Below are 144,179 nucleotides of genomic sequence, written 5' to 3'. Positions count from 1 at the left end.
CCTGTGTTTTAAAAGAAAAGTGTCTTAGGCTAACTATTAGCATGGCCACTGATAATGAGCTGACTGGTATCAGGTGACCACAGCCTCTTTGAACGACCGTCTGATTGCTGGGTGGGAGGAGTCAGTCTAGTTTAAAAGTGCTACACCTGGCGTGCTTTATCGATTGATTGTGTAGGCGGAGCTCTGAGCCCCTGTTGAACAAGTATTTCTTAGCATAGTCAGTCTAAAGCGGCAGCTGTAAGCGGCACGAAGCCTCGGGGCATGAAGACTCCCGCACAAGACTCAGGGTACAAAGACAAGGGAGTCTTTCTGCGGGAGTCCTTCGAGGGTAGGCCAGAAAATAGGGCTTTGTGTTAGTTCTCCTTTTACTAACTACCTACTCTTCTACCGATGTGTCTTTTCCCCATCCCCGTTGTAACATCAGCCCGTAGAAGCCGTCGATATGGCAGCTTCAGATGTAGTAACCCTTGTAATTTTTCCTACCCAAAGCGCACAAATAGTCCTTACACTATTACTGCAGGACTCTGGAACTGTCAGTCAGCTGTTAAGAAAACTGAGACCATCTCAGCTCATGCTCTATCTCAATCCCTCCACTTTCTAGCTCTCACAGAGACCTGGATCATACCGGAGAATACTGCTACCCCAGCCGCACTCCCTGTGGCTTACTCTTTCTCTCAAACCCCCAGAGCCTCTGGGCGTGGGGGTGGCACTGGTCTCCTCATTTCACCAAAATGGACCTACACGGTTACTTCTCTCTCTCATCTCTCTATATCCTCTTTTGAGTCCCATGCAGTTGCTGTTTCCCTACCTGTCAAGCTCAACATTGTGGTGATCTACCGCCCGCCTGGTCCGCTTGGTAACTTCCTTGATGAGATGGATACCCTCCTCTCCGTCTTTCCTGAGGATGGCACTCCACTCATTCTTCTGGGTGACTTCAACATCCAGGCGGTAAGCCTGCAATCCTCCCTCTTCCTTAACTTCTTCTCATCCTTCGATCTCTCCCTCTCTCTATCTCCACCCACTCATAAGGCTGGCCTTATTAGTGGCCTGCAGGAAGGCCTGCTGCACTTCCAACCTCACTGTCACTCCTCTCCCTGTATCTGATCATCACTTTATAACCTTCTCCATTCCCATCTCCCTCCCCAACCCCCTCCAAGCTCCCACTCATACTATCACCACCCGACGCAACCTAAAAACTCTCTCACCGACAGCCCTCTCCTCGGCTGTCCTGTCCCTGCTCCCTTCAGCTGAGCAGTTCTCTCTCCTATCCACTCAGGAGGCTTCCACTACTTTTTTATCTCTCTCTGCCCTCTCACCTCGAAACCTCCTCGATCCTCTCCCCCTGCTCCTTGGTTGTCTGAATCTCTTCGAACTCATCGAACAGAGTTTCGGGCAGCTGAGAGGAAATGGAGAAAAACACAGAACCCCAGGGATCTCTCTGCTTACCACCTTATCCACTCTAACTTTACATCTGCTGTCTCAACAGCAAAAACCTCCTTCTTCATTTCTGAAATTCAGTCCTCTGCCTCCAACCCCAGCAAACTATTTTCCACCTTCTCCTCTCTCCTCAACCCTCCCTCACCTCCCCCACCATCCTCCCTCTCTGCTGATGATTTTGTAACCTTCTTTGCTAAGAAGGTAGATGACATCAGCTCTTCCTTCCCCCCTCCAGTCAATAGCTGCAATATTCCCAACTCCAACTCTCTGACCCCTGCTACAGGGCTTACCTCCTTCGCTCCCCTCTCCCCCGAAGAGGTCCTTAAACTTGTCAGGTCTAACCGTGCCACCTCCTGCCCCCTTGATCCTATCCCTTCATCTCTTCTCCAATCCATCTCCATGGATATATCTCCCTTCCATCAACTCCTCTCTATCCTCTGGTCTTGTGCCAGCTCCTCTAAAGACTGCCAGAGTCAAGCCACTCCTTAAGAAACCCTCCCTTGACCCTACTGCCATCCAGAACTACCGCCCTGTCTCTCTTCTCTCATTAATTTCCAAAACCCTTGAACGGGCTGCTTCCAAACAACTTTCTCTCTATCTCTCCCAGAATGACCTACTGGATCCTCTAATCCGGCTTCAAGACTTCTCACTCTACTGAAACAGCCCTCCTTTCAGTCACTGAGGCCCTATACACTGCTAAGGCCTCATCCCTCTCCTCTGTCCTTGTCCTCCTTGACTTGTCTGCAGCTTTTGATACAGTAAATCACCAGATTCTTCTCTCTACTCTCTCTGATCTAGGCATCTCAGGATCTGCACTCTCCTGGTTTGCCTCCTATCTCTCTAACCGCTCATACGAGGTTCTATGGCGAGGATCCCTATCCAGATCCTGTACTCTTAGCACAGCTGTGCCACAGGGCTCAGTCCTAGGCCCCTTGCTATTCCTTCTCTATATCAGATCTCTTGGCCATGTGATCTCATCGTATGGCTTCTCTTATCACTGCTATGCTGACGACACTCAGCTCTACCTCTCTTTCCCCCCCTCAGACACCCACATCGAGGCACGTATCGCTGCATGCCTCAAAGACATTAGTGCTTGGATGTCTGCCCACCATCTCAAGCTGAATCTTGGTAAGAACGAGCTACTCTTCCTCCCCGGGAAAGACTGTCCCCTCACCGACCTCTCCATTGACAACACTACTGTGTTTCCCTCTCAAACAGCTAAGAACCTTGGAGTGATCCTTGACAATCAGCTGTCCAACTCAGCCTACATCGCAGCAACTGCCCGCTCCTGTAGGTTCTCCCTGTACAACATCCGCAAAATCCGTCCGTTTCTCACAAGGGAAGTGACACAACTCCTGGTCCAGGCACTTGTTATCTCTCGCCTGGACTACTGCAATGTTCTTCTGGCTGGGCTACCGGCTTGCCATCCGTCCGCTTCAGCTCATCCAGAACGCTGCAGCCCGTCTGGTATTCAACCAACCCAAATTCTCTCATGTCACTCCCCTCTTCCGGGACCTTCACTGGCTTCCCATCTCGGCACGCATTAAATTCAAAACACTGGTTCTGGCCTACAGGGCAGTACACCAGACAGCCCCTCTGTACTTACAATCTATGGTCAGGCTCCAAAGCTCTCACCGTTCCCTCCGCTCTTCCACCAGCGCAGGATGCCTCGCCCCCCCCCCCCCTCCGCTACGGGGGCTCAAAAGTCGCTCATCCCGTTCCCGACTCTTCTTGTCCCTGGCACCTCAATGGTGGAACGAGCTTCCACCTTGGGTCACGACGGCCGAATCACTGCCGATCTTTCGGCAAAGACTAAAGACTCACCTTTTCAGGCTCCATCTGGGCCCTTCTTGAACTAACTTCTTTCTAAAAAAAAAAAAAAAAAAAACGAAAATCTAAACTAACCTAAACTAAACTTGTACCACTATTCCTTCCAGAAGTTGTAGTTGTCATAGACTGTGTTGCATAGTTGATTGCTCTATTGCTGACAAAAATGTGTTATTGTAAGTCGCTTTGGATAAAAGCGTCTGCCAAATGACGTAATGTAATGTAATGTAATGAGTGAGCAGGTGTTGAGCAAAGCCAGTTTCAGGTGACTGTGCTTTGTGATTGGTTGTGAGGACTGGGGGAGGGGAATGAGGTTGAGTAGATTCACGGATGATTTGTTGTGATGATCTAAAGAGGCAAAGGGAGCTCACCTGTCTGCAAACAGAATATTTTGAGTACAGCAACTTGGCCTGGCTCTCACAATTTTAAGGAGAAAAGGAAAGCAGCGAACTGCATGAGAAACCATACATGTGCTCCAAGCCTGACTGGAGATCGGTAAACTAGCACAATACTTGAGAGCTGTACACAGTAAAAAAAAAAAACGTTCACACACAGAAATAAACTCTGACAATAAACAATAGCATTAGTGACTTGTACAACAAAGTTTGTGCCTCTGCCTTGTGCACCCCCTCCCCCCGCCCCATATTTAATTTTTAGTTTTTCAGAACAGTGCATAGACAAGACAAACGAACATGCTCAGACACCGGAGAAAAAAAGCATACATATATATTTAATTTAATTGATTGGATTTATAGGGCCTTTCTAGACACTCAAAGCGCTTCACTTATCAGGGGAGGGAGGGATGGGGGAGGGAACTGAACTCATCCACCACCGATGTGTAGCAACCACCTGGGTGATGCACGGCAGCCAGTTTGCACCAGAACGCTCACCACACATCAGTTAGAGTTGAGGACTGAATGTGACAATTAAGTAACGAGGGATGATTAGGTGGCCATGATTGAAGGAAGGCCTGTTTGGGAATTTAGCCAGGGGCACCGGGGTTACACCCCTACTCTTGTGAAGAGTGCCGATGGGATCTTTATTGACCACAGAGAGTCAGGACCTCCTCATCTGAAGGACATGCTCACTCACAGGACAGAGTCCCTGTCTCTGCCCTAGGACATTGTGGAGATTATTCATCAGATCAAATTATTCATCAGACTATTCGGACCAGAGGGGAAGAGCACCTCCTACTGGTCCTCCAACACCACCACCCACCCTAACCCTAGCAAGCTTGAGGGAGGGGGGACCGAAGCCGGTGGACAGGGAGGAATTGATTATGTTAGTGATGAGTGGGGAGAGTGAGGGGAGGCAGGCCTTGACAAGGGAGGAGGGGATGGGGTCGAGGGCGCAGGTTGTGGGTTTCATGCTGGTGACTGTAGAGGATAGGTCAGATTCAGTGATGGGGTTGAAAGATGAGAATGAGTGCTTTGGAGGGGGAGGGTTGTTGAGTTGGAGTTCGGGGGGGGGGGGGGGGTGTATGACGGTGAGGCAGCCAACTGGTTATGGATTGTGTAGATTTTTGTCTTGAAAAATTATAGAAAGGAGTTGCATGTAGTGGTGGTGAAGGATATGCAGGTGGTGTCCATGGGCTTGAGCAGTTTGTTGATGGTGGAGAAGAGCATTTTGGGGTTACTAGAGCCAGTTTGAATAATGTAGTAGTGGGAAGATCGTGCATTGTTGAGTGCTTCTTTGTATTGTTGTTGGTGGAGTGAGTGAACAGTGAGTCAGTTTTTTTAGATAGACATTCCAGTTTACGGCCCTTGGCTTTGAGTTGACGGAGTTGGTCGGTGTACCAGGGGGCAGGTGACAGGAGGAGAGTGTGTCGTTGTAGATGTTGACCAGCTGGGGGAGGCGTTCGGGGTGAGGATGGTGTTGGAGATGGTGTTAGTTAGGGTGGAGGAGAGAGAGGAATGGTTGATGGATTTGAGGTTTCAGAAGGTTATGGTGCGTTGCTGTTTGACGAAGGGAGGGGGGATTTTGATGTCCAGGGTGATAGCCAGGTGGTCAGAGATGGTGAGGTCAGTGGTGGAAAGGTTGCTGATGGAGATGCCGGAGATGCAGACCAGGTCGAGGGTGTGTCCTTTGTTATGGGTGGGGAGGTCAATGTGTTGGGTGATGTAGAAATAGTGTAATATGTCCAGGAGTTCTGTGGTGTTTTTGCAGTTTGTGCAGTCGACATGGATGGTGATATGGCACAGAGCTGGGTTAGGAATTCTGGGAGGTCTCCGAAAAAATTCTGGGATTGACTTGGCGGGGGGGTGGTAGATGACAGCAGTTACCAGGGGTTTGGGACCAGGTAGTTTGAAGGTGAGGTGTTCAAATCAGGGGGGGTGGGGATGGATAGTGCAGTTGTATTTATTGTCTGGCAATGAAGTGTAGCTATTCCGCCTCCATGGCCATCCTGGCGAGGTTTGTCCATGTAACTGTATCCAGAGGGTGTGGTTTGATTGAGAGAGAAGTTATCCAGAAGGTTATGCAGAAGGACTTGAAATTATCTAATCTTATAACTCTGGGGGAATTCAGGTCAATTTTAAGAGACAGAGAAATTAGTTATCTTGCCTCTTGTGATTGCCCTGCGGTGTAACCTCACTATTGTTTCCTGAGTGACTGACTGTATTTTATCTGTTTATTTTGTGTTTGTGTGTATTGATGTAACTGTCTTTATGCTGCCGTTTTGGCCAGGTCGCTCTTGGAAAAGAGGTTTTAATCTCAATGAGTTTTTACCTGGTTAAATAAAGGATATTGATTGATTGATTGATTGATTGATTGATTGATTGATCGATTGATCGATCCAGTGGTTGTTGCCATGTTTCTGTTAGGCAGAGAAAGTCCAGTTTTTGTCAGTGATGAATTCATTGAGGATGGGGCCCTTGGTGTAGAGAGATGTGGTAGTTGTGTGTGGGTGGGCTGGTTTGCTTTGGTCAGTGGATGTAGGGAGGCGGGAGGGACGTGCTGTTTGTTGTGTGGTGATGTAATCGGGTTGCGACGGTGCGCTCAGCTGACTAGAGGGATGGGATGGAGTTGGTAGAGTGGACAGGATGGGAGTGAATAAACTTTCTGCGGGAGGCTCGGTGGATGTAACGGGGTCGACGGAGGAGTCCATGAGTTTTAATGGCTGAGATGCAGAGAGGAGTGGAGACGTTGTTGAGTCTCAGAAGTTGTGCGGTATTTTAGCGTCATGACTGCGGAGAAGTAGCATGAAGCCTGGAGTTAATTAGTCACAGACGTGTTGACCAGAGGTGGATGAGTGACAGACACGGTATGATGGTCCACAGAATGGCAGATGATCGGAGGTGAGTGGAGTTTTGCTGGATGTAACGTTGAACAGTAACAGAACAGATGTGTTTCATGTTTTAGAATGGCTTTTTATTGTATTTTTCCCCGCAATCAAAACACACAAATAAACTTTATTTCAAACTATTCAACTAAGCAACAAAAATGCATGTTCAGTCAGGCAGATTGTGCCCAAAGGTGGGCCCATTTGTGACGGGCGGGTGCACCATTTGCCCCCTGTATGCTCCACTACAGGTTACAAGGCATTGCTGCGAGCACCATTTGGGAAATCAGACCACACCTCCATGCTCCTCCCGGCATACAAACAGTTAAACAGTTAAACAGTTAGTAGACGGACAAGCCCGTCTTTTATTGTCACACGAACACACCAACACATGCATGCGGCCACAACACACTCATGCTGACGGTGGCCGGTGAAATTTGTCCTCTGCATTTAACCCATGCAGACTTGTCCTTTCCTCCAGGGGGCAGGCCAGGAGCAGTGGTCGCTTTCTCGTACAGCGCCCGGGGACCAACTTCGGGTGTTGTCGTCACTGGTCGGATGACGATCTTCTGCATGTTTTTAGTGGGGGGGTTATGTACGGAGGAACCCCCTGGGGAGCACGGGCAGAACATGCAAACTCCACACAGAAAGGCCCTCAAAGAGACTCAAAGAGCAGCCGACTCGCTTCCGCACCGCCCACCGCTGGGACGACCAATCAGAAGCCACACTCCAGGACTGTTTTGCATATACAGACTGGAATGCAAGGCCATGGGAAATCTCAGTGATTTCGCAGTCACCAGTCACCAGCTACTTAAAGAAATGCACAGAGGACGTAGTCCCCACAAAAACAATAAAAATCATGCCAAATCAAAAGCCCTGGATTAACAGTGAGGTCCTGGCAGCACTCCGCCGTGCACAGACCTCTGCCTTCACCTCTAGATCACCAGAACAATATAAGCAGTCATGCCACGCACTCAGGAAAACAATCAGTCAAGCAAAGAGAGCCTATAGCATGCAGCTAGAGGCCAAACTAGACACAAATAATCCAAGGCACATATGGAGAGGCCTCCACTCAGCCACGGACTTCAAGGGAGAGAAATAACAACCCCAAAACATCTCCCCCTCCCTGCTGGACGAGCTGAATGCGTTCTACGCAAGGTTTGACCCCTCCGCCAAACCCCCCAACATCCGCCACCCCTCCCCCCGTAGTTGAGCGCCCAGTCCGGACAGCATCCCCGGCCGAGTCCGGAAGGCCTGCGCCAAACAACTGGCATTCACGAAACATTCACGCACATCTACAACCAGTCCCTAGCACTTCGAACCGTCCCCACCTGCTTCAAATCGGCCACAATCATTATTTTACCAAAGCAGAAAAACCTAACCAGCCTTAACGACTGGCGACCAATAGCCCTCACCCCCATAGCCAGCAAGTGCCTGGAAAAACTAGTCATATCACGCATCCGCCCCCTGCTCCCCCCCACCCACGACCACCTGCAATTCGCATACCGCGCCCACAGAAGCACAGCAAACGCCATAGCCCTTGTACTACACATGGTAGGGAAAGGACACCTACGTGAGAACGCTGTTTATGGACTACAGCTCAGCATTCAACACCACCTCCATGCTGGTGGAGAAACTCAAAGCACTAGGCCTGAACACAGCTTTATGTGACTGGATATTGGACTTCTTCCCAGACCGACAACAGGTGGTGAAAGTAGACGACCTCACCTCCTCCCCACTCCATCTGTATAGGAGCGCCGCAGGCCTTTGTCTCCAGCCCCTACTGGTATGACCTGCGTGGCAACCCAAACCTAAAACACCATCGTGAAGTTTGCGGATGACACAGCAGTGGTGGGGCTGATCTCCAACGGCGACGAGACAGCCTACAGGAAAGAGGTGGCTGTCCTGGAACAATGGTGCCAGGACAACCATCTCTCCCTGAACGTGGCCAAGACCAAGGAGGTTATGATAGACTACAGGAGCCTGGTCACCATCTACGGCACAGAGGTAGAGAGAGTGGACAGCTTGTACCAATAAGAGACATAACAAGTATGACTGATGATGACATGTTGATGATGATGATGACGACAGTAACGATATGTAACGGAACACAACACAGCTCAAGAATTTCACATGCACGTGTGTGTACATGGAGTGACAATGTTGTATATTGAACTCTCGTGGGACTTGGTTACACAGTCCCCTGATGTGACGGGCCAGCAATTGTGTGTGTGTGTGTGTGTGTGTGTGTGTGTGTGTGTGTGTGTGTGTGTGTGTGATGGGCAACTCAGGCTGCTCGAGCAATTGTGGGTCGCCCTATTATAGTAGTAAGATATATTGGGCAGCATTTGAATATTGGGGAGGATATGTGTCTCCCACAATATTATGATTACTGCCTTGATGTGTGTTGAGGCATGTTGATGATAATATGATACGATAATGCACACGTGTGTGTGTTTTAGGTTCGGCTCTAAGGAGGACTACATGTTGTTTATGAATGACTTCCTGGAGCGTGAGTGGAGCAGCATGCAGCGCTTCCTGCAGGAGATCTCTCACCCCGACGGGCTGAACCACACGGCCGGCTTCGACGGATACATTGACCTGGGCCGAGAGCTCTCTACCCTGCACACACTCCTCACACAGCTGGAACAGGTACACACACGCACACATCGAGCTGGGCAGAGAGCTCTCTACCCTGCACACACTGCTCACACATGTAGTAATATGCAGTCATTATGGAATTATGAATTATACAGAGGTGGAAATTATGAATTATGATAATGCATCTATCATTAGAATAATGGTTTTCCTTCAGAAAACACTGTTTTTTTCTTTTTTTTTCTTTTTTATTAAACCTTTATTTACCCAGGCGAGCAAGTAAGAACAAATTATTATATACAAAAGCAGCCTGACTTTGAGGGGTGCCACTTGCTTTTAGAAAAAGCAAGAAACCTTTCTCTGTATAATTATTTTATCCATATAGGCTATCATAAACAGCTCAGGGAAAAATGGATCCTTTTACCTATTTCAGTGTCAATAAACATTCACCATGATATGGAAAAAAACTCAAGATACTTCTTTCATATGAAAATATATTTATTAAACAGTAAGCATAGTAAATTCAGACACTATCATGAGCATAAGGTTCAACTTCATAGACAGAGAAGAGAAAAACAGCAGTATAACAACTTACAAAAGGCGTCGACTCTCCTAAAGTAATTAAACTGTAACAAATTTGCTTGTAGGCTAATTGTGAGAGGTGTTGTTTTTGAATCAACTGGATGTCTGCATTCTTTGATAACTAAAGGAACATAGAAAGACAACTTTGTAAGTAAGTAAGTGAAGTTTATTTATATAGCACTTTTCACAGACCAGAATCACAAATTGCTTCACAAGATCAAAAGTTATAAACGGGTACAATAATTAAATATTAACACAGTTGAACAAGACACAAATAAAATACAATGATACACAGGAGGTTAAACAAAAGCCAGACTTAACAGGTGGGTCTTTAGCTGCTTTTTAAAAATGTCAATACTGTAGATGCAGCAGATCGTATGATCAGGGGAAGGGCATTCCATAACTTGGAAGCTACAGATTGAAAAGCTCTGTCACCTTTGGTTTTAAGCCTAGAGCGGGGAACGGCTTAAGCCAATGGCTTAACCAGAATGGACAATTCTGACATAGGCAATTGAAATAGGCTAGAATTAAAATCTCACACATCCCTACCCTATTAAAGAAATGAATATTTTGAAATGTGTATGTTATAGCCTATATGAACGAAACATCTAATTACAGTAAGCACACGCTTTGGGACATGATGGGGATATTCACTGCAGCCCTTTGGTGTGTTTCAAATGGAACACATGATTCCATCAGCATCAATTTTCATTACGAATCTTCCCCCCCCTCTCTCTCTGTCCCCCTCTCTCTTTTCTCTCTCTCTCTCTGTCTCCCCCTCTCTCTCTGTCTCCCCCCCCTCTCTCTCTCTCTGTCTCCCCCCCTCTCTCTCTGTGTCTCCCCCTCTCTCTTTTCTCTCTGCCCCCCCCCTCTCTCTCTCTGTCTCCCCCTCTCTCTTTTCTCTCTCTCTCTCTCTCTGTCTCCCTCTCTCTCTTTTCTCTCTCTCTCTCACTCTGTCACTCTGCTTGCACTGAGCAGGAATTAAGCTGCTGCCTGTCACAGATGTGATGGCGGTGATGCTGTGGCTTTTAAGGGGAGTGATCACACACTATACTGTTTTTGGCATAAACACGAGGTTTGCGCAGAGATGACGTGAAGGGCAGCGGGCCGACACGCCCACAATTAGGGCTTTGCGCTATTCAAAGCGGGCGCTAATACAAAATGACCTATACCGAAGATAGGGCCCTTAATGTGTTGATCGAAGCTCATAGCTTGATAAAAAACAACACCAAGGTTCCTCAGGTTCAACCGCACGGTGGAGGAGAGAGACCCCATACACTGAGTAACCTTGGGGACAATACTATCAGGGGCAATAATAAGGACCTCAGTCTTGTTGGGGTTCAGCTGGAGAAAATTACTGGCCATCCAGTCGTTAATAGCAGACAGACAGTTATGCAAGACAGAGAGGTTATCAGTTTTATCCGGCTTGAAAGATATGTGCCACTGAACATCGGCGGCATAGCAGTGATAGGAGATACCTTTGAATTGCTTAATAATCAACCCTAGGGGGAGCATATACTGTAAACCCAGAATAAAATAGGGCCCAAAACGGAACCCTGAGGCACCCCGCAGGACAAAACAGCAGAAGCGGACATAAATGGCCCAACGGACACAGAAAAAGCCACACCTCCTATTGCAAGATAGGAGGTGAACCAATCCAAGGCCCTCCCGGAGACACCCACTGCTGAAGCCTATCGATTAGAATGCAGTGATCCACACTAAGGTCCAGCAGCACCAAGACAGAGCATTCACCTCTATCAGAGCATATCATAATATCATTAGACACTCTGAGAAGAGCAGTTTCAGTAGAATGCCCTGACAAAAACCAGACTGGAATGCATCATGAATGTTGTGTTCGTTTAGAACAGCCATGAGCTGTTTAGCAACAACTTTTTCTAACATTTTAGAAATAAAAGGTAACTTAGAAATAGGCCTATAGTTTTTGGGCAGGGATGCATCAAGGCTCATTTTCTTTAGAAGAGGCTGAACAACAGCATGTTTAAAATAAGAAGAGACGCAACCAGAATGGAGGGACGTATTAATAATTGAAACCAGGCAAGGACCGGTAGACCTGAGTGTATTTTTTAACAGAGTCGTAGGTAAGACGTCTAAGGGGCTAGAAGAGGGTTTCATAGTGGCCACCAGCTCAGTGAGGTTTTGAAAGGAAATGGGGGAGAAACAGTTCAGAATTGATGGCCGGGGTGGACAAACAGGAAGGTGCGTGGAAGAGGGGATAATGCTAGCCCTGTACCTTTTCCACAAAGAAGGAGAGAACATCGTTACAGTCCTTATTTGAGAAAACAGGTACATCCGGGGGTGCCGGGGAGACGATGTTATTTATTTATGTGTCAAATAGGACTTTAGGATTTTAATAAGGTTTGCAAAGCCCTCGCCTCAGTTATAATCAGAATCAGAATCAGATATCATTTATTCACCATTATGTTCGTAACGGAACTTGTTTTGGCATTAAAGTGCATGAATCTTTTTTCACATAAGAGGGACAAGTGCAAAACAAGACAAATACAGTGGAACAACAGGACAAAGAAAGTGCAATATCTGGTGATGGGCAGTGCAAGCTTGGATTAGAGATCAGGCCCGAGGCAGCTCCCCTTGGGGGGGGGGGGTACCTGACTGATTTACGAGACGTGCTGCTGAGGGGAAAAAGCTGAGTCTGTGGCGGTTTTTCAGAGTCACTGGCAGGCGTAGCCGCCTACCGTGGGGAAGCATGGTGAAGAGGTCGTGACCCGGGTGGGATGGGTCGGCCATCCCACCCGTAGGGACTCGAGAGAGGGGAGGGGGCAGCCGATCACCTTCTCCGCTGATCGTATCACCCGCTGCAGCTTGGTCTTGTCCTTGACCGTAGCCGCAGGGAACCAGGTGATGATAGAGAAGGTGAGGATGGACTCAATGATGGAGGTGTAAAACTGAGTCAACATAGTCCTCGGCAGCCAGAACTTCTTTAGCTGCCGCAGGAAGAACATCCTCTTCCGGGCCTTCTTCATGAGAGCGTCGATGTTCGTCGATGTCCTGCCGGCTGGCCTGTGTACTGACTTGACGAGAGTTGGTGACACTGACCCAAATGAGGAAATTAGATCCCTGTAAAGACTACTGGAAATAGCCCGGGGGAGATTAGCAGTCTGATGTTTCTTTAGGGATGAAATAATGATGATATGGGTAGAACACGGGAATAAAACTGTCTCTTTACATGGAGGAACAGCACGCTGCCATGTGGCCCCGACGGAGCTCCATTCTAGGACTGGCTTGGACACTATTTAGATCACAACAACGCCTAGGACACTCAAAAACGCTGCGGAGAACATTGGGTGAGTCGTCAGATAATAATTAATGTTAGGAGAGGGCTCCAGGTTAAAAAAAAAACGAAATTCTCCTTTATATTCTCCGATATTATTTCACCAGAGCCGAAGGCAGCAACACAAAAGACTGATGGAAATAACAGAAGAGAGGCTAAGCCCCACTAAACTGGTATCCAGCATTGACAGTAGATACAGTAAACACGATTCTGCCTGACCAATCAGTCGTCTGCAGTGTTTTCACGTCACCGTATGGTACCGGGTCCACAGCGCTGGAACCTCAACAGAGCAGGCACCAAAAGCAGCACGACTCAACCCCGACTCAACCCGGGCTGTCCACGTTTTTGATCGGTGGAATGAGACAAAAAAGCGAGACGAGCTGTGCGGGGCCGTGTTGATACCAGCGGTGGAAATGGGCCATTAACTCATTCACTGCCAATATCTGACTGGCATTTTTGGCACAGGCCAAGTATTTCCATAATGTTTGGTCATCTTTCAAGACCCACAGTAAATTCTGTACTAGGACTACAGTGATGTCCAATACCTCGAAATGAAGATCTAAGTCTCTACTTTCACCCCCAAAAAGAAAGTTAGCTTTTAGCATGTTCTGTACTCTACTTATAACCCTTTTTATACACCCCATGTTCATCAAAAAAGCCTGTCTGGGAAGAGAAAAGGGAGAAAAAAGCATTTTTGTAAAAGGGCACAATCTCAGGCATAACTCACTCTCAATTCTTTTATTTTGAACTGTATTGACATCAGACATGTAAATATTATTCGTTAGGACACAAATGACAAAAAAAAATATATATATATATATATATATATATACACACATGAAGTGCTTTTTTTTTTACATTCAACAATACAGTTTACTCGGTGTGAGTGTGCAGACAGACAGACAGACAGACAGACAGACAGACACACCGACAGACAGACAGACAGACAGACAGACAGACACACACACACACACACACACACACACACACACACACACACACACACACACACACACACACACACACACACACACACGATCCCCCTTTTAGATTTCTAACCCAACATAGGATAAGCAATAACCACGCCCTGTGGCGCTGGGATTGGCCAGGAGCAACACTGGAGGGCACGCAGCCCAGCGATTTCATAACTGAAGAGCTCTTGAGAAGGACAGCGGGCTGCTGTGAGTGCCTTCTGCCCGCTGCTGCCTAGCTGTTCCTGTGTTTATTTTTGATTTGTTCTGGTACACCCGTCTCCCTATCAACTCTGCTATTTGATCGTTCCCGTTTTCCCCTCGGCTATTCAACACGTCCTCACCGCCCTCGCAAACTGATCGATCATTTCCTCATTCCTCCGATGATCAAACACATCTCTTGATTACTTTCTCCCGTTTTCTCCTGGCTGGCACAGAGGAAGGCGACTCCAGCTCGTGCCGAGGGCGTTTCAATTGCGTTTCTCCTGTCTGCACAAGGAAGCGTTACCCGTTCTCTGCTTTTCCTCTTGCTAGATTTCAAAACAACAGCTGCGGTATGTGTTTGATCGCGTGCTGTCGGCTACCCTTTGAAGGCAGGGACCTGTGTCTGTGTGACAGGCTGGGCAAGTGTTTGCTGCAGGCGCTGCACCAATAAAAACAAAAACACGTCAAACACGTCCTTGGCGGGGAAGGCCATTGCTGATAACACGTCAAAGACGTCATTGGCGGTGAATGAGTTAAGTTACTTACTTACTACGTAGTTGTGCTAGAACTAGCAGGAGGGCGCGTCACTACTTTCTATTGCATGCACAGAGAAGAGAAGGGTATCTATCTTCTCATCTTACTATCGGGAATATGGCAAATAGACGAATGTCCCAAAATGTTGGCGTGTTCCTTTAAGTGCCAATTTTATTACATTTTCAGGAAATGATGACATTATTGGGTGCTACACTCCTCACACTATTAGATAGTCTGTAAACTCGTCCCAGTATAACTGCTTGTCTGTATGTCTGTCTGTCTGCTTGTCTGTGTGTCTACCTGTCTGTAGTCCTGTCTGTCTAATCTAGGTCCTCTGCCTCGTATCCTGAGGGAAGTCTCTGCGGCGCTGGCTAACCCAGGAGGCGTGGCTAATCTGGGGGGCATGGCTAATCCAGGAGGTGTGGCTAACCCAGGAGGTGTGGCTAATCCAGGAGGCATGGCTAATCCAGGAGGCATGGCCATTTCCTCTCCAGAGCCTCAGCGGGTGGTGTCTCCACCCCCTCAGTCCCCCCCCCTCTCTCCTCCGCTGGCAGCCTGCGCTCTCTCTATGGGCCTACAAGGCAGCGTGGGATTGGACAGCGGGTTAGCACCATGCTACTTCCTGTTAGCGTTAAGATCTAGTCGACCAATCAGGAGTCATGGTTGAGTTAGGAAAGAGAATAGTGTAGTGAAAGAAAACATCCAAACATCAGGAGGAACCTGAGAAATGCAAAAACAAACAGTTCAAAATACAATGCTTCAGCATGCGCTGGGACGCGTCAACAGTGATGTTAACTGGGGTCGTAAGGTGTTTCGGGTCTGTTCCAACATCATACACCCTCGCCCAGTAATCCCAGCCGAGGCCGATTAAGACCCCGACCCGCGTCCCAGAAGCAGCCGCTCACGGATCAGCCTTCCTACTCTGTCTGCAGCGTTGCCCGCGGAAGGGTTGATCATGCCCAATCCGCTGCAATAGAGCTAGTGCTACACCGCAGCATTGAAAGACCCTTCGGTGCATACAGAGACAGGGACTCTGTCCTGTGAGTGAGCACCGTCCTTCGGATGAGATGTTAAACCGAGGTCCTGATGTGGTCATTAAAGATCCCATCGGCACTCTTCACAAAGTAGGGGTGTAACCCCGGTGCCCTGAGGGGTGTAACCCCGGGGCCCTGGCTAAATTCCCACACAGGCCTTCCTTCAATCATGGCCACCTAATCATCCCTCATTACTTAATTGGCACATTCAGTCCTCAACTCTCCACCATGAGAGCTGATGTGTGCTGAGCGTTCTGGCGCAAACTGGCTGCTGTGCATCACCCAGGTGGGTGCTGCACATCGGTGGTGGATGAGTTGAGTTCCCTCCCCTCCCTCCCTTGATATGTGAAGCGCTTTGAGTATAAATCCAATCAATTATTATTATTATTATTATTATTATTATTATTATTATTATTATTATTATTATTATTAAAATAGGAACATTTTGGACCAACGTTGCTATTTTACAATTTCGGCTCCGTTATTGTAAAATGGTAACGTACATTCATACAGGGGTGGGCGTGGTTTCCGGAGATTTTAGGGTTAGGGTCTGGGGAGAGGTAGGTTTAGCGTCTGTCTAGGGAGAGGTTAGGTTTCGGGGTAGGGTCTGGGAGAGGTTAGAAAACCTAAAATCTCCTCCACCCCTTTATAAACGTGGGGCGGGCTGTTTTTGCCAGTATCGACAACAAATAGGCCATATTGCATTCATAATGACTTGTTGAAACCTGCAGAAACCTTGAAGTGTGTGTGTGTGTGTGTGTGTGTGTGTGTGTGTGTGTGTGTGTGTGTGTAGTTTGGTAGATTTTACCAGGCTTCCCTCTCCAACTCCAGAGAACAAAGACTTGTTCTTTGTCACTAAAGGATCAAGTCTGCAGCCTGCCACAGGTGACTTTTGATGCCTGACCCTAAGCTGCATGGACCCATTACAACACATGACCCATGTCCCACCGCATGGTACCAGCTCAACCCATGTATCATATATACATACCTCATACATACATACATACATACCTCCGTCGAGTTCCCCAGCGAGCTGAGGCGACCAAAGGTGACGTGAAAACACTGCAGACTGCTGATTGGTCGGAGAGAATTGTCATCATCACGTGACACGGGACATCCTGCACAAACTGCCATATTTAAATAGCGAAGCTACTGTAGCGGCCACAGTTTCTTCCACTGACGCCTGACTTTTTTTTCCTACCCCAATAGTTTTTTTTAAGGAACAGGCCATTTTGGGAGATTGGCCTATTTGCCATCTTCCCAATTCTCTTCTCTCTGCATGCAGTAGAAAGTAGCGACATGCCCCTCCTGCTAGTTAAGTCACCAAATACACATTCCAACTGCATCAAAACACTCTTATGTACTTACAGTATGTACATTTATGACATCACTGATGATGTCACAGTGGGATTTATGACATCACTGATTATGTCAGTGGGATTTATGACATCACAGTGGGACAGAGAAACAGAAGGTCAGAGCCCTAGCTCCCATTTATATACTGATGATGATGATGATGATGATTTAATGGCAACCCGCAAAACCACATGCCTTCTGTATTAGATTGGAATGTACATGTGCTGGTGTAGGTGGGAATAGTTGACCGCTTAAGGGCCTCAAATAGTTCTTGACAGGGAATGCAGTTTAGTTGTCATTTATTAGTTGTCATTTATTTTTCTCCATTCAACTCATGGTTTTCTGCAGTATAATCAACGAGACAAATACACAAATCAATATTCAATCCAATAAATCAAGTTATCCATAAATGAGGCAAACATGTAATCAACCATATCTTTACAAACATAACTAAACATAACATATTATCACAAACGACTCTGTCAAAAACGCATGAGGAAGGCAGAAATGGAGACATCTGTGTAGCAGGTCTGTTTGCTCTGAACTGGAGTGAGAGGCTTTCACCTAAATGCACCTGGAGTCACTCACTCCAATCACTGGCAATCAGGGGTTAGGCAACAGGTATATTCTAAGCCCTCTAGAGGGGTTAGGCAACAGGTATATTCTAAGCCCTCTAGGGGCATTGTTGTCAGCAGCACATAGGGAATTCACAACACCTTCCATATTCTCCAATGTTGCTGATAACCATTGAGGGGGTCCTATCTGCAGTGGAAAACCAAGTGGTGCTACTAAAAGAGAGTCGAGTTGATTTGAGCCGGTACCATGTGGTGGGGAAGTGCCATAAGCTGTGGGTACACATTACATCACATGACCCTAATGGCTGGGACACACCAGAAGCATCACCGAAGCAGCGCGTCACGGAAGTGTCGATTAGGAGCCTGGCCATTCACACCAGAAGCGCTCTGTTTTGCTCCGCGCCTCACTGTTTTGCTCCGCTGGTGTGATCGGTCTCTCCTGTTAACAAGGACGCCAAAATTAAACTGCGTCCGCGAGGTGTTGCTTCAGCACTGCTTCAGCGTCGGATACGCTTCTGGTGTGTTTGGGGTGTAAGCTGTACGTAAACATGTTTTTATTGCTTGTGTTTGTGATTGTTTTTATTGCTTGTGTTTGTGATTGTTTTTATTGCTTGTGTTTGTGATTGTTTTTATTGCTTGTGTGGACCCCAGTAAGACTAGCAACCACTTTGTGGAAGCTAATGGGGATCCGAATAAAGAAAGAATTACATCACATGACCCTAAGCTGTACGTAAACATGACATCACATGGCCCTAATAGTAGAGCGGATTAGCTCCCAAAAATAAGCAATAAGGAATTGTGCACTTTTTGAGAAAAACGATTTCATTGTTTTTTCGCATCTAGACCGCATAAAACCAGGTCCAGTTCAAAGACCATTACATTACACTTACACATTTCAAATCTGGGCTAGATTACCAAGGGGATCCTAGACTGTCACCAAGAAACACTTTGAGATTTGTGAAAATTTTATCCTATCTGTGAAAATGGAAAAATTGAAGATTTCATTGTTTTTCCCCCATCTAAACCGCATACAACCAGGTCTAGTTCAAAGACCATTACACTTACGCATTTCAAATCTGGCCTAGATTACCAAGGGGACCCTATACTGTCACCAAGAAACACTTTGAGATTTGTGAAACTTTTATCCTATCTGTGAAAATGGAAAAATTGAAGATTGAATTGTTTTTCCCCCATCTAGACCGCATAAAACCAGGTCCAGTTCAAAGACCATTACACTTACACATTTCAAATCTGGGCTAGATTACCAAGGGGACCCTAGACTCTCACCAAGAAACACTTTGAGATTTGTGAAAATTGTATCCTATCTGTGAAAATGGAAAAATGGAAGATTTAATTGTTTTTGCCCCATCTAGACCGCATAAAACCAGGTCTAGTTCAAAGACCATTACAATTATACGTTTCAAATCTGTTCTAGATTACCAAGGGGACCCTACACTCTCACCAAGAAATACTTTCAGATTTGTGAAACTTTTATCATGGTATGAGCACACTTGAACATTAGACTAGGAATGGTGGCCATCTTGGATGTGAGGCCAAATCTGACTTCCCTCCACATATTAAAATAATGTGAGAAATTTCGTGCTTTTTTGAAGAAGTGCACAATTGTTATAAGCACACATTAGATGCGGGAAAATGGCTTAAATCTTAAAATAAATCTTATGGTATTCCCTAACTATGTGTGAAATTTCATGTTTTTCTCAAAAAGTGCACGATTATTGTGCTTATCCGCTCTACTATAAACTGTACGTACACATTACATCACATGACCCTAAGCTGTACATACACTAAAACTGTACACTTACACCCTCTAACTTCCTGGCCTGTGATGTCACTTCCTGCAGGCTTGCACGGTTCTCCGGCCCCAAGCTCCTCCTACTCAGAGACCAATGAGAATGATGTGGCACCTGAACTGACCAATGGCAGCAGGAGGGAGGGGCCAGAGCTGACCAATGAGAGCCGGAGTCTGTCTCTGGTCGACCTGCAGGACTCCTCCCCTAGCGATGGCCTTGACGATGGCCAATGGCAGCGCAGGACCGGACTACTTCCCCTCTCCTTCCAGAACCCCGTCTATCACATGACGACCACCTCGCCACGGCAACCTCCTGATGCCACGCCCTCCGACGGCTCGCAGGGAAACCCCGACGACAGAAACACCATCGCCATGACGACCAAACCTGCTTTCCTTACCCAGATGTCTGTGGCGCTGGGAGGAGAGAGAGAGCGAGGAGAGAGAGAGAGAGACCGCATGTCGGCACTGTCCAGCAGCAGCAGTGGCGAGGAATATTCCAGAAGAGCACTGTCACTAACGGAAACCCAACCAGGTCAAATGACCCCTCCTTGTTATTTTGTTCCTAAGCTGATGATGTCATTCCTTATTCTTGTTCTATTGCATATACAGTAGGCTTATTCACCCTTTAAGAGTGTCTCTATTGGGTCAACCCAATTTTCAAGTCAAAAAGTTGTTCTACCTATATGTAACATTGGTGTTCCATGTCAAACACACATGAGCGCCCGCTGTATAATCGCAAGTCATCATTCGCGCCAAATACCTTACATTGATAAGAACTGAAGGCTAATAGATTGTTCCACTGCAGCATAATGACTGCAGCGCTGTTGTAAAAAAAATCACCCCCAGGTGTTGAAGTAAGCGGTGCAGGTGTTGCAAAAACGTCGACTTGGACTCAAGGATGAACTAATTAGATTTTGGTGGTCAAAGGTCAAGGTCACAGAAAACACTTTTTAAAATACTTACAAATTAGGAGCTTCGTACATTCCCAAATTAAAAATACTAAGGAACAGTCATTGTCTAGTTGTCCAGATTTATGCTATGTCACTAGCGGGGTCTAAGGACAACTCCCTTTCTTGTCTATCCGCATGGGAGAAGGACTGGGAGGACGTATGCCATCTAGCCCAAACCTAAACTATAAACATCAAAGGCAAACTGTTACAGTATAAATGGCTGCTCAGGACTTATATTACGCTGTCAAATTACACAGTTTTAATCCTAGTATTCCTGACAATTGCATTAAGTGTGATGAAGAAAAAGGCACCTTATTTCACTTCGTGTGGGAATGTCCGAAGCTCCAGATATATTGGAAAGAAGTTCTGGAGCAGATTTCCAAAATGATAGAAAGTATTGTTCCAGTTGAAGCTAAACTATGTTTATTACACATATACCCTGAAAACTTGTCAGTAAATGCAAGGAAATGCATCTGTTTGTTACAAGCCAAGTGTGTGATAGCTTTAAAATGGAAAGAGACTCAGAGACCTAAATCTAAACAATGGATTGAGGAGATGTCTAGTAGTCTGGCGCTAGAAAAACTGACATTTATAGCAAGATGTAATACCCCAAAAAATTAAAAAATTTTTTTTTTAATTTTTTCTATGTATAAGTTTTAAAAAAAAAATGGTTTTCAGGGATAGTACCAACTCCAAATGACCTGAAACGCACTCCTAACACATCCCCTGAGGAAGGGTTTAGGCTCAAACCACTTTCTTTTTTCAAATGGCTATATCTCGAGAACGGAATTATCGTTAGAGGTGAGACCCGGTTTAAGCCCGTCACCGAATTAGTATAATAGGACAGTAACATCTTTTTTTTTTTTTTTTTTTTTTACACTTTTAAATAAATTATTTTCAATTGCTCATATCTCGGAAACGTAAGCTACTAGCGACTCGCGCTTGGTCTCGTTAGAACCGGCATGACCAAATTAGGGGGGGGTAGGTCATGTCCGACATTAGTTTATCAAAGATGGCGGCGCTTTTCCATCTGGTTTGCCCCAGACTATAAAAAAACACTTTGTCGACCTTTGTTTCTTTGGTGCCGCGTCTATGTGCCGACAGAACGCAGTGCCGACAGTCCGCAATGCCGATAGCCCACAAGCAGAACCAGCTGAGCGAGGCAGTGTGCAGCGTGTCGGGGGACCGGCTGGAGCTAACCTCTCCCAGCGCCCACGCCTAAACCTAACCTCTCCACCCCCCATGCTTAAACCTAACCTCCCGCAGACCCTAACCCTGAAACCTAACCTCTCCCACCCCCCACGCCTAAACCTAATGTTGGCATTGCGGGCTGTCGGCACTGTGGGTGGTCGGCATAGCGGGTGGACACCGTTTATTTTGCTCATATCTCGGGAACGGAAGCTGCTAGCCACTCGTGCTTGGTCTCGTTGGAACCGGCGTAGCCAAATTAGGGGGGGTAGGTCATGTCCAACATTAGTTTATCAAAGATGGCACCGTTTTTCGCCCCATTAAAAAAAAAAAAGATAAAAAGCCCTTATTTTCGTTTTTCACTTTTTCTTCCTTCCTTCTTTTGGCGATATCTCACGAACGGAAGCTCGTACAGACCTCGCAATGGTCGGAAATGATTCCTCGCCGGATTTTACATATGGGTACGTAGGGTTGGTGTAATTTTGAGTGAAATTTTGCTATATATAGAGATCTATTTAATTATATTTATTTAGTTATTTATGGATTTCACTTGCTGCTTTGCTGTCATTCGAGCCCAAGACACCCTACAGACAGGTCGCAGCTCCACACAGCTCCAGCTCCTCTTTGCTTTTAGTGAGTCACACAGTTATGGACGTCCGTGACTTTGGTTTAGCAAACACCTCCTTGCTGTTGGGTGCGTTCCACACCGCCCAAACACCAGACCAGTTCCGGGATGTCCGTGTTTGTGTACACGCCACAACCACTCAAAGTCCGGAGTAACTGCAGCTCTCCCATGATATTGATGGGTTGGTAATCGAGATCAAGAACATGGTGGCTATTGTGGGGGATGTCCACCATCTGTACCTTCCGGACAGGCCATCGAAGAACACCTGGTCCTCCCCCAGTACTCACGGGGAGTAGCAGACACCTTAACCCATGTATATGGATGGCTACATGCTCTGCTTGATGGGGGGTACCACGTTAACCTGACTATCTTGCCGACAGACAAAAGGAGGCCCTGCCCTGACTTTGCCACAGCTTTTACCGCGAGGAAGATGTCAGCAGTTCCTGGAGAAGGTGGTCCAGATATTCAAAAGGAAGCTCCAGAGCCTGCCTGCCGTCTCTAAACAACGGCCAACGCTGCAAAAGCAATGCCTCAGGGACCTGAGCAGATTACATGTCCTGCAGCAGGACAAGGTGTTTCTGTTCAAACTGCTGCACATGGCGATTGAAGCAGCCAACCCAGGCAAAGACTGGGAGGTGATGCTGATCTTCGCCCAATTTGGCCAGAGATCATTGAAGCCAGTTGATGTGGCACAGCTGGTGGATCTCGACGAGGTCAAATCCATGTCCGTGCTATGCTGCCACCACCATTGCCAGCACTGACCGCAAGCTCCACCTCATGTGGTCGCGGTGTGGAGTTGCGCAGGTGGTGGGTCGCAGCACATATTTCACCTGCCTGTCGCTGCACGAGGCAGCCAATTCATATAAAATCAACGTAAGATGGTATCACCAAAATCTTTGACACACCTCTTAAGTGAGGGAGGGGCTATCGAATGGGCCCATCCGGGGGTCTGGGCAAGCCCTGGAAGTGCTGGAGATGGCCCACAAAGACCACTCCCAATGTTAATTTTAATTATTTTTTTGACACCTTTCATACATTACATAAATGGCCTAAAGGAAAGCAACCTGTAATTTGCATTATGGTATAGGAAGATGACTGTATATAATGTATTGTTTCATGTATGAGTATGTTTTTATTGTATTTCATTACTATGCAAGTAGTCTCAACGCCACACCCATGAGAGTTCTTACGCTGATACACTACGTTACTGCATGCTGCAGAGCTCTCCTGCACTTGCTCTTGGCTCCTATTTGACTTTATTTGTGGTAAGCATTTTGATTCACCTCTTATCATACGAGCGCTTTTTAAATTGACAACTAGCCTACGTTGGACGAATCAATCAATCAATCAATCTCATGCCTTCTGGTTCTGCCCTTCACTAACGGAATTTTGGGCCAAAATATTTGACTGATACTCCAAGGCCTACAAAATAATCCTGCAACCAGAGGCAGAACTTGAGAGAGAGAGAAGTCATCTCTGAACTTCCCTACAGCTGTGCAGCAGTCTCTGACACAGAAGACAACTGTTGCAAAAAAAATATTTTGAAGGAATGGAAGTCCTCCTCTTCACCTTCTTTCCAACTGTGGTTGGTGGACATGACCTCTGTTATACGGATGGAGAGACTTAGGTCGCTTTCACATATAAGCTGGTGGACTGTGCGATTCGGGGGGGTGAAGTTGCAACATTGTTTCATTTTTCATTTGGTCTGGTTCACTTTCACACAGCAATTAGCCAAGCGCACCAAACTTTCTGATCAATGTCATGTGGTCAAAACAGTCACTCGTCTATTGGACAGAATATAGAGGGGAAATCTCTCCTCTTCTGCCTCCTTGCCTCCTGAGGGCTGACTGAACAACACAAGTGAATCTGTGAAACACAACCCATAGAGAAACACCACCTTTATGCGATCTTGTGATTTCTGGTTTTACTTTGGTGTTACTATCAAATAAATATTTACAAGAATGTACCCAATATGAGCAGCAGATGAGGCAGTGAGCTGTTGGGTCCAACATCATTCAGACGAGACGAGCGAGGCAGCGCGGTGCGCACCGACCCGTGTGCGCGCCTCAGTGTTTGTTTTGCTTCCTTCTACCGCCTTCTACTCATGATGCACTGCCTTTCCTATATTTGCTCTTGTGTTTGGTTCGGTTTGCTTTCACACCACAAACGAACCGCGCTAGAATTCACTTGCAAACGAACCGAGACCCACGTTTTCCAGCGGACCAGAGTTCGCTTGTTTGTTCCGCAACAGAGTTCGTTTGCGCTTTCACACCACACCAAACGAAGCGCACTATCCGAGGAAACGAACTCTGGCGCGGCTAAACCGGACCAAACAGCTTATATGTGAAAGCGACCTTAGGTTCCTGAGGACCAATTCACTTAAAAAGTTTTCAACCATTTGGGACCCGTTATAGCCTACCTCGATGAGGTTAGGGGTGACGGATGACTCGCCGAGCTGGTCTCGCATGAAGCCCTTGCCTGGGATCTCAGGCACAATATTTCTCACGAGCACATAAGCAAATTATGCGGCTGATAGTTACGTATAATGTCAAATTGCGATTAGGGATGCACCGATCGATCGGCACGTGGTGATCTGCGCCGGTCACTCTAAATAGCCGATTCTGTGAGCCGATTTTCAAGTGACGTGCGCGCACCCGAAAGCAGCGAGACCGAGACGGATGAGTTGCAGCCAAAACAAAAGCTGCCACTACACACATGCCACAGCATGTCTTCATCGGTGTGGAGCCGCGGAGGGGCAGGGTAGGTTGGAGCCCACTCGCGGCTCACTTCACCTCACCCCTCTTCCCCGACCAGCTGCAGTCCACATCACCGCTGCCTGCTGCTGCTGCTATCTGTCAGTCACGTTGTAACGTGGATACAGGAGAGGACTTTTGTTTCATATTGCGAATAGAACGACGATGAACATAATAATAAAACGCATTGGACCAGTGTGCAAGGTTTTCTGTGCGAGATGATTTTTTTTCGAATGGCAGATTAAAAAAAACGGACTCTGTGTGTAAACTACGATATTCAAACTGAGTCAACTCAAACTCATTTCCTCATCTCTAGGCTACTCAATAACAGCCAAATCCACAACTGTAGAGTGGGCATGGCTTCGAAGGTCTCTGGGCTCCAGACCTAGGCTATAAACTCCTTGTCCATGGATAACATTTTGACGTTTATTTATTTTATTTTTATTAGTTTATTTGGCAGGGACATATACAAAAAAAACATTAAACCCCATAGGGGAAGATATGCTTTGTAACAGATTTAGCCATAGGCTACTCCATCTGGAGCCCCTGTTCTGTTGCACCTTTTTTCTTTTGGAAAAGTAAATGCATGATAGCTGTGGGATATACTGGAATTCATTGTATTTACACAAAAAAGAAAAGCTCTGTCCAGTAACCTGGAATACTTTTATTTTGAGATGATTTGAGTGAGATCGTCCTACCTCATGCAAATGATAAGAAATGTGACATGAATGTTAATTTTCTATTAAAGCAAAGTAAAAAAAAAAAAAAAAAAAAACGTCAAAAAATAACCCGTCAATTATTGTTCTTAGAAAGAAAATCGGAATCGGCAAAAATCGGTATCGGCAAGTCAGACTATTCAAAAATCGGAAATCGGAAATAGGCCAACAAAATCGCAATCGGTGCATCTCTAATTCCGATATATGTACCCTATGTTTTTTGTATTGTTTGTTTGTGTGTGTGTGTGTGTGTGTGTGTGTGTGTGTGTGTGTGTGTGTGTGTGTGTGTGTGTCTGAGCGTGTTTCTTTGTCTTGTTATTGTGGAAAAATCAATCAATCAATCAATCGTTCGCGCTTGTTGCCCGAATGCATTTTGTTCCAGAATCACTTTTGGTAGCCTATGGAGAGCCATTTGCACTTCTTTGTTGCCACTAATGCGCATTACTTGCCCCTTCTATTAGCGCTGTTGCAATTCAAATTAATTATCTGCATCTCCTCGTTTGTGTGCGGTGAAGTGGTAACCTATTCAGCTTGACTCTGCCGTGGACCTGGCAACATAGCTTATCTTATAGATCACACAATATTAGGATAGCCTATTTAACATACTACTAATGATTGCATTTAGGTCACACAAGATTAGGCTCTTTAATATGTTGTTAATTAATTAATTAATTTGGCATATTTCCAACCAGCCACTTTGGCATTTGACGTTTTAATATGCCGGCTCACTGCACGTGATACCGGCCAAAAGCCAGCTAATGGAATCCCTGGTCAGTGCAAGTTATTTGTAAAGAAAAAAGAAAAATTGCCTAAGTAACACAGTCAGGAAATGACAAAATACACTCGGGGGAGGTTGGAGGTTATGTTAACATAACAAATTTTCTTCTCGTCAGGAGGCTCCGCCCCTTCTCGTCAGAACTCGTCAGGTCCTCAGCGTCGGATCGACCAGCCTCCGCCCCCCTCCTCCGCCCCCCCGGGCCCCCCCCCTCGCGGCCGGACACCTCCCAGCATGCTCGGCGGCAGTAGCTCCGCCTACCCTCCTCGTCCCGCCTCTGGCAGCATGATGTCCTCCAGTCCCGATTGGCCGAGCGGCGGCCAATCACGACTCAGACAGACTTCGTCGTCATCTAAAGGAGACAGCCCTGAGAAACAACGACCTGTTACCAAGGTAACAACTGAATCTATTGTAAACAATGACCTGTTACCAAGGTAACCACTGACTCTATTGTAAACAATGACCTGTTTACCAAGGTAACCACTGAATCTTTTACTATAATTGGACAGCTGTCTGTTTGTTTGTCCGGAGTTGCAAGGCCCCGAGTTGCTCCGATCACCTCCAAAATTTACAAAGACACTTTTCAGGGGTCTGGAATGAATCTGGTGCAAAACAACATGGGGGGCACTACAGCGACATTTTACATTTTTAGGCCTTCACATTCCCAGAGCCATTGTGACATCATCAGTTTCCTGAACAGATTGTTCAAATCGATTTGATGAAGTAGCCAGTCTTAAGAATCTCTTTTGGATTAGCAAGATTTTCTGGAGAGAAGAAGGATATGTACTGGTCCAGATAATGTTACAATAATATGATAAATAAGGATATATTAAACTATAATATAGTGTCAGAAGACAGGAATGATTAACCAAGGAAGAATGCCATAAGACTTCATAATTTTATAACATACATAATCAATATGGTTTTTCCAACATGTCCTCCAATTTATACGACCAATAACGTGGTATGACTGCAATATGACCCACGTATCACGTATGCTAGACTAGTGCCCCTCAGTGGCAGAGAAAAAGTATTACGCGACTTCTGCCAAAAAGCAAGTTGAAAAAGTGACTTTTATTCCAAAAAAAACAACTTTCAAGGTTAGGTTTAGGGTTAGGTTTAGGGTCAGGTTAAGGGTTAGGTTTAGGGTGTGGGTTAGGGTTAGGTATTGGGTTCAGGGTAGGGATAGCAATGAATGGATAGTTGAGTGGTTACAGTATGAGAGGCAACTTTCATGCCAGGGGCCGCAAGTTCAAATCCCGCACCAGGTTATAATTTCACCAAACTCTGAGACTGGGCTGTTATTCACACGACCGTTTAACGTTGAAACATGATTTTAGGTCGTATTCAGCTGCTTGTAAAAATGACGTATCCACAGGATACATTTTCATTCATCAACTAATACACCAAGACATTTTTAAGAAGAGACCTGGTTAATTTCAATATTATTAATGAGCAGTTTTGAAGCCTGCTTGGAATAACTTGTTTTTATTTCTAAAAATTATAAAATTTGACTTCTTGGCATTCAAGGAAAGCTTATTCAACTGGAACCAACTTGAGGTTTATGCTAGAATTGCATTGGCATCTCTGATCAGGGAAACAAAGTCTGAATGTCCAGCAACAATGTTGGTATCATCTGCAAATAAGATGGACAGAGCAGATTCGGACTTCAAAGCAAAAACATTTGTAAAAATTTGGAATAAGAGAGGCCCAAGGATTGCTTCCCAGGACGGACCTAGTCGGAGTGATTGATCTCACTGTTCACTTTTTATGCCTCCGCCGGCGATAGCAGGCCGGGGGCATTATGGATCCGGGTTGTCCGTCCGTCCGTACGTACGTATGTACGTACGTATGTCGCGATATTAACGCGATATCTAACGAACGCTTTGACGGAATTTCATCAAATTTGCCTCAAACATCGACTTAGACTCAAGGATGATCTGATTAGATTTTGGTGGTCAAAGGTCAAGGTCACTGTGACCTCTCGAACGCCATTTTCAAGCTTGTTAACGCGATATCTCAGGAATGCCTTGATGGAATTTAATCAAATTTGTCTCAAAGATCGATTTGGACTCAAGGATGAACTGATTAGATTTTGGTGGTCAATGGTCAAAGGTCAAGGTCACTGTGACCTCTCAAACGCCATTTTCCAGCTTGTTAACGCGATATCTCAAGAATGCCTTGGCGGAATTTCATCAAATTTGCCTCAAACATCGACTTGAACTCAAGGATGAACTGATTAGATTTTGGTGGTCAAAGGTCAAAGGCCAAGGTCACTGTGACCTCTCGAACACCATTTTCAAGCTTGTTAGCGCAACATCTCAAGAATGCCTTGACCGAATTTCATCATATTTGCATCAAACATCGCCTTGGACTCGAGCATGAACTGATTAGATTTTGGTGGTCAAAGGCCAAGGTCACTGTGACCTGACGAATGCCATTCCCAAGGTCGTTAAAGCAACATCTCAAGAACGGCTTGATGGACTTTCTGCCAATTTGGCTCAAATGTCGACTTGGGCGCAAGGATGAAAGGATTACATTGGTTATCAAAGGTCAAAGGTCAAGGTCACTGTGACCTCACGAACGCCATTCCCAAGTTCGTTAACGCAATATCTCAAGAAGGGTTTGATATCATTTCTTCTGATTTGGCTCAAACATCGACTTGGACGCAAGGATGAACTGATTCCATTTTGGTTATCAAAGGTCAAAGGTCAAGGTCACTGTGACCTCGAATGCCATTTTCAAGCTTGTTAACGCAATATCTCAGGAATGTCTTGATGGAATTTCTTCAAATGTGCCTCAAACGTCCACTTGGACTCAAAGATGAACTGATTACATTTTGGTGGTCAAAGTTCAAGGTCACTGTGACCTCACACACCCAATTTCCAAGCTCTGTAACGCAACATCACAGGAGCGCCTTGACGTAATTTCTTCCAATTTGCCTCAATGGCGATTTGGACTCAAGAATGAACTAATGGCGGAGGCATAAGTCCGCGTTGTGGTCGTTCTAGTTTTTTTTTAGTTCGCCTTGTGCGGTTATAGGGTCTGCGAGCTCAATTAACGTAGTTTATGCAATACAGACTGTGCTCCGTCCGCACCGCAGTATTACTAGTAACCAACCCATAAAGGCTCTGCATAATCTTAACCACAACCCAAACCTTATTGTTATTAACCCGACTGGGGTCGGTCTGGTGTCCTAAGAGACGGACACGCTACGTCCTATGTTGCGCGAGCAGGAAGCTGCAGTTATGTTACGCACCACAGAGAAGCATGGTGTGTGTATGTCATGCTAGTACACATATTAAAGGTTCCTGTTAGATATACATCATGGTGTGGACATTGAGTCTCTACAATGGCGACGAGGATGCTGTGCAAGTGTTGTGAATGAATCCACACGATCTGGCTCCTCCATCCACACAACAGCTATGCCTGCTAAAACGGGAGGGACCCATTGAAGAACCACCACGCTGCTATCGAGAGCCGCAGGAAACAGTCCGGAAAACATCGATGCTAACACTCCCGGTTCTTCACTGTTTTCGCCTATGGGATTTTTGAATGGGTTTTGGCGCGATGCTTTAAATAAGGTCTGTGGTTAACGCAGGCTTATTCAAACGCGAACCAGTGTTCAGCAGGATAATCTTCACACATGAGGACCACTTTTATGAGTTTTGAAGCTTTTACGTGCCGTTAAAAGGGCGTCTAGCTAGCAAATGGCTAAATGAGACTACACTGTTGAGTCGACGGGGATATTATACGTCAATAACGTCATCACTTCAAAGGACGAACATGGAAATTCTCTTTCCCTCACCTGGTTCAGCCCGGGGTAATCAGTGCACAGCAGCGCACACATGAACAACACTCCAGGTTGAGTGGTGACGTGACGGGGAAGCCTATGCGACACTGTGTGTAGTTCTGGATTAGCTTAGCACGAGCTTTTTACTTCTAGGGCTCGCATTTACGCTTCAAAACTCATGAAAGTGGTCCTCATGTGTGAAGATTATCCCGCTGAACACTGGTTCGCGTTTGATTAAGCTTAAGAGACCTTATTTGAAGCATCGCGCCAAACACCCATTTTTTCAGAAAATCCAAGCAAGATTTGCAGCCTATTGGGAATGGCCAACTACCCGAACTTCTCCTCAATCACCCAGCCACTGCGTGAGCTCACAAAGAAAGATGTAGAATGGTCATGGGAAACGAAACATAAAAATGCTCTAACCGAGATGAAAGACAGACTGGTAAGCAATCAAGTCATGCGCTACTTTCATCCAGAGAGAGAGACCAGTGTCATCGTTGATGCAAGTCCACTCGGTCTTGGTGCTATCCTGGCACAGACAGACAAAGCGAACAATTATGCAACAATTATGCAACAAACAATTATGCAAGCAGAGCTCTCACTCCAGTGGAGCAACGATATTCCCAGACTGAACGAGAAGCACTGGCAATCGTCTGCAAGTTGCGAGCACTTCCATCTCTACCTACTGTATATGGGGCCGAGTTCATCATGGTCACAGACCACAAACCTCTAGAGCTCATTTTCAATAACCCAAAGTCCAGACCTCCCACACAGATAGAAAGATGGGCTCTCAGACTTCAGCCCTACAAGTTTAAAGTGATCCACAAAGCTGGAAAATCGAACCCAGCGCTCTCGCGTGTCTCCAGAGTCTCCACCCGAGAGCGCACGGGATTTCTAGTTACTGTAATAGAGTGCCCGAAGACATGCCTACTTCTGGGTTACGCATACGAACAAAGGGATTTCATCCGCCATTTTATTTTCCATAGACATTTCTAAAATTCTTATATTTAGAATCAGGAGAGACCATAACATTTCAGTTGGATGAAAACATTGATTTTTGTATGTTATTTTCTTTGTTTTGCTCGTGAAATGAGTGAAATGTTATATAGTCTCTCCTGATTCAAAATATAGCTGAATCAATTGGTTTGAGTAAAACTGTATTTTAAAAGCATTTTACGAAATGTCTATGGGAAAATAAATGGTGGATGAAATCTCTTGGTTCATATGCCTAACCCGGAGGTGGGCATGACTCTCTATATAAGTAATTATAAAGGTATCAATGTGTTACCATGGTAACCTGCAGAGACATCATGTCTGCCTTCAGAGAGACATAACACATTACGTCATTGACCCCAGACATTGAAAACAGACCACATTTTCATGTATATTATTGTGGATGGCAGCCAGAGGCAAAATAGCCAGGATGAGCCACAGATGAGTGCACAAAGTGAAGATTTTATTTTCCCATGTCAGGATATACAGGTGAGCTTGTATTTACAAGGCTGCAAATTAATGCTGAACAAACAACGACTCCAATTAAACAATGAATAATGGAAAATAAAAAGAGCTAAGTACGCTACCAATATGGGCTATATCTGCTCAACACATGCCCCAGTAACAGGCCTACAGCCTCAGTGCTCCCACACCTTCTGAGACACCAAAAACTATCAACAGAAAAATATCAACAGTTTGTGTGTGTGTGTGTGTGTGTGTGTGTGTGTGTGTGTGTGTGTGTGTGTGTGTGTGTGTGTGTGTGTGTGTGTGTGTGTGTGTGTGTGTGTGTGTGTGTGTGTGTGTGTGTGTGTGTGCGCGCGCGTGCGTGTGGTGCAGGCTCCCTCTCCCTGTGCATTGGACCGGACAGCAGCCTGGCTGCTCAACATGAACTCTGGCTCCTCCTACTGCGAGCCGGAGGACGATCGCCATGACGATGCGCTGACTGAGAAGGTACTTATTTATTTATTTAATATGTTTGAGATGTGTCTCATAAGCCCATACGGGCTGGGCACCAATTGGTGTGTTCTATGGAAATAAAACAATCAATCAATCAGTCTTAAAGTGGGATATGTCAGGCACTCCCTCATTGCAGGTGGTTTGCTATTCCAATATTTACTTCCCCTGAGTTTAATAAGGCATCTCACAGAGCGATATATATATATATATATATATATAAGTTGATTTAGCATAATAAGCGCCCGGGCTCTTATTGGCAGAATTACGGTATATATATATATATATATATATATATACGTGTACTGTATATATACATTACAATGTACTTTGTGATCTTGAATTTTAGATTTATTTTCAATTCAATAGAAGTGCAATGTAGACAGCAGGTAACAATGTCTACAAAATATATCTTGAACAGAAAATAAATGCACAATTGTAAACAGTGCAGTACACGCTCCAGAACCGATACTTCCCGCGGCGGTGCTGTGGAGCAGTCGAAACCCAAAATGACACAGCGGAAGAAGGCTGTGTCTGAGCTAAAAACTTTGGCACTTCCATGTGAATAATGGCTCGATATTGGAAACTATTGATAACGTGTATATCGCGTGAAGCCATTGGAGCCGACGTAAGTGGTTAGCATCTGAGACTCTGAAGGGAGAATGACTGATCAGTCTCACGTTGAGGCTACGGCAACGCTAGCTGCTCCGGTATGCTTAGCTTTTAGGTGATAGCTCAAACTCGATCTACTTCGGTGATATCTTAATCCGTTTTACACAAGGTGCAAACTTGACTTGTCCATGCCTACATGACTGTCTTTTTTGGGTTAGCGCTAGCGGCGCCCCGTAGAGCCTACATGTCTACTCTATTTGCGTGCCGATCTGCGTGCCGATCTGCGGGCTGATCTGCGAGCCGATCTGGTCATCTGCACAACAATCCAAGGAAGCCTGAGCCTTGCGGTATAGCCAAGGAAATGCAGGAAACGTGACTCCTTCCAGAGCATTTTGCAAACTATTTCCACTTTCCAGCTTTACTTTACTCACCAGTTTGACGTTTTCTGGTCCAAAATAATCCAGGTTGTAAAGTACCTATCCAACACTGCCTTGCATCCAGCGCATCGCGCCTCCTCAGCTGTTGCCAAAGAACTTGCAAAGAACTGAGACTCCAACACACAGCTAATCCGCCATTTTGGACAGACTAGGCGACACTGTCAATGCCTCCGGCTAATGTTTTTCAGGCCAAAATGGCAGCAGCGCTGCTTCCATAATTACGCTAATACCCAGAGTGCCTTGCGCCAAGAAAGACGAGCAGTCGGGAATCTGGGTGGGGGGATGGGGGGTATTACGTTTATTAAGGTGAATGTTTTAGCCTACAATAGCCTACATAATTACATCAATCACCTATACAGACTTTTCAAACAGATTTGATTGCATGATGATGTTTTCTTTGTTGTGTTTGTGAGAGCCAGATTTTCTAGTATTTGTTTTACCCTAAAATAACATTTTACATCAGTAATGGAGCTACAACACTGATCAGATCCAATTGTATATAGGCTATATATAAATCTATGTATATATAGATGATATATTATTATAAGATATCAAATTAGATCATACAATACAATTAAGAGGATAGCCTATATGATATTTAGGTGATTGATTAAAAGACACAAAAACATTCGGCTAAACAGGGGTAAATAGAATAATTTATTTTTGGGGTAAAAAATATCTTAAAATCAAACACGTAGGCTATTTGATTTTAAGGTGTAGCCTACACCAACACACAACATCCTGCAGCGGACGACCTACTTACATTCTGGCTGATTTGACGCGCCCCTGCCTGGGCTCGTGAGCTTCGTGGGGTGCACTCGTGCACGACGAGAGGCACTTTTCTCTCGGTATATTCCGAGCCTGTGGGAATCACTGAATCTCACTGACTCAGGCTAGAAAAGGGGCGGCGACTCACGGAAAATCACGGGTTGGACCGGACCACCGCCAAGATTTATATCGCCAGCCGGAGCAGAGCCGCCGCGTAAAAACCCACCTCACTTGCAGGGTCGCTCTATCGGCTAAACAGCCCGCCTTGGAAACTTTTAGACTGAAGAAAATTGCACTAGTTTGTGGATATTAGTGGAATTTTTGGCCAGTCTAAAAGGGGCTTTAGTGTAGTCTTAAAGCCCAGTTCACACCAATGATTCGCAATGCAACAAAACTTCTAGAACAAAGTTACAGCGGTCTGAACAGACCAGTCTCATCTCGACTCCAGCCATTTCAAAGGTTAGCCTACAAGAGTTGCAGAGCATTGCAAGCAGTTGCAAGTTTCAACTCGTTGCGTTGCAAATCATTGGTGTGAGCTATTATGCCCATCAGTGGCTTAAAGTGTGTGTTAGTGTAGTCTTTAGGCCTGTCTATCAGTCTCTGGCCCTCTCAAACTTGGCGTGATGGCGTTGAACACGTCACAGTACAAGTCCCACGGGTCGCGGTGCTGTGTGAAGCTAACTTCCTGTGTTTGTGTGTCTGTGTATGTGTGTGTAGTACCAGCAGGAGATAGCAGTGTCACAGGATAGGTTGCAGGCCGCAGGGCTGTGTGAAGCTAACTTCCTGTGTGTGTGTGTGTGTGTGTGTGTGTGTGTGTGTGTGTGTGTGTGTGTGTGTGTGTGTGTGTGTGTGTGTGTGTGTGTATGTGTGTAGTATCAGCAGGAGATAGCAGTGTTACAGGACAGGTTGAGGGTGGCGGCGCTCCGGCAGGACGAGTGTGAAACCAGGCTGCTGTTCCAGGACCAGCAGAACCACCGCATGCTGCAGGAGTACCAGGTGGGTTTAACTTGTATTATTATTATTATTATTATTATGTTTTTCCGATTTTCTCCCCATTTTCTCTCCCAATTGTACTTGGCCAATTTTCCCCTCTGCTGCCCTGGTCACTGCTCCACCTCTGCCGACCTGGGGAGAGCCGAGACTAGCACCATGCTTCCTCTGAGACATGCGCAGTAGCCAGCTGCTTCTTTTTCACCTGATAGCGGGAGCACATCACATCATGTGCACATCACAAGACACATGTGCACATCACAAGACAGCTTGTGATGTGCACATGTGCACATCACATGTGCACATCACATGTGATGTAGCACATCACATGTGATGTAGCACATCACATGTGCTACATGTGATCCTCCCATGTAGCACATGGGAGGATCACACTATTCCCGCCAGTTCCAGGTGGGTTTAACTTAACTTAACTTAGCTTAAATTAACTTAAGAATCATCACATGCTGCAGGAGTACCAGATCGGTTTAACTTAACTTAGCTTAAATTACCTTCGCAACCACCACATGCTACAGGAGTACCAGGTGGGTTTAACTTAACCTAACTTTGCTTAACTTAAGAACCAACGTATGCTACAGGAGTACCAGGTGGGGTTAACTTATCTTTACTTACCTTAAATTAATTTAAGAACCAACGTATGCTACAGGAGTACCAGGTGGGGTTAACTTATCTTATCTTAACTTAGCTTAAATTAACTTAAGAACCAACGCATGCTGCAGGAGTACCAGGTGTGTTTAACTTAACTTAACTTTGCTTAACTTAAGAACCAACGTATGCTACAGGAGTACCAGGTGGGGTTAACTTATCTTAACTTAGCTTAAATTAATTTAAGAACCAACGTATGCTACAGGAGTACCAGGTGGGGTTAACTTCTCTTAACTTAGCTTAAATTAACTTAAGAACCAACGCATGCTGCAGGAGTACCAGTGGGGTTTAACTTGAAGGATGGTGTTACGGGTAATTAACCCACTTTGTATCTATACTATAATGCCAGCAGTCTCTGTCTGTCTCTCTGTCCTTGGCGTATCTTGAGAACCGTTGGTCTGATCGACTTCAAACTTGGGGAGTGTGCTAAGGAGGACCTGACGGAGGACGCAGGATTTTCTTCGAACCTCGAAGATCCTGGTCCAGGCACGTGTCATCTCCTGCAGCCTGGACTACTGCAATGTTCTTCTGGCTGGGCTATACCTGCCTCTCCCACCATTCATCATCCAGAACACGGCAGCTCGCCAGGTGTTCAACCAACATACATTCTCTCGCCTTACTCCCTTCTTCCGGTCCCTTCACTGGCTTCCCATCTCAGCATGCATTACATTCAAGACACTGGTACTCACCTACAGGGCAGTACACCAGACTGCCCCCAACGTATCCAATCCATGATCGTGTTCCAAACCTCACCTCGCTCCCTCCGCTCCTCCACCCTTGCAGGTCACCTCGCCCATCCATCGCTACGTGGGCTCAAAAGTCGCACATCCCATTCGTGACTTCTCATTCCTGACACCACAATGGTGCAACGAGCCCCTTCTGTCAAGATGGCCCAATCACTGTCCATCTTCCGGCAGAGACCAAAAACACACCTCTTCAGGCTATACCTAAACCCTTCTTGAACTAACCGCCCTTATACAAAAAAACAAACAAACAATAATAATCAAAAGAAAATCCTTCACTATTAACAAATGCTACTTGTTTCATTTTAAAGGTCTTAGTTGATGAAGACTGTGATGCACAGTTGACTTCAGTATTGTTGACAGAAGTCACATTGGACAAAAGTGTCTGCTAAATGATGTAATATATTTTTTGTGTATTAACATCAACTGTCATCTAATCAATGCTGATACTGTATGCTAATAGATAAAGCAGTGATGATACAGTACATGCTTTGAATTCCTTAGTTTTAGTTATGCAGTGTTCTAGCAGACTGGATGGCATCCAGCAGATGATAGTAACCTCATCCATAAGAGACTTGAGACTTGACTTAGGCTCTAGCTCAAAGACTTGAGACTTGACTTGGACTCTACATAGCTCAAAGACTTGAGACTTGTGGACTTGCAAAAAATTACTTGTGAGCATCTCTGGTGTGTGTGTGTGTGTGTGTGTGTGTGTGTGTGTGTGTGTGTGTGTGTGTGTGTGTGTGTGTGTGTGTGTGTGTGTGTGTGTGTGTGTGTGTGTGTTGCTCTGTCTCAGCAATTATTGGCAGTCTAGCAGTGTGGAGAAGGAGGTGCTATGTGTATCCATAAGTGCTCAGTATTAATTGACCCTGATATATTTGTTTCCCTGCTTATGAAATGTAATTTGTGGAACCAAATAAAGTATTTAAAATGTGTGTGTGTGTGTGTGTGTGTGTGTGTGTGTGTGTGTGTGTGTGTGTGTGTGTGTGTGTGTGTGTGTGTGTGTGTGTGTGTGTGTGTGTGTGTGTGTGTGTGTAGACTCGGCTGGAGGACACAGAGTCTCGACTCAGGAGACTTCAGGATGACAAAGACCTTCAGATGAACAGCATAATCAGCAGGTGTGTGTGTGTGTGTGTGTGTGTGTGTGTGTGTGTGTGTGTGTGTGTGTCTGTGTGTGTTGTGTGTGTCTCTATGTGTGCATTTGTGGTGAGGGGGTATATCTATTTTTCTCCTTTCTCTCTCTTGGTATCGATATTGGTATCGGTAAAACTGATAGATAAAATATCGGTATTCGTGTCGAATCAAAAAATTTGGTCTGTAAAGTTCCCATAATGTGATGATGATGAAGTTTAATGTAATGTCTTTGTTGTCTGGTGACCAGGGGCGGACTGGGACCATAATTCAGGCCGGGCATTAGAGACCATGCAGGCCAGGCCAACACACGCGGACACACATGCCGACGACCAAAGGTCGCCGGTGAAAAATGTGGGCCGTTTAAGATTTAAAGATTTGGTGAATATAATGCTAATGTGATGTTACATGTTATGTTACCTATTTGTTCACTAATAGAATTCAACATTGCCTAGATAACTGCAAGTATAATATGAAAACAAAAACATGCCTCTGTACAAAAGCTTTAACCTGACGCTGCCAGATGGACGGTATAGCTCCACATAGGTTTCACTAAACCAGTCGATCTGGGAATGCACTAACCAGACACGCTGACGGAGGCGGGCACTTTTTCCAAGCTACTTGGCAGGTGATTGGATGACCCATCTGTCTATCACCGCTGGTGGGTGTTAACTTCAACCAATCAGATCGCGGAAGGTGCTTGTGCCTGATCTCCGTGGTATTCATTGATTGAGTCCTCACGGTCGTAAAGTCACCTTCGAAGCATTTAGTTAGATTATAACGTTGTGTGGCTTAGCCTTCCCAAATGTTGAGGGTCGTTTTTTAGAATTGAATACGTAGAATTGGGAACGTTACATTCAATTTCATTCAGACTGCCTGGCACTTCCGCGGCGGCAGCCATGTTGACGAGTGAAAAGAACTACAAAGACCATGTACCCACTACTTGCCCAGACGAGCCTGAGCCCGCCTACGGCTGCCGCTGATTCGTCGGGCCGGCATGGCTCGACCAATCATCTTAACTGCCTGTGCATGACAAGATGGGTACGTCGAGAGAATCTCTTTTGATCTCGCGAGGTTATCCATCTTGCAAGCAAGGTTACAAAAGCTTCACAGCAAACTTAATTTAAGGAAGAGTGCAGTGTCCTGTCTTGGCTTGTCTGAGGTTAAATGCAAATACAAAAAATATAACTGCTTCATCTCCACTTTAAACTGTATTGTGCAGTCCTACTGATAATCCCATAAAGCACATTAATGTGAAAGCAATAAGCATATAGCCTACATGTTTCACTTTATGCTCTTGAATTGTAGCCTACCTGAAGGTTCATGATTCTGATAAGTTCAACACCACCTCCAGCTCTGCAGGAGCACCTGCTGCAGTGCTAGTGCTGCTTCTGCCTCCTTCTCCACTTTTGTGAAGAAAACCCCAAAAGCAATCAAACCCATACTTTCAGTTTAGCCACTACTGTTTACATTTGACCAATGGGATTTTTTTATATAGCCTAATATAACTAAATAAATAAATTTATAAAGACAAATTAGTGTTTTTTTTATTAATTTCATTTCTCTCGAATATTCTAGAGGCAATAGACAATTGTCTACCACTGATATTGTAGTTTAGGCCAAGACACAACATAGGCTCCTTGCTTTCCACCTCTCTGCACTTCTTTTCTTCTCCATTTTGGCACCATTGAACAGCAAGCCCGCCCACCCGCACTGGGGTCTCAGCAGCTTCTGACTGAAAAGTTAACTCATTCCTCCCTGCCTGGCTGCCTGCAGCCTGCCTGCCTGCTATCTGCACAACTAGGAACACTTATACATACTGGCCTGCTGCGTGCAAATGAAACTGGCCGCCTCGGACCCCCGAAAAGATTCTCAAAATACACCTATTTACTGATCCTAAAACGGCTGTATTTTGATGTGGAATGGATAGTTCAAAGTAACATTGTTGAGCTTTCAGGTTGATTTTCTTCATCACCCATGTTGAGGAAGGATCACACTTCAATATCTTTATGTTCTTTTATTTATATTCGTCACAGCATCACCGGGAATACATCAGCAGCTATGGAATGAAATACCCGCGCTTACTCATCTGTCTTCCGTATAACGTAAAGAGGAAGCAGTGCAGACTTTACGACAGTTACACAGGAAGTCACGTCACACATGACGTATAACTTAGAGCTTACAATACAAGCGCATTAACAGACTGGGTATAAAACATAAACAATATTACAGATGAGAACACATAACTCAACAAACATAAAGAAAGGAAGTCGCACACTCAACATCTCCTCTGCTGTGTTTAATGGGTTACACCAACATGTTTTGGCGAAAGTGCCTTCGTCAGGGTGCCTGCCGAGGGAGGAGGAGGTGTGTGTGAGTCAGTGTGGAGGTGTGTGTGAGTCAGTGTGTGCTCCTCGAAATGAAGGCAGCGTCCCAAGCGGGCGGGGTCAGGCGTATGGAAACACACCACCCCTTCGGGAAACGAGGGTGAAAGTCATCCAGCGTCCCCGAAAGTGGAAAGCGTCCTTTCCGTTCCATGACTGACTGATTCTCACTGAAATACTAGTCTGATGAAGGAGTAACGAGGTCAATTAAATTCTGAACATAAATCTTGGAAGGTGCGCAAACCCTCCTCTCCATATATGTCCCCCAGAGTGTGAACCCCTTTCTCTCTCCGGCGGGCGAACAGGATAGATTGGCCGCCAATCAGCAATCTGGCATTATTAAATAATGGATTAAATAATCACGATGCATTTCATCGATCATGTGTCTTGAAACCCGCTCTACTCTGCGTCTGATTGGCCCTGATATTTTACCTTAACCAATCATCACTCTTCATGCCAAAACCCAACCAATCATCACTCCGCTGTTCTGTCGTTTGTGTGATTTCGTGTGTATGAGCGAGAGATGTGGCGGTCAAAATCCTGTCATGGCGGTGTGTCACAAAAGGATCAATGCAGGGGTAACACTGAAAAGTCAACGAGGAAGTTGGAGTGGACATAGACAAACTTACCGGTAACACCAACTTACCACTCAGTACAACTTCCTAGCTGACTCTCTCCCCCCACCCCAAACCTCTCCTTTTTATTGCGGTCCCTCTCTCCCCCCACCCCAAAGTTTCTGATATGTCATCTCGCCGCGCTTTGGGTGTGTGACCCGGTGTGTTGCTGTACAGGTTGATGTCGGTGGAGGAGGAGCTGAAGAAGGACCATTCTGACATGCAGGCTGTGGTGGACTCTAAGCAGAAGATCATAGAAGCACAGGTAGGCTATCTGTCTGTCTCACATGTCACTGACCACATGTCTGTCTGACCACCCGTCTATCTGACTACCTGTCTGTCTGTCTCTCTGTCTGTCTGTCTGTCTGTCTACCTGTCTATCTGATTACCTATCTTACTACCTGTCTGTCTAACCATCTGTCTTGTTGTCTGCCTGTCGGTCCATCTGGCTGTCTGTCTGACCACCTGTCTGTCTGTCTCTCCACCAGGAGAAGAGGATTGCCAGTCTTGATGCGGCTAACAGTCGCCTGATGGCGGCACTGACTCAGCTGAAGGAACGCTACGCTGTGACCTCACAGCGCAATGGCCTGTCACCTAGCAACACCTCTGCCTTGCAGATCACCGAGAACGGAGAGTTCCGCAACTCCGGCAACTGCTGAGCAGCAACCAACGAACTGATTGAAGACCTGACTGAAAGGAGGGGCGTGTCTGCATGAGAAGACCTGATTGGGGTACATGCAGCGGTAGGCGGGCCGGCTGTTACCATGGAGCTGTCAATCACCTCCCCAAACGGTCACCATGGCAACCCAGTAGGATTCTAGAAGGATCTGACCCCACCCCTTTGATACTCTGTTGCTACTAATTATTTTTTCTTTTTTGCATGTTTCCTCTCCAGCGAACCATGACATCACATCCTGTTTCTGCTTGGTACTTCCTGTTAAGAGCTGGAGTCTAGAACCTTCAGAACCTAGACCCTTCAGAACCTTCAACAGACCAGAATGCAGTTTCTACTGTTTCCAACCTGAACTATGGACTATCTCTATCTATGGAACAAACTATATATAGACTATCTCTGTCTATATATGGACTAACTATATATAGACTATTTCTGTCTATATATGGACTAACTATTGTATATGGACTGTCTCTGTCTATATATGGACGGATATATATAAATATATATATATATATATATATATATATATATATATATATATATATATATATATATATATAAATATATATTATATCTGTCTATATTTGTCTATATTTGGAGTAACTAGACTATCTCTATCTATTATGGACTATCTCTGTCTATATATGGACTGTATGGGCTCTGGTCTAACACTGGCTCTACATGGCTCCTGTGACAGCTGGGTTATTTTGGTTAATTTGGTAAAAGAAAAGTTGATGAATCTGATCTGACCACTGGACTTTACTCCCTCAGCCCTCTCCAAACAGACAGACAGACAGACAGACAGACAGACAGACAGACAGACAGACAGACAGACAGAGACACACACACACACACACACACACACACACACACACACACACACACACACACACACACACACACACACACACACACACACACACACACACACACACTCTCTCTCTCTACTGCAGTGGTTGTGACAAGGACCCCAAAACTGACACAAATTAGACCACAGACTCCCACCTGATAAGATTTTTGCTTTTAGCATGTTAGCATTTTATTACAGAAAGTGTATGAAACCCGTGGCTAAAACAGTCAAACCAGTCAGTCAAACATTTTGTTGTCATTGTGTTTATTACAGTGAAAATAAATGATTCCCCTGTTTGCTAGGAATTCCCCTGGAACACCCTCAAGGACCTCTGGGGGGCACCTTGAGAACCAACGTCCTACTGTGTTCTGTGTCAGCTGTACAGTGTGGGGTCACTGCCTGTTTTTCTGTTGTGTCTGTATTTATGCAATGCTTTTCAATATTAGAAATCTCTACTGTTATTCTGCTGTCATTGGGTTACTATTATTTATACACTTCAACATAAAGCTCCAATACAGCACCATGCTATTCAAAGTGTTGCTGGTCAGTGGTGGAAATGGCCATGTTTTACTCTGGGAACCCTACTTGCACAGGATGGGGTCCCTGGACGCGGCGCGGACTGCACAACGCCCCCCCCCCCCCCATTTCTGAATGCTTGACTGTTTTTTACATTTTTTAAATGTCCACTGCTCTGCTCTCCACTGCAAAGCAATACATGTTTTAAGGGGAACCTAAGGAGTAATGCTTTTGCCCCTCTCATTCTCACCGTTCCCTCTCAACGTTTACTATGGGAACTCCATTCCCAGGCGTTCCCCCCATTTCCACCACTGACTATGGTGATGAGTGACGGGCGAAACACCGTGGCAACAACACATTTTATATTCAAAGATTGAAAAATCTCCATACAGAAGAAACCAACAAACAAATACATTATTACATTGTTTTTTATCTTCCGGAAAAATCCTCATTCACAACACTGATTTCTTAGCTAATATGTCACTATATGTAGGAATTGTGAAGCAATTTAATTTACATTAATGTATTTTATTGCCAATGAGTGAACGGGATGTAACCTAACTTAAAAATGAGACCTTTCCTGACTTCCTGCGTTCCTGTGGGTGAATTAATGAATTTATTAAGACAGATGTTAAAAACACACAATGCACAGATAAAACCCAAGCACCAGTTTTAAAATTGTCGAGGAATTACACAATAAAGTCCAGGACTTGTTTCCATTGTGGACCTCGTTTGTAAAAAAAAAAAAAAAAAAAGCAATGGTCGGCAGAGCACTAGACATCCAATACACTGTTGGCTGATGTCTATATGAAGGACTCTCACCTCTTTTCTACAGCGTTCCACCAGTAAACCAGAGAATAAGAAGATCCACAGGTTGCAACACAAGCTAACATTAGCTTAGCAATGGAGTCTGCTAACGTCCGAACGATCCACAACACAGTCCAACAAAAAGTTCACCTACTGTATACAGAAAAATTACACCCAGGTGGTAAAGTACTGCGTGCAGGTTTAGTACACTAGGCTATGTACATAAACTACTACGGGTTCAATAATGCCACTGAGCTTAGCAGGGGCGTTTCTAGGGTGTGGAGAGATTGGGGGCTCAGCCCAGGGAGGGGACGGAGGCCCCCGCCCCGGAATTTGTTGTTTTTTTCAAAACAATTTGCGCAATTTTAGATGAATACTAACCCTAACCCCAGAACTAGATCGGTGGTTCTCAAAGTGAGGTCCAGGGACTACCAGGCGTCCTGAGAGGGCATTATTCAGCATTGGCGTATTTCATTTACAAGAAGTTAACTCAATTAGAGAATGTAGAAGAAGGATTGTATTGATGTAGTTTCACTGTTACATTACAGATCATGGATTTCTAGACAAAATAATATCAAACAATACAATACAACACAAACAATACAAATGTTCTGAGATTTGGGTCCTGAAGACAAATCTCATCAAATGGAGTGTGTGACCCTAATATGGATTTTTATTAGGGGTCCTAAGCCATTTGAACTATGGCAAACTGTTATGTAAATCCAATCATTTTTTATGAATTAATTTATTTGTGACAGTTGTTAAAATACACAATGAACAGATAAAAACCCATACACCAGTAGCCTATTAATATTGTCAAGGAATTAAAACACAATAAAGTCCATGACTTGTTTCCATTGTTTTCCTAGTTTACATATTTTCTTTTTCTTTCTTTTTGCATATTTTACTAATCACTCTAGGTTACTGTATTTTTTTATTGTCCTTGTCCTATATTACTCTACATTTGATTTATTTCACGTTATGCCATGTGCCTAATTTAATCACCACCTTGTCTTTTATAACTTTCATTTATCTCTCTTTTATCATGTATGAATGTTTTGACATACATTTTATGTATTAAATGTGATAGATGCACTATACAAATATGGTATTGTTATGAATTGATTATTGTGCAAAGTGGCACTGAGTAGACTCCCCCCCCCTATAGGATGATGTAGCAATTTATTTATATTTTTAATATTAGTATTATAATATCACGGTGAGTACAGGCTAGCTAGACCAGTGGTTCTAAACTATTGTGTCCACTGGAATTGGTGCGCCTTGTGTGACAAAAACGTTTTGTTGTTGTTAGCTAGCTAGCTGGTCTGCAGAGTCATCTCATCACCAACCTGAGCTTGTCCTGGCTCATCATCTCCTGTGATATCCACAACCTCTTCCTCCCTTAAAGCAGCTACGAGCAACTTTTTCGATTGTTATTAAACAGTATAATTACAATATTGATGCATCACATCTTACCTATAATAGTAGCTGAGACCAAAGCCGTGTGAATCGGAGATTGCTCCCTTAGATGATTATTAAGTCTGTGTCTGTCTAAACTCGCGTCAACAGGGGGCTCTCTCTCTCTCTCTCCTACCGCCGGACCGGATAAACGCGGAAGTGAAACCCAGAAGTGAAACGCAGCTGCCTGCCTACCCCGTTCGCGCTGCCTAGCAACATAGCATAAACAATGTGAACGCCATGCATACTCTCGCGAACATCTCTCGTTATATTCTAACAGGTTTTTTGGAAGTTATTTTGTGGTTATGGCCGAAGTGGCTGCTGCAAACCGTTTCATTTCACTTCCTGATCTTCCCTGGCCACAGAGAGACTAACACTGGCCGATTCACTCGGGGTTCAAACGAGACTACTCTGCGTTGGTCTCGTCTACTATTAGAGGTAAGATGTGATGCATTGATATTAAATTTAGACTGTTTAATAACAATCGAAAAAGTTGCTCGTAGCTGCTTTAAAGGCTGCCGCTGCACCTGTGGTCGGCTGCTCTATTTATATCTATACACTCCTCCTTGGTAGCTACAGATGGCAACAAACGCTAACATGTGCCCTCTGGTGCTGCAGTCTCCCCTCCCCCGCTAACTCACAACATGACATGTCATGTCACATGTCAACAACATGTCAGCTGATGCTGACAGTCTGTCAATCAGCAGCAGCGCACTTCTACATACAAAGAAGGAACTATAAAGAAGGATAAGACATCACCAACAGCATTCACATTTTGCAATAAGGAAGCATTGTTCAATCAAAGCTGAAACACCACACCTGATGGTTTATAGAAGGACTTTCCATGCCAAAACAATGCACTTCAATAGAAATGCCCCCAAAGTCTAGCCCCAATGGGCCAATGCCAAATTCGAATGCTGTGATGAGAGTGATGTCTCCTCCTCCTTTATGTAACTTGCACACAGAGAGGAAGTACCGGTATGTTCAATGCATTTCTGATCACCAAGACCATTCTTATTATTTCTTATGGCTTTAAAGCATGAATGAGAGATGAATAGAGGGGGGCTAGCTCTTCTTATTTTTGTAAAAAAAAAAAAAATCCATATTTGAGATCCGGGGCTTTTCCTAAATGATCCGGGTCTATAGCCCCGAAAGCCTGGGCCTAATGCCGCCAATGGAGCTTACTAGCGTACTAGTGCTCCATTCCATTTGCATTGGGAGCTGGGAATTTCACTGTTCAAAGATCAGGACATCACCTGCCCTCAGATTTTCTCCGCCAAACTCGAGGGAGCCTCACCACCGTTGATCTAAAAAAATCCAAGAGCAGCTCTGCCCTTCAGTTAAAATCATAGTAATTGCTGTTTATTAGGACTTCTGTCTCATTTGTCTCTCAAATCAGTTGTAGCCTACACACAGTAGCCTACTGTCTAACTTCTATGAGTGGACATGTTGCTACAGTGCATGTTTGTATGCGCAAAATACCGCAAAATGTGTTATCAACCGTTAGTGCTAACAATGGCTAACCTGGCTAGAACTAACCCTGGCTGGTTTCCCGACTGTTGAAATGGAACGCTGACAACTCAGGTGTGACGTCACTCAACTGCGATATTCCTAGTTCCCAATGCAAATGGAATGGAGCATAGATCATGCTGATTCCAATGGTGCTGCATGGAAATCCGTTGCTCGGTTGTGGAGATGGATGTGTTTGATTTGATTTGATTTTGATTTGATTTGATCTTTATTTATCTCGAACAGTCAAAGACAAAGAAAACGTAGCAGTTACATTATGATATAGTTCGAGAAGGGGCAGAAAGAAGCCATAGCTTATCTTGTTCAGCCCCCTCTTTACATTATCCAACTTAAAAATATGCACAATCCCAGCAGTTTACAGTACAGATAAAATCAAAGCGTATAAGAAATTCACATGAAAAATTTGCATTGTAAATAAAACAGTAAATGAGATTAAATTTAAGCGAATGAAAGTTCAATTAAAAATTTGTTGCATAGTAACAGATAAAACAAATACAAACACCATTAAATTACAAATTACAAAACACTGTCAATTTCCACATATTTACCAATGAGTGATTTTTTATAGAAGCGTTTGAAATGTTTGATGTTCTTGCACAATTTAATTTCTTCATCCAGGTCATTCCAAAGCGACACCCCCCGAACTGATACACACATTTTTTTTAGACTAGTATGGAAAAAAGGTTGCTTAAAATTATGTTGTCGTCTTAAGTAGTAGTTCCCATCTCTCTCACTAAATAGCCTTTGAATGTGTCCTGGTAACATGTGTTTATTAGCTTTAAAAACAAATTGGGCAGTTTTAAACTTAACTAAATCCATAAATTTCAAAATAAAAGAATGTATGAACAACTTATTGGTATGGTCACGATACCCAGAATGGTTAATTATCCTCACTGCTCTTTTTTGTAAAGTGCAAATCTTATATAAGGTGCTTTTATAGGTATTACCCCATACTTCAACACAATAACACAGGTATGGAAGTGCCCAATACAAAGTGTGCAGTGCCTTCTGATTCAAGAAGTATCTAATTTTGCCCATTATCCCAATACTTCTGGCCACTTTGGTACACAAGTATTTAATGTGAGGTTTCCAGCAGAGTCTGTGGTCAATTAAAACACCCAGGAATTTGATTTCATAAACTCTTTCAATCTCTACCTGGTCGATTTCTACGTGAATATTAGAATTTACATTTCGATTGCCAAATATCATAAATTTGGTTTTACTCAAATTTAAGGATAATTTATTAGAGTCAAACCAACCCTTTAACTTTAGCAATTCAACTTTGACCATATCAATAAGCTGTTGTAAATTCTCCCCTGAACATAAAATATTTGTGTCATCCGCAAAGACAATTAATTTAAAAAAATTGGAAACATTAAAAATGTCATTTATGTAAAGAATAAATAATTTGGGACCCAAAACTGACCCCTGTGGGACCCCGCAGGTAATGTTTAAGTACATTGATTTGTAATTCCCCAGTTGTACGAACTGCTTCCTATTTGTAATGTAGCTTTGCAGCCAATCCAGTGCAACCCCTCGGACACCATACCTCTCCATCTTTCTTAGCAAAATCCTGTGGTCAATTGTATCAAAAGCTTTCTTTAGGTCAATGAAGACTCCCACAGCATATTTCTTCTCATCTATACAACCTGTTAACTGTTCCACTAGCTCCATTAGTGCCATGGAAGTTGAATTAGATGATCTAAAACCATACTGGCTGTCATTCAGTAAGTTGTGTTTGTTTACAAAAGTGTCGAGTCTTTCAACAAATAGCTTTTCAAGAATCTTCGAGAACTGTGATAAAAGGGAAACAGGTCTGTAGTTTGTGAACAGATGTTTGTCCCCAGCTTTATATAGTGGGATAACCTTGGCGAGTTTCATGTTTTCAGGGAATATTCCAGTTGTGAAGGACAGGTTACAAATATGAGTAAGGGGATGAGCAATTTCATGAATTACATTCTTGACCAGCGACATATCTATGTCATTTCCATCTGTAGAAGTTTTGTTTGCACTTTTATTTATAATATCTATAATTTCCCCTTTATCAACAGCTCTCAAATAGATGGTGTGTGAGTTTCTCACCCCACTGTCCTCTGAAGAGTGATTCCCAGCAATTCTGATTTCTTTCGCCAAATTTGGCCCAACATCAACAAAAAAATTGTTAAAACCATCAACCAATTCCTTCACATTAGAGATAACCCTATCCTTGTCTATAACGTGTTCTGGATATGACTGGTTACTTTGTTTATTTCTGATTATCTTATTTAATATGTTCCATATTCCCTTTATATTACTTTTATTTTTATCTAGTAGATTTGTGTAATATTGTTTTTTACAAATCCTCATAATATTCACCAATTTATTTTTAGATTTCTTGTATTTAACTTCTGCTTCTATAGATTTATGCTTTATAAATGTCCTATATAGTGTATTATTTTTTTTACATGCATTTATGAGACCCCTCGTCATCCACGGGTTTTCTGCGTATTTAGTCTTTGGACTATACCGTTTTAGTGGGCAAGTTTTATTATATAAATTCATAAAAGTATCTAAAAATAAGTTGTACGCTTTATCAACCCCTGATTCCTCAAAAACCCTGTTCCAGTTCCAATTTAAAAGCTCAGCTCTAAAAGCAGAAATATTTACTTCAGTTCTACTTCTTTTATATTTGACTTCGTTAGGCTCCCTCTTTTTTTTAACCTTACATTCATAGATTGAGAATACCGGGAGGTGATCGCTAATATCATTAATCAGCAGTCCACTTATATTACAGTCCAAGTTGTTTGTGAATATGTTATCAATCAGGGAGGCACAATGTGTTGTTATCCTAGTTGGTTTAGTAATAGTTGGGAAGAGGCTCATGCTATACATGACTTCAATAAAATCATCAGTTTTTCCATGGTTGTTTGGATTCAGCAAATCAATGTTGAAATCCCCACAAACATAAAACACTTTTTGATTCAAAGAGCTAAACAAATCTTCCATCTTTGTGTTAAATGTTTCAATGCTGGAGCCAGGTTTTCTGTATACACAGCTGACCACAACATTCCTCATCCTTTCCATTTCTATCTCAATAGTTATACATTCCATCAAGTCCTCAATAACCATTGACATGTTACCAATTTCCCTGCATGTGAGGCCTTCCTCTACAAAAAGGGCCACACCACCCCCCAGACTATTTACTCTACTAACACAGTGAAAATCATAACCCTGTAGAACAAAATCAGAACCTTTTTCTGCATTAATCCATGTTTCCGAGACAGCAATGACACTAAAGGGTTTTTTAAACTGGCCCAAGTATTGTTTTATGTGTTCAAAATTTGCATAGAGACTTCTACTATTAAAATGAATAATAGAAATTCCATGCTCCCATTTAATATCCGTATTGAACTGTTGCTCAGTGTAATAGCAGCAGTTATCATTAGCGTTATCCAGAAAGTTATCTGGATCTATGTCATTTTCGTCTTCAATCATAATAATTAAAAAGAGAACAGATGTTAAAATGCATAAAGCAAAACCACTTTGTCCCAGAAAGAAACATGAAAATCATGAGAAACAGTAATTTTCCCTGAGCAGCATTGATGGAAACAGTGATCTTATTAAGCTCTGTCATATTTCTTCAGTTCGTCCATGCTCTTAATGCACAGCCCAGGGGAATTTTCAGGTGCACCATTTGGTTTAATGAAAACTTTGCAATTGCCAACCCAGGTCTTCTGAAGTTTGTTCTGTTTCTTAAGGAGTCTAGCTTCCCTAGCAATTTCTGAATTTCTTTTGGTAAGATGGTCGTTGATGTAGACATCTGTGCCTTTTAGATTTCTTCCCTGTCTCATCAGATTTACTTTATGCTTCCTGTTTGCAAAGCGGATAATTATAGCCGGTACAGCTGACTTATGCCTGTTTTGCCCAACTGGAAGTGGATGGCAGGCTTCCATATGGTCAGTGTCAATGACAATATTATTTCTATGCAGAAATGCCTTTATCTGCTCCTCAGTTGACTTTTCAACTTCAGGGCTGCTCTCTGAACTGGTGCCTTTCACCGCCTGCAGATAGCAGATAGCTCCGTGGTTTAAAACGTGTTAGCGCGTTTAGCAAACTAGCCGGCTAATCTGTGTGTGTATTGATGAGCCGCTTGTTGTGTTGTGTGGTCTCTACTGCAAATGATAAATAAAAGGACTCTGACTCTCTCGCTCTCTCTCTTCTGGAGCCCGGGGAAGGGGCCTAGGCTACATCCTCTCATGGAGGGACACGCGTCACGTGAAGAAGCAGCTGCACTACATAAAAAGAAAAAATACTTATCTATAGTGAAGCCCGTCTGGCCAAATAGTAGCAATGTGACCGACGGCAGAGGAAACTAGAGTCAACATCGTGCTTTCGATTCATGGAGGTAGCTTTGTTTTAGTTTGTAACCTTAGCTTGTTGTGTTAGTCTTTTTACCATGTTGGCTGCCGAAGAGCTGCCCAACACCACTGTGTTGTTACAACAATAAACGGCTTATTGAAGTTTAAGTGACTGACAGATGTATTGTGATATTGTGGTTTTAGTTGGCTAATGTTAGATAATGTTCGCTTGCTTGCTAATGCAGACGAATTGCTATCTAGCTAACACCAGTTTTGGCTGCTGCTGGCTCGCGCTGACGGAGTGCGAGCGCGACTGCCGTTACCTCAACAGCCACCGGTGTCAGTAATGCTTAGGAACGTCAGATTCTTCCATAGAGGGCCTTTAAATTAAAATTATGTTAATTATGCCTAATTAGTCAAATGATTCAAGATTGTGATTCCAGCAGATGATCCAGAGTTAACAGATCGCCTGTTCACCTGCTCAAACAATCACATTTGACTTTTTCCAGACAACTTCTCTTAACCAGATAAACTCCGCTAACCATCTCTGTCAGTTTCTAGGTGTTGTAGTTCAGGGGTTCCCAAACTTTTCCGACCAAGTAGGCTACCACTACGTACCAAACCAAATTTCCCAGGGACCACTTCCACTGTGTATACACGCCCCCCCCCCCCCCCCCCCCCCCATAAAATAAAATTGGCTGATTTAACCATGCAATAGCAGCAGAAAGGCTACATAACAATATAAGGCTACTAGCTGGTTCAAAATCGACACGCACGGACACTCACACACCTGCCAACATTAGGCTGTGAAAAAGAAGACCCCATTGAAAAAGTTTTTTTTCCCTCGCCAAAATCTTTCCTAAATTTGGAGTGTTATTTAGCTACATTCCTGACAAGCTAGCTAGCATGACATGGTTGGTACAAATCGATTCCTTAAGTCTTCTAGTTTCATATGCTACCAGAAACTTCACCCTGGCTTTAAAACTGCACCTGCTGCAGCCTCTGAAAATAAATGTTGAAAATTGCGATGTTTCCCAAATATCGCGATATTTCTGAAAATCGGCCCAATCCGGCAACTGCTCAGGGTTAATGTGCATGTAAAAACTGTTGTCTACAAGAAAAACATGCAATTCTCTGGCAGACCACCAGGTGGAGCCTGGTCCGCGGACCACAGTTTGGGAACCAATGTTGTAGTTTATTGAGGAGTGGGGTTTCTGGGTGATGTTTATAGAGCATTACCGTAAAACCTGATATAAAACACACTTTTAATTAAAAAAAAATCCATCTACTGTAAAAAGTGTCTTATATAGGCTACGAGTGTATAAAATGCAGAGAGGTTGGAAATTTACATGTGTCCTATCAACATACCTCATTATAATCTCTCGAGACAGACTTTCGACTTTCATAGAAAATCTGTCGGCAAGCACCGTGAAAAGCTGTGTAACAGCGCTTGCACGTGACCGGTGTGTAGTCAAATTTCAGCATGTAGCAAGTTGCTACTTGCTACTAGCAACGAGCTAGAGTTGTTATTGTTAACAACGGAGGGATTTGAGAGCGGCACGCAGGCAGCGGAAAGGAAATCCATTAATGGTTGGAGTTGGAGCTAATGGCAGAGCTTGCAGGGAGTGGAAACCCTAACCCTAACTTAGAGGTTAGAGGATTTTTTTTAAACGATGGGTTCCCAGATTGGCGTCATTATGGTTGCGTGGCCACATTTTTGACAGCTGTCAGTCACAGCCTCGGTAGGAGCACTACTACAAAGCTAACTGCTAGCCACCATTAGCGTTATCTCGATTGGCTATGGAGTTACCATTTCTAAATGTCAGAGGTGGCGGAGAACCTGCAGAAGCTTGTGACACCACACAATGTTGACTGTTACCTTACCTTAACTTAAGTGACACCACAGTGTTGACTGTTACCTTACCTTAACTTAAGTGACACACACAGTGTTGACTGTTACTATCAGGACCAGTGAGTGCGGATCCAAACGCAGAAGGCAGACAAAGGTTTAGTCTTTAGTTTGTGACTGTAGGCAGGGCTGGTTGCCACAGGCAGCTTGAAAGTCTCTAACAAAAACCAACGTTTTACTTTAGGAACAGAGAAAGTCTTGGCAACGCCAAGTAGCTGAAAGTCTCCAGGTCAGGAGTCCAACACAAAGAATACTTATTCAGGAACTAATGAAAACAAAGCCCGTTCCTTAAGCCGTGCACTAAAGGCAGTGTACACGGGGTTGTAACAACAGTGTGATCCCGGGCCCTCTGATGTCTGCCTCTTTTTGCAGTCCAGTCCAGCCACACTCGCATCAGTCTCATTACTGTGATTGAGAATGGGGAACAGACTGTGGGGTTGTGTGAGAGAGGCTGGGCACAGAGAACAACAACAGGGACAAAAATAGGACAAAAATCCTAACAAAAATGTGCAAAAACATGACATGAGGGGAAAAAATCATGAGTTACCTTACCTTAACTTATCTGACACCACAGTGTTGCCTGTTACTTAAGTGACACACAGTGTAGGAGCCAAATCCGAAAAGTTACGTTCGAATACATTGTTTCCGCGGGCAACGTTGCAGACAGAGTAGGAGGGCTGATCCGTGAGCGGCTGCTTCTGGGATGCGGTTCGGGGTCTTAATCGGCCTCGGCTGGGTCTACTGGGCGAGGGTGTATGATGTTCGACAGACCCGAAACACCTTACGACCCCAGTTAACTCATTCATGGCCAGTTTAGGACTGCCAATATTTAGCACAGGCCAAAGATTTTCATAATTGTTGGTCATCTTTCAAGACCCACAGTAAATTATCTATTAGCACCAAAGTGATTTGCAATACCTCAAAATGAAGATGTACATCTCTGGGTTCACCAGGGGAAAAAAAGTGAGCTTTTAGCATGTTCTGTACTCTACTTATAGCCATTTATATACACCCTGTTTTCACCAAAAAGGTCTCTCTGAGAAGATAAATTGCAGAAAATGGCATTTTTCTAAATCACACAATCTCAGGCAGAACTCGCTCTCAATTCTTTTATTTTGAACTGTATTGACATCAGACATGTAAATATTATTCGTTATGACACAAATGAAAAAATATATATATATATATATATATATATATATATATATATATATATACATGATGTGCTTTTTTTACATTCAACAATACAGTTTACTCAGTGTGAGTGAGTGTGATCATAGAATAGAATGCAGAGATCAGTGTAGTCTCTCTCTCACACACACACACACACACACACACACACACACTCCTTACCGCGAGATCATCCGGGTCCTGTCGCATTGGAGTCAGTCCAGTCTTCCTCGCCCTCGACAGGAAAGTGGCCGTGCTGCTTCGCTCTGTGTGAAAGCCATTTCTGTGGCGAGGCTGCTGTTCTCCTCCAACTCACACAGTTGTGACTCCGTCTCGTCTCTTTCGGGCTGGGACACAGGAACGGGGTCGAGGGACCAGGATCGATCATGTTGGTCACGGGTTTGACTACAGCGAACGATCGATGTCCGCTGCCCTGCAGCAAGCCGATCAGCTCGTGCAGCGCGCCGAGGGGCGTTTCAATGGCGTTTCTCCTCTCTGCACAACTTCACAAGGAAGCGCGTTTCTCTGTTTTCTGTTTTTCCTCGGCTCATTTCAAAACAACAGCTGCGGTATGTGTTTGATCGCGTGTTGTCGGCTTGTCTTTGTGGCCTGATAACATGTCACAGGCTGGGGAAGTGTTTGAACTACGCGCTGTACTAATAAAAACAAAAACACGTCAAACACGTCTTTGGCGTGGATGGCTATTTCTGATAACACGTCAAAGACGTCTTTGGCGGTGAATGAGTTAACATCACTGATGACGCGTCCCAGCGCATGCTGAAGTATGTATTTTTAACACTTTATATTTGCTGTAATGATGATGACGAAGGATGACGAAAAACAAGTGATGTCACTTGTGCAACTGTGATGTCACTGATGACGAAAATAAGTGATGTCACTTAGGCAACTGTGATGTCACTGATGAGAAAATTGGGAGTTATGACATCACCGGTGAAATCGACAAGGGTTTAAATGTGACCAGGATACTATGTTTAGTAAGTCTTAGTTTCAGACAGCGCACACCATTTAGGAAGCAAACAGTTTTTTGACCGTGTTTCAACCGAAGGAAGCTTTAAGAAGCTAGCTATTGGAGTTAGCTAAGAAGCTGGCTATTGGAGCCAGCTACAGTAAGAACATGTTTCAAACGAAGGAAGTGTAAGAAGCTAGCTATTGGAGTTAGCTAAGAAGCTAGCTATTGGAGCCAGCTAAGAACATACTTCATCGTACTTCAAGTCAGATTAAATAAGAGAGGGGGAGGTGTTGCAGCCATTTTCAAAGATGATTTACATTGTAGGCAGATTTTCTTTTGCCATTTTCCAACCTTTGAATATCTTGCTATGATACCGAAAACATCCAAACGTATTCTAATTATGACTGTTTACAGGCCACCTACATGCTGCAAATTTTGTTGATGATTTTACACAGCTGCTTTCCATTATATGCATAGACTTCGACTACCTGACAGTCAGTGGAGATTTTAATATTCATATTGATAATCCCAATGACAGCATTGCCAGATAATTTCTCAATACTTTGGACAATTTTGGCCTGCCTCAACATGTATCGGGGCCTACTCATTGCAAAGGTCACACATTAGACCTAATCATATCGAAAGGCCTTGATATCTCTAAAGTTTTGGTAACCGACATTGCACTCTCCGATCATTACTGTGTTTTCTTTGAGATGACTGTCACTGTTGAGACCCCTCCTAGGACAGAAACTATATCAAAACGTGTTCTCAATGAGAGCACCAGTTCATCTTTTATCAAAGCTGTTATGACATTGCCAACACCTACTCTATCCCCTGTAAATGATCTCTTAGATAATTTCAACTCAAAAATGACCATTATCATTGATGAAATTGCACCCATTAAAGTAAAATCCATCTCTGGTATGAGAAAGGCACCATGGAGATACGCCAGTTCTGTAAAGATAAAAAAAAAACAGTGTCGCAAAGTGGAACGCAAGTGGAGAAAAACAAAACTTCACGTTCACTATGTTATCTATAAGGACAGACTTCAAGAATACAACCATATTCTGAGAAGTGCCAGACAATCCTTTTTCTCTAACATCATTAGCAATAACATTGTTTTCCACTGTGGACAGGTTGACCAAACCCCCGGTAAAATTAAACACTGATTTCTTATCTATGGATAAATGCAATGAGTTTGCCTCCTCCTTTAGGGACAAAATACAAAATATTAGACAATCAATTAATAGGCCCGCGCTTAACTATAGTCCTCCCCGTGCACTCATGCAACAAAAATGCGGCATACCTGACTCAGTTCAAGGCTATCGATCTCAAAACCCTAAACGAAATTATTCATCTGCTAAAGCCCTCCACATGCGGTGCCATGGCACGAGTCCGATACCTCACGAGTCCGACACCTCACGAGTCCGAAAAAAGAGGCATTATATTCCCCGTTTTTCACTAACCCAAAACCTAACCTCTCCCACCCCCACGCCTAAACCTAACCTCCCCCAGACCCTAACCCAAAACCTAACCTCTCCCACCCCCACGCCTAAACCTAACCTCCCCCAGACCCTAACCCAAATTCGGTCTCGTGAGGTGTCGGACTAGGGGGCAGTCCCCCCACATGCTGCCTTGACACTCTGCCAACCAACTTATTCAAAACTGTTTTTAGCTGTTTAGAAACATCTATTACAAATAGTTAACAGTTCCCTCTCATCAGGCATTTTTCCAACAGCTTTGAAAACTGGAGACATCAAGCCCCTATTAAAAAAGAAAAATCTGGACGCTTCCGTTATTAACAACTACAGACCCATATCAAATATACCCTTCATTGGCAAGATAATTGAAAAGGTCAACAACTCAACCACTATCTAGTATCAAATGATCTATTCGATAAATTCCAATCAGGTTTTCGATCCCACCACAGCACCGAGACGGCCCTTGTTCCAGTTCTAAATGACATTCGTATAAGTACAGACTCAGGTAAATGTTCTGTCCTAGTGCTTCTTGATCTTAGTGCCGCCTTCGACACTGTCAATCATTAAATCTTGCTTGACAGACTGGAAAACTGGGTGGGTTTGTCTGGCACGGTCTTAGACTGGCTTAAGTCCTACCTGCAGGACAGGGACTACTTTGTTTCCATGGGCAACTTTGCATCTGAGCGTTTTAAGATGTCTTGTGGTGTGCCTTGCATATCATAACTATGCTGACGACACAACTTTACATCGCCCTTTCATCAGACAACTATGCCCAAATAGGTGTGTTGTGTCAGTGTATTGCTCAAATAAATGTCTGGATGTGTCAAAACTTCCTCCAGCTAAACCGAGAAAAAACTGAAATCATTGTTTTTGGTCCAAAGAAAGACAGGCAAAAGATTGCTTTGAACTTAAAATCCCTCTCTCTTGAACCAAAAAATCAGATCAAAAACCTCTGGGTTATCATTGACTCAGATCTGAACTTTAGTGCCCACATAAAATCTATAAAAAAATCAGCCTACTATCATCTGAAAAACATATCAAGAATCAGAGGATTCATGTCCAAACATGATATAGAAAAACTAATTCACGCCTTTATGTCCAGCAGGTTAGACTACTGCAATAGTCTTTTTTCAGGCATTTCCAAAAAGGCCCTCAGACAGCTGCAGCTCATTCAAAATGCTGCTGCCAGAGTGCTGACAAAAACAAGGAAAGCTGCATCACCCCAGTTCTTAGGTCCCTTCACTGGCTGCCCGTGTCCCAACCGATCGACTTCAAAATACTGCTACTCGTCTTGTCACTTTACCGGTCTGGGACCTAAATATATCACCGATCTGCTTACCCCCTTGTACACTCCAGACCACTCAGGTCATCAGGGGCTGGCCTACTAATTGTCCCTGCCTAAAAACAAAACATGGTGAAGCTGCTTTCAGGTACTATGCCACTCATGGTTGGAATAAGCTTCCGCAGGATATTAGATCCGCCCAAACTGTGGCCACATTTAAACATAGATTGAAGACTTTCATGTTTACTTCAGCCTTTAACTGAAAATTTTATGAACTAACTTTTAAACAAACTGATTTTCCCAATGCTACTCTGTAACAGCTTTTATTTCTTTCACTTTTTTGTATTATTTGTATTTATTGTCATGTAAAGCACTTTGAATTGCATCCATGTACTGTATGAATTGTGCTATACAAATAAATTTGCCTTGCCTTGCCTTCAATGAAGGAAGCTAACTTTTTTTAGAAGCTAATTGTAGCTATAAGTCACCTGATTACCTACCTGCAACTGCCTGTCCTGGTCCAGTTCCAGTAAATGAAAAGAACAAATAAACGACGTCAACTGTTCCTGGGGCCTGGTCTGAGTCAGTAAATAGCCCTTGGGTGAGCTAACAACCTACGGTTGAAGACGAGTCAAAGGCCTTTGTGCTGAGTGTAAAGAAGCGGCAATTTAAGTTGCTAATTTTATGTTGCTTTCCTTGATGTTATTAATGTATTACATTAACACACTAATGTATATTTACTACATATCTTGTATACTGTACATAACAGATGTATATTTGTTTTATGTTTTATATTTTGTGTAACCTAACAGCTGTATTCTATAGTCTGTATTCTGTACCCTGTTTTTATATTTGCCTTATAACATCTAGGGACAAACATTGCAAACTAGCTTAGGCTATAAATGTCAGGATATATAACAAAGACTGTTTCCTGTGAATGCTCTATGTTTATGTATCTGTCCCTATAGAAATAAACTTTTCATTCGACAACAGCATGAGTGAATACTGGATTCTGATTGGCTAGCAACAGTGGTAAATATGCCAACAACCCACAGTTCGGCTCCAACCACAGTATCACTCCGCTCCCTGATGCTGACTCCGTTCCCTGTGCTGACTCCGCCCACTGTTAGCCTGTCAGTCTGCAAATCTTTAACAAGGAAATGGCCGATCTGTAACAAGGAAATGTCCGATTTCGTAGTAACGTTTGATTTACTGGGTGGATTGAGTTTTGAGCAGTGGTTAGATGAAGATGAAGGTGAAGTGAACAAAGAACGACATGGTGAAATTGGGGAGAGAGAACTGGTTGAGCTTGAGTTGTCACGAGTTCGGACTAGCGGGATGTCGGACTAACGGGAGGTCGGACTAGCGCCCGGACCCCGAACCTGGGACTGTCAAACAAACAAACGCCCTCTGCCGTCACCAGATATCAACACACCACCACCAAAACGGGCTGCTTTAGATAACTGTTTAAATAACTGTACTTTTACAGGCAATGTATCAATAACTGTGAATCCCGTTAAGGAATAGGTTAGTTGTTTTTTGGCTCAAAGGCAACTAAATGTTTAGTGCAATCATTGATCTTGTGTATGGAACTATATTCTGTGGCGGAAGGATAAATGTATTCTGAAACCAGTAATGATTGTAAATAAATGAATTGGATGTTACAATTGTGTATTTTTTATATTATTTGGTAGCTGTTGTAGAAAACAAATTTACCACTCGAGGATCGGGGGTTGTGGGCTGATTTACCACTGGTACAGGGTTTATAGCACTCGGCTTCGCCTCGTGCCACAACCCTGTACCAGTGGTAAATCAGCCGACAACCCCCTCTCCTCTCGTGGTAAATTTGTTACATCAACCATGCCTTACATTACATTAACTTAAGTGACACCACACACACAGTGTTGACTGTGACCTGTGGTAACATGAGGTGAACAGACATTGCTGAGCTGGCTGAAGTTTCTCCTAACATTAATTATCCGCAGATCTCTCTCATCCTCTCTTTCCCTTCACATCTGCAGACAGCAGAGAGACATACAAACTAATAACCCCTGGGGTTTTATTGCTGTCTATTACTACAGCCATGTATGCATGCCGCCATCACTATTTTGTAATCATTTTGATCTTAACACAACACCAACGCTAATAGACAAAGCCAATTCCTCATGTCATTAGCTCTGCTGTAATAGGCTGTCACTAATTTAGCATTAGTTGACATCAAGGAGGGTCTTTTGAGGGTTGACAGCTGCAGAATAACTTGTATAAACCATACAGTCAATGGTATGAATGTGTTTATAAATTAATAGCAATAGGAACACTTTTTTTTGCCAGTGGGAGACTCCCCAAAACAGACAGTCTTATATAGCTGGGGCCAGTTGCACAAAGCACCTTAAGTTAAGATTTTCCTTAGAGTCCGAGTTAAGGTGTCCATAAAATAGAATCGGCTGCACAATCTTGTGCTTACTTTTTCCTTAAATGTTTAACCTTATGGAGAAGACTTAAGGGTGTTTTGTGCAACCAATTTTATTTTATGGACACCTTAACTCGGACTCTAAGGAAAATCTTAACTTAAGGTGCTTTGTGCAACCGGCTCCAGGTTTTAAGGTCATTTCTAGGAGTTTATTGGGCGGTGGTGTAGTTTCTGGGTGTTGTCGTTTATTGGGCGGTGTTGTAGTTTCTGGGTGTTGTAGTTTATTGGGCGGTGTTGTAGTTTCTGGGTGTTGTAGTTTGTTGTAGTATATTGGGCAGAGTAGTTTCTGGGTGTTGTCGTTTATTTGGTGGTGATGGACTGCAGAGTGCTGGTTCTCTTCATGATGTTGGGGACGAACAGTAGTCCTGACGCTCTCTCGATGGTTTCTATTGGAACCAGGAAGCGCTCCAGAGGCGTGTTTTCGTCCACGGGTGCGTTTGGTAGGACGTATGACCTTAGCTCCACCACTCCCCCCGCACGCTCCAGGATCAACACCTGCAGGAGAGAGATATTAGATTAGATCAGATTATCTTCTTTAATGCACAGCCAGGCTCGTGGAATTTGTTTTGTCATACATAAGCCATGGTCCAACATTGAACATCATAAGCGACAGATAAATACAGAAAAACACAATAATAGTACATATTACAGTCATAGCAGCAGCGATATGGGGGATTGTTATAAAGAGTTTTTAAAGGAGAATTTCGTTTTTTTTTTACCTGGAGCCCTCTCCTCACATTAATTATTATCTGACGACTCACCCAGTGTTCTCTGCAGCGTTTTTGTCCATCTTAGGCGTTATTGAGATCAATAGTGTGCAAGCCAGTCCTAGAATGGAGCTCCGTGGGGGCCACGTGGCAGCGTGCTTTTCATCCATGTAAATAGACAGTTTTATTCCCGTTTTTGATCCATATCGTCATAATCTGATCCCTAAAGAACGATCAGACTGCTATTCTCCCCCGGGCTCTTTTCAGCGGTAGTTACAGGCATCCCATTTCCTCCTGTCGGGTCAGTGAGACCAACTCTCGTCAAGTCCCGCAAGACTTTCCTGCCGCTGGCCTGTGGACTAACTTGAATAGTTCAAGAAGGGGCCAGGTCGGAGCCTGAAAAGATGTGTTTTTAGTCTTTGCCGAAAGATCGGCAGTGATTCGGCCGTCCTGACCGAATTCATTCCACCATTGTGGTGCCAGGGACGAGAAGAGTCGTGATCGAGATGAGCAACCTTTGAGCCCGCGTAGCGGAGGAGGGGCGAGGCGACCTGCACTGGTGGAGGAGTGGAGGGAGCGGTGAGAGGTTTGGAACCTGACCATAGATTGTAGGTACAGAGGAGCTGTCTGGTGTACTACCCTGTAGGCCAGTACCAGTGTCTTGAATTTGATGTGTGCCGAGATGGGAAGCTAGTGAAGGTCTCGGAAGAGGGGAGTGTCATGAGATAATTTGGGTTGGTTGAATACCAGACGGGCTGCAGCATTCTGAATGAGCTGAAGCGGTCGGATGTCAGAGGCAGGTAGGCCGGCCAGAAGCATGTTGCAGTAGTCCAGGCGGGAGATGATAAGTGACTGGACCAGGAGTTGCGTCGCTTCCCTCGTGAGAAAGGGACGGATTTTGCGGATGTTGTACAGGGAGAACCTACAGGAGCGTGCTGTCGCAGCAATGTAGGCCGAGCAAGACAGCTGGTTGTCAAGGATCACCCCAAGGTTCTTAGCATCTAGCTGTGAGGCGACAGCGCTACCACTGCGCCACCGTGCCCACAGTATGCAATTGTCTTTGCACTGCACCTTTAAATGCCTCTCTCCTTCAGGTGTTAATAATCCTGGAGCGTGTGGGTGGTGGAGGGGTGGAGCTATGGTCATACGTTTTACCAAACGCACCCCTCTCTCTCTCTGGGCTGTCACTCTCTCAAAAAATAAATAAAATGTAACACTATATTGTTATGATTCACTGGAATTAAAAACATGCCATATGAGTGAATTGTATAAGAGCTTTGGAACTCTCTAGTGGTAACACCCGTATGCGACTGTGAACGTTGCTGCCTGGATACGCTAGCCGGTCGGTGGCTAGGTTAGCTTTCGCTCAAACGAACGGAGTGGACGTTTACAACACTAGAGCCTCGGAAAGAGTGGACTTTTTCCGGCGAGAGTGGCCAAGAACTCTCTGTTATCCAGAGCTTGGACCCTCTACATCCTCCCTGCTTCATCTCGTGCCTGCTAACCTGGTTGGGTCTGTCTGGGCCCGGTTAGCCCGGTGACAGTCTGCCTCCCCTCAGCTAGCTGGATAGCTTGCTAGCTAGCCACCAGCTAGCCGCCCGGTCGGATGGCTCCCCGGGCTCGAGTGAAGCCGGAGATATACACCACCGTCGATGGCAAGGTTATTGTGGAGGATGAACTACTTAATTTCCTTGCTGTTAAAATCAATATGCTAAGTCAGGATGAAATTGTTCTCCTGACTCCTAAAACCTTTGGCTCTGAAGGGATAGAGGCGTCTAAGAAAGTGCTGTTTGAGCTGTGCCCTAACTCTCAGGTACGTTATGTTGCTCATAAATGAGCTCAGAGGGACGCGAACAACATAAAAAGTTGCCTCAAACTATTGAATGAGTTTGGGGAGAAAATACCCAGATTTGTTTCCCACTACTTGGATGATCTGCCTCCGGTAGCTTTTTCTAACATGGATGTCTCGAGCCTACTCGGGAAAATGGAGCAGATGTATTTTATTTATTTATTTATTTAACCTTTATTTATCCAGGGAGGACCATTGAGAGCATGCTCTCTTTTTCAAGGACGCCCTGTTTACAACAAATATCACAAGTTCAACAATACAAATCAGGAATAAGAATAGACTGTGGCATTATAAAATAACACAATCACACTCAAACAGATGAAAACAATACAGACATATAAAATCACAGGTACAGACAGTTAAGAGGGCAATGTAAAACAGGTGCAAGTCCTGTGCGATCCATCCTCAAGTAGCGTTTTGAATGACTCTATAGAGACCAGTTGGTCCAGTTTGAGAGAGTCCTGAAGTTTATTCCATCTATGAGGTGCGTAAAAGATAAAAGCATTTTTACCTGCTTCACTATTCATACGTGGAATAACCAGTCTAATGTGTGTCTGTGAACGAGTCTGATAACTTAAAGTACTAAAATTTAAAAGCGAGGACAGATATAGTGGGAGCTTACCGCACAGGGCCTTATAAATGAACAAAAGACAATGCTGATCTCTACGGAAGGTCAGAGAAGGCCAACCTACTTTTTCATAGAGAGTACAATGATGAGTGAGAAACCCATCACCAGTGATGAATCTCAAAGCACTATGAAATACTGCATCAAGAGGCTTCAGTGTGGAAGGTGAAGCGTGCATGTATAGTACATCACCATAATCAAAGACAGACATTACAAGATATTGCACAATGGTTTTTCTGCTAGATAAAGAGAAACAAGACCTGTTTCTGTAAAGGAAACCAATCTTTCCCCTTAGCTTTTTGGTTAGATGTCCTACATGGATTTGAAATGAGAGCTTAGAATCTAGCCAAATGCCCAAGTATTTATAAGAGTTGACAATTTCAATTTGTTCACCTTTAAGAGTATGAATACCTACATTTGGATCAGACCCAGGTGATCTTGAGAATAACATGCATTTGGTCTTGTCAGAGTTCAGAACCAGCTTGTGACTAATTAGAGCCAACTGAAATGCGTCAAAAGCAGTCTGCAGGCTTGCAGTGGCTGCTGCAAGACTGGCACCAACACTATACAAAATTGTGTCATCAGCATAATAATGGACATCACAATGCTGTGAGGGGAGTACAATATTATTAACATAAAGAGGGAATAATAGAGGGCCCAAAATTGACCCTTGTGGGACACCTTTACCAATAACAAGAGAGCTCGATCTAAAGCCATCGGCAACAACTGCCTGTGTTCTCTCAGAAAGGTAATTAGAGAACCATCTGATAGAAAGATGATCTAGGCCCATAGCTGACAATTTGTCTAACAAAATAACATGGTCCACAGTAGGGATGTAGGTACTACCGGTACTACCCCCGAACCGCGGTACTATTGCTGTAGAACAGGTTCTATACTAAGATTTAAAAAGACCGGTACTTTTCCGACCGCTGCTATGACTGATAATGGTCAATATGAGCCTGTCTCTTTAAGAAATGCGCTGGAGTGAGTGACGTCATATCCACATGTCAAGCGGTGAGGAAAAGAGTTTGAGGAAAAAAAGCAGCTGAGCACTGAGCAGACCCGCGCACATTAAAAGCAAACTAGCAAAGTAGGCTATGGCTAAACACAAAGCCTCTCCCAGCCCAGTTAGTAGCAGCAGCCAGCCGATCTACTATGAATCACCTCATTCAATGGAAAGGAATTGCTTCAAAATGTCCCCATTCGATGGGGTGGAGTAGATCGGGTGCAGCAGCTGTGCCCTTTCACAGTTTACATCTAACGTTATGTAGGCTACTTTCACGCATACTTCAGTCAGGGTTATCGACAGTCCATATTATTGCCTCTGCACGTTTCCCGACGCTACAGTGAGAAAATGCGCTCGTTAACTAACGTTACAGCGGACTCCGCTGTACTAACGTTACAGCGGACTCTGCTGTACTAACGTTTACAGCGGACTCCGCAGTAACGTTAGTTAACGAGCGCTCACTGTAGCGTCGGGAAACGTGCAGAGGCAATAATATGGACTGTCGATAACCCTGACTGAAGTATGCGTGAAAGTAGCCTACATAACGTTAGATGTAAACTGTGAGTAATACTGCCTGAATGCCCCACCCATGACAAGAAGTGCTAAACTGGAAGTTGAGATTACTGAGTATAAACAATTTAGAGACATCAGCCCTGCAGAGGATCCCCTGGCATGGTGGAAGCAACACCAGACAGACCTGCCCATCTTAGCTCAGTTTGCTAGACAATATCTCTGTATTCCAGCATCAAGCTGTGCATCTGAACGTGTTTTCAGTACTTCTGGGAATATCTGCAGTCCAACAAGATCTAGACTGACCGAGGAACATGTTGACACCCTCGTTTTCTTGGCTAGGAACCTGAAGAAGACATTGGGATGGGAGGGACTGAGTGAGTAAACTGAGAGTCAGCCAAACAGTGAGTCTGTCTACCACCCATAGGAGAACTAGGGTTTAGACTGAGTAGGCTGGGGGACAGAATGGGAATATGAAGCCAGTTATGCTGCTTGTTGAAGAAAAAAAGATTTGAGTTTCTGCTGCTATAGTGTTTTATTATATTATTATTTATTTTATTTATTTTATTTATTTTATTTATTTTATTTATTTTACTTATTCCCATTTCCCACTGTTCAAAAGATTTGTGTTATGTTACTGAGTGTGTACTTATTTGACAAGTAAAAGTTAGACAGAATTTAAATGCCACCAATTATTTATTTATTGTTGTTATTGGTGTTTCTCTGAGTTTTTGCTGCTATAGGCTAGTGTTTTATGGTCATTTTATTTTCACTGGCATTACTTTATTTTACTTACCGGTATTCTCACTGCTCAAAAGGTTTGTTTTGTTCAGCATTTAAATGCCACACCAATTTATTGGTGTAATTGTTCCCAAACTCTTAAAATAAAGCCAAATCTTGACATTGGACAGTTTCACTTTTTTTTTACAAAAAGTATCGAAAAGTATCGAAAAGTATCGAAATACAAATTGGTACCGGCACCGAAACAGAAATTTAGTACCGCTACAACCCTAGTCCACAGTATCAAATGCCTTAGAGAGGTCTACAAAAAGAGCTGCACAGTGTTGATGGTCATCCAGACCATTCAATATATTATTAACGACAAGTGTTGTAGCTGTGACAGTACTATGACCTGGTCTGAAACCTGACTGCTGAGGTTGAAGAATGTTGTGTGCCTCCAGGAAAGCACGTAACTGTGTACTGACTAGGCTTTCCAGAATCTTGGCTAAACAGCACAGTTTGGATATTGGTCTATAGTTATTCAGACCACTTGGGTCACCGCCTTTATGTAGGGGAATAACCTGTGCAGCTTTCCACACAGCAGGGATTACACCAGAGGTAAAAGTTAGGTTAAAAATATGAGCAAGTGGAGGAGCAATTATCTCTGCACTAAGACGCAGGTATACTGAGGTGTGAGCTCTGAAACGGGTGGTGCAGCTTCAGGCGGACGTCAGTGAAGAGTTTCCAGCCATCACCTTGGAGATCAATCACCGAGTGGGTGCATTGGAGTGCTCCACTGACCGGCTGGCTGACCCGGGGCGGGATGGAGGTCCAGCTGAGATGGCGGAGCTGGTAGCTGGAGCTAGCGTGAGCCTTGAGGCGGCGGGCTTGAACGGCGTTGCTACGGAGAGGAATGCTGCTACGGCGGGGGGCCCGGGCCTGGATGCAGGTGTAAGAGCTGTGCCTGTCAGTGCTCAGGATCAGTGAGGATCAGAGAAGAATGGTCCTGGTGGGTTGGCGCCACTGCCAGTTTCACCAAAATGGGCTAGTGTTGTGAGGAACGGCCGACGCCAGTTGTACCGTAACATTAAAACTGTTAAAACTAGACTGGTGAGTGTCTTTGCCAGCAGGTGACCTAGACGCAAACGTCCGATCTGCACATCTTAAAGACATACTGGGCCGTGAGGTCACTTGCTCTAAGATCAACACTTTTCACAGTAGATCCAGCTCGTTCAAAGTCTCGGCTGAATGTAATGAGATTGGGGATATGTACAATCCAGAGCTGTGGCCAGATGGGGCGCTGGTGTGTCGCTACTACGAGCCCCGTAAGACCGGAGTCCTAGGATTGGGCACTACACCTGCTGCGGGGGGTTCGGGCGTTCGGGCTACGCCTTGGCAGTGGGGCTGGAGACATAGCAAGACGCTCTGTAGTTGACAACTTGCTACAAGAATGCGACATTTTATGTTTACAGGAAACCTTTTTACCCAGGCAGGACCTGGGTAAACTGAACTGCTTTAATGATAACTTTTACGGGGCTGGGGAATCCACAACTGACCTGTCTATGGGTATTGTAAGGGGCAGAATAGCAGGAGGCGTGGCTATCCTCTGGCATAAGAAGCTGAACTCTGTAATAAATGTGATCAGGCTCGAAACCGATTGGTGTATTGCCATACAGGTTAAGCTTGATGACAGAGAATTTATTATCCTTAATGTATACACACCTTATGAATGTCATCAGAATGAGGATGAATACCTGAATAGACTAGCTTTCGTAAATTATTTTATTTCGGATAGCCTGTCTTCAAGTATATATGTGGTAGGTGATATGAATGAGGATTTATCTGACATAAGTTCTCTGTTCGCTAAACACATGCTTCAGTTCTGTATGGATAAGTGTCTTACTCTGTCCAGCGAGCTGCTTTTGCCAGCGGATAGCTACTACTCATACATAAGTGAAGCATGGCACACCACATCTTGGCTGGACCACTGCATCAGCACCACTGATGCCCATGCCACCTTACAGTCAATGGAGATTCTGTATGAAGCTACTGTGTCTGATCATGTTCCATTTGTTATGTCCTTGGATACAGATAGGCTCCCTAAAATGTCTGAGGAGGCCAATGGTCTCAGTAGTCCCAGAGTAGACTGGGCAAAGATAACAGAGTATGACGCTCTGGCTTTTTATGGGAGAACAAATTATCTTTTGAGTGTTGTCTTCTTGCCCATAGATGCTATTTTGTGTTCTGATGTAAATTGTAATGTTGCCTCTCACTGTAATGACCTATGTAAAATGTATGACTGTATTGTGGGAGCTTCGTGTGAGGCGAGCACTCCACCTCTCACCCACCCTAGTAAGGCATGTAACATCAAGCCAGGGTGGAATAAATATGTAGCTGCTCATCATGCAGAAGCCAAGGAGGCTTACAGGTCCTGGGTTCTAGCCGGTAGGCCTAGACAAGGGGCAGGAGCTGGAGTATAAAAAGCTCACGAATGCCAGGTATAAGTATGGAGTTCGCTATATAGCATGAGCAGGCCATGCTCTATGACTCTATGGCTGAAAAGCTGCTGGGTAACGATGTCACAGGCTTCTGGAAGGAGGTAAAGGCTCTGAACAGGGCCGGGGCATTGTTATCCTGCACCATAGAGGGAGTCTCTGGTGCTGCTAATATAGCTGAACTGTGGAGGCAACATTACTCTGTCCTCTTCAATTGTGTTAAAAGTAGTCCTTATAATGTGGGCACCATTGTGAATGACGATGTAGTGTCAGTTACAGCTAAACAAGTTTACCAGGCGACCTTACAGCTAGCCGATAACAAAGCATGTGGATTAGATCATATTTCTGCTGAACATCTTAAGTTAGCTAGCCCCAAGGCTGCAGCTCTTCTTGCCATGTGTTTTAATAGCTTTATGATCCACGGTTTTCTGCCGGCATCTATGTTGTCAGTCACTCTGGTGCCTGTTATCAAGGATACGACTGGTAAAGTCGAGAGCCTAGATAACTATAGGCCTATCGCCCTAGCCAGTGTGATTTCCAAAGTATTTGAAATGGTTTTATTAGATCGTTTAAATTTGTTTATTTCCAGAACTGATAATCAATTTGGCTTTAAGGCCAAGAATAGCACTGATTTGTGTATCTATGCATTGAAGGAGGTTGTCGAAGCCTATAAAAGGCAGAACTCCTCTGTTTTAGTGGTTTTTTATTATTGATGCATCTAAGGCTTTTGATCGAGTCAATCATCATAAGCTGTTTCTAAAATTGAGTCAAAGAGGTGTGCCTGGCAGCATAATACGCATCCTGGCATACTGGTATGCCAACCAGAGTATGCAGGTAAAATGGGGCAATAGTGTCTCTACCCGTTTTGGTGTTGGCAACGGGGTACGGCAGGGGGGCTACTCTCCCCTGCTCCCTTTAATTTATACATGGATGATTTCTCTGTCCAGCTAAGAGGCTGCAGAACAGGATGTATGATCCGTAACACCTTGATTAACCATCTTATGTATGCGGATCATGCAATCTTCTCCCCCAGCAGCGCTGGGTTTCAACATCTGCTGAATATCTGTTCTGATTACGGGGTTCAATTTGATGTGAAATACAATGCTAAGAAGAGTGTTGTTATGATCTGTAGAACGAAAGAGGACCGGGATCTTGCTTTTCCTGTTTTTCTTTTGTCTGAGCATGCTCTATGTGTCTGTGATAAAACTAAATATCTGGGCCACTTCATCACTGACCATATGGGTGATGATGATGATGATATGTATAGACAGCGACGTGTGTTATACATTCAGGCTAACATGTTGGTCAGGAAATTCCACTCCTGTTCTGATGATGTTAAGATCACACTCTTTAGGGCTTACTGTACCCCTATCTATACTGCCCCCTTGTGGGTAAAGTTTAAGAAGGCGAGCATCCATAAACTTCAGGTTGCCTATAATGACTGCATGCGCATCTTGCTGAAAAGGCCCAGGTGGAGCAGTGCTAGTGACCTGTTCTGTAAGGCGGGGGTGGCCACTTTCCAGGCGCTCCTGAGAAATCTGAGGTACAGGTTCATCTGTCGATTGAACGTGTCTCAGAATGCTTTTAATTATTAAGTTGCTCGCTGATCCTGGGCTAAGCACTGTGAGATACCAGTCACATATGTGGAAATTCTGCTATGATTCTCTTTTATAATGTTTCTTTGTTCTTTTATTGTGCTCTTACGTGTTTTTTGTAATTGTGTATGTGACATCTATGGACCAAGTGTCTGTCAATAAAGGTTTGATTGATTGATTGATTGTATAGAAACAACTCACCAAAATTGACTATTGCACAACTGATTTCACAACCCCCGCCCGCAACCCCGTCCCTTGCCACACATTACCTTGAAGAAGTGTGTCGGCACGGCAACGTGGTTGCGACCCAAAACCTGATAGCGAACATAGAGCTTCCCATCAGCCTCCTGTCTGCAACACACACACACAAAAAGACACACACACACACACACACACACGCACACACACACACACACACACACACACACACACACAGTATTTACTAGGTAATTGGTAACATCAGCTGGCACTTATGGAAAACCAGGCATTAGCACGTTTGTGATTAATAGCCCTAATTTAGCATCATCACCTGTCATGCTCTCAGATATGTCATTTGGCCTGTGAGATTATAATGACTGGAAAACCACTTTTTTCTGAAAAAAAATCAAGGTATAGCATCCCAGCTTTGGTATACATTTTTGGTATATATTATAACAACTTCATTCTTTTATCATATTACAGAGACATCCATGTCAAACAAAAGGAAGAGATCAGCAAGCCCTTTAGGGGGTCAGTTTAAAACAAGAGAAAAAAGTAAAGTAACTAATAATGGCATCCATATTACAATGTTCTAATTCAGTGTTTCCCATTCATTGATACATTTATGGCGCACCGCCACAACGGGATTTTGACCGCTACAACAGATGTTGACGGAGTTTCCCCCCCCTCGCAAAACTCCACATTGGCCCGCTGTCTCTGTGTGTGTGTGTGTGTCTCTCTCTCTCTCTCTCTCAAACACACAGGACAGCGGCGTGATGATTAAGTGAGATCAGGGCCAATCAGAGGCAGAGTAGAACGGGGAAATGTCGTTTTCGAGACACGTGATCGATTAAATGCATCGTGATTCATCGTAGGGTCCGCCTCCTCGGAAAGTCGGCATCCAGGAAAATCACACATCACAGCGAGAAGTGCATCTGCTTCAAAAACACCTCGCCGCGTCGGCAGCGGTCGTCAAACTGACAAAACAGCTTGTCTGTGAAGCACTGGGGAGCAGGGCTGCGTGTGTGGTTAAAGACCGCTAATATCAGCCAAACACCGTTCATGAATGATGAGTCTTGCGTTGAGGCTACAGCAGCCCTTCACCATATATGAAACAACGTTCGGAGTGGAGCCAAAGTTACTCCCTCTTCAGGCATATGCAGCATACGAACCAAGGGATTTCATCTGCCATTCATTTTCCAATCTACTTTTCATAAAATGCTTATAAAAACTGTTTTACTTGGTCAAACCAAGCGATTCAGCTATATTTAGAATGTTAGATTTTGGACTCCTGCAGGCCAGGAGGATGATAGCTCTGTCCTGGAAAAAAATGGAAATACCATCAATACAAGTTTGGAAGAGGGAGATGGCAGCCTGTATGGCGCTAGAACGCCTGACATATCAGTAGAGGAAGGGCAGAAGATTTTGAGAGGGTATGGGACCCTCTGATATCATTTCTAGCTCGTTGATGTGCAGTTTTTTGTTTTTTATTTTTTTGTCTTTGTTTCGTTTTGTGCTATTTATCATTGTTTTGCTTAGTTTAGTTTTGTATTCTTAATATAATTATGTAATATGTGAATTTGATTACTATTGTCTGTATGTATGTGTAATATATGTGGGGAGAAAAATGTGAAACTGAATAAAAATATTGTGGGGGAAAAAAAAATAGGACTAGATGTTACAATCCCTGATGAAATCAGCACAACACTTGAGAGATGTCTTCTTGAGTAGGGTTGGACATGTTCTCTTTGCTGGGGTTGGAACTGGCGATGACTACTAGGAGCCACCAGCACAACACATCGTCAGTTGTGTACCCCAGACTCATTAGGTGTTTCGGCCTTTTATCACAATACACCCTCGTCCGAGGCTGTCCCACCACAGGCTGATCAGGCCTGGGTCTGTGTTGCATGGTTGCTCCATGTGGTCATTTTGCAGCCCATACTGTGTCCTTTCGTTTCAGCCACAGCCAGTGACTGCTCCTTTCGGCAACAGTGGCAAGTTCTTTAATGACCTTCCGTTGGGCCTGCCCTCTGATCCCTACTTCCTTCAGGAGCCTTGTGGTGGAAGTGGCTACAAAGCCTCTGCAGCCCACCTCCACTGGACGCAGCCTCACACTCTAGCCTCGCTCCTCTGTTTCAGCTGCTAAGTTGGTGTTGGAGAAAAATATAAGTTCCATGCCATTTCCTATTCAATAAGCTAATAATTGCATACGCATAATTATGCTACAATAAGTTAACATGACATGACATCTGACACATATAGATTCACCCCAGTGGCATTGAGGACTTCTCTCTTTTGCTGAGACCTTGGGCAGTGCATCGTGTCCAATAACAACTGATAACAGTTTCCCTGTCAGACTTCAAGTGGACGCACACACATTTCCAAAGTTCATCCCCCTCCTCTCTGCTTTTCCTCCTTACAGTATAAAGCGTTAAACTGTGAGTCATCCGCTGAATATTTGGACTCTGTATAACGTATCAGAATGTGTACATTGAGATTCAGCCCTCTGACAATACATATTGACAGAGAATGTATGGTTTTAAATATACTTTCATAAGACATCTTTCGGACTCCTGGCTTCAATTCATTTGGTTTATATAAGCTGTTTGAATCATTATAATGCGGATGAGGAATGGTGAAATTCCATTCTCTAACAATTGGCGACACGGTACAGGATATCTACGACAGAGCGGGTAAGTCTGAATTAATTTCATAATTCGTTACTGAGCTGTCGTCTGATATCTAAAAGAATCTGAAATGTTTGCATATTGTGGGTGTGTCAAAATGACATTGTATATAACTGTAAATATGTATGGTTTATATAATAACCTAAGTTAGTATCTTGTGGGTTTCTTGAGACAAGGGGGGACGCCCCAATGTAAATAATAAAGATGACCTCAGGACCATTAGAAACTCTCTTGACAGGCTGTATTTTGCAGTGGGCAAGAGAGCCTGAGAAGCGTTATCACATATTGCCTCAAAAAGCCAGAAGGCTGCATAATGCAGCGACTAGGATAGTCCAGTTGGGAAACTGTGGCGAGCACGTGAGAGAGCCTAGGCAATATGCTTGATACGGTCTTTAAGAACCACACGACCATACTAATAAAACCAAAAGAAGTTAGTTTTTGAAATTCCCACAACATGTAATAAATAACAAATGTAACAAGCAACAAAATAGAACCTAAGTTAGTTGAGTGGGTTTTCTTGAGACTGAAGGGGGATGCCCTGGGTAATTGGCAAGGCCAACACCATGCAAAAATAATTGTAGAAGGTCAGAAGCCCACACATTATTGGGGAACCAACATCAGGTTGACATGATTGTAGATGGCCAGAAGGCCACACATTATTGGGAAACCAACATCAGGTTGACATAATTGTAGAAGACCAGAAGGACACACATTATTGGGGAACCAACATGAGTTCAAGAATATATAGGAAATAAGTCTGAGAAAAAACCCACAACCATACTGACTAAACCAACGTAAACAGCTATTTCATATTAGACCGTAAAATAAAACAATTTCTTAAGGAGCCAATTTTCAAAGGAAAACAAATTGAACAGGAAATTTGCAAAAAGTATATTTTGGCCATACCCAAAATACAGAATCAATATGTCCCTTGAACAAATTGATCTGTCACCAGTTTGTAAATTCCAGGAATACCCCCAAACACGGACGGAACTGGTCAAGCAGGAGAACAACCGTCCCTTCTTCCCCTTGATACCCCACATCGAGTTGCCAGGTAAGGTGTTGAAAATTACTTTACACACACATGGACACAGATCAAGACGACAAGTAAGTGATAAACAAAACAGTAGCTCTCTCTCTCTCTCTCTCTCTCTCAATACAGGTTTTAATACCCTTGGTGCGTATAGCAAGACTGAAATATTACCTCAGATTGAGCCTGAGATGTGTGTTTACCTCAAGAGTTTTTCCTGAGATGTCAGTTTACCTCAGAGTTTACCTGAGAGGTCAGTTTACCTAATCAGTGCTTTGCCTTTTGCCAAAGGGAGTGATTTACGAGAGAGAGAGAGACACGCAACAGAATTGGCTCTGAAAACAGCGTCTCTATAACCAAAACAAAAAGATAACCCAATTATACTCTCATCTGACTCTGCTCTCTGAGAATGGACACTGAATCTGGGCCTGGCACTTGTAGAAGGCCAGAGTGTCAAGGAGCCAGAGAGACAGCTTGGGAGGATTATCAAACAATATGAGAGAGCTGAGCATTTGGTTGGGCCCCCACAATTAGCCACAGGGCCAAACCCAATTAATAATGCTGTGATTTTCCCCAATGTAAACACCGCAGAAAAAGCACCTCGAAAGCGCACACCTAGCACCGACGTATGCGGTGAGTTAGGACATTGGGCGAACAGGTGTCGTAGCAGACGTAAAAATCGTGGCCTGCCACAAACAATTAAGGATCCCCAAACCTTTGAGCAAACAACAGTTAGCCCGCCACCGCCTTTTCCGTTCGGAGAGAACGGCCCTGTATCACAGGTTTAAAACAATGTCATTCAGACCAAAGTCAACTTGTACCCCACAGTATTATTTCAAAACATTAGCCTAGCGAAAACAATTTGGAATACGATGCCAAGCTAGACTATGGCACCATCTCCAGGCTGATTGTATCAACACACCCTGAGAGAACAAAGTGTATGAATGAAATGTTTTTGTTTGTTATAAATCGATAGAGTGAAGTAAGCTCTGCATTATTTAAAGTGCAGTAAGCAAATTTGAATCAACCAATTATAGTCCAGGCAAAGTAGCGTTTTACGACAAACTAATTGTAAAATAATTTTTTGCAGCTTAGATCATTTCTATCAGGTGTCCAGAACAACATACTAAAAGTCCTAAGAAATCCTAGTTGAGGAAATATGTTTAATTCTCATCAATCCAAGATGTGTGCCAGTAAGGCCAGACAACAATACACCCCAATGGGGCTATTTTTTTCCTTTACTCCTATCAAAATAAAACTTTATACAATGAAAGTATCCATGAAAAGTAACATTTTCTGTATTACAAGTTTCTTTGAAAATGAATTTGAATATGCAAATGAGCTATACACTAATCGAATATAGGCTACCCAAAATATACCCGCATAGGAGTAAAGGAAAAAATGAAGCCTATCACAATCAAACCTCACACAGTGAAAGTATACATGAAAAGGAACTTTTTTGTTTTACAAGTTTCTTGGAAAAATCTATTTTAAATATGCACATGAGCTCAACACTAGGCCTAATTGACTTGTCCAATAAGCCATAAAGTCACAAGTAAAACAGGGGCCAAATAACTAACACATTCATGTCTATTCAGTAAGTTAACCTATGCATAAACAAGATAAATTTGAAGTCACTTGCCACACTTACCTGGGTCACTTGCCACAAAAAGACTTATATTGACCTTAAGAATTGATTGCACAATCTTGCCTCCAGCTGCTTTCTAATTATTTTTATTTTTTTGCGAACAAGCCTAACCTAATGACATGACAGAAAGTCAGAATAGCCATCTTAGTCATTAGTAACGTGGTGAGATTACATTTTGGGTTGGTAGATTTACAAATAATTGGTATTGTTGGTAAGATTACGAGATAACAGGCAGAAGTCATTCTTACCAACTAAACGATTCACTCTCACACAGAAGACAGATGAAAAACCAGATAGACACACTTTCCAGACATTCCAGCTCTTTAAATAATTTTGCCAGACACCAAAACTGCTTCTGTTTTTGTAGTAAGCAAGTATTTCAGACCAGGCGGGCCACACATCAGACTTCCACCGTTTGTAAAGTAGTTTTGCAGTGTTATGAGAAGCTAGCAACAGCAATATCTAGGCTAGAAACCCAATCGGAACATTTTAAGTTACCAACTCCTTTCTTCCCCCCCCCCGATTTTTTTTTATCCCATTTTATCCCCCATTAGTGCTCACTTGATTTCTCAATCCTGGTTGCTACTCCATCCTCTGCCGATCTGGGGAGAGCCGAGACTGGCTCCATGCTTCCTCCGAGACATGGGCAGTCAGCCAACCACTTCTTTTCACCTGACAGAGGAAGCTTCACCGGTAGGACATAGCACGTGGGAGGTTCACGCTATTCCAACCAGTTCCCCTCCCTCTGAACAGGGCACGGTGGCTCAGTGGTAGGGCTGTCGCCTCACAGTCAGAAGGTCCTGAGTTTGATTCTCGCCTGGGACACTGTGGGCGCTGTGGTTGTGTTCCCCCCCATATCTTCAGTGCCTACTGCCCAGGTGGGGTATCTCGTCGTAAGGGCCTTTCTGTCTGTGTGGAGTTTGCATGTTCTCCCCGTGCTCCCCCAGGGGGTTCCTCCGTATATAACCCCCCCCACTAAAAACATGCAGAAGATCAGATCGTCATCGTCATCCGACCAGTGACGACAACATCCGAAGTTGGTCCCCGGGCGCTGTACGAGAAAGCGACCACTGCTCCTGGCCTGCCCCCTGGAGGAAAGGACAAGCCTGGATGGGTCAAATGCCCAGGACATATTTCACTGACCACCATCTGTGTGTAGTGGCCGCATGCATGTGTTGTAGTGTGTTGTGTGACAATAAAGACAGGCTGCCGTCTGAAAATCGTTCATTTAAATCGTTCGTACCCTTAACGACCAGAGGAGGAACCACATTAGCAACCAGGATATTGCATGTTTTTGTGAAGGGGGTTCCAATATGAAGGAAACCCCCAGGAGGCACGGGGAGAACATGCAAACTCCACACAGAAAGGCCCTTTTTGCCGACCCCACCTGGGCGGTGGGCACTCGAGGACATGCAGACGGGCACGCATTCCTTCAGCGTTCACCTCGTCCCAGGTGGGAATCGAACCCAGGACCTTCGAGCTGTGAGGCGATAGTGCTTACCACTGCACCACCGTACCTCCCTACCAACTCGTTTCTAACTAGACATTTCTATCTGGTTAGGCTTGTTCGCAAAAAAAATAAAAAAAAATTAGAAAGCAACTGGAGGCAAGATTGTGCAATCAATTCTTAAGGTCAATATAAGTCTTTTTGTGGCAAGTGACCCAGGTAAGTGTGGCAAGTGACTTCAAATTTATCTTGTTTATGCATAGGTTAACTTACTGAATAGACATGAATGTGTTAGTTATTTGGCCCCTGTTTTACTTGTGACTTTATGGCTTATTGGACAAGACAATTAGGCCTAGTGTTGAGCTCATTTGCATATTTAAAATAGATTTTTCCAAGAAACTTGTAAAACAAAAAAGTTCCTTTTCATGTATACTTTCACTGTGTGAGGTTTGATTGTGATAGGCTTCATTTTTTCCTTTACTCCTATGCGGGTATATTTTGGGTAGCCTATATTCGATTAGTGTATAGCTCATTTGCATATTCAAATTCATTTTCAAAGAAACTTGTAATACAAAAAATGTTACTTTTCATGGATACTTTCATTGTATAAAGTTTTATTTTGATAGGAGTAAAGGAAAAAAATAGCCCCATTGGGGTGTATTGTTGTCTGGCCTTACTGGCACACATCTTGGATTGATGAGAATTAAACATATTTCCTCAACTAGGATTTCTTAGGACTTTTAGTATGTTGTTCTGGACACCTCATAGAAATGATCTAAGCTGCAAAAAATTCTTTTACAATTAGTTTGTTTTTTGGTTCCAAAATGAGTTACTTTGCCTGGACTATTAGTAAAGACAATAAATAGACTGTTGATTATTATTTTGAAAATAAATCATAATAATTTGTGTGTGATGAAGGGTGAAATTTCCTGTGTGAAATAATCAGTTTCTTAAACAGAAACGTGCACATTTATTTGCCACCATTGGGTGGAAGGAATATTATTATTAAGTGTGCATACCAACATTTTTCCTTTTTGGTATGATCTACACATAGCAAAATTTACACTTAGCTACGGTGAGATGTTTCAAGAGTTTATCTAGATAAGACAATAGCCTGAGGACAGACTACACTGGAGTTTGCGTTTGGAGTAGTGAGGTCTCTAGACCATATTTCAAGCAGAAGGCCATTCGTGCATAATCTAATCCGATCACCCCCTGACGTCAGTCAAGTTTTAGTATGACGTGGTCAGTCAAAGTCTTAGTATGACGTCTGTAATGACGTCAGATATGACGTCAGTTAATTCTCATATATATAGCAAGGGTTCTACGTCACCTCTCTCTCTCTGGCCGATCATAGCAGCAGCTAGCTTCACGGCAGTCCATCTCCCCTGAAGCCGTCCTCCGAAGCGTTGTTTTGCGGCTGTTTTGCACCACATCTGCAGACCGAATCAGCACCCCCAAGTCCTCTTTACCCGTGGATAATCCCCGCGGATCTCTCAACGCTCCCCACCCCACTCCTGGCATGTCGGATCCCGAGCCAGAGCAGTCCATGGACAGTGACGACAGCTTAAACAACGATACCCTGTTCCGGATCAGCCACGGAGCGTATTTGCCCTCCGAGACGCCTGACGACACCCGCGAAGCGGCAGTGCCACAGGCCGCCGACGTAGCCACGACGAGAAGGCACGGGGCGCGCCACTGCGACGGGCCGCGCCACAGCTCAGCAGCCGATCCTGTCCCGGGTGTTCAGGCGTCCAGCTGCGTCCGCACCCAGGCTTCTTCTCCAAGCAGGCATCACAGGCCGTTCCATTCCACGTCGCTTGTGGTCAGTTGCACGGCAGGCGCGGATCCCTCTGCTATCACCGGGCAGTTAAGTCTTTACTTTAACCGTAAATAAACGGGAGGTTGCGTGAGTAAAAGATGTCACGTCGCTGCCTGATGACGGTGACGTTATCACTGCACATTGTATATTTCATCCATAATTCTGTCAGCATGTTGTTGAGCTCATAAAAAAAAAAAAAAAAAAAAACTTGGCTCATGGAGCACGTCTGGGCATCAGTTTGAGTGTTAGCTAATCATAACCTTAAGACCGAAGTCAGACGGCCCAGGGGATGTTGACAGATCATCATTTTTCTTAACAGCAAAGCTTGAAACGTTTGCATTGAGGCCGTATCACCACTCTGACAGTAACAGCGTCTTCGTTTACATTCACGCTGGCTGTCTTATTTCACGTTTTTTCGCGTCAAGCTACCCAGTCCTAACTCACCACTTCCTGTTAACGAATTTCAAGGTAAAACGCCTTTGGCGTTCCTGTTGACCATAAATAATACCAAAGCTAAAACAGTTAATACAGTGACATGCTAGTCATGTAACAAGAGGCTGCGAAACCCACCGTTATATAACCATATAACCAACCATAACATATCACTGCGAGTTGCAACTAGCAGTATATGGTGCATTTGCAAGGGGGTGAAACTATTTTATTCGTTTGTTAACCAGTTTCTTTATATCTCATGCATTAAGCATTTCATTTCAGCTCTAGGGTTGCGCCAGAATGAACAGTTTGCCCCATGGATCTCTTGGTCTGCCCAGAGCGTCCGAGATGATATGGCACTCCCGCATCAGTGCTGCAGGCCGGGTCCCGTCAATCACCGTGAATCTGCCCAGACTTCCCCATGGTCTGGCCTCAGCTGCGCCAGCAAGGCTATGAGCAGTCCGTAGCAAACAGGTGTTTGTTGGGGGAAAAGATGGTCGCTATCTGATGACATCATCACCGGCCGTCACCGTATCTTTTTCATGCAAATAGCTACTAATAATGCTTGCATTCCCATGAATTATTGGCATGTAATCTTGAAATAATTTGTCCTTGAAAGGGCTAAAAAGTGTTGAAGCTATTATTATAAGAATTTCGCATCGGGTGAATCATGTCTGCCTCTCCACCTAGCGATCCTGTCCATGTGTCATATTTATTTTCAGCTCATCAATCTCATCATGTGATGACTGCTCCGGATTCGGATTCTGGACTCCTCATCGCACAATTCGGTTCACCAGACAAACCACTAAGTAATCCAAGTCCAGCGCCAAGTCGGGAAGTCACTAAGTCACCGAGGCCAAGCTGGGAACCCCTAAGTCACCAACCCCTAAGTCATCCCCTAAGCCACCAAGTCACCAACCCCTCAGTCATCCCCTAAGCCACTAAGTCACCAACCCCTAAGTCATCCCCTAAGCCACTAAGTCACCAACCCTAAGTCATCCAAGTCCAGCGCCAAGTCGGGAAGTCACTAAGTCACCGAGGCCAAGTTGGGAACCCCTAAGCCACTAAGTCACCAACCCGGATCCGGATTCGGATTCCGGACCCCTCATCGTACAATTCGGTTCACCATACAAACCCCGAAGTCACCCAAGTCCAACGCCAAGTCAAGTCACCCAGGCCAAGCCGGGAACCCCTAAGTCACTAAGTCACCAACCCCTAAGTCAGGGGGAAGATCCGGATCCGGACTCGGATTCCGGACTCCTCGTTGTACATTTGGTTCGCCATACAAACCCCTAAGTCATCCAAGTCCAGCGCCAAGTCAAGTCACTAAGTCACCCAGGCCAAGTCGGGAACCCCTAAGTCACTAAGTCACCAACCCCTAAGGCATCCAAGTCCAGCGCCAAGTTGGGAAGCGCCAGCCGTAAGTCACTAGGTCACCTACCCCCAAGTCACTAAGTCACCAACCCCTAAGTCATCCTAACTTCTGGAAACAATCTACTCCCCATGGCTCGCGACATCAGGCTCAGGCCTCAGACTGGCCCCCGGCTCCCCTGTTCCTCATCGCACCTCGTCACCACATGACAAGATCCTGGTTCATCCTGCACCTCAAGCGGACGCTCCCGCTGGTCTTCATCAGCTCTCCAGCTACACCCGCCCGGAGCAGGCGGCCATACCGTGGCCCAAAGAACCCTCCTCCCTTAATCGGCGAGCATGGCAACGAACAGTGTCCCGGGCTTCCGTGCCAAAATGTCTCGTTGGTGGTGGCTCCCCGAAAAGCACAGCGCCCAGTAAGGCGCAGTAAATCTCCCGGATCATTTTTGGGGGAAGAGAGAGAGAGTCGAGAGAGAGAGTCAGGGTCAGTCAGAAGGCCAAGTCGTGCGGCGCGCAAGGCCCGACCGAGTTGGGAAGCGCCAGCCGCAAGTAGGGGGATCAAGATCGAAGGCCCGACCGAGTTGGGAAGCGCCAGCCGCAAGTAGCTGTAAGTCGTTAAAAAGGTTGAAGGCCAGAAAAGTACAATCGACTACTAATGTACCGAGATCGAAGGCCCGACCGAGTTGGGAGCGCCAGCCGCAAATAGCTGTAAGTCGCTAAAAGGTTGAAGGCCAGAAAAGTACAATCAACTACCGGTGCCCGCAGATCTCAATTAACCTCCGGTAATCAGATCTTCCGTTTGGGGGATCTCCTAGCCTATGCAGATGCCCTCCTCTTGCCTCAAGAGCAGCGCCACTGGCTAATGGAGTCATGCGCCAAAGTATTTTCCATGCATGCTGATTGCTAAATAAAGTTTGTTAAATCCTACCAACTGGCCTCTCATGATTGAAGTGATATTTCAAGCAGAAGGCCATTCGTGCATAATCTAATCCGATCACCCCCTGACGTCAGTCAAGTTCTAGTATGACGTGGTCAGTCAAAGTCTTAGCATGACGTCTGTAATGACGTCAGATATGACGTCAGTTAATTCTCATATATATAGCAAGGGTTCTACGTCACCTCTCTCTCTCTGGCCGATCATAGCAGCAGCTAGCTTCACGGCAGTCCATCTCCCCTGAAGCCGTCCTCCGAAGCGTTGTTTTGCCCCACCCACCTCCCCAGTCCGCCACCAATGAGTCGTGACTCCTGATCCCCCACTGGGGGGGGGGTCTCCTAGCCTATGCAGATGCCCTCCTCTTGCCTCAAGAGCAGCGCCACTGGCTAATGGAGTCATGCGCCAAAGTATTTGCCATGCATGCCGATTGCTAAATAAAGTTTGTTAAATCCTACCAACTGGCCTCTCATGATTGAATTGTAATTTTGCCTCAGTCTGGGGACTGACCAACCCCAAAGCTAGCTCTTAAAGCAGTTTTGTTTGGGAACTCATCCAACCCACTCTCAAGCCAAGTCCACGAATATCTGTAAACTTGGAAGGCAGACTCCAGGAGCCATCTTGTTTATGAGGTTATTGCAACAAATTATAAAGTAAACAATTGGGTATGTACTCACAGAGTATCTCAAACATTATCTGCCGTACGTACTTATTGTACTAATAACTTGTAATGAAATTATTTTGTCTAAAATACAGGCACATTGTGAAATATAATGTTTACAGTTGCAGGTTGAATACGTCACACGGGAACCTTCACACGAGCACAAATCTGTATTTTGAGTACTGTGCTCCACAGTTCCAGAGGTCTACTTGACCTAGTTTAGTAAACTACTACAAATAGTAAGCTTAAAGGCCCAATCCGTCAATACTCACTATTACTGACGCCGGTGGCCGTTAGTGTAACTGCAGGCAGCGTGTGAACGAGCTGACGCGCGGGCACCATACTCGCACAAGCAGTTGCCTGGCAACAGCAGAGCTGTTGGTTGCTTTGTAACGTTAACTCATAAAAGTCACTTGAAAACGGCAACCTGGACAATTTATCGGTCAGATCAGCCTCGAGATGCCCAGGAAGGATTCTGGATGAATGAACACAGACTCAGGCAAAAATTCGATTCTAGTGCTACTGGATCTTAGCGCTGCATTTGACACTGTTGTTGGGCCAGACATTTTGATGAACACTGACAGTGAATGATAGACATGTTGAATGAACACTGACATTGAATGAAAGACATTTGAGTGAAAACTAACTGTCTTTGTGGAGGCACAGTGAGAGACACAAACCCCCACATTCCAAGCACCCGGCCATTTGAGTTCACACACCTATGCTAAAACGGCAGGGAAGCGGGCCATTCCTTTGTTATTGAAGATTGACAAAGGGACAGCCAACTCTGCTGTCTGTAAGTGAGATAAGGTGAGCCAATCAGAGTGTCTCACCACAACAAAGACACGCCCTGCACCTCACATTATATACAGGGTTGAAGCCCCAAAATCTTCAGTTCCTACGCAGCCCAGCTGCAGACAGGTCCTCCTCTCAGAAGTTCTAAGTAGCTGCACGCTGCAACAGGATCATCTGTACCACAGGGAGAGAGGGACAAGGCCCCACTCCTCTGGACCCAAGAATAGCATAGCCACCACCAGGCTAGTGCTACCTGCCCAGAGCTAAGCTAGCTCTGAGATCCTCTCCTCTCCTTCACCAAAGCCGGCATCGCCGCCCCCCAGCAGACCAAAGGCGCCTCAGCTTGGCCCGCAGAGACCGACCGTCTGTTCCTCCCTCACCTCTCCTCTTCGTCTGGACAGCGGGCGCGCATCCAGACCACTGTCTCCTACCGCTTGGAAAGAGACCCCTGCAAACCGAACTCAAACTTGTGCACAGAGTAAGGGACTGGCTCTAATTTTTCCCTTTATTAGTTCGGGCAGAAGTTAGGATTGATTAGCATGAGAAGAACTGTTGTTAATATTGATTTGATATTGTGAATTGATCTAATACTGTGAACGGAATGGTATGACTTGGAGCTATAAGTGACTGTATAAATGTGCATGAAACTGTGAATCTCTGAATGCTAGTTAAGACCACCTCCGATCCTGCGTGAGCAGATCTAGGCATTAAGACTAATGGCACAATTTGTCACTAGTCAAACGCCAGCGCACAGCTGTAGTGTTGAATTGTGTCGCGTCTGTTTCCCCTGCACTACTTTCTCATCCACGTGCACGCTCACATGCACGTACACACACACACACACACACACACACACACACACACACACACACACACACACAGGGTCTTGTGTAGGCAGCCATGTGGTGATGCAACCAGTCTGCCCCTCTAAGGCCTGACCTGAGTCCCCACACACACACACACACACACACACACACACACACACACACACACATACACACACACACACACACACGCACTTCCATACCTACCAGTCAATGATTTGGAATGTAACTTAGTTATAAATGAAATTCGTTGATTGTATTGCCAATACTTCCCTATTATTTTACATATAATAAATAGTGTCAACTTTTAATAGAATTCAACTGTTTCAGAGTGATTTTGTGGTATTGTGGTGAACCTCTGCTTAAAGATGAGAAACTCCACACTTCAGAGAGACTAACTGTGATTAAGGTTGGGTCCTGCAAAAATCAAGCAGGTGGTGCCCCTAGGTTAATCCTTATCAAGGATTACATATTTGATATTTTAATAATTTTATGAAATATTAATAATTTTCGGATTATTAATATTTTATTTTACCCAACCAAATTTAATCCAAATAACGAGCACAACACTGTTGACCACTCAATTTTATTGGACAGACTGGAAAACTGGGTTGGGCTATCGGGTACGGTCCTCCAGTGGTTCAAGTCCTATCTTCAAGACAGGAAGTACTTCGTCTCCATTGGCAATTACACATCTGACCTAACTAGGATGACCTGTGGGGTGCCTCAAGGATCCATTATGGGGCCCGTTCTCTTCAACCTTTATATGCTCCCTCTAGGCCTAATTATGCAAAAAAACAAAGTAGCCTATCATAACTATGCAGACGACACTCAGTTGTATATAACTCTTTCCTCAGCTGACTATGCCCCCATAGAATCATTGTGCCAGTGCATTGATCAAATAAATAACTGGATGTGCCAGAATTTCCTACAGCTAAACAAAGACAAAACTGAGGTGATCGTGTTTGGCCCCAAAGAACAAAGGCTTAAAATCACTGCATGCCTTGAGTCTCGATCCCTGAAGCCTAAGGATCAAGTCAAAAATCTTGGAGTTATTATTGATTCCGATCTCAACTTTGACTCCCACATTAAGTCAATTAGAAAATCTGCTTTTTATCATCTTAAAAATATAGCAAGAATTAGGGGATACATGTCCAGACAGGATCTAGAAAAACTAATTCACGCCTTCATTTATAGTAGGTTAGACTACTGCAATAGCCTTTTTTCTGGTCTCTCCAAAAAAGAACTTAGGCAACTTCAACTCATTCAGAATGCTGCTGCTAGAGTACTAACGAAGACTAAGAAAGCTGATCATATCACTCCAGTTCTTAAGTCCTTACACTGGTTGCCAGTGTGTCAGAGAATAGATTTTAAAATACTGTTATTAGTCTATAAATCACTTAATGGCCTAGGCCCAAAATACATAGCTGAATTGCTCCCACGCTACGAAACGTCTAGAACTCTTAGGTCAACAGGGTCCAGCTTATTAACTGTCCCTAGGATCAAATCAAATCACGGGAAGGCTGCATTTACCCACTATGCTTCTGCTAGCTGGAAAAAATTGCCTGAAGACCTCAGATCTGCCCCAACCTTACTTACTTTTAAAAATAGACTAAAGACTTTTATGTTTACCGTCGCTTTTAACTGCTGACAGCTATAAGTTTTAGCTCTTTCTGCAACTGCTGCGCCTGCTGCCTATTGCACTTTTTAAACCCTTTTTTTTTCAGTTTTGTTGTGATGCTTTTAAATGTCCATTTTATTTCTTCTTTTCGTTTATTTTCTTAATACACTTTTTATACTCTTTTTTTTAAAGTTTTGTTGTGATGCTTTTAAATGTCCGTTTTACTCTCTTCTTTTCTTTTCTTTTCCTGTCAACCATTTTATGTGAAGCACTTTGAATTGCCTCTGTGTATGAAATGTGCTATACAAATAAACTTGACTTGACTTGACGTTATTGTGGCATTTTTGGCCGTGTTTTGGCTTGCATTGGCTGCGGGGAAGTCGATACTCATGTTAGCACAAGCCAGGAAATAGCCTGCTCCCCCTGTATGTACGGTACCGTGTAATGCCTGGAGTTGACCAAACTGAACAATCAAACAATGTTTCATAAGCATAACAGTAACGTTAGGCATATTTAGGACTGTTAAATTCATTATCCACACAAGACGGTAACGTTATTAGTGGGGCTGGTGGTAATTTCTTTAAATGTAAATTAATATTAGTTAGCCGCGATTAGCATCAAGCTAACGTTAACTATGTGCAGTCCCACTGCAGCCAGAGCCTGCTGGCTGCGGGAAAGTTGATACTCATGTTAGCACAAGCCAGGAAATAGCCTGCTCCCCCTGTATGTACGGTACCGTGTAATGCCTGGAGTTGACCAAACTGAACAGTCAAACAATGTACCGTAAGCATAACAGACAGTAGGCTAACGTTAGGCATATTTCCGACTGTTAGATTCATTATCAACACAAGACAGTAACGTTATTAGTGGGGCTGGTGGTAATTTCTATAAATATAGCGAAATCTATTAGTTAGCCGCGTATAGCATCAAGCTAACGTTATGGTTCTAATAGGCACTCACCACCGCAGCTAAATGCAGTCAAACAATAATGTTCCATGACCATAAGCATAACGGTAGTAACGTTAGGGTTGCATTACTTCACACAAGACGGTAATGTTAGCAGAGTTTCTGACCAGGTGGTTAGATACTTGTACTACGGAGTGACAGTAAAAATCTTGAATCTTGAAAATCCATTAGCAAGCAGCTAACGTTATCTGGTCAAAACCACATTACAGTAGCTACAAGCAGCAAGTTCCCTTCATGAACCGAAAACACAGTCCTGAGTTTTCCCCCGATGTCGGTCACATTGCTGCTGTCTGGCCAGACGGGCTTCATTAGATAAATAATTATTTATTTATTTAGTGTGGACTTTTTCTGGAGTCTGTGTTGTTGTTTCCTTTTGCTAGCAGCTAGCGACGAACGTAACGTTAAAAGCTACTTTAGCCATTTCCTGTTAGCCGTCTAGGACAAGTACGCAAGCTCATGAATGCGCGCAGAAGTCACATCCTCTAGCTGTGGCGGGAAATACTAACCCCTTCGAAACTGAGGTATTTCCTCTGAACGGCTGGTCGGAGAGAAAGCCCCTGGTTGCCATTTTTAAGTTACGTCAAGGCGCATTCACTCACTGCCAATAAAAAACACTTAAAAACACATTTATTTTTAGCCAGAACCGACGGAATGGGCCTTTAATTGTGCTTACTAGTAGTTTTGTAGAGATAAAATTACAGTTATATTTTCAATATTAAATGAAATGAAGTGTTTTAAAGTGTCATTTCAAGATTCAAGATTCAAGATTTTATTGTCACTCCATGGTACAAGTATCACGTGTGAAATTCTTGTGCTGTGGACTCCGTTTACAACATAGTACGAATATAACAGGGCATATGAGTGCAAAAACAACAAGAGACACAACAAGCAATAAGGCAGTATAGTGATAAGACAAGTCAGAGACAGTGGCATATTCACTGCACATAGGTGCACATGTCATGAGCATACTTTAGACGTGCTTAAACATTTTAAATTCGGCGTATTTGACATACAGGTGCAAATAGCATATTCCTTATTAAATATACAATTAAACTCGGCGTTCTAAATTCGGCGTATTTGACATACAGGTGCAGATAGCATATTCCTTATTAAACATACAGTTAAACATTAGACATACGTAATGGTAGCAGCTACAGTATGGTACAGTACGGCTACTACACTATTTGTGTATGTTAAGGAGTCTCGTGGCCTGCGGGAAGAAACTGTTCCTCAAGCGATTTGTGCGTGCTTTCGGAACCCTGTATCTTCTCCCTGAAGGTAACAGGGAGAACAGGCTGTTGTGGGGATGGTTTGTGTCTTTGATGATCTTCAGGGACCTCCTGAGGCACCGCTGTTTATACAGTTCATGCAGATCTGGCAACTCACATCCTGTTACGTGCTGGGCCGCGCGTCTCACTCTCCGTAGCGCCCTGCGGTCCATGGTGGTACAGTTCCCGTACCAGGTGGTGAAGCAGCCAGTCAGCAGGCTTTCAATGGTGCCTCTGTAGAAGTCCATAAGGATTTCTGGCCTTAGCCCAAATTTCTTCAGGCGCCTGAGTACGTGTATTCGCTGTTGGGCCTTTTTGACAACAGTGGCGGTGTGGCCAGCCCAAGTCAGGTCCTGGTGGATGTTGACTCAGGTACTTGAAGCTGTCCACCCTTTCCACCACTGTGCCGTTGATGGTGATTGGGGGGTGTGTGCTCCCCCCCCTCCTGTAGTCTACAATGATCTCCTTGGTCTTGGAGACATTCAGAGAGAGGTGGTTGTCCTGGCACCATTGTTCCAGGGCCCCCACCTCCTCTCTGTAGGCCGTCTCGTCGCCCCCCGAGATCAGCCCCACGACTGCTGTGTCGTCTGCAAACTTCACGATGGTGTTCGAAGTTTGAGTCGCCACGCAGTCGTGGGTGTAGAGGTTGTACCAGAAGGGGCTGGAGGAGGGGTGGTGGGGGGGCGGAGAGGAGGAGGGGTGATGGGGGGGAGAGGTGGCAGGGGGGGAGGAGAGGAGGGGGGGTCGTGGGGGGGAGGAGAGAGGGGGGGTGATGGGGGGGAGGAGAGGAGGAGGGGTGATGGGGGGGAGAGGTGGAGGGGGGGTGGTGGGGAGGAGAGGGGTAGGGGAGGAGGGGGGGGGGAGGGGAGGCGTTCTGGCAGAGGGGTCGAACCTGGCGTAGAACGCGTTGAGTTCGTCTGGCAGGGTGGGTGACACGTTGGCATTTTGCTGTTTTTGCCCCTTGAAGTCTGTGGCAGCATGCAGTCCTCTCCACAGGTCTCTGGGGTTGTTGGAGTCCAGTTTTGCCTCCAGCTGCCTTCCATATTCTCTCCGCGTTTTTTTTTATTGTAACTCGGAGGGCGTATTTCGTCTGCTTGTATTGTTCTGGCGACTTGAAGGCGGTGGTCCGGGCGTGAAGTGCAGCCCGGACCTCACTGTTGATCCATGGTTTCTGGTTCGGCATTGTTTTAACTGTTTTTGTGGGGACTATGTCCTCTGTGCAATTTTTAATAAAACATGACACCGTTTCAGCGTATTCTTCCAGGTCTCCTGTGTTGAATTCTCTCCATATCACTTGGTCAAAACAGTCTCTCAGAATGTCATCTTTTTAAGAATAATCAGTTATATGATACTGTGATTATGGTTTAATGAATATGATTAATCAATATTATGAATGTTTTGCATTTTAGCAAGTTTCAGTTCCATATTCCAAACAAACCAATATTAAAATAATAAATAAAATAAAATAGTTCCCAAAAAGAAATAAACCACTGCATGGAGTTGGGCTATTAAATAGTTTACTATTGTTTAGTAACAACAACAACAATTACAACAACAACACCAGGAACAAATAAATAAATGAACTAGAGTCATCACATGATGATATTTTACTTAACATGATTCCTTTTACAGGAAGGTTTGAATAAAGTGAAACTGGAAAAATTATATATATATATATACATACATATATATAAGAAGCTTCTTTTACAAAAGCGGAAAAGATTTAAGTGTGATTTGGAACACACTGAATATTAAGTTCAATGCATCATATATAATGATATTAATTAGACTGTTTGCATTGAACCATATAGAGTTAACATTAGCAGGCCCACTCCTATATTATAGCTGCAGTGGTGATGTAATATTTGTTATTTGTATCACTAAGATTTGTTTTCTCTTTCCCAATAGACATAATGGAGATGCTGTGATATGCCGGAGCTGTTCAAACTTTTCCTATGTTTTCAAACCCCCCCAGCCCCGGCCCACATTAAGTACAGATACAAGCATATTGAATAGTGAACTTAAATTGTGTTATTATTTTTGTTATAGTTGATAAACATAACAATTGGGTGGATTGTTGGAGAAAAATACAAGTTCCATGCCATTTCCTATTCAATAAGCTAATAATTGCATACGCATAATTATGCTACAATAAGTTAACATGACATGACATCTGACACATATAGATTCACCCCAGTGGCATTGAGGACTTCTCTCTTTTGCTGAGACCTTGGGCAGTGCATCGTGTCCAATATCAGTTGATATTGATCAGTTGTCTGCCATCGGATTAGATGACCCCTCAGTCAAATGGTTTACTAACTATCTGACTGGAAGGAAACAGTCTGTAATAGCGGAAAATATCAAATCCATTTCATTGGACATCGGGAAGGGCGTGCCCCAAGGTTCCATTTCCGGGCCTATCCTGTTCACTCTTTATATAAATAACATTTTTCTTCCTTCTGATCTCTGCAACGTCCATTATTATGCGGACGACACAATCTTATACTGCTTCGGACCCACCCCGGCACAGGCCGTCTCATCTTTGCAGGCCGCTTTCGATTCGTTGCAGCGGGCCCTGTTCGATCTTAAATTAGTTTTGAACTCCACTAAGACAAAGTGGATGTTGTTCTCAAGATTTATAAACAGAAATGACAATTTGTGTATCCGTACGCTTCAAGGCGACCAAATTCAATCAGTACATTCTTACAAGTATCTTGGTATTTGGTTGGACGCCAAACTTTCTTTTCGTGTACATGTAGAACATCTCACAAAGAAATTGAGGAGAAAAATCGGCTTTTTGTATAGAAACAACTCTTGTTTTTCACTATTGGCCAGAAAAACTGTTGTCCAATCTTTGATAATGTCAGTTTTTGATTATGGTGATGTGATTTACATGTATGCCTCTCCTTCCGTCTTAAAGCCTCTTGATGCTGTATATCATAGCGCTCTGCGTTTTATTACAGGTGATGCTTTCAGTACACATCATTGTATTCTGTACGAAAATGTGGGTTGGTCCTCCCTGTCGGAGCGTAGAGATCAGCACTGTCTCATATTCATTTATAAAGCATTAATTGGGAAACTTCCATCTTACCTATCCTCACTCCTCTCTTGTAACAGTGGAGGTTATCAAACACGATCGCGGTCCTATATCAGACTCTCTGTCCCACGGGTGCGGACCGAACAAGGAAAGACCGCTTTTTCTTGGTTCGCCCCCAACAAATGGAATGTGCTCCAGGAAAACTTAAAAATGGATCACTTGATCCCGCTTGCTTCTTTTAAAGCACTTTTAGAAAGCATTCCTCGTAGGGTGTGTTCATGTTTTCTTTGAAATTATTTAATTATGCTCTTGTTGTTCTTATTGTCTGTCTTGTTAACCTGTAATTTTGTAAATGCTGTATATGTTCTTTGTCCACCAGGGCTCCCTTGCAAATGAGAGCTTGCTCTCAAGGGACTCTCCCTGTATAAATAAAGGTAAAAAATAAAAAAATAAAAATAACAACTGATAACAGTTTCCCTGTCAGACTCAAGTGGACAGACACACATTTCCAAAGTTCATCCCCCTCCTCTCTGCTTTTCCTCCTTACAGTATAAAGCGTTAAACTGTGAGTCATCCGCTGAATATTTGGACTCTGTATAACGTATCAGAATGTGTACATTGAGATTCAGCCCTCTTATTGACAGAGAATGTATGGTTTTAAATATACTTTCATAAGACATCTTTCGGACTCCTGGCTTCAATTCATTTGGTTTATATAAGCTGTTTGAATCATTATAATGCGGATGAGGAATGGTGAAATTCCATTCTCTAACAGTTGGCATAGCGCAGGCTTTTCCTTTCGTATGCCTCACATACATTTTATTTCATTTTTAGTTTTGTTTGCAATGAAATGTTGCAATGTCTCCCTATCAAGTATTCCATGTATGGCTTTACACAAAGTATGGAGAAACATAGGAGGGGGGGCTGCGGTACACAAACCACCACAACAACTCAAAATCCTGTGGGAAACACTCTAGTTATTATGATTATTTATAGATAGCTAGATAGAATGGCAGTTACTTCATTCCCTGAAAGATGTTTATTTATTAGAAAATCCAGGGACCTCCACTGAAAAAGAGGCAGACACAGAATCAAGGAGGCCCACAGAGAAAGAGAGAGAGACATAAGCAGAGAGAGACACAGCACCAGCAGATCTTTCTACTACTAAATAAACAGTTCAATGTGTTCACTTCACTGATTGTTCTCTTTCATATTAATATCATATGTCATATCAATAACACAGAGGCTTGTCGCCATTTCTCTCTGAACATGTAATGTTTTCTTCCTGGAACAAGCATTCTTCTTCTACTAAACATGTAGGCATTCTGACGTTAACTCCATTTTGCTCTCAAAGTGCACCAGGTTGATGGATTTTACTCATTTACTTTACTTAAAATGTACAAAAGTTTCTTTGGACTTTGTGGGACCGGGCTGCTACTTTCAGCTAGCTGGAAATTCTCTGACCTAGCGGAAAACACTGTAACATGGTATGTATTTTACTAAAGAGCGCACGCAAATGAGTGGAGGCACAGATTATTATAGCATTAGAGCATTATTATAGAGTAACCACAGGGATGGCATATTTTCATCGCCTGCTTCCCTCGTCTGGAAGTCAGTGGGATTTTTGCATGGGAATTTTGGTTAGATGTCTGAAATAAGCTCTGTGGTTAACACAAGTTTATGAAACTGAGACCTTTGGGTTCAGCAAGATAATCTTCACAAATGAGGACCACTTTGATGACTTTTGAGTCATCACAGTCGCCAGAAAACACTTCAAAAATCATAAAAGTTATCCTCATTTGTGAAGCTTATCTTGCTGAACACAAAGTTCGCTATTTCATAAACATTTGTTAACCACAAACCTTATTTCAGGCATTAAATCCCATCAACTTTTAGACAAGGGAACCAGGAAGTGCAGGGACTTCTAGGTTGGCCTACAAAAATAATGATGTCATCCCTGTGGTACTCTATAACGACTGTGTGGATGTAACCTGGGCCAAACTAATTTATCAACACAACGGCCTGTTTGCTGCAACAAACTCAAGTCTCTCTAGTGGAGCTGGAAGAGTAACGCTATGTTCACACAGACACAGGGAACCTACGCCTTGCCTTGCCTCAACCCACGCCTACGCCTGCAGACCTTGAGCTGGGCGTGAACCGATCACACCTTTGCTTGCTGAACCTGGAGCCGAGTCACAAGCGCCTCTCCTCTCTCCTGGCTGTATTTTTTCACATGTGGTCCCGAATTATCATGTGTAGGTAAAATAAATCTGATAGCCTATATTTAATGTTCTATTGATGCTGGATATGTATAACCAGGTCTGACTATAGTCTGACTTTTTAGAGAGGTAATCTTGCAAGAATATGTGCTGGCACAACAACATTGTCCATCTTGCTTCTTCGGTCGCTATTCTCTCTCCTGAAGATTTGTTTGCCGACGAGGAGAAAGCCCCATAGCCACCCGTCAATTTCTCTCTCTCTCTCTCTCTCTCTCTCTCTCTCTCTCTCTCTCTCTCTGCTCAACACTGTTGTAGTAACTCAATTTTGTTTTGAAATTCAGTTGACTTTGCCATTTCCCACGGATATTGTCGCATTTTCTTTCATGGCTTGACAGAAGAAGCCTGCCTGCACGTGCCTAGTCGGCTTGAAAATAGAACTCACGCCTAAACGATAAAATCGGCAAGGCACAGGCGATGCGTGGGTACATGCAGGGTTCACGCTCAGGCGCCCGGTGTACACAGCCTCGTTGACTAAAATGGACGCCTATTTAAAAGCGTGGGTAAAGGCAAGGCGTAGGCAAGGCTTGGGTGGCCGGTGTGAACTAAGCCTAAGAGTGTGTGTGTGTGTGTATGTGTGTGTGTGTGTGTACCTGGGCAGGTATAGTGGGCCTGTACAGATGAACACGTTGAGGTATTGTGAGGTCAGAGAGCGACACAGTTTCTCCAGATTGTTCCAAGACTTCTGGTTCAGCTGAGGGTCCTGAGAAAAAAAGGCAATGGATTTCATAATCAATTTGTTGGGTTAGTTGGGCCACAGAGCCGACAACAACAACATTTGAAACTAGAGCCCGACCGATACTGGATTTTTTGGGCCGATGCCGATACGCATAGCAAAAGAAAATCTTATATTGTCATATATATATTATTATTATATATTCTTATATTTTACACATTATATTACACACATTGTTTGCAATGATCCGTATGTACGTACTGTATATGGAACAGCAGGCCCCGTTGAGTGGATGCGATTTTATGTAGTTGACTATTTTTATCGCAGTATCAAGAACACTTTTAAGCTCGGGGTCGAGTGTTTTGCTCGCAAGAACTTCTCTGTGTATAACACAGTGTGTGAAATTTACGTGAGGTGCCAGTTGTAAGACTCTTGCTTTCAGTCCTTTTTTTTTCTAGTGATGCACCGATCCACATTTTTTCAGTTCCGATCCGATTCCGATATCTGAATTTGGATATCTGCCGATACCGATATTCCGATACCATAGCTATTGTTTCTTGAATATACAGTACAGACAAAAATTTGGCCAATTGAAGAAAAAATTAAAGCAAAATACAACTTGCAAAAAGCAGACAAAATGAAGAAAAATATACAAGGCAAATAGGTATACTTATAAATCAAATCGGCACTATTTAGGCATTGCTGCTTTAAATAAGGGCCCTCTGCCTGTAGCTGGTTCCTACTAACAGACATTACTTTAGTATTTGGAATCAATTCTTTCATAAAATTAGCTGGTAGGGATGGGCATTTCTAGCAAAAACACTAGTCGACACAAAAACAGTACACCGCTCTGACGCGTTTTACGTCACGACCGCGTCAGAGCGGTGTACCACTCATGCGGAAGAGCTGTAGATTAAAACTACAACTCTTGTGTGTGTGCGTGCCTCAGTCTAGGGGGCCTCCACGTGCCTCCACAGCTCCAAAATCAAAACACTCCGTCAGCCATCTTTTCTGCCCGCATCGACTGCTAGCTAACTTAGCTACCTTAGCTGCTAAAGCAAAGCTACTACGACTGAACCATGGCTGAAGGAAATATTCCAGATGAAATCGAAGAGTTTGATATGGATGAAGACGATTTTCAAAGTGTGCTAATAAACTGACATTCAGGGCTACTTATATGAGCCAGACTACAGTGCAGAGAAATTGCGCCGTATGGAAGGAGAGGCAGTTGAACAGGCCGCCGGAGACGAACCAGAGGCCGGCCCCGAGGCTCCCTGTGCGGGGACAAATTCTGCATCGTGCCGCTGCCACAAATGTGCTCCGATGGATCGCTCGGCTACAGCAAGAGGCCAATTTCTTCTTGAAGAAGTCGCAGAATATGCCGAGGAACGAGAGGGATGTGTAACGTTGCATCAAAGTTTTGGACCATGGATCGTTGGGTTTGAGAAACTTTTGTGAGGAGACAGAAAATAAACTAGAAGAGACAGCAAAGGCCAACAGCATCGAGTAAGTACTGTAATAGCAGAACGTGTAATACATTACTATACTGTTTTGGTCTTAGAATAGTGGCATCTGGGAATAAATTAAATAATTATGTGATTATGTTTTTCATAGCGATACAACGTGTAACAATACGTTACAATACTGTTTTGGTGTCTGTGTAAAGTTAGTCCTGATAGCTAGCAGTAGATTATGATGATAACCAATCGTTTTTTGCATAATAATATTTAGCAGAACATTTGTATGTAAGTCAAACGTTACACTGAAAATAGGCTTGCCGTTCTAATACTGTTTTTTCTTTGTTTTTGTTTTTTTGCTGACAGTGTCGCCTGATAGCCTATCGACATTTCCTCCAGTGGGTTCTACAGTGCAAGAGAGGGAGGCATCGTTGTATTGTTTTGCCAGCGTGTTGTGCAGGCGATCCATGTACCCTTCACCTGATAAACAATACCGTGGCTTCCAGCAAACAATCCATGACATAGAAGAACATTTTTGAAATCTTAGAATTTGCTAGACATACATTTTCATTTTTGTAGGCTACATCTTATTATATTTTACATAGTGTTTATATATTGTCAGAACCTGTATTAAAATTTCAAATATATGTTGCTTTGGTTATTTGCCACTTTAATCAGTCATGCCAGTATGGGGCTGTAAAAGCTGTAGCTAATAGGTTGATATTTACATTAGATGCAGTAGATTCTTTGAGGTCTTTGAGCAGTTATTGCTGGCATCTATTCTTTCTGCACCTGCATCAATACTACTGTGTAAAACATTTTCTTTGATTTCTCTGGCTAGGAACCACCGATTCAAAAAATTTCAACGGATTCCAACTCCATAGATGCGTTACATTTAATAGATCTTCATATTCACCACGGAAAACCCATCCTTTAACGCAGCCACAGGGGACGGACAACCAAGTATATCAAAGTTCTTCTGCAAAGCTCCCGCACCACGCAAAAACAACGATGGAGATGGGACAGAAGTGGTAGATGCAGACTCGGTTAAAGCCGCTATAGACATGGATGTTGTGGATCTTGTTGGTCCAAATGAAGCCGCTATCGACGTGGGTTTCGATGGTCCGAACGAAGCCGCTATCAACGTGGATGCTGTGGATGTCGATGTTCCGAACGAAGCTGGACCAGTCGGAAGAAATTATGCAGAACATCGAAAATTTGGCCGGGACCCAGACTGGTTGAAAAATCCAAAATACATCCTGTAGTTGTACCAAACTACACATGGTAAGTTCCAATCACATCATTTTAAAACAAATGGAAATGTGTAGCTTCCATTTTATATGCTGTGTTCACACGTGAACCCCCCCCCCCCCATGTCTGCAAAGAGCAGGCTTACTAGTTATTTCCACGTGTCCAGTCGTTATAATAATCCATACTGCCTTAATGATCGCTGTTGCGGTAACGTCACATTACTAATGCCTACCCCACACTACAGGATAATTTGCAAGATTATGGCCAAGATTCCCCCCTCCCGATTTTCTCGGGGGTGCTCCCGATTTGAGGCGCGTCGTGCAGATAATCTTCCCAAATGATCCTGTAGTGTGTGGGGTTCAAAGATTCAAAGGTGCGGGGGGGGGGGTAAGATTTAGTCTAATGATTCAATTTCTGTGATATAATTCAGTAATATAGGCCTAATGATTTTAAATGTAAAATTGTCTTGTTATTTTGCTGCATTGTCCAGGTCACAGTGTCACAGAAGCCTTTGACCCACTGTGTTGAGAGTTGAGCATGAGCCTGTGGTGGGTGCTTCCAATGCCTTTACTGAACACATCAGCAACACTAAATCCAAAGTCGAGTCCTGAAATAACATCTCACGGAAACTGACTAACTCAAAATGGGGAGCCACAGCACCCACCCTAAGAACAACTGCCCTAGCCCTATGCTATTCATCTGCAGAATATGCCTGCCCTGTATGGGAGCGATCAGCCCACGCTAAGAAATTAGACCCGGCACTGAATAACACCTGTCGCCAGATCACTGGATGCCTGAAACCCACCAACACAAACAACATACACCTCCTTGCTGGTATTGCCCCTGCCAACATCAGACGGGAAGTTACAAGCCAAGTCGAGATGCAAAAGCCAAAACAGACGAACGCCACACCCTTCATGGACGTCAACCCCCCACACAACGACTTAAGTCAAGAAGAACCTTTCTCAGCCATGTCCAACCCCTAACAACATCCAGGGAAGAAACCAGACTCCAGCTCTGGTTGGAAAAACTCCGAAAGGAACCTCCCCCTCCAGTTGACATGCAAATCCTTCCTGCTGAACTCCCTCCTGGCTGATACGCACCATGGACCCAGTGGAAAACCCTGAACTGCCTGAGAACAAGAATGGGACAATCCAGGGTTGCTCTGGAAAAATGGGGCTACAAGACTGGACCAACCACCTGTGAATGTGGTGAAGCAGACCACACCATGGAGCACTGCCTCATCTGCCCTCTACTACCCGACCCCTGCAGCCAAAAAGACCTTGCAGAATTCAACACACACGCAAAGATCTGTGTCAAGAAATGGGAGACTGTCATATAACATCGCTTTGAAGAAACGAAAAGAAGAAGACTGGCTGGTGAAGCATGAAATCGCCCATCATACCAACTATCCAGCTCTCCTGGAGTTAGCAGAGATGCTCGGTTGTGATTATTTAGAAAAACTTAAGGTAACATACATGCATGTATCTAAAGCAACACTGTCACCCTTTATATCATTTGACTAATAGCACATACTGTAGGCTGAGAGAGAAAGAGAGACAGAGTATGTTTAAAACAGCTACTAGTTCATAATAAATTCACTGTCAAAATGTGAAGAATGCATCATTTGTATGTGTGAGCATGTGTGCTTGTGTGTATGTCTGTGAGAGAGAAAGAAAGACACGGAGTTCATATAATGAAGGGTTAAATGTTAAACATGATGTGTTTCTGCTGTGCTGTTCATTAATAAAGTTGAAGGACAGGTTGGGTTACATATGAGGAATTTGTCTTAGTGTCTGTATGCAGTGTAGCAGTCAGGTTAATATACAGAGATAAAAAAAAGTAGGAAGATAACTAAAAGACAAACACAACGTTGCAAGTGCAATCGAATCAAATTAAATCAAATATATATATATGAAAATAAATGAAATTCATTTTGTGTTTTACTGCCCTCTGTATGATGACCTGAGACACACAAAGTATGAAAAAGTGTTTGTTGTTCACCCTGAAGCTTTTTGGTTGCAGGATGTGCCTAGACTTGAATTTTTCTTTTAATAAGAGAGTCTTTGATATAGCTCAATTTATTAGTAATGCCTTGGAAAGAAGAAAAAATATGCTGTTTGTATATAGGTTTGTAATGAATATGTTGTGAGGTCTCTAGACCATAGTTCAAGCAGAAGGCCATTCGTGCATAATCTAGTCCGATCACCCCTGACGTCAATCAAGTTCTAGTATGACGTGGTCAGTCAAAGTCTTAGTATGACGTCCGTAATGACGTCAGATATGACGTCAGTTAATTCTCATATATATAGCAAGGGTTCTACGTCACCTCTCTCTCTCTGGCCGATCATAACAGCAGCAGCTTCACAGCAGTCCATCTTCCTTGAGCCCTCCTCCGGAGCGTTGTTTTGCCCCGCCCACCTCCCCAGTCCGCCGCTTGACTCCATTGGCCAGTGGCGCTGCTCTTGAGGCAAGAGGAGGGCACCTGCATAGGCTAGGAGATCCCCCCCCCGTGGGGGATCAGGAGTCAAGACTCGTTGGTGGCGGACTGGGGAGGTGGGTGGGGCAGGGCAGCGCTTCGGAGGCCGGCTTCAGGGGGGATGGACTGCCGTGGGGCTGCTGCTGCTGTGGTCGGCCGGAGAGAGAGAGGTGGCGTGGAGCCCTTGCTGTGTGTGTGAGGATTGGCTGGCGTCATATTTGACGTCATGGCGGACGTCCACGTTATGCTGGAGCTTGACTGTCGTCAGGGGATGATCGGATTGTGCGTGGGTGGCCTTCTGCTTGGGGTGTGGTCTGGAGACCTCGCTTCGATCGGGAGGGGCCAGTTGGTGGGATTGGACGGGCTTTGTTTGGCGGTCGGCATGCATGGCGGGTGCTTTGGCGCTTGGCTCCGTTGGCCGGTGGCGCTGCTCTTGGGGCGGGAGGAGGGCGCCTGCATAGGCTGGGAGATCCCCCGGCCCGACCGAGCTGGGAAGCGCCAGCCGCAACGCAAGTAGGGGGGTCAAGATCGAAGGCCCGACCGAGTTGGGAAGCGCCAGCCGCAAGTAGCCATAAGTCGTTAAAAAAGGTCGAAGGCCAGAAAAGTACAACCAACTACCGGTGCCCGCAGATCTCAATTAACCTCCGGTAATCAGATCTTCCTTTTGGGGGATCTCCTAGCCTGGGCAGATGCCCTCCTCTTGCCTCGGGAGCAGCGCCACTGGCTAATGGAGTCATGCGCCAGAGTATTTGCCATGCATGCCGATTGCTAAGTAAAGTTTGTTAAATCTTACCGACTGGCCTCTCATGATTGAAGTGAGGTCTCTAGACCATAGTTCAAGCAGAAGGCCATTCGTGCATAATCTAGTCCGATCACCCCTGACGTCAATCAAGTTCTAGTATGACGTGGTCAGTCAAAGTCTTAGTATGACGTCCGTAATGACGTCAGATATGACGTCAGTTAATTCTCATATATATAGCAAGGGTTCTACGTCACCTCTCTCTCTCTGGCCGATCATAACAGCAGCAGCTTCACAGCAGTCCATCTCCCTTGAGCCCTCCTCCGGAGCATTGTTTTGCCCCACCCACCTCCCCAGTCCGCCACCAACGAGTCGTGACTCCTGATCCCCCACGGGGGGGGGGATCTCCTAGCCTAAGCAGATGCCCTCCTCTTGCCTCAAGAGCAGCGCCACTGGCTAATGGAGTCATGCGCCGCCTGGGCAGATGCCCTCCTCTTGCCTCGGGAGCAGCGCCACTGGCTAATGGAGTCATGCGCCAGAGTATTTGCCATGCATGCCGATTGCTAAGTAAAGTTTGTTAAATCTTACCGACTGGCCTCTCATGATTGAACTATTTTTCTATATGACACCGTGTGTGCTTTTGTTTGTTATCTTGCATTCTGAAATATGGAAGCTGTGGAAGTACTATGGAAGTATTGTAAACCACAGTTTTGTATCTGTTTTTGTCGTGTCTCATAAGCCCATACGGGCTGGGCACCATTTGTGTGTGACACGTAAATAAAGAAAGAAAGAAAGAAATCAATCAATCAATCAATCAATCAATCAATCAATCAATCATATTATATATATATATATATATATATATATATACACAATATGTACATGAGTGGAGGAGTGTTCCATGGATATTAAATATGTTACGTTGAATTTACATGAATTTACAGTCCGAGTTAAATATGAGTTTACATTGAATTTACATGACAGTTTACAGTCTGAGTTAAATAGGTGTTAAATAAGCAGTGAATTTACATGAATTTACAGTACAAGTTAAGGAGGCATTCAATTAGATCGATCTGGTAGGGCGGGTGAAGTCCTGCTGCTGTGGCTGCAGGGTCACGTTTGATTGGGGGGGCTCCTACAGTGTGGGGAGGGGTTCAGCTGAGTTCAGGAGGAATGTAAACATGTTAGTTTCTGAACAAAAACCTCAAACGTGGTTCTCAACGGAGGCCATAGCCAAAAAGGAGGCCTCAGGGAATATTTCTTTGGACACATGGGAGGGTCATAGGGGTAAAAAAATTTAATGACAAAAATGAAAACCATTGCCGTAACTGAAGCAAAGAAGAATGGCTTAGGGTTGTTTCTGCTTTTGTAGTTATTTGCACTTGTTTATAAAAATAATGAACATTTTAAAACATTCATTGTTCTCCACAAATAATTGTGTGCACTTTTGTTTATTCAAAAAACGTTTGATGTTTGCACATTCAATTTATAATAATAATAAAAAAAATATGCTGTGATTAAGTAAATAACTCATTGAGTGCCAGCCACTTTTGGAGAACGGACGCTCCCAGTGCCAGAGTTTCAGAGCGTTTTCAGTGATTTCTCGAGGCCCACAGAATATTGTGTGATATTACTATGTAAACACTGAACACGCACAAAGAACGATGAGAGTCTCTTCTATCATCTGCAAAAAAAAGTGTATTGATCCCATTTTCCGTTCTTTAGTTATGAGCCGGAGAAGATAGCTTGATTTAACCAAAAACAGCAATTCTTTTCTAGAAGCTGAGATAATGAGCCTTTTGTGAAATTAAACATTTCAAGCACATCACTGACTCTGAAGCTAATATTTTCTAATGTAGTCACACCTCAAAAATAATTTCCTTCAATAAAACAGTGAAGGCCAGGGAATTTTGTTTGGCAGAATAATATTTTTTAGCTGCAACCAGCAGCGCTGGCCCCTGCGTGCGCTGCTGGTTGCAGCTTCTTGCTGGTCTTGATTTGCTGCTGGTGGGCATCGGATATTCTGGCTTGCGTTTGCCAATCCTGTCCTGCTGTCTGGGTCTGTCTGGGTGTTGTGTGCTGCTCTGCGTGCCCCCCCCCCCCCCCCCCCCCCCCCGCCTCAACTGCACACTCCTCCTCCGTATGGGAGTGTCTCTGGTGGCTCTCTGCTGAGTTTGCTGTGCACAGTGAAGGGTGCGCGACATCCAGCTTTTTTACAGTGTTCCGCGTGTGTTTGTCACCGGCAACCATGCTTCCAGTTGAGAATAATAACAACTCCACGGCTGATCATGCGGATGTGCTGTCGCAACGGACACGGAGCGGCTCAATTGTGGGAGCAGATTGGCTGCTGCAGGCACAGCTACAGTAACGTTATGCTTCATGCATATCGATGCATACGGATGCGATGCGATTTCCGTTTCCCCAACGACTTCTTCTTTGTTTTTTCCTTGCCTTTCTGTTATCTGGAGAGCACTGTCGCCACCTAAGGGTTCTGTAAAATAGGTTAGACACATTCAATAGCTCCCATATTGTAAGAGGCGATGTAAGAGGCTTAGATCGACATCCCCCCGTCAAAAAACGCAATTGACGACTTTAGTCGTCTTTGGCACTCTACGTCACTATTTGAATTGACGACTAAAGTCGTCATTGGCACTCAATGAGTTAAAGGATCATTTCGTTTTTTTTTCAACCTGGACCCTGTTTTCCACACTGTATGTGTCTGAGAAACTCATCGTGACAATTATTTTTCAAATTGGTCGAGTACTCACCGAGATAGCCTTGTTTACAGCTGGAGCAATGTGCTCAAACAACTACACAGTGTAATCCAGTCGGGCAATTGCGCACCGCATCGTCAATACACGTTCTCTAATAAATCTGTTTTGCCAGCTGGGAGGCTCAAACTGTCAATAGTGTCTGGCAACGTGGAAATCACTCTATATATATTTAGCTGATTGATGGATAGTTTCCCATTCGGTCCTGTTTTGGCCGCTTCTTCCAGTCCACTTTTGGGACATGGAACAATTGACTCCAGCACAGCGCTGGAGGCAAATTTGAAGAAAATCCATCTTTTTTTTTGTTGAGATATTGCATTAACTCATTGAGTGCCATGGACGTCGATCGACGTCAAAGTAAATAGTGACGTAGAGTGCCAAAGACGTCGATCGACGTCAAATGCGTTTTTTGACGGTGGGACGTGGATCAAAGCCTCCTGCATCTCCTGTACAAATATTGTAGCTATTGAAGGTGTATAACCTATTTTACGGACTCATTAGGTGGCGACAGTGCTCTCCAGATTAGAGAAAGGTCCGGAAAACAGCAGGAAAAAGCCCCGTGATGAAAGAGAAACCGCTCATGCTGCAGCCAGAGCCATATAGATTGCTCTGTCTGCAGCTGACGTTGGCTGCGAACAGCAGTCAATCCGCGCCCACAACTGAGCCCCTCTGCCTCTGTCTGTCTGTCTGCATAGTTTCTCCACACGATTAGCCCCCAGAAAGGCAGCACCCGACGCCGAAGGGCCAAACCTTTCCCTGCAGTCCGGTTTGGCATTTCCGTGTCGCGCTGGGAGCCGGCGCACAAAAACGGAGCGCTCCGAAAATAGACTGGGTGCATGTTAGGCTGTGTGTTAGTGTGGGGAGGAGTTTGCAGCTGAGGGGGGGAGAGGGGGGTGGGGCACGCAGGGCACCACACAACTACACCACGTCACTACATCAGAAAATATTAGCTTCAGACTCAGTGAATGTGCTTGAAATGCTTCATTTCACAAAAGGCGGAATAACTCAGCTTCTAATTTGAAACGTGTCTTTTTGCTCAAAACAACATATCTTATCCGGCTCATAACTAAAGAACTGAAAATGGTATCAATAAACTTTTTTTTGCAGATGATAGAAGAGAGTCTCATCGTTCTTTGTGCGTGTTTGGTGTTTACATAGTAATATCACACAATATTCTGTGGGCCTCGAGAAATCACTGAAAACGCTCTGAAACTCTGGCACTGGGAGCGTCCGTTCTCCAAAAGTGGCTGGCACTCAATGAGTTAATGAGCTTGGGTCAGTGACCTTGACCTTTGACCTTTGACCACGGAAATCTAATTAACTTCATCCTTGTGTCCAAGTCGATGTTTTTTTTTTGTTTTTTCCCCCCCCGATTTTTTATCCCATTTTTAACCCCCATTAGTGCTAATTCAATTTATTTATCCTGGTTGCTACTCCACCCTCTGCCTATCTGGGGAGAGCCGAAACTGGCTCCATGCTTCCTCCGTGACATGGGCAGTTAGCCAGCCGCTTCTTTTCACCTGACAGGGGAAGCTTCACCGGTAGGACATAGCACGTGGGAGGTTCACGCTATTCCAACCAGTTCCCCTCCCTCCGAACAGGCGCCCTTAACGACCAGAGGAGGAACCACATTAGCAACCAGGTGGTTCCTATATGAAGGAAACCCCCGGGAGGCACGGGGAGAACATGCAAACTCCACGCAGAAAGGCCCTTTTGACGACCGCATCCGGGCGGTGGGCACTCGAGGACATGCGGACGGGCACGCATTCCTTCAGCGTTCACAGCGTCCCAGGTGGGAATCAAACCCACGTCCAAGTCTATGTTTGAGCCAAATTGGAAGAAATTCCATCAAGCCGTTCCTGAGATATCGCGTTAACAAACTTTGGAATGGCGTTTGTGAGGTCACAGTAACCTTGAACTTTGACCACCAAAATCGAATCAGTTCATCATTGAGTCCAAGTCGACGTTTGAGGCAAATTTGATGAAATTCCGTCAAGGCGTTCCTCAGATATTGCATTAACAAACATCGGACGGACGGACAACCCGAATCTATAATGCCTCCGGCCTGGCTATTGCCAGCAGAGGCATAAAAAGTTTGTAAATAATTATTGTAAACTCAGCCTAAAAATGAACGTTATGAAAATATTTATAAAACAAATTTCCATGACTTTTCCGAAACTCTCAACAAAAAAATAAAAAAAAATCAAACTTTTCCAGCGCCTGGAAATTATATTTTAAATTTCCATGAAACTTCAAGGTTTTTCATGACCGTATGAACCCTGAAATTAGTTTGGATGTACTTGTACTGTAACTTGCAAACTAGTCTTAAAAACCAATATGAAAAAGAATTGTGATAAGATCGTGGATGGTGATCCTGCCTGAAAAAAATCATGATAATGTGACACGGAATGGTAATTTGAGTACAAAGTGGGCCGAGGTCATTTTTCAGTTTTTTACAGATTATGAAACTACAGACTGTAAGCTTTCAAATGACGTATCACACATCGAAATCTGAAAATAATTGAAGAAGATATGCTTATTTGAATGTATTTGTATTTATTTGAACTCAAATCAAGTTTCCTAAGAAAATCAGCCTGAAAGGTGAGTACTTTTCAGGCCTGGGCCAGCCAGGTAATGGGGGAGTGAACAATAGCTGCTAATTTACATTAACCACTCCCCATCCACTCCAGCTGTCATCACTGTCACAAGTCACAGGTCCCCAGCAAAAAGGGGGGTACTTCACTATAATTCCATCCACAAGTAATATAATGATAGAATGTAGGACTATTTTGGTCATGGGTTTCATACACTTTCTGTAATAAAACATCTAAAAGTAAAACTCTTATCAAAGGGGGGTCCGTCTAATTTTTGTCAGTTTAGGGGTCCTTGAAAGTTTGAGAGCCACTGTCTTAAGTGACCTTGACCCTTTCTTTAAAGTTGCAAGTAAGCAAATTCCAGGCACATTAGGATAAATGAATGCAAAACCTTAGTGTCATTGTACTTGGAACAATATAATGAATATAATAATAATAATAATAAACCCAGCAAAAAGTAATTTTACTTTAAAATTGATACTGAATTTTCTTGCAATTTCTGTGGACTATAAAAATAAACAATCTGTCATTTATTTTATCATTGCATGTATACCTATACCTAGAAAACTTGTTACATTTATATAAGGATTTTTCGAAATGTCTAGGAATTCACTTGTGGTGCAATGTCACACAGCCACCAACACCACCACATTAGTGTTAGCTTGTTAGCTGCTGTGACTTCATCTGTTACTGCAGTCAAACAATGTTAGCTACATAAGTGTAACCGTTCAAGTGAATTTATGTCATATTCACGGTAAACAGGAGCCCTCTTGCACGCAGCAACACACATGGTTTTAACGTTACTTTTAGTAGCGGGGAGTGAGCATTGATAAGAAGCGACAACTAGTCCATTGTTCCATTGCAACAGCGCACAAGAGACCGGCCGCTTCTTTCTTCTTTCTTTTTTCTTCTTCTTTCGCGTCTTTCAAACAACGGAAAAACAGGTTTTGTGCTGGACAGATGTGGTTTGGTGAAGATTTGACAAAATTTGAAGGAGAAATAGCGAAAAAATGCTTTTGGACAAAATTCTAAATGGCAGAAAATCTAGTTAGACGGGAATGGGCGTGGTCTATATAGAAAGAAAGTTGATCGTAGAAGCTATGGTTCCAAAGTTATGGACCAAAACGTAAAGAGCGCAGCTATAGCGCAATACGATACAATCAGTGTAATTTTTTAGGCCAGAGTAGAAGAGTACTCTATGAACTTATGTACCCAATTTGGGAACAGTCGCTCTTATGGTTTGTGAGCTACGGGTACTTATTGTTGCCATAGCACCCCCTATAGTCAAAATGACATAATAATGTATTTTTATCAGCTCAGAGTACATAGCTGCACACCTGTACCAAGGTTCATTCACAACGGACAATGCGTTTGGGAGTTAGGGCGATTTTTGTGAACTAGGCCACACCCACAAAAGTTTGGAAGTCGATTATATCGCAACGGTGCGGTCTTGCAAAAAAAAAAAAAAAAAAACGCGAAAAGTTTTGTGTAGGACAGTCCACACACACTGTGTGATGTGGTTTGGTGAAGATTGGACAAAATTTGAAGGAGAAATAGCGAAAAAACACTTTTGGAGAAAATTCAAAATGGCTGAAAATCTAGTTAGATGGAAATGGGCGGGGCCTCTATCAGTGGAATGACCCAAGGAATCCAGGGAAAAAAATATTTTGATTGTAGATGGGTCCAAAAGTTATGGACCAAAACGTAAAGAGGGCTGTTATAGCGCCACCATAGTGAAAGGTGACTGTGAACCTACCTACCAAGTTCGGTAGCCGCAGATCTTATGGTTTCTGAGTGGGACCAAATCGGCTTCCAAATCGGCTTGCAAATTGTGAGTAAATTGGGTGGACAAACCCTGTTATAGGGCCTGCACCCTGTGTGCACAGCTGGCCAAAAAGTATCAGCATCAATATCGGTGATTCTGGCCCAGTATTACTAGGTATCGGATCGACACCAAATTGTGCATTATCGCCCACCCCTAGTAGCGAGGACTTGGTCCTCCCATTTTGAGCGAAGATATGATTGGTCAATTTGACTGTGATTCCAAATCCTATTCCAAATCCTAGATTACCACACCAGCCCTCTGCTGAAATCACAGCGGGAAGCCTAAGATTCTACATTCTGACAGGCTGACAAAAAAAGGGCTTCTTTGATTAACCCTTCACCGTCCAACACAAACTGAATAGGCAGTTTTAATGGGTTTATTTACTAAGAAACATGTTTGTCAAATTACCAATTAATAAAATAAAATGAGAAAAGAAAGATGACATTTTAAATATTATTTTTTAGAATATCTTAGGTCCCTGACGGTTCCCCTCTTGTACTCCACTGCAGCCTTGTATTTGTGTCCTTGTACCATTCTCTATGTGGACATAAATTGTTAAAGTGTGTGTGTGTGTGTGTGTGTGTGTGTGTGTGTGTACCTGTGGAGCGACGTTGCTCAGGTAGAAGGTCTCGTCCATGGCTTTCTGACTCCACTTGTGATTGGCTGCTGCGGCTAGGTGGCCACGGTCGAAGCCACTCCCCCTGTAGTCTGCATTGGTCGCTCGGTGGTAAACATGGACGCTGTCAACCAATCACATTACATTACATCATCAGGTACCCTCATGAAAAAGTACTATTGAATCACTACACAAAACCTATTTGTGCAGTAGTGGCTATGTAGTCACATGTGGGGGTGGTGCATTGAATTTATAGTTTATACACTACTCATGACCCTCCATGAATTCGTTTTTCGCTAGACAGGCTGGCCTCGCTGCTATTCACATTCTAATTAAGTGATACCATGCGCACTGCAAGGTGTGAAACCTCTATTGTCGCGGCTGAAAGTCCCCCCCCCCGCCCCCGCCCCCTGCCGGCACCCGCGGATGCGTTTTCGGCGATCAGTGGAGAACACAAACGCAACACCACAGGTGAACTGCCAGGAATTAGACTCAGCCCTCAGTCTTAATCCGTTTCACTCCTGTAAGACTGAGAATATTACTATTTAAATCTTTGCATAACGTTAGGTGGCGCTGTTGGAAGCCTTGCATCGGAGAACCAATCATGAGTGTTGTGGGCGGGCCTGCTTTCTGGGGGCAGTGACGCCCCCAGCTCATGCAGAACGGGTGTCTCGCAAAACATCGCCGCGTTTGCGGAGAAACATATTAATCACTTAGAAACAAACATAACCTGTTAATAGGACGTGTTTCATCCGGCCCCGGCGGCTAGAGGTCTTTCCCCCAGCGATAAGCCCGACTCCCGAGGCTACGTTACAGAGCCTGCTGATGACTCACAGTAGCAAGCGGACCACTTCCGGGTAGGAAAAATTATTGTAAAATAAACAACAGGTATAAACTCTCTTTGCAGCACATCGGTGTCTTGCTCTATATTGGAACTATGATAAATGGCATTGCCGCTACCAAATAAAATTCTAATAATAAATGTAGGCGTGTCTGCTGCCGGCCGTTCTCGCCGGGCTCTGACAGACAGTTTCTGACAGTGAAATTCCCAGACGTTTGGTGAGCTGCGCCACCAAACGTGCCGAGACTAGAGCCGAGACTAGCCAGGAATTAGAGAGGTATGTGGCCGTATGTGGCGATCTAAGGGGGCGGAAATCCAGCTTTTCGTGCAGTGCCAGTAGAGTTCTGTAGCAAAAAAGTATTGTTTCCAGTAGTAATCAAGCAGTGAATTTTGCTACTTGTTATTAGTAGTGAAAAAGCTGTTCAAACACTACTGCTTCACTACACAGACATTTAAATTTGAATCATGTAGAGGTTCTACCACTTGCTTGTATAGTGAATGTAGTCACAACACTACTGCAACACTACACATATTTTAAGTAGTGATCAAGTAGAGGTTCTACTACTTGGGCAGGGCTAACGAGGCCAGATTGAGGGCAGCTGTGGAGGGAAGCAGCGCACAAGGAAATGACAAGACCAAACTAGACAGAGTTCATGACAGCTGCAAAGCTAAATGTTTCTTTTTCAATGTTGTAAACTAAAGAGATGTCAAGCAGAGCAGTTTCAGCAAGAAAGAAGCTCAAAATACCCAAATCCAACGGATCCAACTGTGACAGCGACAACACAATAACTGTAAGTAGAAAGCATTTTCCTAAACCACAATCAAGTCTAGCATGGTGTGTTAGCTAGCTAAAGCTAATGTGTTCCATCAAATTAACTTTATACACAATCAGATGAGGGTGTGTAGAGTGGTTGTGGTTGACTGTATGTGCGTGGAGGTCAGCTTCTCTTGTTGTTCAACTTATCTGCAGAGTGAAAGTAATGCCAGGCCAAGGTGTCTGGTGCTTACTGTAAGGACATCAATGGACCACCACCAGGAAATTGGAGGCAGCTGCTGGTAAGAATAAGCTATTCTTTTTTAAATCTTGTCTCATGAGGTTGGCCTGTTTGTAAATTCCCACATGTGACTTACAGGTGGCTGTTCTGTGAATTTCTCATAGGTTACGTGATGGCTAAGTGAAGTCTGTTCTGAAGATCGTAAAGGCAAAGTTTTTTTTTAAAGTGTAAATAGGACAATATTCAATGTAATAAATGGATTTAACATCAAGCCTGAGTAAGCTCATTATTGTTTGATAAGAATAATTTATTATGCACGATAATATAGCATGATACTGAATAGGCAACTAGTAGCAAATGTGTCAGTTTTCAATAGTAATTCAAAAGGGTTTGTGTAGAAATGAAAAGAATCCAATAGTGATCAGTAGTGATAAAACACTACACATACATAAGGATGTAGTAATTCCATAGGGATTGTGAAGGCATACAGTAGTAAATGTGTAAGCATTGTGTAGTAATTCAATAATAAATGTGAAGCGATCAGTAGTGTTTATATAGTCATTTCCCAAAAGCCAAATAGTGAGACAGAAGTAATTAAGTAGTAATCATGCAGTGATTTAAATAGTCATTATGTAGTAATTATCAGCAGTGAAAGGGGCCAATTCTGTACTTATTACTACTGAAATCCCTACATAAATCACTGCACATCTCAATAGCAATCAAGTAGTGGAACAGTAGGTTTTCTGTAGATATTGTGTAGTAGTGATGAGTAGTGATGCAGTAGTACTTTTTCATGAGGGTAAACATGGATGCTATCGGCCAATCACATCACAGCAACAGGTAAACATGGACGCTGTCGACCAATCACATCAATTACATCATCAGGTCATCGATAGTGCCAAAGTCACACCCTCTTTCGGGTTAGCAGTGTTGTGCAAGTTCACACTTCACAAGAGCTAGCTCAAAGTTCTATTCGCACAGATGAAAATGAACTAGTTCACGTTCATAGTTCATGACCATACAGTAGGTGAGAGTAGGAACAAAGAGCTGTGCCTTCTGGCTCAGCTATCTACGCCATTTCTAAACATGCAGTGAATGTTTATTTTAAAATATATATATATATATAAAATAAATCATCAATAACAATTCAGGGACATTATTACTGTTATTTCAGTGAATAAAAACGAATAAATAACAAATACAAATAATTTATTAGGGGGAAAATTATTTTCTTTTCCATTTCTTCTTGGGCCTTCACTGAATACCTAGAAGGCCCAGACGGTTCCCCTCTGCCATCAATACTGTTTATCTGGAGGAATGTGTACATGTTGTGAAGAGCATTGCTATTGCTTTGTTCTGCCAAATCATTTTATGTTCAAAGAAAATAATAAAAATCATTGCAGTACTTTTTGGAGTAATTATTGCACATAGGTGGTGGGATGGTTACATAACAGATTTGAACTATAATAGTGTTAATCAGAGTGGATATTTGTCATCCATTGTGGTGTTAATATTTTACACTGATAAGAGTTTGCTTGGTAACACTGTCCTAGTGTTTATAGTCATCCATTGTGGTGTTAACTCATTCATGGCCAAATACGTCTTTAACGTCTTATCAGGAATGTGCCTCCCCGCCAAATACGTGTTTGACGTGTTTTTGTTTTTATTCATGTTTAGCGTAGTTCAAAGACTTCCCCAGCCTGTGACATGGTATCAGGTCCCTGGCCTCAAAGATAAGCCGACAACACGTGAACAAACAACTACGCAGCTGTTGTTTTGAAATGGGGGAGGAGGAAGAACAGAAAACTGAGAAACGCTGCCTGTTGCAGAGAGGAGAAACGGCATTGAAACGCCCCTCGGCGTGCTGCGCTGGTCGCCTTGCTGCAGGGCAGCGAACCTGGATGAGTTGTTCGCGGTAGTCAAACCCGTGACCAACATGATCGATCCGGTTCCAGCGCCTGGTCCCAAACCCAAGCCGGACCGGTTCCTGTGTCCCAGGCGGAACGAGAGGAGGAGGAGGACAACGAGGAAACCACAGCAAAAGACAGGAGCCATTTTTCACAGCGCATTTGCGCCGTGCATCAAAGACCCGCCGGGATTACATTGAAAGTGACTATAGGCTCTTTCAAACACAGATCACGCAAAATTGTAGTTCGGTTAGCCCGTAAAGCTTGGCAGCCTCGCCACACATTTTGTTACGATGCAGAGGCAGAGGAGGCTAGACGCTGATCTCATACCAGTTTGGTGTTCTCCTCCTATGCTAATTTGCGGGGAGATCAATAGTGTACCCTGGGAAGGAGGTGCGATCCAGCAGCAGCTGTGGACAGAAGTCTCTCTCTCTCTCTGTGTGTGTGTGTGTGTGTGTGTGTGTGTGTTGATGTTACTCTACTGCTGTGTCTGCTAAATGACGAAATGTAATGTAATGTAAAGAGACACACATGGGCCCCGCGCAGACACACACATTCACACTGAGTAAACTGTATTGTTGAATGTAAAAAAAGCACTTCATGTATATATATATATATATATATATATATATTTTTTTTTTGTCATTTGTGTCATAACGAATAATATTTACATGTCTGATGTCAATACAGTTCAAAATAAAAGAATTGAGAGCGAGTTCTGCCTGAGATTGTGTCCTTTACAAAAATGCCTTTTTCTCCCATTTCTCGTCTCAGAGAGACCTTTTTGGTGAAAACAGGGTGTATATAAATGGCTATAAGTAGAGTACAGAACTAAACTGCTAAAAGCTCACTTTTTTTCAGAGACGTACATCTTCATTTTGAGGTATTGCAAATCACTTTGGTGCTAATAGATAATTTACTGTGGGTCTTGAATGATGACCAACAATTATGAACATCTTTGGCCTGAGCTAAATATTGGCAGTCCTAAACTGGCCATGAATGAGTTAATACTTTACACTGTCAGTGTTAATAAAAGTAACACTTTTAAAAGTGGTAATTTAACACTTTCACAGTGGTTCCTATATAAACACAGAGAGAGTGTTAATATGAACTCTGAGGGTGTTAAATAAGAGATTTCAAATTTGCTGTGCATTACAACATTTAAAACAGTTGCAAACGGCTGCGTTCAGTTCACCGTTCACCAAAATATGACAGACCTAGCACTAAATTTATTTACCTTGCCTCTGAGGCGCTGGTGCCACATGGCCGCAGGAGCGCGGCGTGCAGTCAATAATGACATTCAACCGCTCAACTCTGAGCTCCCCCTGCTGGTTGGGTGCCATTGATGACTGCACATGGTGCCCTCGCGCCCGTGGAGCACCGGCGCCTCGGAGGTACCTCGGAGGCAAGGCAAAGCATTTTAGTGCTAGGTCTGTGAGCTCATTCAATTAAAGGTGCTCTTTTAGTGCATTTATCACTGCGCGAAAGACCCCAGAATCCAGAGATGTTTCTGCAAGAATCAGGCACATATCCGCAGATTCTTTGTATATACTTCATGTCAGGTCAAATACTGAGCCATATTTGCCTCATATAGTATAATGTGTCCAGATACATCTAATGTTGACAACACATTCAATAAAATATGCGAATATGCCCTCATGCCATATATTGGAAATGTGTGGACTCAGTATTTAGGCTATAATATGAACAAATATGTTGCATATAATAATTTTTTGTCATTGAAGAAAATGTGGTGGAATATGGTGTACACATACATCACAAACTGATATTTTGACTCTAAAATTTAACTGATTCATGTGCAGAGCATATCAAGGGTATGATTTGTTGGTATGGGTGTGCTCTGTGTCTGGGGAAATACTAACTCAGTATTTGTGGTGGTCAAATACATGTCCAGGTACATCATGTGTTTATCCCACAATATCCAAATATGACCTTATGACAAATATAAAGATATATGTTCTCAGTATTTTACAACCAATTCTGCTGCATATTAGCAGTACTTTCCTTTATTTTGGTGGAATCGAGCACAGCTACATGTACTATATGTGATATTTTCAATTTGATATTCAACTGATTTATAGCCAAAACAAAGGTGTTTCGACACTTGTCAAATACTGCCGTTTGGTCAGGGCCCTGGAATTGGAATAAAAGACGCATATAACCAGGGAACAAAATCTTTGTCCCGAACTTGCACAGTTTTTGCTGCTATTATTGCCGTACTGCCACATGTCACCATGCTTTCTAAACCAGTTCACCTGAGCCACTGTATGTTTGTTGTTGGTAAACAGTGAACAGTAAACAGTGTTTACTAACGTGCTCCTGATATGAAATCTCCTCTGTTCTGTGATCGGAGAGTTTCCAACACAGATATCATCATATATGGGATATGATTTGAAAAATATGGGCAAAAACATCTCTGGATTCTGGGGTGTTTTGCGCAGTGCATGCTCATGCAGTATACGAACCAAGGGATTTCATCCACCATTCATTCTTCCATAGGCATTTCGTAAAATGTTTAATTTTTTTTTTTTAACTTGTCAAACCAAGCGATTCAGCTATATTTGGAGAGACCATAGAACATTTCACTAGGACTAAAACAAAAAAGGAGGGGATCACTGTTTTTTTCTTAGTCTCCTACCTGTCGTCTTCCTTGAAGTCGCAGTACTTCCGGTGGGAGGGGCCGGTCAGGGTGGCGGGGCTTAGCTGCTCGATGACCCAGGCTGCCGTGCGTGTGCGCGGGTCGTAGGAAGTGATGTAAGACTCTCTGGTCTTGATGTTGGCCAATGAGGGGAATCCGTACTTCATCACCGCTCCTGCAGGGGGCGCCTTAGAGAGCAAGGCAGCATGTTAGCTAGCAGGCATGACGCATGACGCATGTGTAAACTAACATCCATGACACGTAGGGCTGGGCGATATGACGAAAATACAGTATATTGTTTTCACGATAGAAAATGTCATCGTTTCATATGATGCTCTATCGTTTATATCGTTGCAAATCACACTCTTTACGGCAATATTGTCCATCATTTGGACGACACTGCTTTTGTCATTGTTTTTTTTTACTCACGTCCACACACGCACCAGACTCTGTCGACCCCTTGCATCCCTTTATGAGTGGGGCACAAATCAGCCAGTGAGTAAAGAGCAGGGAGAATTACACCCACTCCTTCCGCCTAGCACCTACCCAGGCATTTGCGCTGTGTTATGCTGTGTTTGATCCATATTTGCATCTGTCCTTGTAACGTTAAACCTGGGCCCTTTCTCAATACCAAGAATGCGTTCTTGTTATAGGGGAGAACGTTCTTGCTAGTCGTTCTTAGAAGAATGAACTCGCTAGGTCACAAGCACACATAACGCTGTTGGCAGTTTGAGACGATGCGTTCTTGAGGGTATTGCGCAATACCAGCGCAGGGGTACAGCAGTACTACACAAATAAAAAGCTCAGCTGATGTAGATGCAGCCAATTGTGCTCTGGAGCCATTTTTCGCCATGAATGTTCGTAAAGTGGCAAATATTGAAACCTACTACCCTGCTTGTAGGCATCAAAAGTCAGAAATTAATTTAGTGATTAAATGAAACTTTAAATTGTAAAAAAAAGTTCCCGGAGCTTATCGCATCTTCTCTGCTGCGTTCTGCCTCCGCTTTCCTCCGGGGGGCAGGCCAGGAGCAGTGGTCGTTTTTTCTTTCCAGCGCCCGGGGACCAACTTCGGATGTTGTCGTTAGGGGTGCACCGATCACGTTTTTTGCCACCGATCACCGATCACCGATTGCCGATCGGCTATGGGAAATATCTGACCAACCGATCATCGACCGATCACCGATTACCGATCACCGATCACCGATATATAAACTCCTCAAAGAAAGTTTGGAAACGTTATTTTAGGTCAATTATCTCTCCCCTTTAATAATACCAATTGGCATTGTATTTTATATCGTTGGAAAGCCTGATTAGTGATAGGGCTTTTTTTTATTAAAAAAAAAAAAAACAAAAAAAACAAAAAACAAAATTATATCAAAAAATGGCCGATCGCCGATCGCATATTTGAGGTCAAAATCGGCCGATACAGATTGCTTGCCGATCGATCGGTGCACCCCTAGTTGTCGTCACTGGTCGGATGACAATGACGATCTTCTTCATGTTTTTAGTGGGGGGATTATGTATGGAGGAACCCCCTGGGGAACACAGGGAGAACATGCAAACTCCACACAGAAAGGCCCTTTCAACGAGATAACCCACCTGGGCAGTAGGCACTGAAGATATGGGGGGGGGGGGGGACACAACCCCTGCGCCCACAGCGTCCCAGGCGAGAATCGAACTCAGGACCTTCTAGCTGTGAGGCGACAGCGCTATCGACTGCACCACCGTACCCCCCTAGGGCTAGCAGGGTCACACAGGAGGTTAATGAGAGTACAGAGAATGCTCAAGAGCCAACTGTACAAAATCAAAGGGTGCTAGGTGAAAGTGCACCAAGTGACAGCTAAAACACACTTTCTGGGTATTGATTTCAACCAGTCTGATGGATGTGTAAAGATGTCACAGGGAAAGTATGTTAACAAGATACTGGAGCGGTTCAACATGCAAAACTGTAGACCCAGAGAAACGCCCTGTGATCAGAAACTAGACTACACTGAGGATGCAGTGAAAATGGATGATGTCAGGATGTATAGAGAGGTGGTAGGCAGTCTTATATACCTGACTACTTGCACAAGGCCAGATTTAAGTTTTGTGGTAAGCAAACTGTCACAATATTTTGCTGAGCCTACAGAGGAACAGTGGGTCACTGTGAAACACGTACTAAGATACCTCAGAGGCACGACAGAAAAAGAGAAAAATGAGAGTGAGAAGCTAGGCCTACTAGCCTACAGTGATGCCAACTGGGCAGCCGACACCACCGGCAGGCGTAGTACCACAGGATACTGTGTAAGCCTCAGTAACAACAGCTCTTTAGTTTCATGGAAGACTAGGAAACAGCCTACAGTAGCGCTCTCTACTTGTGAGGGCAACCATACAAGAGTGTATATACTGTATCTAGAGCAGCTGCTGGAAGGTATTGATGGCTACAAATTAGGGCTGTCAAACGATTAATTTTCTTAATCGCAATTCTTTTTGCGATTAACTAGTTAATCGCGATTAATCACATCTTTGTATCGCATGTTTAAAATGACATTATTTTGCATTTCAAAGCATTTTTAATTAGATATTAATAATTCTTACCAGTGTGCCGTGATTGGGAATCAAATGAATGCGAATAAATGTACTTTGTGATCTTGAATTTTAGATTGATTTTCAATTCAATAGAAGTGCAATGTAGACAGGAGGTAACAATGAGGCCATTTACAGATTGCCATCAGATTGTGTTTTATCACTTGAAATGCCAGGTGTAAACACCTCCAAAACGCATTGAAGAAGGATTGCAATCTGATCGGCCAAACCACCTCCGGGAGTGGTCAGGGATGCATTGTGTACACATTGAACACAAGTGTAAATGCAATGTGTCCTCTCAATCTGGATACAGCAACTTTATGCGGATTGAGAGGACACCCATTTCTGCAATCTGATTGCAATCTGATTGCAATCAGATTGCAGAAAATGCATGTTAACGCCAGGTGTAAATGGAATCAGGCTGAAGTGATAAAATACAATCTGATTGCAATCTGATCACAGGAAACGTATGTTAGCGCCAGGTGTAAATAGCCTCACTGTCTACCAAATTTATCTTGAATAGAAAATAAATGCACAATTGTAAACAGTGCAGTATACGCTCCAGAACCTAAAAACTTTGGCACTTCCATGTGAATAATGGCTCGGTATTGGAAACTGTGTATTGATAACGTGTATATCGCGTGAAGCCATTGGAGCCGACCTCCCAGTGGTTAGAGGACTCGCGCTAGCTAGCTGGCTGCTAGCTGGCCGCTAGCGTCTCTGGTATGCTTAGCTTTTAGGTGATAGCTCAAACTCGATGTACTTCGGTGATATTTTAATTCCGTTGTACACAAGGTGCAAACTACTGTTGACTTGTCCACTGTGCCATTTGGGGAGTTTTTTAAAGTAAAACGAGCTATTTAGAAGTGTATTGCTGTCTTTCTCTTCCATGCCTGCACAGGCAGGAGACAGGAAAACGCTGCAAATGGCTTGACTACAAGTACGGGTGCGACGAAGGGACAAAATAGCGGCATGCGATTAACGCGATTAAAAAGAATAACACGTTATGGTCGGCCCTTAATCGCATCGCGATTAACGCGTTAACGCTGACAGCCCTACTACAAATACACAATTTGTATGAAGATAATCAGGGTACAATCACCCTAGCCAAAAACCCTAGTGTAAGCCGACAGCGGTGTAAACACGTGGACATAAAATACCACTTTATATGGTGGCAGATATCATGACAAAACCTGTAACTAAGTTAAAACTGAATAAGTTTGCAGGAAACCTGTTTGGAGTGTAAAATGTTTGAAGAGGTCCACATTGTTTTGTTTGTTTAATTTTGAAGGACAGCAACCTGAGTTCAAGTGGGGGTGTTAGGAGTCAATGTTTACATGTGTGTCCTCAGTTGGTATACACATTGTGTCATGCTGTACTGTCCTGTACATAAGTTCACTCTGGGTGCAGTATTGTGAATGAGCCACTGTGAGGCGCTAAAGCGCTAGGTGTGGACGTATGCTTGCGTCATCACTATAGCCGTTTTCCCACATGCGTACCGGAAAATTACCTGTAAGTCAATATCGGACATTTCCCTTCACACCTCTCCTCTGGCATGTGGGAATCTATCAGCGAAATTGCCTGTATGTGGGGGGGGCGGGGGGGGCGCTGCAGAGCGGGTGGGGAGTGACGTGTCGGCAAAACTCCGAATGGTGAAATAAGTTTGCTTGTTTATCCGTTCACCTGCATCGCGTTGAAGCACTTTTTACAGACTGGCTTCATTTGATGTGTCCGGGCTTGCCTTGGCTGTCGGCAACGTTGCTTAGTCCCTGTCGGGCTGTGACTGAAGGAGGAGGACGGACTGTGGCCAGAGAGCGAGCAGAGAGGAGAGGGGAAAATCAGCACACACACACATGAAGCTGACATAGGCTACTGCTCTTATTATCACAAGATCATTTCGCCAGTTTGCTTTAATGTGCGCTAATGATTAGATTATGCCCGCTGGAACATTAAGCAACGTGTGTACACCTCGCCCATGAGTGTCGCGCAGAATATGAAGATAGACTAAACCGGGGACAGATCATGACAGTGTTATGTACCTCTGCGCTGCTGCGTGAGACTAGAGCCGTCTGGAAGCGAGAGAGACCAGGAGGGAATTTATTCTGGTCTGGTCCGACCCGCACGCAAGATCACCCGGTGGCGAAAACCACTGGAAGCGCGTTTGCGACTGGCAATAGTCCTTTGGTGGTACGCAACACCAGGGGAATATCGAACAATCAGCTGTGTATTTGGTGTTGGACTGTCTACTACTGTGTGCATTGCAACCTGGTCCACGAAGTCACAGCCCACTGATAGCGGAAAATGACTGGACCCCTTTCTCACCTGTCTGTCTATCGCGGCATACCGCTCTTCTGACTAGCTCAAAACTGGTGAAATGGCCGCGACGACGGGGTCGCGCTTATACCGGCACGGCGCCTTTCCCACATGCAGCCATTTGACCACGTTCCGGTCATTTTGCGGTACAAAGCGCATGTGGGAAAAGGGCTTCTGAGTCAGAGAGGTGTGCCCACCTTACATGTGTTCCACAGTGTGTTCCTGTCTGTCGAACCGAGCAGAACGAAGTGTGAACAGTGAAGCTAAATAAATAAGCCGTGAGGCTAAAGAGAAAAGAGTCTCCAGAGTTATAATTCCGTCAGGTGGTTTTCTCCGGGTGCAACGCGGGAGAGTTGGTTGTGCATCTGCCTTCTTTAACGCCACAGTCACGTGACATTTTTTGCCACAGAAGTGAGTTCCCCATTAATTTTCTCCATAGACATTTCGATAAATCCTTATAGCCTAGTTGTACGAGTTGTACAGCTGGAACCAAGCCAACCCATGACATACTGAATCGTGAGAGGTGAGTGACCATAAAACATTCGGTTTGGCAAAAAAAAAAAAAAAATCGTTTCCCCCCCTGCTTTTTTTTTTTTTTTTTGCACCCAACTGAATGTTTTATGGTCACTCACGATTCAGTAGGCTATGTCACGGGTTGTCTTGGTTCCAATCCAGCCTTAAAACTATGGAGAAATGCCTATGGAGAAAATGAATGGGGCAGGAAACGTCACGAAAAGTCACGTGACTGTTCAGCTCTATTTATCCTGCTACCACCATTTCCAAACTCCCAGCATTCAGACAGCAAAGAAATTGATGGAAGTGCTGTTACTAACAGCAGTTACAGAGCCTTTTAGCTTTATCCAATAATTTAGAGCTAGTTTTGCACATCGCAGCCTCAGTGGAGCCTGACCCGATTCATATTACGAGCGTGCAGTCAGCAGGAATTTCACTTCCGGCAGCAGGAATTTCACTTCCGGTTTAGTTTTTTTTTGCCTTCAAAACAAAAGCATGATAAAGTTCGATTTTTACAATAAAAAATTAGGTAGAAATGTACCTATGATGACACTGTCATCATGACACCCAACATAATTAACATAAGAACACTAAGATGAAGCTCTAGTTTAATGTTTGAATGAAAATAGACCAGCATAACAAATACAAAGGAGACTGTGTAAGCTACAGAAAACTCCTGCTGACCACTTCACGCTGGTCAATAGCTGCCTCACCTGATTTGCCTCTCGGAAGACATCAATAGGAGAGATTATCAAGTATGCGTGCCCCATTAATATGCACAATGGATGATGTGGTTATGTGAAAAGTAGGCACTTCTGCTCATGGGCTTGTGAAATGTCTGCCCATATCAATGAGGCAGACACCACACACATTACAACAGAACAGTAAAATGAGCCCATTTTTGAAATATTGTTAAAAAATGCAAATGTTAATGCGTTGGGGAACTCTCAGTGCAGTTATGTGCATCAGTAGTCCCTCTATCATCATGTAAAATGTGTTTTTTTAAATATCAACAAGAGTGAATTTTACAAATATTTGGGTTAGAGGGACTTCTGATGTAGGCCTACATGATAGACGGTTTTCACCAGAGAGCAACCCCACAGCACTTCCTTTTTCTCAGCATTTGGCAAACTGCAGAAATATTCACTCGACATTGTTACTTTTGTTTTCGCCGCTCAGCTGTATAGACGGTTTTCACGGAATGGTCAGTCCTGCACTTGAATGTTTTTTTTTCTTTTATGTCCATAGCAAACACTGCAACAGGAAGTGAGCGGGGGTTCAATTTAGAATGTTTTTGTTGTCAAGTTAAAACCGTCTATAGGCTGTAAAATGTGTTTTTTCAACAAGAGTGAATTTTACATATATTTGATTTAGAGTGTAGTTTGTATGGGTATTTATTCAATTTGTGTATTTTATCGATTTTTGATGACAGCTTTTATTCTGAAAAATCCTGACCGGAAGTCAGAAATTCCCCCCACGCACGCACGCACGCACGCACGCACGCACGCACGCACGCACGCACGCACGCACGCACGCACGCACACACACACACACACACACACACACACACACACACACACACACACACACACACACACACACACACACACACACACACACACACACACACACACAGCTCTCACCGTCAGCTGGGAGGCGTGCACTGTCGGCACCGGCAGCACGGGCACGCGCCCCAGCAGCCCGAGGCGCTTGCCAGGCACGTGCCGCTCGCTCACGAGGGAAGCTCCGAGGCACGCGCCCGCCGCCAGGCACGCGCCCGCGCCCAGCAGCAACCGCTGCATTCTGTTAAGGTCAATATGATGTCACGTGGCTAAAGGCTAAAGATAAACCAAGCAGGCTAACTGAGAGGCTGAATACCTGCTAATCATTCAAATTCAATCTGCCGCAGCTAAAGCTAAGCTAAGCTAAACCAAGCTGAATGTTTACAGTGACGTTCCCTCCACATGAGGCAGAGGACTGTTGTGGAGCAGCTGTTCATGGCGCATGGTGATGACATCACTAAACTAGTTCTCCCTCCCATCTTTATTGACAACAGAAATCACACAGAAACAAAGCAGTCATGACAGACTGAGCTGCATCAGAGCCATATGGAGACTTTTTGACAAACAACACAAATAGCTTAGATGTTGACATCCCAGCGAGCACAAAACGTTTTTTCAACGTTGATTTTTAGTTGAAATCTGGGTGATATTGGGTTTGAACGTCTAAGACCTAATTTCACCCTCTTTTCAACCGGCTAAAATGCGGTTACAACGTCAACGTGTAAAAAAACACAATTTGGTGCATCATATTGTTAAAACATTTGTTGTAGCTTGGAATAGAGGCAATATTGATAGTGTGTGAATTGGCATTTGTCCATTTTATTGTGTAACTGAGAGTTGAAATCTGGTCTATACGAAAACTACATTTCAACGCATTTTATGTCACATGAAATATCATAAATATGGGACTATATAGGCTATGTGGTGCCAGCAAAAAGCTTCCAGGACACAACTATGGTTAATAGTTTAGCGCAATACTATAAAATAATGAATTCAGTTCCTGCAGCAACGCAGTAACGCAAGTACTTACTTGCTAGCTATACTAACCGTGACTGACTAGACTAGACCAAAGCAAGTCTGCACCGGTCTGCACCAAGTGCGGAACGAGGTGCTCTGGGCACGCTATGTTATTGTACAGACTGTATACGAGGCTCTGTGTACCTCCTCAGTCTCTGGTGTTAAATGAAGTTAACCTCTGAAGCCATAGGCTACAGCCTATAGACAACACACACACACACAACATAATTTTAGTCTGTTACATTAATATAATAGTCTCGTACACACATCACATAAAATAACTTGTCCTCCGATGTCGACAATCATGTAGTCTACAAGTTGTGTGCGAGATAGAGTATATATGTGCCCAGCTCTCTACAAAGTATAAGAAAATATATAGCTCAGCGCGTAGAGCGGACTGGCTTGAATGTGGGAAAGCGGGGGTTCGAATCCCGTGTGCGCTGCTGAATTTTTTATTTAATTTCCTGGTGAAATATGGTCTAAATCTGAACGTTCAATAAACGTCTGCAAATAGTGGGTGAAAAAACTTTCACTTTCAAACCTTCCTTGCACGTTTTTTCAACGTTGACCCTAAACGTTTTTTAAACGTCTTTTCAACCGAAAAATGCTCGCTGGGATGTTTTAATGTAGCTACTGTTTGGTTTCATTTTCAAATACTAGGCTATAAATAAAGGTTTACAATGGCTACTGTTCTGTTTCTAATTTTGTCCCACTGATGATGTCATCATGATGTCATTAGGGGGCACACACACAAGGAGGCATTGTGACATCACTGATGATGTCATCAGTGAAATCATAAGACTGATGACGGGAAATGAAGCCCTCTTTCCCGGGAATCCCGGTAAATTGATTTTTTTTTGTGTTTTACGTTTTTTATGCATCAAGGAGAAATATAGGCTACCTATTAATTCCCAACCTGACCGTTATTAGGCTATATAGTGCCATTAGGGTTTATATAGCCTAATTCACCAATCGCCTGGATTGGTGTACAGTATGAATAAATCCTGTAGTAACCATTTTCTTAGAGAGTTGTGGAAACTGTGGAAGGAATGGAGCCGTAAACGCATCGATCAGCCCGTTTTCACGCTCTTTTACGCACAACATCAATGCTGTCTGATATCTGGCAGGCACTGTGTGCTTTTGGATATGGGCTGCTGCGCTGCGCTCTGGTGGCTGCACCGCTCGTCTTCCGGCCGTGCCCAGTCGTGATCTCCATACCCTCTGTGCACGGACATCGCCTACAACCAGGCCATCTCCACCTCTGTGCACAGACATCGCCTACAACCAGACCATCATGCCCAACCTGGGGCACACGAACTGAGGACGCACGGCTGGGCTGATTGTCATTTTCACCGCTGGTGAAGTTTGCACGGTGCTCGATCGCCGTCTCGTAGGCTTCTGCATTAACGGTCATGGCACAATCCCCTCAAGCAAGTCAGAAGTGTAGAAAAGAAAAGAAACATTGTGGGCTTTGTGTTTATTAATTAGGCTAGGTGCAATAAGCTTTCAGTGTGTTCCACCGGCGCACAGCGCACAAAGGTGCATGGCCAAAACACGCCGAAATAAAATCAGAAATGAATTCCACTCTGCAAAGGAGATCACATTTCAAATTACTGGCTGTAGCATTGTTGTCAGAGAGTAGCTTATTTAATCTTAAAATCTTGAAATTGTCTGAAATAGTCCAATGCTTCAAACTCACCTTTGTGCATGGTTACGCATCACGTCCACTCTATCTGCAAATCATGCTGGAGCTAGTTGGTTCATTATCCTATCAATGTCAGTTGAAGCCTATAGGTCGGTGGTTCTCAACATGAGGTCCGGGGACCACCATATGGGCCATTGAGGAGGCTCCAGGGGGTCCCCAGCAAATTAATAATTAAAGATCATTATCACAGTTACAATAGCCTAAGTTAACACAATTAGACAATGTAGATTAGAAGAATGACTGTTCTGAATCATAGTTCTCTCTCTACCTACAATAGGCGTAGGCTATAGAGGTAGACTGGTCATGGACTTCTGGACAAAATCATATTGCCTTTTATTGCATAACAAATATTCTCATAGCCTATTTGGGTCAGAGACACAAAGTCATCAAATGGGGGTCCATGGCCCGAGGCTACTAAACTAATTTAGCGATCCTTGATATGAAAAAGGTTGAGAATCACCACCCTATAGGCCTAAACACAAAGGTGATCAATTAAAGAAATAGACCAGCAAGGCTTCACTTAAGGCAAATTATTTCAGATAACCTTTGTTGTTGTTGTTTTTTTACCATTAAGCTATTAATGTCAGTTGTAGGCTTATAGACCCAAAGACAATCAATTAAGTAGCCTAAAACTGATCAAGGGCATTTTCATTCAGTCACTTGTTTAGAACATCAGTCTACATTAAAGGCTACTGCTACTACTACAACTTTAAGCCACTGAGGTGGTTGCATAGACGGTGACCTAGTTGACGCGCCGGCCAACAGCAGTGTCTGTGAAATAAATACGATTCGGACTGCAGCGGCTGCGGCCCAAGGGTTCTTGTGTAGGCCCAGGGGGAGCCAGCCAGGGACGGGACATATAGAGAGTGTGTCGTGCTGCAGCCTGCATAGCTCCCATATACTGCAGTCGGATGTCCTGCTACCGCCCGACTGAATCCAAGTGATCAGCTGTATGCTGTTGTTCACGTCGTCCAGCGAAGCCGTTTCCCGGGGAGTTGGACGGCATCCAAAGCGTAGACCCCGGGGAGGGTCGCACCCAAGCGGGCGAGTTAAGTTTACTTTGAAATAATATATGAAATTGTAAGTTACTGTGTCTATTTTCTTATGTGTGCATTTAGGCCTATTTGTAGCTTTTAATAAGGGTGGCGGGGGGAAAACAGATTGGAGGGGTAATTAAGCCTACAGAGGGGACATTCCCATTTCACTTTGAATCCAGTAATGGTCATATTGCAGTGTTTGAGTGCTTACTTTGGTTGATGATTTGCAGTGCCCCCTGTAGAGGGTGATTAGCGTGCCGTGTTGAGTGGTGTGCCCTAAACTAGTGTGTAGCCCTGTGTTGGCTGTGTGCAGTGGTCCTACAATTGAATGGAAGCCCTGGTGTAGCTGGTCGCCTCTAACTGTCTGTATCTCTCAATCTCCTTTTATATTCATGCATCCGATTTGCCTATAATTGTGATTGTAATAAAGATTGTTATATTTTGTACTACAATCTGTGCATTTCATTATTTGAAGGTTCTGGCTATAGCAAGCTTTCTGCTAACATTGACGGGGGTATGGTGGCGCAGTCGGTAGCGCTGTCGCCTCACAGCTAGAAGGTCCTGAGTTCGATTCTCGCTGGGGGCGCTGGGGTTGTGTTCCCCCCCATATCTTCAGTGCCTACTGCCCAGGTGGGCTATCTCGTCGAAAGGGCCTTTCTGTGTGGAGTTTGCATGTTCTCCCCGTGCTCCCAGGGGGTTCCTCCGTACATAACCCCCCCACTAAAAACATGCAGAAGATCGTCATCGTCATCCGACCAGTGACGACAACATCCGAAGTTGGTCCCCGGGCGCTGGAAAGAAAAAAGCGACCACTGCTCCTGGCCTGCCCCATTACATTACATTACATCATTTGGCAGGCGCTTTAATCCAAAGCGACTTACAATAACACATTTTTGTCAGCAATAGAGCGATCAACTATGCAACACAGTCTATGACAACTACATCTGAAGGAATAGTGGTAAAGTTAAAGGGACACTCCGACGGTATTCAACCAGTTTTGTATGTGTACTATGTAAATATTGTTAACACATGGACACATGTTAGCTTGCCTCTATTTTGCCTCCGCTGAGATGCTGCATTCTCAATATGGCAAAATGAGTGGACCGCTGACGTTAGAGGTCCACGGACAAACTACAGTCTCTTGAGAGTTGAGAACCCAGGATGGGCCGCGCGCGCTTCAGGGAGCGGGGACGAGCGCCGCCGAGACGAGCTGACAGACAGGAGGAGTTGCTGCTCAGCTAACGCCATTGTTACTTAGCTTCCAGCTAATGCCATTGTTACTTAGCTTCGTCAGTTAGTGCTTCCAGACAGAAAATGGCATCCCAAAACATCACGATGGATAACATTATGAACGATGAGGGGTTCTTGAGTTACTTGGCTGAATCGGATATACAGCCCTTCCTTTACGAGCCAGAGTATACAGCCGAAGAGATGCAGCAGAGAGAGGCCAAGGCTGCCGCCGCCAGAGCCGTGCGAGACACCGAGGAAGCCGGGGAGCCTCCAGGATCCGAGCGCCCAAGGGCAAACAGTGACTGGTGGTGCCTTTGCACAAAATGTCCTCCCATGCCAACAGAAACTGAATCAATGTGCTGCGCCAAGTTTAATCGTGGGCAGTTTTTGTTGGATGCTGTCTCAGAGGCGAACCCAGGGGCAGACCATGTGTGTGTCACCATGCATGAAAGTTTCAATCCCCATTTGGACAGAGGTGTATTGGGGACCTTTTTCAGAATACCGAAGATAAATTTGAGGAGACGGCCAAAACCAGCAGGTCCAAGGGGGCAGATGACCATAGAGTGAGTAACTTTATTTTTGTCACCTAACGCTATATTTTGGCCAACAAAGTAATAACATTAGCCACCCTGACATTATTGGTTTAGCTCAACTGTTTCAGTGACCATCACTGTTTTGTTTACAGTAGCCTAATGTTAGCTGTTCGTAGTAGCTTCCAGATGAATAACCACATTTCATGTATTTTGCTCTCTGCAGACAATATCGTCTGGCGGCGTATCGGTTCTTTGTGGAATGGGTCCTTCAAGGAGAGCGACTCGGCAAAGGAAATCGCATCGTACTGCCTGCGTGTGTGATTCATCGTATCAAAGAGAAATACCCTTCCCCCGATGGACAGTACAGAGGACATGTGGAAGTGGACGATGCTTTGGACGAGCTCTGAACATCATGCAAAGTTTAATGGGTTTTATTAAAATATTCTACATACAAACTTGTATTGTTTTTATTTTATTTTCACACAGTATCAAAGTTGGCTGAAGGTCTAAGCTGTAATCATTTTATGACAGCATATTGAACAGAAACAAGACTAGAACATATCAAGGCCAGTATCTGATGACATCAAAACATTTACCATCAACTCTTGCTAACAATGTCGCCCTCACACCATAGAACAAAGTAGAAACCAATAATTTGTCAAATTAATTTGTGTATTCTGTACATTTATATTTGGTGGTGATGTAGGCAATAGATTAAATTTTTCCCAGAATGAATGCTCAAGCAGATCCTGAAAGTTTGTAGATTTTATTGGCCAGCATTTTTTTGCAAGTCTAAGTGCAAACACTGCATAGCTATTGCCTAGCTGAGGAATTCAAAGCATTATAATGTAGCCTACTGTATTAGCATCACACCTTTGTCTAATACAGTTGTGGAATGTGATCACTGCAATGCAATGTAAAAAAACAAAACCATGAAAGCTTTCATTCAAAGTTAGATGTATTTTGTCTTATAACATGTACAGCTCGGTAGACAACATATTGAGGCAAATACTAACATTGTTATGCAAGCAATAATAGCCTATTTTTCAGTTAGAAAGTTAGTAACAGAACAGTATTGTATAATTACACTGGGAATCAAACTGACAGCTTATAGCCTAAATCTAACCTACTGTAAATCCCATAACCTCTCAAACCCAGTGTAATGGTTATAAAAATGTACCTAGCTCTGGCAAGTCTTGCCTATCCCTGACTGACCATCTTTATCTCTCCAGTGTTCCCACACCCATCAAATTCAAATATTTTCCAGGCCCAATTCCCTCAAATTAAAAAATGGCATCGTTTGAGACAGGGGTCCATTACAACACTGATAATTTTATGAGAACTAGTAGCTTTACAGAAGCTCACAGACAATTAAAAGCAGAGAGAGGCTTGACCACACTTCTCAACGTATAGTGTTAGTGATCACAGGCTATGCCCTCTATATAAATTAAATCACTTTCAATGACCCCTGTCTATTGACAAAAACTTTCAAGGCCTTGATTTTTATTTCTCAAATTCACAAACTAAGGACCTGTGCCCTGTCATTCATTGATCCATATTCTCACAGGTCTGGAACATTTGGAAAAGTAATGAAAGTAATACATTAATTTAATCATTTGAATCACTTCAATAGTTTGGGAATTTGATTTTTTTTTGTAGAAAAGTATGGATGCTGTGGTTCACATCTGATACACATACAATTCTAGCTTTGATGTTTTGAGTCCCCAGTTTTTGTTAATGTGAAGAATAATGTTCAGATAGACTAGAGCAGTGTTTCCCAACCTGGGGTACGTGTACCCCTAGGGGTACTTTAGCAGCTTGCAGGGGGTACTTGGAAAGATTGGGGATTACAATTTATTTCCAAAATGATCAAAAACAATATTCCAAGTAATTTCATAGGCCCGTCTTGGTAAAACTGATTATTCTTCCCCAATTTAAATGGGAAGAATTGTATTAAATGGGAGTCATTCAAATGATTTCCATTCAATAATCAGATGTGTTAGAGATGCCTACTAAAAGTTTAATATGAGTTTAATAGAACAAATTTAGGAGAATCATCGACATGCATGAGTGAGGTGGTACTACTGGCATGGCAAAACAGCTCAAGGGGTACATAAGAGAAAACAGGTTGGGAACCACTGGACTAGAGGGATGTTCTACACAAGCCACTGCCGGCATGCATTATATCAAATACCTTGTACCTAAATCACATCCAGTTAAGAACATAACCTGGAAAAATGTGAAATTTTAAAATGTAAAGTGTGTATGAACCCTGCCAATCATCTCACATATTCTGATATTGTCACTGTGAAGAACAAGCTGCATCTTCTATACAGTGATATAAACTAGTTAGCAGCGGATATCTATCTGCATAAATCATATTGACCACTTGGCAAAATCTTCAAAACAAATCACTGTCTGGAAAATGTATGGAAACCTGTCATTAGCTTCCATTTTGTCAGACTTACTGTCCATTATAAAACACACTCACACAAACAGTGCACTGTTTTCCACAATAGGCTTTAGCAATTTTATACAGTAATTACTTGTCCCAAAATGCCTCCATTTTTTAGACCTTGGGGGGGCAAAATTTGCCCCCAAAATATGTTTTAAATTTCCTACACAGCCCGGATGCTTAGCCTACTACTGAACAGTCCTGTAAACTCCAAAAAGTCTCAAGTCAAATCGCAAGCCACAGTGAGTGCGACGAGTCGAAGTCGCAGACTCAAGTCCGCATCTCTGCCAGGTTCTACTAATCACCTTCTGAAAGTACACAAAAGCAAATATGTCAGTATGACAGATGTAATTTAATAATAATTAATTTCACAAAACATAAAAAAGTACAAAAAATAAAAATCTCTTCCTCTCTGAAACATTCAGACTGGTTTCTCTCTTGAGGAAAATAGACCAGTGGTCATACCTGTCACACAATAAGGGAAAATCCTTACTAGAGAAGGAAATGTAAATTGTTGGAGGTCTTCCAGGAACAGCTGTTAGTGGTGCGTTAGCTCTGAGATGTTCATCTAGTGGGAAAGGCAGCATGTTACTGTGATCTTACCTCAAACTTCTTCAAGCAGGGGAAGACTGCTCCTACTTGAGGGTTGCTGTCACACAATGGCCACCACCTTGCATTCCTCCAGTGCTCGGATGATTGCCGACTTCGCCACTCTCGCATGCTGCTCAGACACAGAAGGAAACAGATCTGGATCAGTATGTATACAACTTCTGGCTGGGAGCTATTGATAAAATCAAATATCACTATTTTAGACCAAATACCTCGATATCACTAATGTGGTTTTTTTTTTTTAAATGTGTGATGATCATCAGTAATCAGTAATGTGTAATCACCAGTGTTGGGCAAGTTACTTTCAAAATGTAATATACTACATATTACTAGTTACTTTCATTTGAAAGTAATAAGTTACTTTACAATATTACTGTCTGTGTAGAGTAACTCGTTACTTATTACACTACTTTTGCATTACTTTCACCAAAACAACAGCAGCAGCAGAATGACATCGCCGCCCTGGAACCATCCCGGAAAATAATGTCAACCGCCTTGAAGTCAGTGTAAACCATCCAAAATTCTAAATGTTATTATTTTCCTTTGTTATTGTCATCTGTAGTGGTTATTTGCATAAAAACACACAGTTTGATTAGGAAATGATTGTATTTTTATTTAAATATGTGCTTTGATTTTTTTTTTAAATACTCAATTTGTAACTTGAGTTACTTGACAAAGTAACTGGTATAATATTACTGAAATCCTATAAGTAACAAGTTATATTACTGAGTTACTGCTAAAAGTAATATATTACATGTAATATGTTACTTTTGTAATGAGTTACCCCCAACACTGGTAATCACTAATAAGTAACGTGGACATGATCAACAGGTAACGCTTTTTATTTTGCAAAGCCAACAGTAACAAAGCCATTTAAATGCTCAATTTTTGGATAAAAATTTGACTAGTTTGCATCCCTGAAGCTTGTTCTTAATATAGGAAGACAGAAATCAAGGTTCTTGGCTCCACTAGAAGAAAGCCCAAAGAGATGTTCAAGATTTGGTTACAAAGGCAAAAATATGTAACAATTTATGGTGAAGCCAGTTATCTTAGTTTCCTCACATTTGCCACTTACCTAAGAACATTATTGGTACTGCTTTACTGACAAAGAGGATACCTAATTTCTTTGTGATAGTGTAAGAAGAGTTCAAAGGGTGCAAACTAAGGCAGCAAGAATGTTATTGTATGACACTAAAGCTAATGGAAGACATTTTGAAATCACAATCCATTCATGGCATTCCCTTTTAAGCACATGCACTGTGGAACGTTTGGTGACGTCACAATAAAGTATCCCCCTTTTTGCTGGGGACTGCCTGGAAGGCCCTCAAGGACCCCTGGCATCTCTGGAGTCCACTTTGAGAACCCCGTGATCTGTAATCGACTGGTTTTCCTGTCCCCTGCCTTGAAGGCGTAATTATGGATTGCACCGCGGTTTTAGGCAGACCACGAGCCTTTGTTCCCTTGCTTTTGACAGATCAAATCTCCCACACCAAACACTCCATGTAATATAGCAATCGGAAACCTAAATGAACATAAGTGGTAGTTATCGCCCTAAAGGGGGCATACATATATATATAAATATTTATACCATGGTCTGGGTGAATACTCAATTCTGATTGGCTGCAGGGTGTCCATTACTATCTGATAATGTGCACCTAGTAAAGTCAGTACCACTCACTCCCAATATACCATAGTTAGAGACGGCACTGTTATCCTCTGCCTCTGAGAAAACAAATGGTAGCCTTAGCCTAGCCTCGCAAGGGTAGTGAGCCCCTCCAGAGTGCATGCTAGTAAAAACCACTCACCTTGAGTTTGCTAAGCTGAAATGACGGGCAGCTAGCGACCGGAAAGCTGTTGTATATGCCTTCTTCTTCTTCTTCTTCTTCTTTAGTGTTTTATGGCGGTTGGCAGCCAACTTAAAGGTGCATTACCGCCACCAACTGGATGAAGTTTGATGTCTTCTTCATATTGGAATCTATTTACATTGTTCATCATATATCCACCCATAGTACTCCCATTCACGATATTATGTCCATTCTATGACTCAGTCGGCGGGAACTCATCCCTCAGCGCCTTCTCGATCTCCTCTCCAGAAATGTCAACAACATTCAAGAACCTTCTAGCTGCATCCATCATCATCTTAATCTTTTCCTTTTTTCCTTTGACCTGTTCCGCACAATTAATTACCATGGCCATGAATGTCAAAAATCCTTTCTTGTCCACACAAATATTTCGTTCAATTCCACCATTTCCACTCTTCTGCTCCAATTCATTTTGCTCTACCACTTTTTCCTTTCTCTCAATCTCCCTGCACTTAACAGCCTCAGCATACGACACTCCTTTCTTCTCTCTGATCCTGCTCACTTCAATCTCCTTAACTCTACGTGGACACTGCGCTGATCCTGTGTTGTGACTCCCCTCACAGTGCAGACATTTTGCCTCATCTTTACATGTCTCCCTCCTGCACTCCTTTCCACCACACCGTCCACATCTCCTTTCTCCACTGCACACTGCAGCAACATGACCATACTCCTGACACGAATAACACCTGAGAGGAGCCCTCTCATACTCCCTCACCCTATAGCTGACACAATCCAAAAATACTCAATCCGGGATTTCACCTTCAAAACTCAAACACACTGAGGTACTCTCCTCACTTACACCATCTCTAAACCGATTCATTCTCTTCGCCTTAAATACACCTTGCACTTCTTCAAATAAATCACAGTCATGTTGTATATGCCAGTGCAGCGTGATTTCTAACCCCACATAGGATAAGCAATAACCACGCCCTGTGGCGCCGGGATTGGCCAGGAGCATTGAAGCTTGGGACTAAAGCACCTGGCTGGGGTTTTTCATCTTTTAAAATAAAGATGTTTAAAAAACTATTGCTTGTTACATTTTCAGTGCTGTACCTTTTCTCTGGGTAAGAATTGAGCTTGAAATTAATGATATGATACATTATATTATATGAGCTATGAACGTGAACATAACACCGTTTATATTATTGCATGTTTTTGTAGATTGTGTACATTGTGTAGATTACAATTATTATGCTTATTATTATTATTACTATGCTAAGGAAGGTAGGTGACCATAATTCATCTCAATACTCTCAATGTCCGCTCTCGAAATCGCTGTCCGTTCTCAAGAGCTATTCAGTTGGTTCATGAAATCGCTGGGCTGCGTGCCCTCGTGTTGCTCCTGGCCAATCCCGGCGCCACAGGGCGTGGTTATTGCTTATCCTATGTGGGGTTAGAAATCACGCGCCAGTGCAATGCATTGAATGGGCATGGCATGGATGGATCCAACGCGCAGAACCTGCGCTTTGCGCATTCGTAGTAGTGTCTGCAGAGGTGTGCGGTGTGCTTAGTAGAACCGCGCATGCGTAGTGGTGTCTGCAGGGGTGGGCGTGGTGCTCGAGAGAACAGCCAATGGCGAATCCGAACCATTCCATGGGCTTTTCACAGTAACCTCTGCAACCCGGGTAAACTGGGTTGTAGAGATTGTACAACTCCTCTCCATTCGATGGGGGCATTTGAATGCAATTCCTTTCCATTCAATGGGGTGATTCATAGTAGATCGGGTGTCCAGACAGTGGACGTGTACAGTATCTGGCGAATGGTGGCGCTTTTCTGGTGATAATATGGAAGTACAATAACCCACTGGAACAAAGTGAGCAAACAAACAGACATGGCATCACAAAATATATATGGGCTCTATGCGCAGATAAGTCATCTTAGGAAGTCACAGTAGACCCGCGGGGGCCAGCCGCGTATTGTTGTAGCAGATTGACAGCCAATGAAATGGCCAGGATTTTCACGTGACATAGGCTACAGTGTTAGAACGCTGAGTATGTAATCTTCCAACTCTTGGCAGGAGAGACACGGGTTCGAATCTCACCTGGGGGCACACCTTTTTATGATGTAAAGGTTTATTTACCCCACCTCAAACAATTGTCATGCAACATTGCTGATAACTAAAACATGTTTTTAGCATTAACATTAACAACAGTTGATTTAATTTTAATACAGAAATATCAACTATTACATGATTCACACTGCAGTTTGCTGGAAGAGGATGCAGATGACAGGTGCAAATGAAGTCAGGCACTTTTCTGCTCCCAGTTGAAGTTTTCAATAAAATGTCACATGAGGCAGCTTAGCCTAATATCTACATCAGTTCAGTAGTTTAGTTTGAAATGTGTAGTGGCTATAGCATTTTTTGTACAGATAATTGTAGAGGAAGGCCCAAAGTATAGCATGTAATAGCATAATTATTACACTGCATAAATCATATTGATACTGTACTCAAAACTGTTGCATTAAAAATTTGATAAACAACCTATTTGACCTATTATTCTTGAAAACAAGCTGAGCAATGCCCTTGAAGATGAAATCAAGTGAAACAAATTATTTCCTTAAAATCAATGTTTTATTAAATCCACCCACATACATACACACATACCATATATACAAGCAGATAAAGTGAATTGGATTAATCACCACACAATATACACACAGTAGCAATTTACCGGGCTCCATTTAGATCCCATGTGATAAGATGGACATTTTGGCATATCAAGGACCCCTAATTCATTCACATTAGAGCCACAGACCCCCATTTGATGAGATTCTGTCTCTCGGGCCCAAATCTGAGAATATGTTTTACTGTCAGATATGATTTTGTCAATCTGTAGTACTGTTGGTAGAGAGATAACAGTGAAACTATGATCAACACAATAATTCTTCTACATTCTCTCATTGTATCAACTTCTTGTAAATTAAATAATGCAGAAATTTATAACAAATGATCATTTTGCTAGAGACCCACTGAAACCCTTTCAAGACCCGCTCGTGGTCCCATGTCAATTCAAGCACTTTCAGGGCAATGAGAGCAGATGGTTGCCCTCATGAGGCGGCTCCACCCGCTATGCCGACCACCCGCAATGCCGACATTAGGTTTAGGCGTGGGGGCTGGGAGAGGTTAGCTCCAGCCGGTCCACCGACACACCTCGCTCAGCTGGTTCTGCTTGTGGGCTATCGGCATTGCAGGCTGTCGGTACTGCGGGCTGTCGGCACATAGACGGGGCACCCATGAGGCGGAGTGGAGCAGAGCTGAACAGAAAAACGTCTCTTTTAGGGATGCACACAATTAATCGAAGCTCGATTACTCGCTCGCTCGCTCGCTCGCATTTACTCAAGCATGTGAAAATGTACTCGATCAAAACAACAACAAAAGCAACGTGCATTCGTGCATTCTGCCAGTAGAACGGTGTTTTCAAATCATTTTTCAATGATCCTCCAGAGGGCGCAATGATATCACTGTAACAGACTGCGTGGCTCTGTGTTTGTCACCTCAAGAGTTGAACAGGATGTGTATGGGGAATGAGAGTGAAGCTTCCGTTGTTGACGAGCGTACTAGTTGTCTGAGAATAAATGTGGAAGCGTGTTATAACGTTACAGCCTGACTCTCTCGTTTATTTTTTTATTAACAAAGTGTAAGTAATAGGCGGACCCGAACACTCGTCTACATCACTATAGCCCTTTTCAGACAAGCCATAAGATGCTCTGTCACTTGAACAGCGTTCATTCGGATTAATTGGCTCCTCTTCCTCAAACCTGGAGCAACCCACCATCAACTCAAAGAGGAAGAGTTGCGACGCGCGGCCAGCAGAAAAAATAACCCAATCGATCTGCGGTGTTATAGAAAAAGACATGATGCCTATCTGTGATTGGGTGTACACCTACAACAACTGGATCCTAGTCTCACCTGGACTCGAGCTGAGCAACTCAGCATCAGCGTTTAAGCGACGCACGGCGAGCAGAAAAAAAGAAAATCTGCGGTCAGCGAGCCCCTGTTGGACCTAGGCAGCGGCCGTGGCGCGGATTCTGGGCAAATGTTGACATGTCTAAAAGTTATGCCTCTACATTTTTATATGTTTCATAGCATAGGCTATGCTATGCAATGCTGTGAGAAACATACAATATGTTGCTGCTGTATAAAAAAAGGTTTTATTGATGAAAAAACGCATTTGGTATTGTTTCGACAATTTTGTGTTTTTAATTACAATTAATCGATTGATTGATCCTTAACGTTATCAATGATCGATTCCAGAATTTGTGGAAAATGTGCATCCCTAGTCCCTTTTCATTTCGGGGCCCATGTCAGTCAATCCAGCTCCGGTCCACTCCGCCATCCACTCTGTGTCTTGTGTGAGATATCAGGAGACAATGAATATCACAACAGCATCATCTCATTTCAGGTATTAAAAGATTTTTGGTTTACATGAGTGATTGTAATGTGTAGATGAAACAAATCCGACAGCTCGTTATCGAAAATAATGCGCTCTGACAGCAGCGCAAGTCACTGTTCTCATTCAGTGTAGACTGAAGCCTATGCTATAGCCTGATGACACGGATGTCTAATTTATGATCCTGTCATGCCCCCTGCCTCCTAGTCTCTCTCTCTCTTTCTTTCTGTATGTGTGTGTGTGGTGTGTGTGATCGCAGGATTGGAGCCACTTGCATCCAGTTAGTCGCTCCAGTCTAAAAACTGTCTTTTAAGATTCTACAAATCCTGTCCAGTTCTGCCTACCTGTTCCTGTCTCTGCTCAGATCACCATCGGACTTGACTCCTGCTCCTCTGCCAGCCAGCGACCTGCCAGCCAGCTCCATCTGGCACATGCCACTCCTGAACATTTATTAAAACACCCTGTTACCTTGCAATTGCCTCAGCCTCTGCTTCTGCATTTGTCCGCTCACCTTGGCTTAACAGATCCGACATGCGTTATTATTCATATCCCACTATGGAAACGCACTCCAGTTAGAACAGGCTCGAAGGAAAAGGACGTTACGTCGTAGCCTATAGGCCTATTGTGTCTTTCGGAGCGTTGCAGAAATTTTATAATAAAAAATGTAATAATAACATAATTTACTGCAGTGACCTGTTTTAAAGCACATGACGGATAGTGCAGCTACTGTAGGAGTGGTTTGTGATAGATCTAAAAGAAATGTGTTTGTGCCCTTATAGCTTAATGACAATCTTAGCTGCTGAAAAATGCCTGTAACATAGGCTACCTCACCTGTGTGTAAAGCTGCCTGCGTCACACAGCCTGCACTTCATATCATCCTCACAACCAATCTATTATCCATCTGACTGGTCATGATCTTCAATAACAGTCATAACAATTGATCAGAGTTCATTATCAGAGAGTCATGTTACTCTCACAGGCGGCGCTAATAATGTTCCGTAAATGATCAATGAAAAAAATCCTGTATTCTTGATGATTTCACTGTAGAAACTTGGAAACTGCATGCTGGTGGATGCGTGCATGGAGAGACAGGGCGGTGAGGGCGCACAGCACAGACCCTGATAGAAAAAGTGAATCACCTTCGTAGCGAGACTTGGGTTGGCCACAGGAGAGGCATGTCTGAGGTGGCTGTTGCAGCTGCTGCTTCTCCAAGCTGGTGTGGACCATCTTCTCAACAGCAGGAGCAGCCTGTGCTTGGGGATTGGTGATGCAGGGGGCAGAAGTGTGACTGGGACACATGCAGCTTTAGTAGTGACAGTCATCTGTGGTGGAGGCAGGCCAGGCTGTAATAGAAGTAGGGATGAAATTATTACCGGTTTACTGATAAACCATGGTCAAATTCCTGATGATAGTATTACTGTTTCAAATTTTAATGATCAATAAAACCAAAGTTTGATTACAGCGCTTTGAAAAAGACTGTAAATACTGTGTCACTGGCTCCCCTGGCCAGTGACACTTAAGAATCGACTAGGTGACAACCAAGTATAGTTTGGTGACAAGCTGGAGAGACAGTTGACGGTCGGAGAGACAACATCCGGTACGGGATGGGATTAGCACCCGATCCTGGCTCTCTCGTGAGGGAGAAATCCACAAACGCTACGGATTAGCCTCCTGAAAATCTGTGCAAAGATCGGTGCGGCCTGGGGTACTTCAGGCTAGAGTGAGGTGCTCGCCGCAGGCGAATGACGTGCAGCGCACAGGCCTGTCTTCTCTCTGCCCTCTCAGGGTGACAACAACCTTGTCACCCTGATGAAGGCCTGTGTGCCGCAACGCGTCGGTCATGTCATGGTGTCTTTGGGTCATTTATAGGGGTGTCACGATACACTCAGTTCACGATACGATACGTATCACGATACTGGGTTCACGATAACGATACGATACGATACGATTTTAACAATATTTTTTTAAACTTGAATAATGACAATATATGACGGGAAAAGTAGTATTTTATTTGAAATGCACAAATACAAAACATGCTGTTGTGGGAAATTGTTATTACAATAACAACTAGAAAAAACATGAGATTGGAGATAAGGCTTATCTTGAAATAGAATGAGTTACACCGTCACTTAGATTTACTTTGAACTAAAAGGTTTCTCAGCAGTATAAATTCTCATTATGCATCTTCGGTTTTTCTTCAAACTCAAACAACAAGACTTTTCTTAATCTATTTTTTATGCATCTTCAGTTTTTCCTGTCAAGTAAACAGTTTTGCCAGAAACTCAATTGAATGGTTTCTCTCCTGTATAACTTCTCATGTGTCTCTTCAGAGACTTGTTCAACTGAACTACTTTCCACACATTGAACTTCAACAAACAAAGACGTTTCTTAGTCTATTTTTTGAAGAAAAGATTTTTTTTTTTTTTTTTTTTTTTTTTTTTTGCGATATGAGATTTCATCTCAACGATACATATCGTGACGTTTTACTATCGCGAAATTTCGTGGGACGATATATTGTGACACCCCTAGTCATTTATAAACAAAATTAATTCTGTTCTTTTTCTATTGATTTTTTTTGTACTGTTATTTTTACATTGAAGTCAACGGCGAGTGGCTTGTGTTTTCCCCCTAAAAGGGGCGCAGCGCCTTGACGTTTTGCAAAGTACCCAGATTTGCTGGTCTGGTCTATCCAGACGCAGGTTGCACGTCTGAGTTTTCTAAATAAAACTTAGTGAAATTATTACAGTGAATGCATTTCATCATTATCATTTTATTTTGGCCACTATAATCGTGATATGAAATGTTATCTCTTACCCTTTCATCTCTAGGGGGAAGCAAAGCAGGCTCTTGTGGAGGCAGGGCATAGCTGTAGTGGAGGCAGGCCAGGCTGTGGTGGAGGCTTTTGGTCCATAAAGATGACTTCTGCACATAAAACAAAATACATTGTATACTGTGTTTTGCATTCTAATGAAAGCCTATGTTCCACATTGTGTTTTTGTTGAACGCAGGGTTTCTTCACATTTTCAAATAAAAAAATTCCATGTTCTCCAGACCTTTATTTCGCCCCTGCTACCTAGGTTATATCAGTATAGATGAAGATTGTTCTTCACAGGCAGATATATCAGAATGTGTGTGTGTGTGTCTCAGTAGATAATTACAACCCGTACAGTCTGCTATACTGTACAGTTTGTATACTGTAAACAACCTAGGGGTTATGCTAATCAGATGATACTCTTTTTAGTTACACAGAAAGGCAGACAAGCTAGCACTACAAACTGTACAGTCTGCTACACTGTACAGTTTGTATACTGTAAACAACCTAGGGGTTATGCTAATCAGATGATACTCTTTTTAGTTACACAGAAAGGCAGACAAGCTAGCACTACAAACTGTACAGTCTGCTATACTGTACAGTTTGTATACTGTAAACAACCTAGGGGTTATGCTAATCAGATGATACTCTTTTTAGTTACACAGAAAGGCAGACAAGCTAGCACTACAAACTGTACAGTCTGCTACACTGTACAGTTTGTATACTGTAAACAACCTAGGGGTTATGCTAATCAGATGATACTCTTTTTAGTTACACAGAAAGGCAGACAAGCTAGCACTACAAACTGTACAGTCTGCTATACTGTACAGTTTGTATACTGTAAACAACCTAGGGGTTATGCTAATCAGATGATACTCTTTTTAGTTACACAGAAAGGCAGACAAGCTAGCACTACAAACTGTACAGTCTGCTACACTGTACAGTTTGTATACTGTAAACAACCTAGGGGTTATGCTAATCAGATGATACTCTTTTTAGTTACACAGAAAGGCAGACAAGCTAGCACTACAAACTGTACAGTCTGCTACACTGTACAGTTTGTATACTGTAAACAACCTAGGGGTTATGCTAATCAGATGATACTCTTTTTAGTTACACAGAAAGACATGACTGTAATCCAACCACAAGCTATTGAGAAAGAAACGCACCTCAACACTGCCCATAATGATCCAGCTGCTACATACTGTACATGCCAATAACGTTTCAGACGATCTGAAAGCACGCGACGTTAACTAACGCCAATGCACAGCGCGATGCTGTCTAGGTCAAAACAACATGAGTCTAATCAATAAAATGTTATATCATTACAAATTGAATCATAAATTACTTACTTAACGTAGTTATTTCCTAAAGGAGTTTCCCTGCCAACCTCCGCCATCTTGACCACAGCTGAGATGCAACGAAAAGCAAAACTACCGTGGCCTGCGTGCTCATGCGCGAACGGAGTTTGAGCCCAATACACAATGAATGGAAAATGGATCAGCTGGTGTTTATCACTCATCTCCTAAATTACGTTAAGTCTGCGAAGGATATTTATACCACCAGGATGACATATATGTTTCACATAGGGTTGTGTTTTTACGCACAATAATAGAACCGGCGAACTTTTTTTTTTCCATCAGTCATTGACCGCTATTTAAACACAAATATTGATATACACAGACTGAAGATTGTTTCACAAGCGAAAATAGCATTATGTAGCGACCGGAGGAGGCGGTCGCTCTGATTGGTGACAGTTCTGCTCTGACGGTGCAGCCACATCTGCGTCATTTGACGCGGGCTGACGCTTGGCTGTATGGACGCTTGACGCTTGGTGGGCGTGGAAATCCGGAAGCAGCAGCTAGCTCCCAAGGGAGCGCAAAGGATTATGGGAGTTCCAGTTAACTTTAACTTAAGTTTAACTGTTACAGTTAAAAACGTGGTTTAGTGATGTTGTGCTCATGTTTTGCATTATGTGGTAATGGCAATGTTTGTGCGGCCAGGATAATGTTTAGTTTTACTATCAATGTAGCCACCACGACTGAGACTGTTAGTGTGTTCGATCACCTCTGGCCAGAGTTTTACCGAAAAATTCCGATGTGGAATAAATAGCATCCCCTGCTGTCACGCGGTGTATGAGGCGCAGGGGTGGTTAAAAGTAAGATCCCTGTGTCACGGCGGGATTGCACTGGTTGCGTTGCAGCTCTCCGGTTTTGCTACGTGCTCTGTGCTCCGCCAACACTAACGGTATGAAACGCTCGGCGGCATGCCTCCTGTGAAAGCCGCTTTGTATGGAGGGTGGATCGTGCCTAAATCAAATACAATACACACAACTAAATACAATACACACATTGAAATACAATACACATATTGGAAATACAATACATATAGGCCTATTGAAAATACAATACACATCTGAATAATACAATACATGTGTAACAATAAATACAATACCAAAATGCTTAAATACAATACACATATTAAAAATACAATACACATCTCGAAAATCCAACAACTGTATTGTATTTTCGATGTGTATTGTATTTTGATATGTGTATTGCCTTTTCAATATGTGTATTGTATTTCAATGTGTGTATTGTATTGAATTTTGGCATGGGTGATTCGTGCCATAATCAAATACATACATGTATCGAAATACAATACACATATCGAAAATACAATACAGTTGTATTTTCGAGATGTGTATTGTATTTTAAATATGTGTTGTATTTAAGCATTTCGGTATTGTATTTATTGTTACACATGTATTGTATTCTTCAGATGTGTATTGTATTTTCAATATATGTATTGTATTTCCAAAATGTGTATTGTATTTTCAATATATGTATTGTATTTCCAATATGTGTATTGTATTTTCAATATATGTATTGTATTTCCAATATGTGTATTGTATTTTCAATATATGTATTGTATTTCCAATATGTGTATTGTATTTTCAATGTCAGTCAGGAATGTTTCCAGTTTTTTTTAGTTGTGACGTAATCACTCCGTTCCCGCTCCACTCAGCTGGCTCGAGTGCACCACCCAGACACTTCTTTCTGCGACCATGTATCGAGAGACATTTTCTAAAGAGTATAAATTAAGCTTAAGTTGGCTACCTTGGCTACCTTGCTGGCAAAATGTCGACGAAGACGGTGGCCGATCTGCTGCGGGAGGCAGCTAATGCCATGGATCTAATTCCTCCCCCCAGTACCCCTCCTCCAGCAGCTCATCCTGCAGCAGATCGGCCACCGTCTTCGTCAACATTTTGCCAGCAAGGTAGCCAAGGTAGCCAACTTAAGCTTAATTTATACTCTTTAGAAAATGTCTCTCGATACATGGTCGCAGAAAGAAGTGTCTGGGTGGTGCACTCGAGCCAGCTGAGTGGAGCGGGAACGGAGTGATTACGTCACAACTAAAAAAAACGGGAAACATTCCTGACTGACATTGAAAATACAATACACATATTGGAAATACAATACACATATTGAAAATACAATACACATATTGGAAATACAATACATATATTGAAAATACAATACACATCTGAAGAATACAATACATGTGTAACAATAAATACAATACCGAAATGCTTAAATACAATACACATATTGAAAATACAATACACATCTCGAAAATACAACAACTGTATTGTATTCACTCATGCCAAAATTCAATACAATACACACATTGAAATAAAATACACATATTGAAAAGGCAATACACATATCAAAATACAATACACATCTCGAAAATACAACAACTGTATTGTATTGACCCATGCCAAAATTCAATACAATACACACATTGAAATACAATACACATATTGAAAAGGCAATACACATATCAAAATACAATACACATATCGAAAATACAATACAGTTGTTGGATTTTCGAGATGTGTATTGTATTTTCAATATGTGTATTGTATTTAAGCATTTTGGTATTGTATTTATTGTTACACATGTATTGTATTCTTCAGATGTGTATTGTATTTTCAATATATGTATTGTATTTCCAATATGTGTATTGTATTTCAATGTGTGTATTGTATTTAGGGACTGTTCGTTATTTATGAGAGGGGGGGTATGGTGCAGAAAGGGGGAGGGATATCAAATATTTTTTTGAGTACTGGGGAAGGACTTGTGTTTTTTATTTTGGCTTTAGGGAGGGTTATACAACTTTCATTTTTTGTATTTTGTATATATTTTTAAATGCGTTTTTTCGTTCCAAAATTCGTGTTTACTCCCCTATATCTATGGTTTACCTGTATGGTGACTGGACTCGCTCCAGACCGCTCACCGCTCGATACAGATTTCACCCGCTCGCACTCACTGCTCCGCTCAAAAGAATAAAAGAGATAAAAAGGCCAGGGTGTTTTAATTTGCGTTTAAACGCCTGGGCAATGGGCATTGCTCACTACAAATAGTAACATGAGCTCAGCAGAGTCGGCTGCATGCTTGTTTCTCTTCCTTCTCTCTCGCAGCAGCTGGCAACAAAATAGTGGGCGTGCACATGAAGTAGCTAAGCCAAGTCTTATTGGAGGCTGGAGCGGACATCACAGTGCATCAGTGTCACTCTTCCAAATAACGTTAAATCTGCAAGGGATATATATAGCACCTGGATTACATACATGTTTCACATAGGGTTGTGTTTTCATTTTTATTGTTTTATTTTGTCCAATATTGAAATGTTCTACAATTGCATGTGCTAACATAAACATTATTTATATCTACCACTTGGCCTATTTAGTCTGATTTGGTTGCTATTTCTTGTCAATCTATTACCCTCAAAGCATGCTGGGAGATTTCATATGTGGCTCAATTAGCCACGCATCGATGCATTCTGTTTCGAACATGTTGTGATTGAAACTGGAGCGGGACTGTGCGGTACTGAGCAGGTGATCGGCTTTATAACTAGGAGATGAGGTCGTTATTGGGCTGGGTACTAAAGTTATATGCCCCCCGCCCCCTCTCTCCCCCGATGTCATAGGGCGCTATGAAATGTAACCAAATCATCGGAAAAGGTCATATTTTCTTCAGTAGCCTACTACCTTTTGTGTGAATATGATAAAGTGTGGTTATTTATGGTGGAGGGAAGGTCATGCATTTATCTCCAGTCACTCAGGGAGGGACATGGAAAAATATTTAGAGATCTGGGGAAGGTGAAGGAAAAAAACGAAAACAAAGTCGCCCCTGCACCATACCCCCCCCCCTCTCATAAATAACGAACAGTCCCTTAGTTGTGTGTATTGTATTTGATTTAGGCACGATCCACCCTCCATAGCTTTGACGCTGCATCTTGATCGTTTCGCTGTCGCAGACTAGAGGCGCTGGGCGGTTCCAGCGGCAGGGGGTGCGAGGTCGAAATGGACCAATCAGACACGGAAATAGAGCAAGACAGCCTATCAAGATGCAGCGTCAAAGCGGCTTTCACAGGAGGCATGCTGCCGAGCATTTCATGGTGTGTAGGAGGCGTAACACTAACCGGCTGCGTGCAGAGCCTGTCACGGCTCCGCTCCGCCAGACAGCTAGAGTGACGAGACCCACAGGTTATCACGGTAAAATCGCGCGAGACAATTTGTATGTTGGATAAATACAACAAACAGGCAGAAGATCATTGTTCCCAACTGGAGAAGCAGAGGAGGGGTGGGCTGTGTGGTTAAAAGATACATTGGTTTTAGGGAAGTTGATTGTGAAACAAATATTTCGGACATACCTCTATGTCAGCGATCCCCAAAGTCCGGACTCCGGTCCGCATCCGGACCCAGAGGCCGTCCTATCCGGACCGAGCCCTATAACCTACAAATCATTGAGAATTGTTACATTTCACCGAGCCGGCACATGCTTTTCTACCCTTTACGGTAGGCTACTGGTTTAATCTGCCAGGAAGCTCACAGACCAATGCATGCGCTGTAAATCATCACACGTGATGCTACTGAGCCAATCAAATATCCGATTTGATTCTGCCTGTTCCAGTCGACAGTCGGTTCCAGTGCTGCAGGCGAGAGATTGTCAGACACGGAGATATGCGAGAGTCATTTAACATGGTGTGCTCAAAAGAAACGAGTAGACCGCAAAAACAAAGATTTCGTTTTAATCCGGAGCAGGCAGACTCTTGATGTTCATTCATTGTTCTCACGGGCAGTTCAAAACCAGGCAGTATGTCAGTGCGATGCGAT

The 144,179-nt window shown here is 43.6% G+C and overlaps 1 protein-coding gene, 2 long non-coding RNA genes and 1 pseudogene across 4 annotated transcripts in view; 1 reads left to right on the top strand and 3 right to left on the bottom strand.

The window, feature by feature from the left end:
* The window catches only part of LOC310783951 (disabled homolog 2-interacting protein-like), a 71,813-nt pseudogene extending 30,547 nt beyond the window's left edge, over positions 1-41,266 (top strand). Inside the window, exons 9-18 of the transcript in view lie at positions 9,007-9,196; positions 15,054-15,346; positions 16,571-16,662; positions 19,571-20,068; positions 26,644-26,918; positions 32,149-32,262; positions 34,956-35,078; positions 37,517-37,596; positions 40,785-40,872; positions 41,096-41,266. The product of the transcript in view is annotated as a disabled homolog 2-interacting protein-like (transcript). The remainder of the gene's footprint in view (positions 1-9,006; positions 9,197-15,053; positions 15,347-16,570; positions 16,663-19,570; positions 20,069-26,643; positions 26,919-32,148; positions 32,263-34,955; positions 35,079-37,516; positions 37,597-40,784; positions 40,873-41,095) is intronic.
* Positions 41,267-59,880: 18,614 nt separating this feature from the next.
* On the bottom strand, positions 59,881-120,733 carry endog (endonuclease G). Its single transcript, XM_083644468.1, has 6 exons — positions 120,429-120,733; positions 113,395-113,582; positions 106,975-107,116; positions 93,178-93,287; positions 69,840-69,921; positions 59,881-60,558 (listed from the first exon to the last, which is right to left on the bottom strand). Exons 1-6 carry the CDS (start codon positions 120,585-120,587, stop codon positions 60,364-60,366), a joined length of 876 nt encoding a protein of 291 aa, XP_083500594.1. The 5' UTR covers positions 120,588-120,733; the 3' UTR covers positions 59,881-60,363.
* Positions 120,734-126,354: 5,621 nt separating this feature from the next.
* On the bottom strand, positions 126,355-130,789 carry LOC310783466. The gene is made up of 3 exons (XR_014553091.1): positions 130,739-130,789; positions 128,928-129,045; positions 126,355-128,632 (listed from the first exon to the last, which is right to left on the bottom strand). It is a non-coding gene; the product is annotated as an uncharacterized lncRNA (long non-coding RNA).
* A 2,573-nt stretch (positions 130,790-133,362) lies between these two features.
* Positions 133,363-139,413, bottom strand: LOC310783370. The gene is made up of 3 exons (XR_014553081.1): positions 139,351-139,413; positions 138,001-138,108; positions 133,363-136,529 (listed from the first exon to the last, which is right to left on the bottom strand). It is a non-coding gene; the product is annotated as an uncharacterized lncRNA (long non-coding RNA).
* Positions 139,414-144,179: the final 4,766 nt, after the last annotated feature.

The sequence above is a fragment of the Poromitra crassiceps genome (assembly GCF_964638095.1).
Source record: "Poromitra crassiceps genome assembly, chromosome: 10".
Taxonomy (NCBI): domain Eukaryota; kingdom Metazoa; phylum Chordata; class Actinopteri; order Beryciformes; family Melamphaidae; genus Poromitra; species Poromitra crassiceps.
Note: the sequence above shows the minus strand (reverse complement) of the source record. Positions and strands in the feature narration are given on the sequence as shown.

Bases quoted from the DNA above. Each gene is read 5' to 3' on its own strand.
- endog (XM_083644468.1), bottom strand. From the start codon at position 120,587: ATGCAGCGGTTGCTGCTGGGCGCGGGCGCGTGCCTGGCGGCGGGCGCG. The intron at 113,583-120,428 runs GTGAGAGCTGTG...TTGCTCTCTAAG, and splicing joins TGCACGCCTCCCAGCTGACG to GCGCCCCCTGCAGGAGCGGT. The intron at 93,288-106,974 runs GTACACACACAC...TTTTTTTCTCAG, and splicing joins TGAGCAACGTCGCTCCACAG to GACCCTCAGCTGAACCAGAA.